Below are 144,179 nucleotides of genomic sequence, written 5' to 3' on the forward strand. Positions count from 1 at the left end.
AGATGATGGTTGCATCACATTCAGTCAGGCGCAGGATCAGTTCTCCCTTTGGTACGGATCACCATCCTCTGCCTCTCTCTGTTGACAGGCCAACCAGCCACTCTCTTGATCTGGAAAGTACAGGAAATCCTTCAGAAAACTCTAAACCTGGCAATTCAACACATACTATTTACCTTTGATTCATTGATTACAGTGGGTCAGTAAAATATGTTCACATTAACAACAGAAGGTGGCTATTAAGGTGTATTTCCATGGTGGGTAATGTGTTACTAATTAAAACCCTTCAGCTGGAGTGGTTAACACAGCCACCATTGATTATAACAAGTTCTACTTAAACAGACACATTTTTGTCTTTACACTTGTTTGTAATTCCTACTCAAGCAGTAGTCTGGGGAAGTGGGGGGAAAAAGTATGTATGTGGGGGTCAGCCTCACACACATCTCCCTCCACTTACAGGTTTCCCCAGCCCCCCACCCCAGTTACAGGCACCTCGTAGCCCCTCTGAGCTCCCCAGTGTCTTCCCAGACCATGCAAAGGAGCAGAGGAGACCATGTGCTTCTAAGTGAAAACAAGCAAATATTAAAAAAAGAGCAATAAATTGTCAAAGCATTGGAAAAGGATAAAAAGTATCTTTCTTTAAAAAAAAAAAAAATACAAAAATAATTAGGGAATTATAGGTGACTCAGCCCAACTCTAGTTCTTGGAAAAATGCTGAAAATATTAGTAAAGCATCTAGAAAATAACGAGATGATAAACAGCAAGAAAAAAAAAGATGACAAAATGAAAGTAGTTTTGTCAGAAATAAACCACATCAGATCAACCTAATCCCCTCCAACAGCAGAGTAACAAGCCTTGTCATTAGGAAACAGTAAAGTACAGCTTAGCCAAGCAATAGCTAGGTTATACTTAGGTTTAGTAAGGCATTATTGTCTTACATAACATATTCTTATATAAGGTACAGGAATATGCACTACAAAATTGGTGCAAGACTGGAAAAGATTTTCAAATACTTTAGTGATCTGGCATTAAGGAGACACTGGGCTTTCCTGAGGCTGTGCTCTGAAGGGCATGTCAATATTTTGGTTATCACTGGTATAGAGACACCAGGTGTGACAGGAGGGGGAGGCAGAGTGCAGCCCAGGGGCTGCAGGATGCAGCAGCTGGATACAGGAACAGTTTTGCCTCTGGAGAAATGTTAACATTAAATCAATGTCAGCTCAGCAGGACTCCAGCAGTTCCATCTGTGGTCAAAAAGCCCAGGACAGCCACCTTCATCCTGACATTTCCTAACTGCAGGAGTTTCCAGCTAATGCGTCCCACCAAGGCACCTGACGTATGACAGCCCATGCAGGAGTTCCGGATCCTATCACCTGCAGTACCCGTACTACCTGTTTATGATGTGTCTAAGTACATGATCATCACTACAGATGATGGATAGAATAAAAATGTATTTGTATATATATATATATATAAAGATTCCGTGGGAAGAGAAGGCAATGCAAGTGCTGGAGCAGTCAGCCTAACACTCAGGTGGTGGTAGACTTACGGGGTTGAAAATCAGGCTAAAGAATCAGCTAGTTTTTTGTCTGTTGGGTATTTCTGTAAAAGGCCAGTCTACAACTTCCTAGTCATTTCAGAGAGATCTAAAGGCACCTTGGCAGAGATGATGTGCTTTTTAAGGAGGGATTTGAAAGAAGAAAGTGTTTCCACAGGGCACATGCAGAAGTTGGCACCCCCCTGGGCAGTTTGCAGGGTTTAAATCTCTTATGGATCATCTGTCTCACATGGCAAGAGGTGTGCAGACATTTTAAACCTGCAGAAACCTAGGGCGTTTCTCTGCTGAAAGAAGCAAATGTTCTCAAAATAAAGATCTAATGTTGAGTATGTTCAGACCACATAATTTTAGAGCATAGAAGCAACAAGTTCACTGATTCTTCCTCTTCCCAATAGTTCTCCAGAGAGAACAATTGCAAACAGGCACAGAGAGGTATGAAATTTGCCCAGATAAAAGCCAGAAAGTTGTTGACATTTGTTCACAGATCCACTCACATATATTGTTTATTCATGGCACAAGAAAGCAGAACATAAGTCTACTGAGATAATAAAAAAATGTACAAAACAAATTAGCATGCATTTGAACATTTTCCAGACTATGTTCTTCTGTACCAAAGTATTTTGTCAATAATCAGAGACAGCTCTCCCCACTGTAACTGCACGAGTTCATCTTTGGAGATGCTTTCTCTTGTCCTGAGGCTAGACAGCGAAGAATCAGACCTGTTGAGACACTCACAGTCATACTTCTTGCATCTCTACAGAAGCAAATGTAGTTAAATCTCAATTGCTTAAATGCCTCACTAAGGACACATCTGAAAAATTACCATCTTAATAGAGATATGTCAAGGAAAATGACAATATCAAGTGTTTCTCTGGCAGCAACTTCTACTTTTGAAATAGCCCAGTCAGATTTGCCTGTTCCAAGTTTCACCATTTTCCTTCTCCCCTCCACAAAGGCTTTTAAAAAGAACGTCATTTGCAGGTCTTAATTACAGGCAGATCTAGAGAAATCAAAGCAGCTACATGGATCGCTATCAACATCACGAGTGCTGGAAACTTTCAAAGTCGCAAGGAGAAAAGTGCAGTCCTTTGCTGCAAGCCTGTGCCCCGTGGCATCCTGGAGCGGTGCGCGGTGCCTGCGACGGCTGTGCGGTGCCAGCGGCACGGCAGATGGGCCACCAGATTTGTTTGTTCCCGTGTGTGTATTGTGTGCTGTGCTCTGGCAGAGCCCGTGTCTGAGCAGCCAGGAGGAAGGCTGTCTTTTCACCTTGTGCTGTCCCTGCAGGGGCATGCCAGAGGACAAGGGAGATGACACCTTCCTAGGGGACTGAGTGTTCCAGGGAAAAGCCACTGGAGTCATGTGGTCAGAAGCAGGGGGAGGTTCCTCTGCACAGTGAGGTGCAAACCTGCAGTGTGACTGGAGACAGTGTCTCCTGCAAGCACAGTTTCACAATCATTTTTATGAGAAAATTAGAACAATTTAGGTTGGAAGGCACCTCTGGAGGTCATCCAATCCCATCACCTGCTCACAGCAGCACCAAACTGGACTTTAGCTCAGGCTGCCCAGGGCTGTGTCCAGCCAGGTTTTTGATGCTTCCAAGGACGGCAATTTCACAGCCTTACACAGTGACCTGCCCTTGTGTTTCACCTCCCTGTGAACATTCTTTATACCTCATTTGCATTTACCTTGTTGCAGCTTGTGTCACCTCCCTTGCACATCACCACGGTGCACCTTGGGCTCCATTTTCTCTCTAATGTAGCCCATTACATAGGGGAGGACAGCAGGTGTAGCCTACCCCATCACCTTCTCTTCTCCGGGCTGAACAAGCCCAGGTCTCTCAGCCGCTCTCCCCACTTGTCCTGGGCTCCAGCCCCCTGACCATCCCAGAGAGATGGCAGGAATGCAGGAAGATGCGACACCTCCAGCAGTGGCATCCTGCACTTTGGTCAGGTTGAAGCAACTGTGAAAACACAGCCTGAGAAGATGACAAAGCAGCCTCAAAGCCACATTTCAGAAGTGATAGAAAGTAAGAGTCTTCTTGAGACACAGAGGGTCTCATTGCAGAAGGAAAAGAAAGAAAGCTGGAGTGAAAGCCACTGCAGTGCCTATGGGGACAGTGCTACATCTGCAGTCCCTTAGCGGGCCTGGAATTAATATCTGAGAAAGACACTCTTCCTTGGAGTAAGCCCGGACCTACTGTGTGGGACTGGCAGGGGGCAAGACCAGTGTACAACATGAAATCAAGGAAGAAGCAACTTAAAGGTGAAGATCTGCTGTACATCCACTTGGAAGAACTGGAGCAGACACTTGGCAGAGCTGTACCTGATCTGTATTGGCGCTGTGGGTAGCTTGTTCCAGCAGGTCACTGCTGATCTGTTTGTGTAACCATGAGTGCATTTTCCCTTGAGACACAGTGGGAAACAGAGCCCCACAAATTAAACACAGCCTGGCAGCAGAGAGAAAGATACAGCCTTCACCAGCTCCATGCTGACATTTAATCTCAGCGGCATGGTAGAAAGGACTCATGTGCTCTCTGTAGTCCAGAGGGCACCATCAGAACAACAACAACCCGTCGTGTTTTAAAATGTTTTTCAGGGTAATTAGTTAAATATTTTAAAAAGATGAAAGTGTTTCTCTGCCAGAGAACACAGTATACAGTTCTTCTAATTTAAATAATTAATTCTTTTTGGACTATAGCCAGCCTGTTTCCAAGGGAATTCATGCTGGATGACTTTTGTTAATGTTGCCAATTTACTGAAAATGAAATAGTATTATTAAGATCTTGTAATAATCATAATAATTTAAAAACCCCCAAAGCAAATTTGAGTTCAAAGTAATAAGACACCTAATGTTCCAGACCAAGAGGAGCAAATGGGAGGATTCCTAACAGCATTGTTGTTAACAAGCTGTCTTTCAAAATATCAGAAGTGCCTACATAAGCCTGCTGCCTGCAAGCTAATATGCAACATATTCTGCTATCAAATATTGAAAGAGTCTCTGCAAATTTCAGGATAATTTACATGTTTGGATGAAATATTTGTATTTATGAGGGGAAAAGAAATGGGTATCACATTGCATATGGTATTGGAGATTGATATGGATTAGATTTTATTTCATTCATTGTTCCTCTTGCACTCCTATAGAGACATCAGCAGGAAAAGAGCACTTTCAATTACAAGACTGAACTGCTTTTAAACAAAGCCATGTTAAGTCAATTGTTTTGTTTTATTTTTCTTCACTTTTCTCAGTAACTTTACTCATAGGTGCACCTTTTTTTTCTTTAATCGTGTTCTGGTTTGTCTCTTGGTGCACATGTTACCCATCTTTCTGCACAAGTTCTAGGTAAGGCTCTGTGACTTCAGAGGCTGTTTTCATTTGTTACATTGAGGAGAAACAGGCTGCACGTGCCCAGCTCCTGTTTTACCAGCTGGTAAACAATTTGAACACGTGTTCTAGCAGCCTGGATCAAAACACACTGAACTGCTCTACTTACCTTTGTGTCGGTGAAAGGCACCCACAGAGGAGAAAGAGAGAAGTCAGGAAATAAAGGATTTGCAGCAGGTCTGACAGCCCTGTGTACGTTCAAACCTTCATGCTGCACCTACTGGTAATTTCGCACGCCCAAGGATACATGCTGGAAAACAGGGGAAAATAAATGCTTCCATTTGCTCCTAAACCATGAGGAACGTCCCAGAGGAAAAACCCACCAAAATAGCTATCCTGTAATTTTAAAGCTTTTCTTTCTAAAATATTCTTCCCTTAAAGTAAACTGCAAGTCATTTTCACTACAAGGGAGACATTTTAGTGCTTGAGGGTGTCCAAAGAAGAGCAACGAATCTGGTAAAGTGTCTGGAGCACAAGTCTTATAAGAGTGTCTGAGGGAACTGAGTTTTTTTTAGTCTGGAGAAAAGGAGATTCAGGGGAGACATGATTGCTGTCTACAACTACCTGAAAGAAGGCTGTAGCATGGAGGGCATCAGTCACTTTTCCCATGTCACAAGCAATAGGACAAGAGCAAACGGCCCCAAGTTGCACCAGGGGAGGTTTAAATTGGTTATTAAGAAAAAACTTCTCCACAGAAAGGGCTGTCAGGCATTGGAACAGGCTGCCTGGGGAAGTGGTTGAGTCACCCTCCCTGGAGGTAGTTAATAGATGTGTAGATATGGCACTTAGGGACATGGTTTAGAGGCAGACTTGTCAGTGTTAGGCATATGGTTGGACTCAATGATCTCAAAGGTCTTCTCCAATCTAAATGATACTATGATTCTGTGAAGTATAGCACCTTTTCTTCTGCAATCCCCTGCCTCCCAAGGGAATGCTCTTACTGGATGGAAGGTGTTCATCTGGGCACTGACCTGAGAGCTTTTTCCAGTCCTTCAGCTATATTCACTGGCACAGCCTGTGGTTGCCCCTCCACAGGTGCTGCAGGATTAGAGCCTCCTGCATGGGTTTTGCCTTTAAGAGAAGATCATATAAAACACAAGTGGCCCCACCACATGGGTCCACTTCTGTGTGAAAGCATGCTCTGGTGTACCAGCCTGACACTTCCCTGCCTTCATTTGGCAGTGCCTGCACCTTGTGCCAGCCCCCATTCCAAGAACACAAGGCAACAGTTTGTCTTTCAGTCCGTTGCTGGATGACCCGGTGACACCAATCCAGCTGGGGTGTGCTGGGTACTGTGGGTTCTTGAGTGCCCACCTCTGCCATCATGTCAACCTAGCCACTCTAAAGATCAGTACTACTGCTTCAATTTTAAGTTTACTAGTGATGTTCCCAGAAATTGGCCCTTATTAATGGCAATGTAGATAATTAAGAAATAGTGGATCATTAAAAAATATGCCAAATAAAAGCCATTAAAAGTCAGGTGTGGAAGCGGCAAATGCTAAGATGAGATCTGGCTGCAACATGCATCCAGCTCTCTTTTCCTTAGGCTCTTATCAAGTATTATAAATCTGTTTAATTTTACTCATTTCAGTACTTCTACTCTATGAATTCATGCAGTTTACAGAAGTTAATGATGCATATGAAGTATTTGTTGAATTCCCAGCAGGAGGATCTACAGAAATGCAAGAGGACTCTTAGAACTGTTGCAAGCAATGGCAGGGTTCTGCCATGCATATACAGCAAAAATCAGGTGCCTCCCCAAAAAAATTGTCTTAACTGTTTACTCTGTACCATTCCTAAAGTAATAACACTTGTCTGCCCTGGTTAATGTTTTCTAGCAGACGCTTTGCTTTCATAATGCTATTTAACAGTATAAATAAGAGGGGGAGCTGCAGGGTAGTCCTAGTGAAGACAGCAGGATCTTTGGAAGCTGCTGTAAGTAGTGATTTTTTGTTGCTTATAAAGACTTCAAAAATCTATCCTCTTGTTGCATGCAATTGATTTTAAGTCTTTCCTAGGGTTGTATCTCATATTGAAATCTGTCTTAGCAATTGTTCCAGTGATAAAGAGGCTTTTACTGGGTCAGCTGAATATAAAGAACATAGGCATAACAATTTAGGCATGGACTTGCCTGCATGTTATCAGGTGGCTGACAGGAGGAGTAAGACTCTAAAAGCCAAGTAGGGTGTCTGGTTGGTGGTCTCTGGAGGCAGCAAATCCCAAGTGGGTTTTTTCCCAGGTGTTCCTCCTACTACAGGAAATAGACTCTGCTCTATTAAAAGCCTGGTGATGGATGCTTAGAGCTTCATTTTAATGCACTGGTGATTCTTTTCAAGTAATTCTGCTGATTTTTATATTCAAGGTCCACAAGAAATACCTTTGCTTAGGGAATAGGCTGTCTAAGGTCTGCTTCCCTTTTACATGAGACATCTTACTATTGCTGTAATTATCAGATTACAGAATCGTTGAGAAGAAAGGAGAGCTCAGGGCAGTTAAGATCACAGTGACACCAACATGTTCATGGAGCCAGAGACTGAGCAGTGGTCAGGTACACAGTGGAAAGTAGGAACAGGGAACTTGGTCTGATCTGTTCTTGGCACTACTGCTGCTTTGCAGAGAGAAGAAAATCTCCTCTGTCCTGGTGGAGTTCCCTAATCACTGCACTGGTTCTTTTTCACCTTCTTTTTTATCCTCTGGCCTCAGTGGTGCTCAGTGTGTGGCCTCAGTGTGTGCAGTAACTCAGGTTCCACAGCAAATACTGATGGTGATCTGGTAGAAGAGTGAGAGCTCATGTTCACCTGTTTCCAGGTAGAAAAGGAGGCCTAGAAGTGGGTGATGCCACTCTTGGAGGGTGCACTCCCTGCCTGAGCTCTCCAGTGCTAAGCCGTTTCATGGAAGATAAGATGGCCCTGGGAACAGCTCTGTGAACAATCACATATATTGGCTTCTGTGTTTAGTCTGCAAAAGGTATTATTTTTAGTGAAATACAGTGGTTGTATTCTCTGCAGAATCTAATGCCCATGGCTTGTGGTTGCAATCTTCTCAGGAGCCTCAGGCATAGAGACATCAAAACTGTAAATCATAAGAGAAGTAAATGTCTATCTGATCAGTCAGGAAAAGCCCCTGAGCATGTGCAGGCACATACAATGAAGTACACGGAGAGCTTTCAGGCCAGCCAGGAAAGCACATGTGAGTGCTCCTCTGAGTAGGTGGTCCAGGACACTAGGATTCTGAGGTTGTTTTCTCACACACAGATGTGATTAGACAAGTCTTTCTTCCATTGTTTTCTTGTGTGCTTGGGTGATTTTTTTTATGTGGCCCTGAGTAGCTGAAATCAGTTCAGCAGGCACCAGTGATGGTAGTGAAGCCATGTCTTGATGCACCTGGTGCCTGCATAGTGCAGCTTTTAGGAAACAGATTTCTCAGATTTCCTCATTTAGAAACAATCAGGAGGGAAGCAGCACCATCTGGTGAGCAAACAGCTTTTCTATCTCATGCCTGCATATGCTTTTGATCACTGCAGATTTTCATGTTGTCTAAAATGAAGCTATTGGTGAGACTCCTTATGGGAGTAGCATGGGATGAATATTAATCTCCTGGACTATTACATGGGACTCTAAAGGCAGAATATTGTCTTTAGAATTGTCTGTCCAAATCACAGAGATAAAAATCAGCCCTAAAGTGGACAAATTAGATATGTCCACAAAGAAGCAAGCTCTGGCAGTGAGAAAACTTAGTCCAGTTTACCTCCAGATATTCTGGTGGAATTATTCTAAGATAACTTCAGCTAATCCCAGTTTTCTCCATTTCTTTCTAGGATATACTACCCAAAATAAGTACTGCCATTCTCGGTTGCATGGTAGGGAAGAATGTGTGATTGGGAAGAGGTAATATATTCAAGAAATGTTATCACCAAATCTATTACAAATAAATTGCTTAAAGGAACACTGTCCTCCAGGTGTTGGCATGCTCTTGTGCCGTGGTCTGGTTGGATTGAAAGCTCTTAATGGAAGCAATCTTTTATTGAATATCTTAAATATATTATCACTGTGTAACATAGCCAAAGAGAAGAAAAGAGGCAGAAAGGTAAATGGGTTTCCTTCCAGGCTGTTCAACAAGTCAATGTAGATTTGGAATTAAAACTGAAGAGCTTTTTACTTCTACTTCATGTTTATGGACAAACTGTTTTTATTATTATATGAGTCAAGGTCTTAAGACAGAAAACTTCCTGCAAGATTAGTTCCATCAAATAGCAGGGCTAATTCCCTAAGAACTTTTTAGCACAGGTTCTCAGCTCTTTGCTTTTTAATAAATTGTTAGCAAGTATTCTTGGTAGAAAAATCCCTCAGTCATTTAGATTATATGAGAATCTGCATCTTCTGCTGCATACTGAAAGGGTGTCTGTTGTCAGTTTATTACTGACCGATCACTTGCTAACCTAGAAGCCATAATAATATCAAATAGAATAGTAAATATGAAATAAGAAAGTAAGAATTACCATATTTTAAAGGCTTACAGAATGCAGATTCTATCATAAAAGTATCTTTCAATTTCAGAGATAGGGCCTGATAGAGTAGGCTTCTTTTATCTTCAAGATTTAAACAGCAAAAGAGACCTCTACAAACTGCAGCTTCTGAGTCTTCTATAATCTTATGATTTTTAAAATCAACCATTATCAAGATTTTTGTGAGGGCTGACTCATGAGTCTTGGCTGTTTGTGATTGGCCAGTACTGAGTAACAGATGGATGATTCATGTGCAGATTGTACTTAATTATCTGTGAATTCAGAGCTGTAATAAAATGAAATTAATTCCATGAAAGTACATAAATTAAACACAAAATGCGAACATGTCATAACTACATAGAGCAAAACTTTAGAAAACTGTAACCAATATTTTACAGAACCCTTACAGCAAAACCATGCTATGTCCATTAGCTGTAATTTTGAGGCCAGGTCAGTTAAATTCCATGTCTACTTTGCATTCCAAATATGTAGAAATTGGCAGTTCAATGTGTATATAGAAAAGTCCATCTATCTGCTGTGTTTTGTAATAAATATTACATGTGATAAGATAGGGAACAGGTGGTAACTTATGTTTAAAATGAAATGTTTCATTCCTTGATATTCATGTTATTCTTAATAAATTATGACTGCAGCTGAGTAAACAGTTCACAGTTAATAATTTATCCAGAGGCAGCTTCTGAGTCGGCCTGCTGGATATGTGGAAATAGATCAGGCTTAGCTGTGGTGCTTTTCTTTAGGAGCTGATTTCTTTTCAAAGTCTGACTAATACATTGGCTCACTGATAGCTGGTTTTAAATATTCAGAATGGGAGCTCTCATGTTGAGTTACAAGCAGCCAGATATATGGAGAAGTATCATTTCAATGTCAAAATCAGAGGAGGAGGCCAAACTGTAATTCAGAACTACTGTGCACAGTAATTGAAAATGTAGTTACCAAGAACCCTTATGGTTCTTCCATTTGTCAATAACACAGTAGGTGCTATTGCAAACAGTCCTGCTTTTTAGAAATACTTACATGAAACACATAAATGTTCGAATATTTCATTATAGTTCAAAAATGTTTCGTCATTCCTATGCAGGTCTAGCTGTAACTGGGTATTCAACTACTAATACAAATTGCTCCCTTTGATGTTATGGAGAAAGCAGGACCATGAGCATAGCACTCTCTGACGACAGTCTCTCAAGTTGAATCATGTCGGTACAGAAAGGTGCAATTGGTTTAATATGCTTTCCCTTGCACAAGTTTTAGCAAACCTAGCTCATTATCTCCACAAATCCTTTGCAACTCTTTTATTGTTTCTTTGCCCTAGATTTCTCCTCAGAAATGCAGCGCACTGAGACATTCACATCCACATTTCCAAAGTCCCTTTGTAAGAGCTTACACAGTGCAGAGTGTCAGCTCTGCAAAGGAATGTAGATACCACAGCCAAGTGTAACAGTTTAAGATAAATGTGTTGCCCTTTGACCAGTCCAGCATCTGATAAAAATAAGGCCTTGTTTTTTGTTAAAGACATTGACCTCTGCTGTGCTGAAAATAAACTTACCCCAATGGTTTGGTTTGTCTATTAAGAGGCAATACATTACTTCACATTCTTATTTAAAGTGTTACATCATTTTTATTCAGAAAGAAAGAGCATCTCTTCCTTAGAGACAGTTTGCTACTTTCAATTTGCTACTGAAAAACAACCACTACCATTTTTCCCCTCCTGCAGTTGGGTACCTTATCAATCTGATTAAAAGTTTATTTAAAGATCTCTTTTATGCCTGTTTGCTCAAATTCTATTTGTTGGTAGCAACTGATTGCTGCCCCCATACATGAATTTTCTCTGTCTTCCTTTACTCACAAAACATGCAGATTTCTGTGATGTACTTTCAAGGAATTCCTAGACCATTATTGTCAAAAGCAGAGTCATATTGCAACCCTCCAGTGATCAGCCATGGTGTGTTTTCCAACAGGCTATGCTCCCCGTTCTCTAGCCTGCTGAAGGTGTTGTGCTTTCAGCTAATACATGCTGAGTTTTGCCTTTAGAGGTATTCTGGGTGAGAATGGCAGAATGAGTTCGCAGAGACTTGCCAGGAGGCCTGGGAAAATTTTTCAAAAAAAATCTGTCAAGAGCTGGAGAATATGGAAACTGAGCAAAAAAGAAAGTCATAAGATTCCTTATTCAGTGGGAATGACTTTCTACTTAATCAATTTACTTACCTTAGTAATAGTTTCTCCTTTTTCTCCGTAGGATTTTAATGCAAGAAGATGAAGACTACTTTCTACATAAGTTTGCTACTGGCCGGGCTTCAAGCTCTTGCCCATGGCCAGCTCCCACCCAACCACCGCAATGGACATGATTCAAATGAACATAAACACCACATGCATCACAGAGGTGAAGCGGATGCTTGCCTCAAACTAGTACCAAACAATGCTGACTTTGCATTTCAATTTTTTAAAGAGGTTACACTGGAGGCACCTAATAAGAACATTTTCTTCTCTCCTGTAAGCATCTCCACTGCATTTGCAATGCTGGCCCTAGGGGCTAGATCAACCACTCAGACTCAGATCTTGGAAGGACTCACCTTCAACCTTACAGACATTCAGGAGAAAGAGATACATGAAGGCTTTCACAACCTTATTCACATGCTGAGCCATCCTGAGAACGGGGTCCATCTCAACATGGGGAATGCCATCTTTCTAAAAGAGAAGCTGAAACCTCTACAAAAGTTTGTAGATGATGCCAAAGCTCTGTATCAGCTGGAGGCTTTTACCACAGACTTCAACAATCCCAGGGAGGCTGAGAAGCAGATCAATGATTATATAGAGAGGAAAACACATGGGAAAATTACTAATTTGGTCAAGGACCTTGATCCACAGGCTGTAATGCTTCTGGCTAGCTTTGTTTTCTTTAAAGGTAAGTCCTCCAGGATTCCCAGTCAGTATTCCTTCTTATCAACTGATCTAATGTCAGCTACCTCATTTGGAAATTGCACTGGGGGAAATTTCAAATGTTCTTTGTTGGACCAGAAGAACCCCTAATAGCATATTGGAGGTGGTGGGGATGTAGCAGGACCCTGCTCGGCACAGGGAGGCCACACAGGCTTGGTTCTCTCTGTGGCAGCCTGGGGAGCTCTGCTCCAAGCTGCAGCCTCCCATGCAGCCTCAGCTTACTTTCGTAGGTTTAGCCGTAACTCCGATTGCCCCACGTTCTTCTAATTTTCAGTGAAGGTGCTGAGACACATGCATGACCTAATCCTTTTCATGCAGGGGTGTCACACTCATTTTCACCAGGGGCCACATCAGCCTCATGGTTGCCTTCAAAGGGCCAAATGTAATTTTAGGACTGTATAAATGTAGCTACTCCTACATTTATACAGTCCTAAAATAACACATGTTTTAATGGCTCTCTTTAAAGGTATGCATGATTAAATGGCCTAATTTACTACATAGTCTTTTTTTTTTTTAACTATCAGAGTCCTTTATGTATACACACTAACGTATTTATATATGGAAGAAGCTAGTAATGAACAAGACAGGATGTTTTAAGGAGCAAAGTGGAAGCACAGTGTATTTCTGGTGTGGGTTAGATGTGCTCTTAAGCCTGACACAACAGAACTCAGATATGAGATCCTACATTAATTTTATCTACAAATTGAGGCTTATGATTAAAGTAAATAGAAATGAAACACATACAGTATATGAGTACATAGATGATGCCAAGTAAGCCCTTAAATAACAACTTACAGAAAGGCCACTTAGATCACCTAAACAGAAAATTAATGGTAGGAACAAAGAAAATGCCTAATTAATTCATTGGCATCTGAAAAATAAAGTTAAATTGAAATCTAGTTCACTCTTTTGGCCAGGTAAAAGATTCTTGCCTTGCTGTGATACACATTTTAGGATGTTATGTTTGAAATTTTTGAATTTAACAAATGGAGGAATAGATGAATGTTATTATTGTTTATATAAAGTTCAATTTATGATCAGATGGGACACGGAATACTCAGATGCATTCTCATTCTCTGTATCAGGCAACTGGGAACAACCTTTTGAACCAGAGCACACTGAAGTAAGGGAGTTCTTTGTGGATGCTGAAACTACTGTGAAAGTCCCTATGATGTACCAGACGGGCAGATTTGACTTCTATTTTGATGAGGAGCTGTCATGCACGGTGGTACGGCTTCATTATAATGGGAGTGCTACTGCATTTCTGGTTCTGCCAGCAAAAGGAAAAATGAAGCACTTAGAGCAAACTCTGGTTAAGGAAACCATCCAGGAGTGGTCAGACCGTCTTTTCCAAAGGTAATCTTCTGACAGTCAGCTGCAGTGACACCTAGATTTATAGTCTTTTTTTCATTTTTTGGAATGCAAACACTATGAACTTGATGATTCTGGGAACCAAGTAGGTTATTTTTGGCTTGTGTGCCCTAGCTGTAAAAACCTTGCAGCTGGTTGGTATTTAACTATTTTCTTGTTGATGCCTGAGTGACTTGCCTCTCCCCCCAGCAGAGTGGAGGCCATCCTGATGGGTTCCCAGAAGTCCCAAATAGCAAACCTAGATTGGCATTTCTAAAACAGTCCATTAACTGAGTGGGAAGGTGGCAATTATAAGGCAAATCTCCTATACTGAGTTTTCAGCTAATGTGTTTTACCTCTCATATGTCATTAACACACTATGACTCAGACAAGTCTAAACCTTAAATAAACCATAACTTAAACAGTTTGTAGTAATGCATACATACGTAATATGTCCTACACAAATATCTTCCTTGCAAGAACCATCACAGCACACAGTGGTTGTTAGAACAGGCTAGTGATTAATTGTGGGTGTCCTGATTTCCTGGCATTTTGTTTTTGAAACTATAAAAAACTAATGAGGTTCTGTTAGCTCCTACCATTGACACTAACATCAGCTAACGCGTTTTACAACCTTGTTTGTCTAAGAGGGAAGAGATCTTAGCATTAGCAGATGAGTAATATCAAGTTAATATGTGCCTAATTTGCCAAGCTCTGCCCTGATTCACAACTAATAAGTCCATGCAGTTCACACCCATGATTCTTGGTGCATCATTATAGAAATGCCAGCACACTCAATAAAAACGTAATGGGTAGCAAATTGGATAGGAGATAATTATGTGATACCTCAAATATGAAAAAATAAAAATGTATAATTCTCAGCTGCAAAATCAGGAAAATCCTTATCTAAATGAATTCTTTTTGCAAGTTCCTTCAAGATGAGCATAGGAATAAGTGCTTCATGGGAGAGGCTGTGAGAACCAAATGGCAACTTCAGTTCTACTATTATGTTGATGCCTGTGCTAATATACTTGTTCCCATCATCTTTTAACACACTGGGCAGTATCACATAAAGGTACCAGCAGTGGGGTTTGGATCCTGTCCATTTTGCTGTTTAACTGAAGCTATCTCTTGCTGACATAGCAAAAGACTTGAGCTACCTAAAGGGTAATCACTGCAGTGGGTGACTCGGAGGCTCCAAGGATCCCTAGACAGTGCATGAAGATAAATCCAGTAGAACTCGTAGTAAGCAGGAGCTGACCACAAAGGCAAACTCAATCATGAGCAGCCCATGGGAGGAAGAAAATTAGAGGACACGGTGTCCGAAGGTGCAGGCAGCCAGGCACAGACCTTCCCTGGAGCCATGCCAAATGCCACAGCTATGCGAAGAACACTCTTTTGCTTTGAAATGCTGGGGTTTGCCACAGTTCTCCCCTAGCAGACTCTGTCTGTGCCCCACTTCAGGTCTCTACCTTCTTGAGGGACATGGACTGTCACCTCCGCACTTCATCTTCTCTGGCCGTAAAGAGGGGCTCTCATTACTGTCCTCTTTTGTGGATTGCTCTCAGGTTTGCTGAAGCAAAACGCCAGCTAGATATTTCCATTATTTTATTATTATTATGAATTATAGTGCCTGTATCACTATCTATGATTCTATGATTCTGTGATCACCATGAGAAGCTCCAGGAATTGTTTTAGTGCTTTTTGTACAGTCAGGGCTGGTCCAGCTCCCTGGGGTTTGACAGTCACGAGAAGTACATGGCTTTCTCACCATTATTCATCTTGGTGACAGATCTTTCTCAGCATCTTCTGTGTTTTTCTTCTACCTAACAGCCTGATGAGCCTCTACTTCCCCAAATTTTCTATTTCTGGGAGCTATGAAATAACAAATACCCTTAGGAAGATGGGAATTGTGGATGTGTTCACTGACCAGGCAGATCTCTCAGGTATCACCGGTGCCCCGGAGCTGAAGGTTTCTAAAGTAAGTCTGTGGCTGTCAGCCTTTTCCCTTCTTTCAAGAACATGCACAAAAACCACTCTGTGGTAGCACCCTGAAACACCAGCTAAGTACAGCTCTCAGCTTCCTACTTTGCCTGTACCTGGGCTCACCCGGGCCTCAGCCTGTGAGCTTACAAGAGATCAGACTAGTTTGCTGCACATCTGTTTTTTTGGAGACTGTATTGGCCAAGATCTCTTGGGGGGTATCTGGAACATGAGAGGAACATCAACCCCTAGCTCCTCAAAGGGAGCTGCTAATGGTCCTGAGCACACCACAGCCTGTTTCAGGGGTGCAGACAAGCCTCCATCCCTCATCCAGTCTTCAGGATAAAGGAAAACTAGTCTGGGACTTTTTTTTTTCTTTTTTTAGGAGATTTCTGTGGCTCTGTCCAGGTCCTCATTTAAAGCAGCCATGATTACAACACAGCTCACATCTCTGCTGCCATACTCACTTCTCAGCAAGAAGATCCTCCAAAGCAAGGCTGCTTTAAAAGGGATCTGACTAATCTCTCAGGTGGCTATTGTCTGCCCATAATGACTGTCTGTTTGTTTTTTTTTTTTCCTAGGTTGTTCATAAGGCTGCTCTGGATGTTGACGAGACAGGTACTGAGGCAGCAGCAGCAACTGCTGCTGAAATAGTGACAATGTCTCTTCCTCCCACCATTGAATTCAACCGTCCCTTCCTCATGCTGATTTTTGACAGAGATACAAACAGTACACTCTTCATAGGAAAAATAGTTAACCCAGCAGTTACTAGCTGAAGTGACATGAATTCTGCTTGCTGTTAATGATTAAAGAAGATGCAAAAATGCATGACATGATTCATTTCCATTTGTACCAGCTTAGTATATGGTTCCTTTTTAGCAAGAGTTTTCATTCTATGCTATTATAAAATATTGGTATTGACCATGACACTTGTATAAGAGGAAGCAAGAAAAATGTTTGAAATTCAGCTAGCAAAGAATGCCTTTTTTACTTGACTGAAAGACCTAAGATTTGCCAGCATTCAGAGAGAGACATTTGTATTACAATGGAAGACTCTGGCTTAATAGGTGGTTGTCAGCCAGAATAGCAGATAAAATTATTAACAACACCCTTGAAAACAAAGCAGAAGTTGTTATAATTTACCATAAGTAAGTAAACAAGAGATAGGAAGAGTTGGATCAACAAAGCAGGGTCAGAGGAGACTGAAGCTTCTAATGGAGACCGTACTGGCAATGTGAAAAGCTGTCTTCAAGAGAGAAAGAAATCTCCTTTCTCCACCAGAAACCTTATATCATTTTTAACATTAATCTAGCAACAAATCTTCCTGAATTTCTTGCAGTTCAAAACAGAGCAGGAAGAGCAAATCTGTTCTTGCACCTGAACACTTTGAACAACATATTGCCAATACAACAGACTTAGCCCATGCAAGTAGCTGACTCCTCACACATGTATCCGTTGGTGGTCAGAACGAGCATGTAGATGGATGGACAAGTGAGGTATTTGGATGGCAACTACATATTCATACTGTCAGCCTAGATTTGTGGAAAATGTACATTGAGGGTCTAGAAAATTGTAGATATTTCAAGTGCTGTCCTTTTACAACTGACAAAGTAGATACACCCAATAAACATATTGCCCGACTCAGGTGTGGCAGGCCTGGTGGCAGGGTGGTGGCAGGCACCCAGGTAGGACATAGGACAGTTTGAGGGCTAGCTGGTAACTGATTTCAACAGACCTGCCTTGGCAACATGTACCAGAAAGAGCACAGTTGCCCCATTCTTCCCTACAGTTGTGTATTTTGGAAGGAGTCGAAATGGTGTCATGGCATCAGGAATCACACTGGGAGTAGTCAAATGGCTTGGGAAGCTAACACAGCCTCAGCAAGGTCTTGTGTGCCCTCTGTGAAATTAAAAGCAGTGTGTGATTTTATCTGCCTGGTGCAAAGCACTGTCTCCCCTTTCACAGTCAAAAGAGAAACCCTCTTTCTGCTCCGTGTTCCTAGTAAAAAGCCCCTGTTAACTCTCGTACATGGTGTTTGACAGTGTTTTTTGACTAAATAGATGCAGTTTCTGTGTAGACAAGTGTATTAAAAAACAAACAAGAACCGATGGCAGGACTCCCAGTGAACAAGATGCATGTGCACTACATCATCTTCCTGGCTCCTTCCTGCACTCAGCTCCATCTGTTTGGGTGGTTTCATGGCTTGACATCCACACAGTGTTAATTCATAAGGCACCCTCTCTAACTGTACAAGTTTCTTGTCTTCCTGAAATATGAATGCATGGTGCAGCATCGATAAGGTCAGTCTTAGCCATCATCACTCCTGCTGCTAAAGAGCAGGCATTCTGCAAAGCCACAGTAAAACCTGTAGGAATGAGAGAGCTCAAAGAGGCGAGCTATGTATTGAATTCTCTAGAATTACACCAATTTACACCAGTTGAAAAACTGACATAATTGATTTTATTGGAGTGATCCTTAGTTTAGATCAAGAAATGTGGAAGAAACAGAGGTCCCAGATGCAGTTACCTGTAGCAGCTGAAAGAGTAAATATTGTTCACTCCCTTTAAAACCACTTTGGAGTGAATGGAGACATATACATAGAAATACAGCATAGCAGAAGGAAGGCTATCCCCATGTGGTTCTGGGAGAGATCTGAAGATCGGGAAGATCCCTCACATCAGCTTTTGCAGGCTGTTAGTCCACAGTTTGGGAAGGACATGCTTTCCTACCCTCAGTACCTGGCTGCTCTCACAGACACATGCCCCCTTCAGAAGCAGGGTGTGGGAATTCTGTTCTCCTCCCATATTCCAGGAAAATAAGCCCATGGGGCCATAGGACGGAGGTGCAGGAGCAAATGTGCTGCCACACAGGACTGACACTCTGCAGCTTGTGTTTTCTCTCTCGCTGCCTCTCCTATATGGTGTCTCTGTGTTTGTAAAACATGCTGGGGAGGTTGTAGGGCCAGCAGGCGAGGTGGCACCACAGGTAAACCAGCCATGGGGAAACAGAGCAGTGGCAACGCGAAGTGTCTGCCATTCCCACAGGGGATTTCCTGACAATGCCAAGATAGGTATTCAGGAGCTCTCTGCCAGACTTGCTTCATCAGGCAGTAGCTCCTGGCATATTGACATCATGCTGTGATTTTCCACTGCAGAATTTGCCACAGACAGTGTTGAAGAAGAGGCAGGCACCACACTTAGCACAAAAGAGCAGCAGACAGCTTGCTCCCTGCCTACATCCACGCTGCGCTGCGCCGTTCATTATGTGGCCCATTCTCATCTCTCCCCCTCATCCACCGAGTCCTACTCTCCAAATCCCGCTCTCGTCGCCACGAGCAACACCAAACAGATTTTCCGTATTACACTCACTCTTCGCGTTTCCTCTCCACACCAGATCTTTTTCACAACCTCCCACTCTCCCTCTTGCAGACTAACATTTTATCCTTCCCACCCACCGGTGCCATTTGTTCGTGCGGGAGGTGGACGCTGCTGGCTCAGCTGTAGCTCCTGCTCTACCAGCAGGTCCTGCTCTCCTCCTTCCCAAGAAATGGAGGGTGGGAGGCAACAGGGTTCAGACCAGCTTGAAGGCAGTCATGGCAGAGAGGGAAAGGCTGGGTAGAAAGGCAAGGCTTCAGATCACTGGGCTATTCCTACTCACTGAGATGGTCAGTGTGTGAGTAGAAACGAGCCAGAGGCACATCACAGGAGCAATTAACAACAAGGTTTGGTAGCTGTTGAAACAGCTGACACAACTAATGGGCATGGGGATGGGACTCACAGCTGCTCTTGTGGTGCTCCCAGGTTTGGGTGACCTGGTTGTCCCCTGGCCAGGTGGACAGCCCCATATCATTAACTGCACCAGGGTCATGCCATGGGTTAAAGCCTGACAGCCTCCAAGTACCACATCCTGCAGCAGCCTCTCTGGTTCACGTACCATTTCTGGAAGGAGGTTTTGGGATATGTTTTTCTCTTTTCTCACCATCATCCGAAGCTACACCTGAGGGAAAGGAACCAAAACTCTCCTCACTTCACATCCCATACCCTTCAGCCTCCCTACAAAGAGGAGTCAGGGGAGAAACTCTCCATTTACACTTCAGACAGGTGTAATCTGATAGCTCTTGTTCAGCATGAAAAGAGACATGGGTCAGCATAACCTTTAGCCTTGCAAATACAGCAGTGTTGTTGCTACCTGCTTTGTGTAAAACTAACAGCACGGGCCTCAGATCTCCACACGTGTCAGAATTTGCTTGGACTTGTCCTGGCCTGCCTGAGGTTTTGTTTCAGCTTCTTTTTTTATAACAGTAATTATCCAGCAATCAGGTGCTATTACCTAATTTGTTTAAATTTTTTCCTTAGCTTTATATGATTGTATGGTATAACGTTTACATATTGTTACATATATAGATATCTCTGTACCTAGGAGATATCAAGAGCAAGTAGTTATTCTGCATAGAGTGGAGTGTCTATGGCCCTAGAACAAAAAAATAAAGGAATACAGGCATGGCAGATGATAGCAGGGGACTTGGGAGTACAGGTACAGAATGATTCTTGAGGCCTCAGGGCTATAAATCTCTTGCCAGGGCTCAGTTACAGGTCATTAAAGGGTCGCAGCCTTGGGAGATGGGTAAAACCAGTTTGGGGGATAACTAGGAGAACAGAGATTGAGTATCCAGTGTATGTAAACACTGCACAGGTAGTAAACACAGGCGTAATGCGGAGCTGTGAACCAAAGAAGGAAGAACAAGGGTTAGAGCACGTAAGCATTGTATAAAAATGACCCCAAGCAGACCCCAGAGTAGAGAGGTAGCACCCACCACCCTCATACTCCTCCTGGTGAGGATGCAGGATGCAGCTGCCCTGACGTCCCCTTAATGCTGAAGCCATAGACCTGAGGAACCAGTGGGGCAGAGAAAGGGTGAGCATAACAGCAGAGAATGGGGAAGGTACTAAAAAGTTTCTGTGTATTAATTTTAATTGTACATAATCTGAACTGTTAGGATTGTAAACAGACTAATAAGTATTGGGTAAGACTGTTAAGATTTTAAATATACTACTGGTAAATTCTCATCTTTGCATACAAGGCATTTTTTTTTCATCATAACAGGATTTCAAATGTAAGAAATTGATGGGAGTTCAACCCACCTACTCTATTACTTGGATGCAAAAAAAATTAGTAATGTCAGCGGGTCCCCTGCACACCTGGGTAGAGCTAAAGGACAGAACAACCCTGTTGCTTTCTTGCTTCCTACCTGCGGTATAAAATACCCCATACAGTACAAGGAAATTTGTTAAAGGAGTGGATCTGTTAAAGGCAGTGCAACAAGCATCAGTAAGACTCCTTTTTCTTTGGCTCCTTATCTTATCTGATACACTTTGTTACTCAGTTACCAGATATTTAGCAACTTGACCAAAAGCAATATTTTTTTTTTCCCTGGATAGCCATAAAAAATAAAATTTCATCATTATTTATTTTGTCTTATCTTCAGTAACTGAGCCAGTCAGCTACAGATCAGTTAAAGACATCAGCCTGCCTATAAGCACTGACATGGAACAGCAGCTCACCAAGAAGAGAGGAAATCACAGCTAAAACAGTAGGTTGCTTTCTTCACAGATGCATGGAAAAACTATTTAAAAACAAATCTTCCCAACTGTAAGTGAGTGCAGATGTCCTTCTGTGACTGTTACACAGAAGTTGCTATGGCAAAACCCGTGTGTGCTTATTCACGTGTCAAAATCACCATGTTCAGAGAACCCAGCTGCTAGCCAGACCTGATGCTGATACGAACAGTCTCATTGCTACTGGGTCACTGATGACAGCCAGCATTTTTAAGGACAGCTTGTTGCAGGCCAGGGATGAATGTGGTTGTACAGGTTATTGGTTGGACAAGACCAGTGTGAGAATCTGATTGTGTTTGTGATCGCTCTTTAGGAAATCTGAAGATATTAACTTGAGGTACTTGTGTTAGAGCTTGGTCTAGTTCTACACATTATTTTACATTGGTGAATTTGATGTGAGTTTTTACGCAGAGAATCTATTTGCCTGCTAAATTAAGCAGCTGAGAGATTATCAGACTACCTAGTGTGTTGAAATAGCTGGCTTTAAAACAAGGGAGATATAACTGTTTAACTAATGTAACATGTTTGGTCACAGGTAAAAGTCTAGCATGACTTAATATTTGTATAACATATAAAACTTTAACAAAAGCTGTAGCAATATATACTAGAGGGATTTATTTTTCATATGTTCTCAAAATATATCCTGAGTTTCTCGTGCAGTAGTGGGGAAAAAATATACTTCTGGAGTGGCTTTGCAGTGGAAATGAGCTCAGACTGTCATGCCAGGCAGCGAGGGTGTAGATGACCCATTAGCCCACCGGCATTTGCCAGGGAAGCTGGGCTGATTCAAGTGACTCAGTGTCTTCCCAAACTGCCAGACATTGTACGTATTTTTCTTCATGAAGCTGACTTCCTCTGGTCACAGAAGAAAAATTTTATAATGATTTCAGATTTTAGTGAAATACAAATGTAAGTTTCATGAACCAAAGGGTGTGTTTAATCTGGTGGCTGCAGAGAAGCTCATCCTCCCTGGTTAGCACAAGAGGTTATCTCGATCTGCTTCTGCCCACTGCCACCAGGATTGGTGGTGCTGGGGCTGAGCCTGGCTACATGCAAGGCTGCTTGGGTTGAGAAACCAGGGGTATCCCTACAGTGAGGGCTGAGGACAAACAGGAGCTTGGGTGGAAGGAGGAATGGGGTTGTGGCTCCCAGCCTCACTGCCAAGCAGAGAGACACTGGCCACAATGCAAAAGCCCCAGTGTCTGCTGACTGTCAGCTCTGCAGCCCCTGCCCACGCTATCCATGTTGTCCATGAAGCTGGAAGTCTGGAGTATAAGCATGTTTGTTGCCAGATTCAGAGGCATGATCTCTCCTGCAGAAGAAACACCAACTTCCAAATGTCCCCTTTAACCTGGTAACAGCAAACCCCACATTTTTAGGATATGACAAATGGGATCACCATATTATTGCAGAATCGAAAACAGACACTCAAGGCAGCCATCACCACATCTTGTTTCAACTTAGTTCTCCCTACCGTGTATTTCATAGTGTAACCAATGCAAGTTGCGTTACCAACACAGGGCATATCTCAACAGCTCATTAAAGTGCTTCAGGAAGAGGTGAGTCCCTCATTCCCTGTAGATGGCAAAGTGACTAAGACTGTACAACAAGGTAGCACAAAATCCAGACATTTTTGAGATTACTTGGAGACTGAAATGACAGCACTTTATAACAGAGGTTTCTCCCTAGCTTAAATCCATTACTGATGGCATTACAGAAGGAATGGTGTGGTTTAGGATTCTGCTCCCTCCTGCCTGCTCCTCTCCATGGCTGAGCAGTGCTGGTGCTGCTGGACATGCCAGCAGTGCCTTGCTGGGTGGACTGACCTCCACCAAGGCATGTTTTCTTCTCAGCTTCCTTCCCCACATCTGCTCTCAGGTGACTGATTTGCAACCATTCCTGAGCAAACCCTGGGTAACATGCAAAGCTATGTTCAGTGTCATTGTATTTCTTTCCCACAGATGCATTCACACACAAACATGCATGTGTAGGCACACACATTCTCATCTTTATTTTATGTTTGTGGTCACAAAAGTATCAACCATTGTTATTATAACTAAACCAAATGACTATATGAGATTGTAGCTCAGGTACTCTCGATGAGCTGCAGAGATTCTGTGAGAAAATGCTTTGCTAGCTTGTATCTTTGTTTTCCAGTCTTTCAGGGTAAATTTAAGATAACCCTCATGTTTACTTTGCAGCAAGCATGCTGACTTTGCATACTTCTCCCACCCCCATATCCTATTGCTTGATTTTAAACTAGGAGATCAAACTCTGGGCAAAGACTCCATTGTACAGCTTATTTTTCTTTTCAGCAGAACTGAGAAAGAGAAGTATTTAGATTTCATGAGTGCTTAGGGCCAAATTTCCAGGCTGGCTTCAACTTTTGCTTTCACAGCCTCATCTATTTAAGCTTGTTTGCTTGCAGTACTATGCTGCAGACTGGCCTCAGCCTCTGCATCAATCACATCTACTTGAACCAGATATGCTGTTACTGACAAAGACCGCAGCATGTGCATAATTAATTACTAAGCTGGTTCTTGCTTGAGCAAGGACAGTTAAACCCATAGCTTGCTCATTGAAGTAATACAGTTATGTCATTATACAACTGCTTCATACAGAGACTGTTTATGCCACTTTTTCTGAGCAGCACAAGCTGTATAATTGCTCCTACAGGGAGTCTCTCACTGGCTCATCTGTCAGTGAGAATTGTAAACCCATCACACCATGGCAGGTCTGGGCACACCCAGGTTAAGAGCTGATCTCTAAGTCAGGTAAGTCACACAGACCAGCAAGATAGTAGATCAGCTCCTGTGATGCTGGCTGGTAGTGGAAGCTGTGAGTTTTGCAAGGCTTCACATGTTGAATTTTCATGAAAAAGGCAGAAACAGTTGCATTGATTTCCAAAAATGATATTTGACCTGTAATCCACCTTCACATTAACATTGTATGTGCTCAAGAAGAAGGTTCTGCTATGATCTAAAGGACTAATTTAAAGCAAATAGTTCTAGGGTCAAAATTTTCTGTACAGAAACTTCTGTTCTAGCATAAGAAATTATTTTTTATTTGACGCCTGGCAAAGAGTTTAAGCTCAACCAAGAAGTCACACTTACACTGCAATGAAAGTCCTCACAAGACATCCATCTTCTGTAGCCCATCATGTTACACATTACCTGGGAAGAACAATTTAATCTGGTATGCAATAGCAGGAGTCTGAACATCTGAGCACATCATCACATATGGTCCGTGTTACTCATGTAGAAGTCTAAGAAGGAGTTGAAACCTGACCTCTGGAGCATGTTAGAAGCAAAGACATTTTCTTACACAGTCCAACCTGTATGGAGTACAGATAAGGTGGATTGTCAACCTACCTAAAGTATTACAGTAGGTCCAATGACTATATTCTTACTATAGAAAGGGACTGCAGAAGATCTTTGTGTCCAAGCTTAGATCTCCCAATGCATATAATGCATGTGATGTGCCTAAGCTACAACTATGGTCCAGCTGAAGACAGGAGTTTTGGTGTCAAGTTTATGAACCATGATGATGAAGACTAGAGTCTGTTCTCAAGCACTCTCTTGATACAGAGTACTGGATTTCATGTGATTATTACACTGATGTTCACAAGAGCACTTCTTTTCCTATTGGTCAGAGGGAGTAAAGTCTTGTTAAATATAGCCACTTGCTCAATAAAATGCAGTTGAAATATTATATTCACCCTACGTTTGTCTTCTACTAAATAGAAATATTGGCTAACAGAAGTCTGACCACAGGACTGGCTGTCCTTTAGAAGGACGATGATTGGAACTTGAAGACAGCACGGCTCAGTGAAGAAGAATGGGTGGTGATCTGTAATTTAAACCTCCTGTCAATGCAAATGCTTCCATGCCAAAAAGAAAAATGAATACCCCCATCAAACGCAAATTATATGATGCAGAAATTTCACATTCATTCTATAATCAGCTGCTGCCCAAGGTTACTATCATTTAGTATGGAATGACTTCAGTGGGATCCAAAAATTGTTTCATTATACAGGGAGAAAAATAGGTGTTTTCAATCAAAAATGGCTAAGAAGGAACAACTGAAGATGTTAGATGAGGCCTTCTGGGAGACATCTTGGATATGTTCAATGACTTACTCTGATCCAGCCACAGCCCCAGGAAGTGTCGGAAGTAAGACTGCTCCCATGCTGGAGACACCACTCACTTTAAAGGAATATATAATACAGCGTCTTATGGGCTTTTAAATGCTTCAGTTTGGCACAAAATCCTTTCCTTTCCAAGAAAAGGCATATAGAAAAGTGCTGATATTGTGCTTATGGCTGTAGCACAGAAAAGCAAGACTAACCTGTAGCTGAATCTTCAGAGAGGCCCTGATCACGAAGGTGCTTTAAGCTGGCTAATGGTCCACATCCTCTGAAAACACAACTTTCTACTGCAAGTGAGTCAGCACCCAAAGAGACTGCATTCCAAGTGTCAACCATGTGGCAAAATCCTGTCACTAACCAAGGAATAGATCTTGGATGTTCAATTACACTTCACGGACCAATTAAATCTTGGGCCAGGTTTCAAGTGTCCCGAGGACAGTTGCTATTTCTGAGCTCTGTTCAGTAAAGTCTCAGCCTCCTGCTACCTTCACTGTCTTCCTTTTCTCCTCCACTCCTTCCATCTGTCCTATCACCCCCTAGGTGTGGATACTTACATAAAAACTGCTCAGCATAAGCAGATCTCACTACTCTTTGTTATCCGTCAAGTGAACGTTAAGGTTGCACCTACCTCCAACAAACTGATGGACTTAATTTACCAGCATAAAATTAAATACCCAAAAGTAAACCCATGCACAATATTTTTGTGTATATAAACAGTTACCTGACCTGCAAAATCAGTGAAACCTGGCTTCCGTCACTGCTCTGGTGTGGATTCTCTGATGTCTAACAAAGACAAGCTCATCAGCTTCTCCCATATTGCAGGATGTAAAAGTGTCTCTGTCCTAGATCAGGTCATTTAATTTCATGAAATTCATATTAATTTGGTGTGTTTCAGATCTTTATTATTTTGTCAGATTAGGTGCAAAAAAAAAAAAAAAGATAATACCTTCAAAATATATAAAATGGAATGGAGAGAAGGCAAGAGAGAGAGAATGAGACGGAGAAAGTGTAACCTGAATTTCTTTAAAACAAAACAAGCTAAAAATTCATGGAGACACAGTTGCAAATTTGGGTGGCACTTTAGCCAGAAAATAGCAGGAACTGGCAAATGCAACCAAGTGCTGTAGTGCTCCAAAGAATCCTCTCAAAATAACTGTAAGCTTTTCACTTAGTTCCCATCAAGAGTGAGAAAGATTCATGCCATTTGCTCCATTTCCCAAATAATTATTCTAATATAAATGTTATTCTCACTAGCAATGTATTTGCACCCTTAAAAAGTTCCATTTTAAAGATGAGTAAGGTTGCTAAGTGACATTAGCATTTAAATCAAGGAAATGAATAATTAACACCTCACATCTGGCACTGCCCACATATTAAATGCAATAGTCTTACGAAATATAAAGAAAACCATCTTTCAGTCCCCACACAGCTCATAGACAGGAGTTGTTGTCCATTTAACTATTTCACTGTCTAATTACTTTTCCTTATAGGAAGGAAACAATGGAAATATTCGTTACAAATTTTCAACTGATAGTGAGTTTTTAGTATAATATGTCTGTTTCTTGAAAATTGATGTTATATATGTGATCAAGTGATAGACACCAAATATCCAGTGTCTCTGGCTTTACATTTGAAAATGATCATTATGGTTGCCTCTTGTATTTAACAGCATGTAATTTATTGTCATTTTAACTCAAGCTCACAAGAGTTATGCTGTTGCCACATGAGAGCTTCATATGGTGTTTGACGAAAATGTTCATGTCTTCTTAGAAATCTGCCCTTGCTTCTCCACTTTAGTTTTATTGTTTTCAGATAAACTCAGATATTACCTTTAAGAATCTCAAGAAGAGACTGATCCCAAGACCAGCATGCAGAACTTAATAGAAGCACACAGATACTGACTTGTCCCATTGAAGACCAGGTAGAATAATGTGCTGAAGTAGTTTAAACAAAGACACCAAGTCCTGTACGAAAACCAACCACTGCTTAAATACTTTTGGAAAGAACAGCCAGGTAGATACATAATTTCTCCAGGAAGAAAAGTTGCTTTTGAATATCCACCACATGCAGCCTACAGGAAGCCCACATTCAAGCCATAAGAACTAGTACAAGACCTGTATGGAATCATAGAACCATTTCAGATGGAAGAGATCCTCAGGATCATCAAGTCCAATCATAACCTATCCTAATTCTAGCACTAAACCATGTCCCTAAGAACGTCATCTAAACACCTTTTAAACATCTCCAGGGATGATGACTCCACCAGTTTCCTGGGCAGCCTGTTCTGATGCCTGACAACCCTTTCCATGAAGAGTTTTTTTCCTAAGATCCAATCTAAACCTCCCCTGGTTCAACTTGACGCCATTTCCTCTTGTCCTATCACTTGCTGCTTGGGAGAAGAGACCAACACCCTCCATGCTACAACCTCCTTTCAGGTAGTTGTAGGCAGTGATAAGGTCTGCCATCAGCCTCCTTTTCTCCAGGATAAACAGCCCCAGTTCCCTCAACTGCTTCTCGTAAGACTTGTGCTCCAGGCCCCTCACCAGTTTCATTGCCTCCTCTGCACTCTCTCTAGTACTCCATGTTTAAAAGGAAACAAACAAACAAAACCCACAATGCAGAGCTCTTTGCCAGCCACTCTGGGCAATGTGCCTAACACTAGCTCACATTCATTTGGTACTCAGTAAACCTCAGCACATTCCATAAGTGCAGGTGAGCATCTTCTGCTTTTCTTTTACAGAGGCCAAAGTGCAGAGGTTTCTTCATTACATCAAGTACTTGCTTCAGGCCAGACAGTCAAAGAGTGCAGGTCACAGGAACTCAACTTGATGAGTACAGCTGTAGGGAGATGCATGCGCGGTGCATGTAAACGTGGAATTTGGATATGGAGTAGTAGGAAAATACATCACATTCTAAGTTCAGGTGATCAGAAGCCATTGATGTCATTACTTCCTGGCACTTGGAAGGTGCAATACTATTTTTTCCCCTTAGACATTCTAATCTCTTAGATGCTTTATAATTCCTGCCTTTAAAGTTGACTCTTTCAGGAACTTGCATTCACATCTTCTGGAGAAACTTTGAGATGCCCTCCCAGGAGAACAGAAATATCTTCCAGTGCTGGTTATGTTTGTGTCTCCTGCCTGCTTAAGTGCTGTCTTGATACAAACTTAGTAAGGCACAGAGGAGGGCAGCTGTCCAAACAGCGAAATTATCCTTCTTCCTCTCAGAGGACTAAAGGTTCTGATGACACCTGCTGGCTCCATGGGGACCAGGCAGCCCCCACTGCAGCTCTTGGCTTCTTGTATGTAAAATCACAGACTAGATACATTATCGAGTATGAAAATGTTCCTTTGCTATGAGTCAGAGCATCATAGGAAACAAGGCTAGGAGTGACTTTAAAAGATGCTTTACTCCATCCCCCCGGAATAAAGCAGGGTTAACACTACTCCCATCATACCTGATGGATGATGGTTTTACCTGTTAGTGAAAACTGATAGTATTTCTCTGGACACACTACTACAGTGTTCCATCATTTTTGCATTCCCTGTAAAAGCTTCCACAGTTAGAAAGATATCCTATTAAGAGATAGTTATAATTTTATTTGTGTGTTCAAGGACAATTAGAAAGCACTTGACTGTGAAGTTGAAAATATCAAGGAGATACTTCAGCCCTATGTTATGAAATACTACAGCTTTACTGCTTGTCCATCTGGTACAGTAACACACTCATCCCACCCCAGGAGAGATGCAGGAATACATCCCTTTCAAAGATGCGTCCACTACAGGAATGCTCCCATATGAACAATTAATGGGCCTCGATCTCTATGAAAAGGCTCAGGCTTATACACAGTGTAGGTGTGGAGCCATCAGGGTGTTTGCATCCAGCTGATTTCAATTATAATGTGCGCTCTTTGAGTGGGAGAAGCAGCAGCCACCTTGATGAATCATCTTGTTGACAAACTAGGTATGTTCAAGAGACTGTATAAAGAGCTGTTTTATAACTGTTAGTTTATGTGTTATGAGTAATTTCACAGTGAGACTTCAGAAGAAATACAGATCCTTGAAAGTCATCTCTGTGTATCATCTCCTCAACTACTGGTACACTGCTATTTTCTTTAAGAAATGTGGAAAAGGTTAAATCAGATTCAGCCCAAATATTTTCCTAAATTAACACCTTTTACCCTAATTCTTCTCATCAAACTCCAGCCTGGACAATATTTCTGACTGATTTTGATTAGCTCCATCAAGACTGGGATAAATATCCTGCATCTACTCTTGAGAAACTAAATAGGTAGCCACTAGCTGAGGACAGAAATTCACAGGGCCTAAAGTGAAATGTGTCTGTTTGGTTACTACCTTGTTTGAATATGGCAAGAAACTCAGTTCCAAAAAATCTCTTACTAGGATCCTGGTACAGATGTATTTAATTAAACCACCAGTTAGCTGGTGTCTTGGTACTTCAGCCATGCCCATCATATCTCACAGCCCACTTTGAAGCTCAGCTGTGGTCGAATTATGACATTGCTAAAATGGGACATGGCAGGTGAAATAGAGACATTACCTAAACAAGGACTATTGCTGTACCAAGGAGCTTGTCACTGGAACAAACTGTAGCTAGCACAGGGAAACCAAGCCCAAAACAAACAAATATTAAAACAAAATCCAAATATTACTAACAAATATTAAGATGACCAGTTGCTCCACGGTTGCTGAAGGTTTCCTAAACCAGGTTGGGGAGAGTAAGAAAGAGGAAAAGCAGCCACTGAAGCAGAGGTGTTGCCAGTCCCACAAGAACGGCAAAAGGATGAAAGGGATCTGTAACAGAAATTGTCTGAATATCTGGAACAAGTGGCTGCGCTGCCTCTGCAGTATCTACCTGCAGGTACCCAGGAGTCACAGGGTTTTTGACAGACAGATTGGTGAGAACATGGACTACATGATCACTGCCAAATTTTGCAGAGTTGCAAATGCATACAAAAAAAACATGTCTATTAGAGAACAGACAGTCTCTAGCTCAACTGCTGACATGTCAGTTGCCTCTTGCCCAGACTTAGCACTCTGCTGGCACAGGCTCCCAGCAGAGATGCAACTGGGCAGCAATACACATGTATCAGTCTTGCTTGTTCTGGTCTCAGGGGTGGTTTTGCCTTAAACTGCAGAAAAGTGCAACTTTGCCAGTGCGACACATCAGCAATCCTCTACCCCTAAATCACTCTGAATAGGTACAGTTTGGCAGAGTGTTATCCATATGCTGTGTGGTGTTTTACTGCTCAGAAAGCTCTGTTGAATCCAAGGGGTGACTGACAGTATAAATAGTAGCTAGTAGGAGGAATACGTTACTCGCAATAGTGTGTGGATAGTCTCAGCAAGGTGTTACCCCTCATGAAAAACTAGCAAGGGCTTCATGAGTAACTAGAGAGGAAGACAATTCCCTCAGATGTCTGTACACAGCCAATGCATCTCATAGCAGCCTCCTTTTTCTTACAGTTAAAATAAGATTGATACGGGTTTTGTGTTCCAGAAAATAATTAACTGAGAGATTCAAAGATTTTAAGACTTCTTCAAACCATTCTTTCACTACCATCTATAAATAATACTTCAGCTTTTGTATATTAAACAACAATATTGTTGCATCTTAGCTCAGGCAGGGCTTTCAGTGATGAACAAGTGTGTCAGGGTTGTGGTGCAAGGGCTACGAAGAGGCTTAGTTGCTCTTATTGTTGCTAATAACAACGTCCAAGGAAACTTCCTGGGATTGAGTGTCCTCACTGCCCCCCGTCTGTGAGTGACTGTATCTTCTGGATATATCCTTGAGCAAGAGTTTCTGTTTGTGCATGAGCATGTGCCCACCTTGGACCATCATTCTTGTGCGCTGTTGTGTAGTAACAATATCCCTGACTGGTACTTCGAACCTACAGTTTGTTAAATGTTGTCAGAGTGTTGATTGATTTTGGATTACCCAGTTGCTCATTGGGTTCTGCCATGTGATTTCAGTTTCAGTTGCAAATTAGAGTTGGTTTAAGCTTATCATTTCCTTGAAGCAGTTTTGGGCTGCCTTGGTGACACTGCAACACTGCATGACCCATCTGTTGATCTTCTTAAGAGCATAAAATCCACAAGTTGCCCCCAGTAATATGTCCTTGCAACATAAATACAAACCTGGTCAGGGGGCTACGTTCAGGTCTTAAGCACTTCTTAATCAAATCTTTCACTTTGTAAGCAAACACTGTTGTCACTTACAGAAGTAATACTCATCAGCAATAAGGCACTTTTACATTAAGTCCTTTATTTGCCCAAATCCTTTATTTGTTTTCTAAAATGTCACCCTTTTCTCTGACAATGTTTCCACTTAGACTGCATATAATAATTTTTTTTTCAGTTCAGTTGAAAAGTAGAGGCTAGTCCCCTTATCTCAAGTATGAAGGCCAAATTCTTTTTCTTTTACAATCCAAATCAGAATGGAATGTTCTGTTTCATTTGGGAATATTTTTAAAAGTAATTTAAGAGTATGAGTGGAATATAGGGAGTTCCATGTTTATATTTTATTTGGAATTAGGCCGGTGATCAAAATAGTGAAGAGTTTAGATCATGCCCACACTACAGAAGTCGCTGAGTAAACTATCTGTCTTAAAGAATGTGCCTTGTCCAAATAATAGTGTTCAAGGCCCAAAACAAGCTGTCAAATCTGTCCAAGCAAAAACAATTGAAAATTCAAAAAGTTTATTCTTACTTCCCATAGCTCTGTACAACTTCTGCAGGAATATCAGCTACCCCCATTTTGTCTTTTATAAGAGAAACAACACTCAGTGCTTATCAATCAGTTAATTCTGGCCTGTTGGTATGTTACTCAATAGACGGTAAGCCCTTGGAACAGGGAATGAAGTCCTGGTCTCTCCTCTGAAAGGAATGGCCAAATTGCAAGGCGAGAGAGATGACAACACCCCTACAAATGCTCTGTACCTGCTCCCTCCCTCCCTTTTCTTTCCCCCCTTTGGTGAACAGTGACCTACTGTTTTACAAACGGGGTATTTTAAGCAGGATCGGATCCTGCTTCCACCACTGAGCAGCTCAGAGCCTGCCTGTGAAATAATTCTCATGGGTGACTGGATGTGCAGGGCCAAATCCTGCCAGGGTGCTGCAGGGCTAGAGGCAAAGAGTTCACTGCTCTCCTGTTTCTCATGAAAGATATAATGTATTTACTGGAATATAAACCTACCTCATTATGCCATTTATGGGAAACACAATACTTGGTGTTTATAAAGCAGTTAATTTATAACAGACAAAACCAGATTATCACTCTTTGGAAGAGCAAATATTTGTTGAAAACCTTCTATATGGGACAGACATCTTCCTCTGGTTTTTAAACCTAGTTGATTGAGAAAAGTAACAGAGGAGCTACCTAATAGGTAAGGCAAGATTTATATGAAGCATTTAGATGTAAAGTGAAGGATTATTATATTTTTATATATATAATTATATATATTTATCGCTCTTCTCTAAATATGATGTTTTAAATGGCTCTAAGTCTTAATTACCATTCTAATGTACTTGATTTTCCTCTTGCTCTAATACCTTCAGAAGAAAAATGTATTTGAGCAAGAGACTTCCTTCTTTTATATCTGAGACTACTAGAAACAAGTATTTCTTAAAATGGAAAAAGTGTTAACTTTGCTGTACCAATTATATGCTAATTAATGAACTGTCTAATCTATGCATAAAGCGGGTTTTCTAAAATTAGCAATAAGCTTCCCTGAGGTCTAAAAATGCAAGCCTATAATGTCCAAAATATTACTTTATTTTTTCCAGAACTGTCTTTCCCAGTCCTAGAGAACATGCTTCATTTCTGTTATGAAAGGCGCACAACAAAGGTGCTGTAATGCGAACTTGAAATTGCTGCAATCTCAAATTTGCAGTGAATGCTTCGTGCAGTTGTGAGGTTCTTACTCCGTGATGTTCCTAACACCCAAATCAGTAGCACTTGTGTATGCCCAAGGATGCAGGACTCTTTTCTTGAGTGTTGAATGGTCTGGGATGTGCCTGTAAACAAGGGCTTCTGCCTTTGCCCCGTCCTTTCAGTCTGAGGCCCATTTGTGATGGGAAGGTAGAGCCCTCAGGAAGGCAGCTCACCACTTTCCTCATTCAGTCCCTTCCCATGTCCCAGTGGGGCTCTGGTGGCCCTCCTGAGCCAAGTACTGTCCCACACCTCTCAGAGAGAGAAGTAACAGTGACATCTGCCCAACTGGACTGTCAGAGGTTGCACAGGAGTTGCACTGTCCCCAGAAAAGTCAGGGAAGAGCTGGTTCTCTGCAATGCCTAGTGAGCAGTGGGGCCTGATGCTGTTTTAGAGGGACCACTGGTGTTGCAGAAAACCCTTTCTCTGAGACTGAATACAACCAAAAGCAGAATTTTCCAATCCCTGGCGCTATGCTAGAGCTGACTCTGCAGTGTCCTAAGATGTCTCTTTGAAGTAGGGACAACTCCCAGGAGAAAGCACTTCCTTTGCTGACAGGGCAGGCACAGCACTGTAGCAGGAACAGCTCCTCAGTGTCCATGTCACTTCCCACAGAAGTGGGACACTACATAAGGAGCAGAAATGCCCTGCAGTAACTGTCACAGCTCTTAACAGCACTGCTTGCAGTCCGTCAGAAGTCGCTTGCACCATCTGGCCAGCAAGACAGCAGCTGCAGTCAGGTCATCCCCTTCCCTATTCCAGTCCTGCAGAAACCAGACACTGGGAATCTCATTGAAAATAAAGCAAGAGTTAATGGGAATGAAAAATAGAAAAAAAAAATTTCACAGTCACAGTACATTGCACATTTTATTCTCTTCCCTGGCTGCCACGCACTCAAGAGGAGGCACAGCATTCAGGGACTTTGCTGCCTCCCGATTCAGTCATTACAGCCCATCTGTGTTGCACAAAGTACAGAACGTGACCTATTATCTCAAAAGAAAATAGCACACCACCTGACTGCCAAAAGCACCCTGTGACTTGGCATCCAAATGTCTCAGTACTCACATCAACATACCTTTTCAGGACTAACTCCCACAGCCTGAATCAGGCAACAGTGAAATTCAGCTGAACTCTGAATAAATGGCAATCAAATAAAAGCAGCTTCCCATATGCCAAATCACAAATTATACAACCACCATAATTTACTGTTACAGATCCTTAACTGAAAAGGAGTAGTTAATAGTTGCCATGTGTTTTCTAGATTGCTGAATCACTTACTACTTTAATGATAGGGCATCTAATCCATCTTTTCATCTCATTCATCCATTTGCAAGCCACTGCTATAGAAATTAATTCTGTGCAGGTTTGCTGGTCTTGAACATCCTGTTTAATTTACAACGGGAAAACACATCTCCAAAGATTATGGCCATTCAAGATTTTTCCATAAAACGCAATTCAACAGGGGACAGAAATTCATATATTGCTTTGATAGGAAGATGGATGATAAGGACACTTGCATTTTATGCTTTAAAAGTACATTTGGATGTGCAAATTTACACAAGAAATGTCTGATCTTAAAGTTTGCTGGAGGCCTTCTGTAGAATGTGAGTAGTTCTCTCCAAACATTTTGTTTTACAGTTGAGACCCTGTATTAACTTTGGTCAGAAATCACAAATTGTGCAAAATACTGTATTTTTAAGCACAGAACAACTGTTTCATCCTTGTGCTGACATTGAAACATGGTGTTTTCAGTAAAGAGACAGAACTAACAAACCTACTTCAGGATTTGCTGGGCAGTGCAGTATAAAAGAACAGTGAAACCTATTGTATGGGATCAGGAGAATGAGATGAATGGTGTAATAAACAACCTATAGCAGAAGGATGAACAGTGAAATGAAATTATGATCAGCAGGCATTCCTCACATAGTCTTTTCAGGGCTTGGTAAGTCTGGGCAGTAACACAGAAAATGCACATGGACCTGCTAGAAGCAGCAGTACAGAGTAGGCTCTTGGCAGAAGTACACTGGCAGCTGCAACACCTCACTCTGTGCAGATACTGAGGTTAGAACTTCAGCCTTGTTCTCTTGCTGAGCAAGAGGTCGGCCCTCTGGATGCAGCCATGTACTAGGGTGTTATCCCCAGGGATGCAAACACAGTGGCCATAATGTCTCCTTGACCACTGCTGTGTATACTGCATACAAACCCAGTATATCTTAACAGTATTCATCTAGGTTTTCACAGAACTTAGACTTTCTTTCTGAGGTTGCTCTTGGCAGTGGAGTGCCGATCGGGTTCACTGGCAATAATTGCCTATGTCTAAATCATTACTGATGCTCTAGGGTCACATCAGTATGTTCCTTCACATTTGTAGAACTGCTTCACCTACTGCTTCTATCCTAAGCTCCAGCTGTTTTATGGATACTAAAAATGAACTAGATAGAAAGTTTCCTATACCTGTGACAGGAGCATCTGACGCCTGGCTCTCCAATAATCCACAAACACATTGTACCACAGGAAGAGTTGACCGGGCAAGAGGTATGGTTACAGATACCATTAAAATCTGCGCTGTCTCATTTTTTTTTCCCAAATGTACTTTTCTATAAGTGAACCAAAGAGCAAGATACGGTATAAAAGCACTTAACTGTGGGTGTCTTTGAGCACAACAACCCTGAAAGAATATATGCTTGACAAAGAGCTATTGGTGGCATATTAATATTAGGATCTTTGTTTTCCTTCACCTATGTGAAAATAGCTCACCTTGACTAGGTGTCATTATTTCTTAGTTCCCTCCTATGCTATGGCTACCTATTTCAAGACTGTTTCTTCACTTGTTTAGAGGAATAAATGGGTAAAAGTCCCATAGGCACAGATTCTGCCTTGTCTTAGACCAGTTTTGTGCAATCTATGTGTCAGTGGAGTTAATCCTGATTTGTTCTGATGAGTTTGGCTTAAGACAGTTTCTTAAAGACAGACTGGTTTTGTCTGCTTTTGATTTTCTAAGTAACCAGATAAATATATCCTTCAAAAAATCACCTGGGAAAACAAGGCATAATCAGACAGTACAATTTCCTTATTCAAAGCTTGTAAAAGTAATTTGCAGTGTAGAACTCCGGCATTCTCTGAGTTACATCTGAAATATTTCAAAAATATTAATACAAATAAATAGTTTTCTGCATTGTTCTTGGAAGTTACCATTTCTAGAACAAAACCTAGTGGCTGCAGTTTGATTTTTCTGTAAAGCATATGGGTACTTAAGTGGCTGTTTTAAAAAGATAATTTTTGATATAATGTTCTCTAACTCTCAAAACCAGACTGCTTTCTGGGTTAGTATTTATGTACTAGAAAATCAGACACTTTTTGTGCTTCTTAAGTTTTGTGAGTTGTTTGTTTGTTTGTTTTTTCTGTAGGGAGGTTAATGTTGTTGATACAACATGCCACTAATATAAAACATGTAAGGTAACAAACATTAAGGGTCAACATTGCTACAAGAGAGATGGCAACCAGTAGGCCACTACCTTTATCCAGGAAAAGATGGATCCAATAGGAACAGGAACCATGATTAAGACATATACCATGGAGAACAAAATCCACCTGCCAGTGCCAATGATGTGCAGAAAGGGAGTTACAGGTCTCAGCTTTCCAAATTTTCTAGGATTAGTCTGTGTCAGAGGTCTCCATGGAAAATGCCATTTCCATCACATGCTGCCTAGAATTCTTGTGCTTATAGACAACACCAGTTTCACAGGAGTGAAAGCTGTGACACTGGTCCAAACAAGCCAGTTTTTCATCTTTGAGCTGCATATTGTACTGAAAATGTGGGTTTGATTTTGTAACAAGTTAGCAAGGGAAAAATTAGTGAAATACTTCTGGCATGAACCACCAATACCAGAAGATCATGATATTTCTTCTGGATTCACTTAATGATGTTGGAAACTTCTCTCTTTCACTGATCTAAGTTTTAGTTTTACTTTTAAAATAGGAACCAGATCTTAGGTTTAGAGTATTATACTGAAGCTGCAGAAAGACTACCTTGCTACACTTATGACCTTTTGCATTATGAACAGAAGAACAAACTAAAAAGTAACTGTTGCTTTTTTTTTTTTTTTTTCCTCCCTTTACTAGAAACAAAAGAACTCCTTACTGGATGTCAACATGAAAACAGGAATTTACCTACTTGTCTTAAGTGAAATATGTGTTGAAATCAGCAAAGCCAGCATCAAACTTAAAACTCCACAGAAGGAAAAAGAGAATAAGTTTTGGGAAATAAATAATAATGTTAATATTGCCGAAGACTGGCATAATCATAAAAATATGTCCAAACCTTTTGAAAAGCAAGGTCTTGAAGATTTCACTCTTTACAATTTCACTGAAAAGACTGCAAATTTTGGATTTAACCTCTACAGAAAAATTGCAATGACACATGATAACAATGTCATAATTTCTCCCCTTTCCGTATCAACTCTCATGACTGCATATATGCTGGCAGCCAAAGGGGAAACACACAGACAAATAGCAAAAGGTCTAAACCTCCATGCTTTGAAGGACACAGTGGATCGCCATCATTTACCAGCTTTGTTTAAACAACTGAAAGATAACATCACAATGAATGATGAACTTCTCGTGCAAGGTACTCTTTCTTTCATCCAAAAAGACTTTAGACTCAAGGAGTCTTTTCTCAACTTATCTAAGCAGTATTTTGATATGGAATTCCTGAGAGTTGACTTTCAAAACTTTACACAGGCAAAACTTGTCATAAATCAAAATATTAAAAAAAGGACAAAAGGAAAAATCCCAGAGCTTTTTGAAGAGCTTGACCGTCATACTAAGCTGCTTCTTGTGGACTACATTGTCTTTAAAGGTAACTGTTGTTATTATTTTGCAAAATGATTATTTATTAGAAGAATCAGGACTGTAACTTCAGCTACATCAAGGGAAGTTTAAATAAATTCAGATATCCTGTTTTCTCTGCATGTCAATCTAGATTTACTTGCTTTTATTAGGCTTATTAAATAGGAAATTATTTTTCATCATAGGGAACCACAACTCTTCTATGCTTTCTTCCATACAAGAGTCTCAAAGAGAACAAAAAGACTTGCATCAAACTATCTCAATCCGCACAATCCCTCTTTGGGACTAAAAAAGATGTTTATTTTCACTCACCAATTAAAATGAAAAAAACCTTAATCATAACAGGTTTTTGAATGCTGCACATAAAATCATTGTATTACTTCACATAGTACACAAAATCATGAAAACAAATAATTTTCCATTTCAATCAATAATCTTTTTGCCCAGAGGAACCAACGTGACAAAGTATTCCACTATATTACCTTACAGAGTGAGCTAAAGAAATAGCTGTGATGGGCAGAGACTTCGGTGAAGAGGTCCTGTGCTGCCAGATATCTTATGCTCTTTTTCCTGCTTTTGGGGTCTTTCTGACTGGTGAATGAGAAGATAGATAAGGGACTCTAAAAGGAGGTCCTGGCAAAGGCAGGGAACCGTAGCCTGCTACAACCTCCTTTCAGGTAGTTGTAGACAGCAATAAGGTCTCCCCTCAGCCTCCTGTTCTCCAGGCTAAACATAAATACCTGTGGCTATGTTTAAAGCAATGGTAGAGATCAGAATCATTACTATAGAAGAGGTTGTATTCCATTGCACCTTACAAGTAAGTGCACTGCTGAATCCCCATCCAAATGATTTTATAATTAATTTTAAAACAGGATGTTGAACAGCTGCTAGAGAATTCCAGAAAATGTGACGTGTTAATAAAAGATAGATGCTCATATAACACTCAATAAACAAAAAGTATCAGTTGTGTACTTGACTGGCAACTAACTAACCTCAGAAAATTATTTCCCTTCTTTCCCTGCAAATGAAGGAGTTATTTTGTGGATTATTTCCTTTTCCTGCTATAAACCATTTAAAGCACCTGCACTAAAGATACTGCAACTGTCATCCACTGATCCCAGACACAACTGACATCCAGTTCAATTAGATGCGAAAGATACGCTATATTTTTGGTTTTTAAGGGTTTCTGAACAAGTCTGAATCCACATAATTATTTAACTTTTCTGTCCCCAGGGAAGTGGGTCTATCCATTTAATTCCAAATTCACAGAAATGGAGACTTTCCACATAAACAAATACCGAAGCGTACAGGTACCCATGATGTTCAAGTCAGACAAAGTTAATTCAACTTTTGATGAGAATTTAAGATGCACTGTGATAAAGCTTCCCTACAAAGGGAAAGCCCACATGCTGATTGTCATCCCAGAAAAGGAGGGAGATTACATTTCACTTGAAGACCATTTGACTACAGAGGTTGTGGAATTCTGGCTTGGAAACATGAAAACCAGGTATCGCTTTGACACCCGTTGGCCTTAATGTCTTTTATGTCTATTGCAGCAAAGCAAGTAAACACAACAAAGACTAGCTGGTCTTCCTAAGCCTTTTCAGATGTTGGTGTCTCTGTGGCATTTGGTATCTACAGAGTAGAGGTCCTTTAAAAGCCAACCCACAGCCCAAGTGCCATGTGAAGGTTTCTACTCTGAGGTGACAAGTCTGTGGTTCATGTCATTAGAAATGTCTGTCTCTCTGAGGGCAGAGTCAATCAAGTCTTTCCAAGTTCTTCCTTTGGCCTTCCCTTTTCTTTCCTTAAATTTAGCACTGCCAGGCAAAGTGCACAATAAATCTAGACATGCAGTATATTTATGAAACCCTTGCTACCAGTGGAAACCCAAAATAATGGATAAATTAGAATATAAAAATGTAAACCCAAATAATTCCTGTGAAATGTGATTCCTGAAGTGACGAGTCTTTTCACTGGTCAATAGTGTGTCACCCTGGTACTAGAGCACTCTTAAGTGCTGATGGAAATATTTTATACAGAGAAGGAAATTATTTCTAACATCTTTGGCAGTCAACAGACCAGAGATTATATTCAGTTTTTGTGCCTTCTTCTTTGTGTAAAGCTTAACTCCCAAATAGTGTGCATTTCAGCAGTCAAGTGATCTACTATGTAATCCAAGTTTGTTTTTTTTTTTCCCCAAACAGAAAAGTGGATATTTCATTTCCAAAGTTCAAACTAGAGCAAAAATACAAACTGAAGAAATTGCTTCATGCTCTTGGAATTAAAAATCTCTTTACACGTATGGCAGACCTTGGTCATCTCACAGATCAAGGATATGTAGCCGTTTCACAGGTAAGCCTTCTAAAATTATTTGCTATTTGGATCATAATAGTATATAAACAGCTCAGCCAAGAGACTGTATCATAAACACTGATAAGGATGCTAGTAGGAAAGGACCTCATCTGCCAAGCATATGCAATCTGCACACCTTAATCAGTATTGATCCCTCTTCAAGTATGAGGTGTGTAGCAGTAAGGGGTGGTGACATTTCACATATATTCAACACCTTCCAAAGGCAACCCATCACAGGAGGAAAGCTCTGCCTCAAGAAGAATACAGTTAGCAGGGGAGGAGTACAATTCAAGAAAAACTGTGAACAAGAAAGACATTGCAAATAACAGTCAAATGGCAAAAGCCAGAGCAAGGAAGGAAATCCAAAGAAGAAATCCCTCAGACATGGTCCAGGAACAGGTATTCTTCTCAATAAACAGAGAACTTTAGAAAGTTCAAATAATAAAATCTCAGAAAGGTAACAGTGAGAAAGAGAAGTCAAAGCAGTCCTGGCTTTCCTTCTGCATACCTTGGCAGAGAAAAAACAGTATCTCACAGCAAAGCATTGGCAAAACACAGTTGTATTCCAGCCCATTCCAATGTTGCATTACATACACCTAATCTTGTAAAGACCAACACTTAAACAGGCAAAGGCAAGGGTGTTGAATGGCCAAGAAGAGCGGAACACAGCCACACTGAAAAAGAGAAGATAACTTAGTACCATTATTTAAGGGAGAGCAAAGATGAATTGCAGAAGACTGATAGAAAACAGAGGTAGAATGAGAAGCAGAAACAAATGGAAGAGAAGGGACCTGACGATCACACCAATATCAAGAAGGAACAGGTCTGTGTGACCAGAGATGTCCCATTAAGAAGAAACAGCTAGTCTACACAAAAGAGAATTTGTGATGATAGAAAATTTAGAGACGTGGTCAAAGAAATAAGATAAAAGAGATACCACACAGAGAAACTGGTGGCCTCAAGAACTGGAGTGTCCAAAACACAATGAAATAAAATTAATCTTAAGTTCAACTTCATATATTAAAGTAACAAAACTTCTGCAACAAGCTGGATTTATAAACAGTTGAGAAAAACAAGACTCAAATGAGATCAGTTTGACAGAGGATTTAAAACATAGCTTAATAAACCTGTCAGGAGTTCATGTAATGCAACTGCTTGTGGTTATATAGGGTTGTATAGTGTTGATAACCCAGGACCATAACTCTGGGAGAGAATTCACTGACTCACAGAATGGCTGAGGTTTGAAGGGGACCTCTTGAGGTCAACTGGTCCAACTGTCCTGATCAAGCAGGACCACCTAGAGCCAGTTGCTGGGGACCATTTCCAGAAGGCTTTTGAATATCTCCAAGGATGGAGATTCCACCATCTCTCTGGACAACCCATACCAGTGTTCTGTCACCCAGACGTTGAAAAAGTGATTCCTGATGTTCAGAGGGAACCTCCTGTGTTTCAGTTTGTACCCACTGGGCACCACTGAAAAGAACCCAGCTCCATCTCATATTCACCTTCCTCCAAGTACTTGCACCCTATCAGAAAGAATCCCTCTCAACTACGGGTGCTGCTGTTACAAGTCTCCCTACACCAGCTCCTTCCAGAAGCCTTTGTGATTTGCCAAAACTGTTAATAGGTGATATGATAAACACTTCTATCCAAGCTTCAAAAACTCTAGGCCCTGAACCACATATAAAATTATGCTGACTTAACAAAATAACTTTTCTGTGAAAATGTAACATCCTAAGAAAAAACTTAAAAGACAAAATCACATCGATTTTCAGATTGGTATAAACTATTACAATTTTGGGAAACACAACGGCAATCTGCAGCACTTTTCTCCCTTCCTCTTACTGACATAACCATTCCATGCTGATTCTCAGGAGTTAATTCTTGTGTTATGAAAAAAAGTCACACTTGCACAGGAGCTGCTAACCGATACTAGAAGCGATATGTGTATCAGCCACAAAGTGCCAGAGGAGCATCCTGTCCCTGTGAATCGTGACAGCCAGCTTCACTATTTAATAATGTTTAGCAGAGAGCTCAACACTGGTGAAGTCCTTCAACTGTCTTCACATAAGTAATTCCTAGAATCAGGAATCTGGGAGATGGGAATATCCTGCCTGACTAGGCAGTTCACCAATACAGACCCAAATACAGGGGAAGTACTCAGGGGTATGTGCAGGTTGAAAGAACAAAAAGCAAAAAGAATCAGACCCTGTCAGGCTGCGATTTCAGTGGGAAGAGAAGGTCCTCAGACCAATCCTGGATTGCAACTCATTGCTGTACATATTTACTTTGCTATCAAAAGTACAGATTAGAAACAGAAGAAAAAAAAAAAAAAAAAAAAAAAGATTGATGTGTTTGGCTAAACTCGCACAAAATAAGCTGTGAATGACATATCCAGCCACTCAGTGTTTGAGAGTGAGAAAAACACAGCTCTCACTTTTGAGAAACTCTCCCTTGCACAGTTAGGTGTCAAAGAGGACCACTAGACAAATGCAGTTGTTGCTTCATGCTAGCAGCTGCAAGAACAGAATCTCCAAGTGAGACCCACTCTCAGAGACATGGAAAAGCACGACACCTGCAGCAGGATCCACCCTGTAATGGTGTGGTCACAGCAGCTGTACCCGCTCCTCTGGTGCTCGACACCATATGGGTCTACCAGTCCACCAGACAGAGCTAGATGGCATAGACTGATTCCTTTTAATCCTTAACAGAAGCCTGCTTCAACTAGATTTCTTGCACTTCGCAAAACATTCTTCATGTTAATATTTTATCTGTCACATATTTTATTGCCACATTGCATTTCAGGTTGTCCAAAAGGCAGTAATTGAAGTGGATGAAGAAGGAACTGAGGCCACAGCAGCTAGTGGGTCAGAAATCACTGCATTCACAGTGCCTCCTGTCATCAAGGTGGACCGACCATTCCTTTTTATGATTTTTGAAGAAACTTTTAAAACATTACTGTTCATTGGCAGGGTGGTAGATCCAACAGAAATGTGAATAAAGGTAACACTTTCTATTGTGGGCTACGTAAGAGGCTTTATTTCTATTTTATTAATTTACATTAAAATAAAAAGATGGTGAAGTATGAAAATGTGAAAACCTGTTTTGTCTCTCCAAATAGCAGCAGGTCATCCTATTAATGTTTTATTAATGCTCAAGTGACAAGCTAAATTTACTAAGGCACAAGATGACAAAAATATGTTTTGAAACCTACTATGGAAATTTTAAAAATCCCCACAGAACTGAACTTTCAAAATTCCACATTTAAGTGAAAAGTTTGAATGAAAACCAAACATTCATATGCCAAAATATTCAGGAAACTCATTCGCAAACACTGGAGCTTGATATTCCTCAATGTTATCTGGAGTTGCAATGAGACTTAAGAGCCTACTGACCTCAATGTTAGCAGAATTTTGCCAAAATGTTTCAGAAAAACATTTCCACACTCTAAATACATTCACCCTAATTCAGGTAGTGCAGTTATTTCAACCAAACAGCAAAATCTTGAACATTTAGTAAATTTTAATTGGTGGCAGAGCCCAAATACGAAGTTTGAAACAACACAAAAAGCTACTTTTAGCTACATAGAACATATCTAGCCAGATCTAGTTTCTTATGCAGCCTTCACAAAATAGCTGCCCAAAAGCAGGCAGAAGAATTTTCAAATTATTTGGCAAAGAAACTTCAAAGGTGTCTATCAGTAAATGCACACAGACAGGTGAATCCACGAGAGAACATACAACAAATGCATTAGAGGGTAAAGCTGGTAAACATCCCTAAAAATCACCTCACCATTAGATGTCTACCCATGGCAACCCAGATACTGGGTAAACCTCTCTCAAAATGGGTTAGCAGGCAGACTGTGGTATCTAACTACAAAGGTGCATCTAACCCACCTCCACGTATGCATGTACCCAGAAAGAAAGGGAATTGCTCCTTCCTGCCTCAAAGTAATTAACAGGAAGAATGTTGCTATAGAGAACCACCCAATTACTGCTGTACAGTTGAGAGCTCCAGCTGTTATTCTGAGTTGCAAGTAAAAACAATGCCATGAAGGGTTCAGCAGCGTCACTGCTGTCCAAGAGGAGTAACCCCTGAAGTAAGCAGCCCCAAAAGAGATTGCTGGGATGGACGTCTGTGGTGTGAGGATACCTGTAGTGAGAGGATACATGAGACTGCAGAAGTATTGTACAAGGAAGATATGCAGACCAAAAAATGTCTAAATAGTGCATTTAAAGATTACAGAGCATGAGTTTAATAAATTGTAGGGTTATTGAGTGAAGCACGTGTTACCAGCGTTAAATAAGTTAATCAGCTAAAAATGCCAGACAAATGACAGCCAATAGGAAACAAATTACAGACTGTATACAGACCTCATTACATGCCTATTAAAAGGAGAAATAGCTTGGATTCAAGTTTCTGAACTTAGGGGCTGCTCTTTAGTGCTCTAGTAAAGGTATGTGAGGGTCAAACACAGTGTCGTGTCCTGTCCTGCAGCTGGGTACTGCTGATCTGAGTGTGGTCCCTGGCACAGTCAGACTGAGAACAGACTGAGCAGCTCCTGTGGCCATAGGTGAGCAGCTGCAGGTGACAAGTTGTTAGTTTTCCCTGGGGACCCAGGGCTGTCTGCTTTCATTAATGAGATAAAAGCGGAACCTGGGAGGAGCCAGCTTTGGCCATGTGCATATCTGCATCAATACTGCATGTTAAACATCATAATACTTGAAGAAGCTTTTAAAGAAACCTGTGATTTACAAGATCCTGCACCAGTTTGCAGAACAAACTGAAAACTGGAATGTTTCCATGGAATCCAAACAATGTCTGTGACTGATGATGTGGAATACACCTAAATCAAGCTGCAGTGTAAGAAGCTTAAGAATTCAGAGAGTGAAACATTTCTAAATCAAAAACCACAATTTGTACTTCACACAAGACAGCATACATCCAGCATTATTACTATTTAAAATAAATACCTTCTATAGGTAAGTGCTTTTATTCATTTTAATTATAAAAGATGCCCTGAGAATTTTTTTTTCAAGAACATGCATGTACAGCATTGTCCTGGGTTTTATTTTGAATAAATCATCATTCATATTTTTACATTATAAAAAGTAACCACGCACGCATATGCATTCACAGATCAGATCATCTTTATCATACACCAATAAATTTTAAAAACCACATATTTCTGATATCAATGTATTTATGCTGCTTTCATTTTGAAGCAGAGAAGCTGACAATAGCTTCATAGGCTCTCTCTCAAGTATTGGCATAAATAGAACTTTTTAAAATAGAATTGCATGTTTTCTCACAGACAAATTTTGATAGAAACATTAACATTAATACAAACAAATGCAGATGACATCACTGAAGCATGATAGCTTGCTATAACAGCTGATTAAAAACTAGATTCATCATTATAAATTATTCAAGTGAAAATACAATCTGAAATACCAAAAATTAAAACAAGTATTTATACAACAAAACTTATGAAATAAAACATTTTTTTTATATTATTTGGAGACGTCTGCTTTTAGATTGCTTTGTAGCTTACAGAGGATTTTTATGAACTTTACTTAGTACTTGTAAAAACATGACCTCCAAATTCACAGCACAATGCTACTGAAGTTTGTATCTTTTATAGACTGATGAGTGGTTCTGGACTTTGGTCTTAAATTAGGTTTGAAGTTTCTTTAAAATGTGGGATTACTTTTTCATATTGATAAAAATTCCCTCTTTCTTGCATAACACATGGGTGCTAAGAATTGCTAAAATTGTGAAGAAGCCAATTAAGTAATGAATACGTGCATTCTAAATCCAAGAATTTGAACTACAAAGGCATAATTGAAGAAAACAAAATCCTCTCTTTAGCTGCAGCAGTTAAGAGCACATAGTTATATTTCATAACATTTCACTACAATGTTAGAATTCTGCAACCGTTACATTACTTATTGGAACGTATTTTACAACGTGGGATTTTATTTAAAATAGAAAAAGTTTTAACACTGCAAGATGCATTTTACTCATTCCAGTCATTAGAGAGTCCCATCTGCTCCTCCCATCTCATCGCACCAGAACGTTGCTTCCTCCACTTTCTGGTTCACTTCTTTTTCTGTGAGAACATCTAAGAGTTTGATTTTCTGTTTTTTCTTCATACAAAAGAAGAAACACATATAATATTGTTGTTGCTATATTATTAAATAACATAACATAATAAACTGCTACTGCATGCAACATTTTAATATAACTCTTAGCTGCTGTACTTTAAAAATGACTAGCTGCTCTACTGAACCCACTGAAAAAAATGAATGAACACATTCTGAGGGCCATCTTCACAAAAAGGGTGTCTTCATTAAGTTTTCTACAGAAGGTCTTGTTGAGATTCCTCTAAGTGAGATGGTTAGGGCAGTGCAAGCAGTCTGCTCATGCCTCTAAATAAAACCAGAGGTCTCCAGCTTGACCCATGATAAAATCTGGGGAAAGTGGAGATGGGCAAGAGAGAGAAGCTTAGAGTTCTTGACAATGTTATCTCTACATCTTCTGTTGATCATGTCACTTGGGCAATTTTTGCACTTTTCATAGCCTTAATTTTTTTAATCTTTAAATATACTGTTCATCAGCTTTGCAGAGCTGCAGTTATGTCAACTAACAACTGTTTGTAATGATGTTTGAAAGAACAGGCCTTAACTTTTGGAACTCTGGAAATATATGCATCAATATTTTACACTATAATTTACAAACAAAACAAAATATGGTTCTTGTCTACCTTTTCAAAACTGCTGATGGAACATTTCATGATAATACACCAGTGTTAGGATATCTACTAGCTTCATCTTAGAAATGGTACCTAAACCACATGCCAGTCCCACCGGAATTTTTACGAGCTTAAATGGCAGAAGGAAAACTTGATGAGAAGCCATAAGTAACCAACTCAAAGTGTAGTAGATCAGTGACAGAACTACTTCATTTTGTGCTCAACTTCCTAAGCAATTATACAACTGGATGAAAGACCCTGCTCTAAGATACTTATGCATATAATTGTTACAACATGGATGTCTTAAAGGTGAGTTGTGGACACTTTAGAAAATAATGATATCAATTTATTATTAAGAAGTTTATTTCTATGCAATAATAAAGCTACTCCCAAATCTTACAGGATGGAAAGACTGTGCCCCTCATTCTTGAAATAGGTTCTAATTGAAAGTGAAATAAAATCAGGCAAACTGCTCTGTATCGTCAAAAGGGAATATTTGCCAATATTCAGTAGAGCCGTTTTATGGAAGAGGTTACGCCTAAGCTATTAAATAATATTTTGTCCAAACATACATCACTTTGAACTAAGAATCATTAATTATATCTGTTGATATTTTAATTGTTAAACAACATATTACTGCCCATCCTTCCATTCACCACAAACACAAATAATTGCTTAGAAAAAAACATATTAGAAATTACTGTACTCATGTTACAGAGTCAATAAACTAGAAGCTAGGACTTGCGAGAATTAAGCTGGTCAGTGCAATGTTTAACCAGAACATATATAAATTTGCATGATGATATAGTCTAAAAATATACTCAATTATTATTTTCTCACAACTTTCCTGCCTTAGTGAGTCCACAGATAGTGACACTCATTCATGAGCATCTATTCAATTGCAACTTATTGTATAATTTTCAAATTCCTCTCTGAGTAAGTGCCGTTTCTGTTAACTGCTTATATATTTGGATATTAAATTTTTCCATCATTCAAGTCAGAAGATAATGTTTCCTTGAAACTTACTGTTTGTATTTTACTACATGTATATTTAGCACCAGGACTGACTTTCTGAGTAGAAGAAAGATAAAAGAGGTACACCTAAATACATCTGTGGTAAACAAGGTTATGCAGATGAATGCATTTACCATCAACCATTCCATTACCTGTATCTCTTAACATCTTCTTATAGAGCTGCTCCATTTATTATTTTTTTTAATAAAACCATTACTGGGCCAGATTACAATACAGAAATTGAATCTACAGTGCAGCAGAAATTATACCAACTTGAGAGCTGTGTTTTCCCATAAGAAAGAGAACACTAAAACTCTTACTCAGAGCTAAATGTAGGTCATCCTAAGCCCGCTCTTCTTTCTCCAAAACATTTTTCTTCCCCTAGTATATCCTCTCGGCTTCTGACACTACACAGTTTAGGGACTTTCTGAACCAGAGAGAGCATCCAGATCATTGCGCTTGATCAGATACCTTATTTCAAGCAGTCTGCTGTTAAGGTATACATTTGGGAATGGAACCTTGAGACTTGAAGCTGAGTCTCTTGAATTTCACTTTCCTGCCTGAAGACAAAGGTACAAACTGCTATGTGGGTCTTTTTCTGTCCCTTTGTATTCAAACAAAAAATATTTTGAGTGACAGACAGAAAAACCTTTGAAATTTGGAAAAGTTTCATGTGATGTAAAAAATATGTCTAACTAACCTTTGCATCTAACTGCTTTGTGAAAATTAATCCATTTATTTTCTCCAAATCTTTGAGATGGATGAGTAATTGGAACTTCTACAATGGTTGCTAAAAAAATTACAACATTTGAACTAATTTTCTGGTTTTAAAGAGAGGGAACAGAGATTTACAGTGATTAGGGTAAAAACACATGGGTTTTTGAGCACACCTGATTTTTGAAAGTATTTAGCACTGTATGTCATTTTATGTAGTCAAGCTACATGTCCCATTTACTTTACAGAGAGCTGAAAATGTCAGCATGTCTATTAATCTAACTGCTGGGTTTGAAATCATGCACTTTGAAGTAAGTGACCACCTAATGATGACTTATAAAAAGTCTGAAGTAAGTACAGTAGGTAATATTTGAGAGAAGGCATTAGACTCTGGCAAAGACACAGAGTGCAATTTGACTTGGCACCTAAGGTGCTTCTGCTGTGAAACTACTGACTCAACATGAACTGTCCACCATCATTCACTACTTATCTTCCAACCTTTTCTAGAAAGAAAATGAAGTTTTAAAAACAATAAGTCAATATGCAAGCTAGATTTCATTCCATTAAAAAACTATCTTGTACAGTGAAAGTGGTAAAATTCCAGTAGAAAAAAAAAAAACAACTATGTGATCTCTCAGCAAGAGACTGTAATATAATATAATGTATACAAGTAGCTGAATGCAAGGTGCTCAGAGAAGTTAAACTTTTCAGTGTTTTATTTTGCAATTTAGGAATTTTATTAACTTTTACCTCTGAGTAAAGTTGAGGGGGGTGGTTTTAGTTTGTTTTTTAAAGGAACCTGAAAATACTGAAGTGGAAAAATATGAGTTCATACAGATACTTAAGTCACCAGAAATGACCACTCAAAAGGCATCACTATCATTATTGTTTCCTCTGTATACCTGGTGTTTCACCTTTCCTATCTGGTGCAGGCTCCGTATCTCAGCTCCATTATCTCTGACCAGTAAGTCACAGCCTCACATTCCAACTCTTCTTTCATTCTTGGTCCTTCATACCTATCCAGGTTCCCAAGGCCCAGCTTGCATTTCCCCATACTTTCTTTCATATTTCTATTGCACTTAAGTCTATTTTCCCAAACAATCTTATTTTCGTGCCATAGCTGGCTCCTTTCCTTTCTCCATTCTGCCTTGGCTATGAAAACAAATCTCTGATATCAAAGAAAAATCTCAGTTTGAGCATCCAAAATTAGAACTACAAGTTATAGCATAAAAGGAATCTGCAAGGAATTAGCAGTTAGAGTCTAGAGATTTGACTAAGCACACTTCACAGTGATTTTTTAAGACTGTTATACTTTTATCATAGGAGCAAACAAATTAATCTTTGATTTTGTTCTTACAAAACACTGAACAGTTTAGGATGATGATTAAAGGAAATCAGCCTGAAGGAAATGCGTAGCATTGAAATTTTATAATCTAAATGGTTACAATAAGAAAAAGAAGGCAGTCTTAATAACAAGTGGCAGTACCAGTTCAACTTAGCTCTCAAAATTCATCATGAAATTGTTACATAATAATACATAAACATACATAAGCACATAAAAGAAAGCAAAGGAAAAATTAAATCATCTAACAATACATGCATTCTATTTCTCCAGCTACAGGCAGCTAAATCACTGTGATTGTTGTTATTATACATCAAATGCTCTAACCTTTACTTTGTTCCATTCCACCCTCCCCATAATGCACTAGTTGAATACAAACATGTGCAGGAGAAAAAATGTGAAAGACTAATTAAAAGGGCATGCAGTCTTTAAAACACTTGTAATTATACACATCACATTTCTACCCTGCTATTTTAGTATTTCAAAATTTGGGTGCAGAGATATCATAAATACAGGCTTAATTTTACACACCTCTTTTGAGTTCCCTTAGAAAATGTTACCCAGAAGCTTGATTTAACCTCTTGTCAACCACTTACATGCTCATCTTTCGGGACTGACTCTCCTTATTTCCATTGCTCTTTTGGTCAGTTGAGTTAAATAAGTTGCGAGAAGAAGAACTGGAAGGGAAGGCAGTATTCCCACTATTACCAGCAGAATGACTCCGGAATGAATCATCTGAAATAAAGAGCTGCAACTTAGAGAAAGGATTTTGCCTGAAAAAATACACAAACAATGAACAGAATGAGCTGTTTTTCCTGTGGCAATAGTGGCATATCTCCTATAGCAATAATCCAAAAGTTTTACTTTTTTGTAAGAGAATGGTTTCAACTTAAAATTTATTCAAGTATTTTTATGAAAAATTATAAATAAAAATAATTAGAAGACACATTTTGAAAGAGAAGATGAATAAATTTAATATATGAAAATAGTGAGATGTAATTGACCAATCTTTCTTCTTAAAATTTAGCTATTTCACCTAAGCTAATTGTCTAGTGTCTGTTCGTACTGAATAGAAAAAGACTGGTTCCTCTAGGAAGCAGATCATCTCATTCTAATCTCTAATCACCCAAATTCTTCAACAGCAAATGGAGCGGGGGTCATTGCCCAATAGCAGTTTCTCTCTCCTAATTCAGGAGAAGTTATACAAAATATCTTTTTCCTCATGTAAAATGGGTGAAGCGATATTGAAAACAAAACCAAACCAAACCCCACAAACACTCCCCCCAACTACAAAATACAAAAAAAAACCCTGAAGAACCTGAAAAATAGACTAACTAGACTAGCACTTAAAATAATAGATGTTTGAACACTTGAGTTCTTTATGAGTATAATATCTTACAGTATGCCTGTTTAGTGGGGCCCACAGATTCAGCACCCACATAAAAAACTAATGTAAAATACAATATAATGACCTACTTACCACTAAAGGACAACATACAACTCTTTCCCATCCCTGATACTGAAGATGTATATCCTGTAGCAGAGCTTTTACTTAAAAAACAAAACAAAATTGCTTATTACAGAAGAGAGTTATTCTCAATTGTATCATCATGCTGTTTAATAATATTTGAGGTCATTTCTGAGTTTATATGAAAAAAAAAAGAGAAAATTATGCTGAAATTTCTTTAAGAAATGTGCAAATTTACATTTAGCAGTTCTTATTGAAAAATATTTTTAATATATGATAAAAGATGACACACGTTAACTTAAAAGGAATTAATAAGAATCTATAGGCCTTAGCCTGCATTAAAATGGTATTTCTTCCCTCAGTTCAAAACTGCAAACCTTGATCAATTAAACAGAAAGCTAAAAATTTAGGTCACAATTCAGTGCACACATCTCTACTTTCGTAGATTCACGTGCATATAATTTCATAACAGCTGTCTATTGGGTAAACAGTTGCCTATGAGGTAAACAATGAAGATAATAAAGATACTTAGGACACTTGTCTATGTTGCTGTATTTTGGATGTAGTGCTTGAGTATTGAAAGACTGGCTTCGAACCAACTTGGATTTCTTGTCTTCTTTGCCTAAAATTAGAAGTAGCAGAAAACTTTAACATGGACATCCTTGCATTTCCTCAGTAATTCAGAACACATAGTTTTCTGTTAGCCTATGCCAGCTGAAGGAATTTACTTAAATACTTCAATAAGAATAAACAAACAAACCTTATGTCACTTATTTATATGCTAAAAACTGAAATAAAACTAAAAACCATAGAAAATGCATGCAGTTCTAGGAGTGAAACCTTTTCCCGTGTGCAGCAGGTGAAACTTTGGCCCATAAATGCCAACAGCAGCTTTGCTGAGTTTTAACCTGATGCTGTGAGATCAAAACATTCTAGAAGAGTTTTTAAAGAATTCCTACCTGCTGATGGACCAGAAGAGCTTCCAGGAACAGACAGTGTGATACTTTTTGTCAACACTGATGATGTTTTACTGTCTCTACCTAAAGAAACCAAACAAACAAAAAATCAAAAGCCTGGTATAAATATATAAATACTTCTTTCTTAAATCTTAACTTTAAATACAGAAAGAGGACATACCACGGTTCTGGAGTAAACATTAATAATATCTAATCCAGTGCTACTAACACTTCAGAAGTACCACAGACAAGTATTTACATTACATCCCAAAATGAAAAATACCAGAAAACTAAAATGGTTATGTATTTTATTAATAAAGCCAAAAGTCTTCCTCCTAATAAAATGAGGCCAGTTTTCATACACATCTTTGGTAATATTAAAATAAATATTGCCACTTTATATAGCAAATAGCAGAGTTTTAGAAAATGTCTCTTTTCTGCTCCCTACTCTTCTGCCTTTGTAGAAAAGTAATGCATGCATGAACAATATGTCCACAAATAAACAAACTTACGCTTCTTTTCAAACATTTTATCATTAATATTTGTAGATCTTCCTTCATTTTGCTGCTTCTCTTTTTCCAATTGTTCCTAAAAGAATGAATAATTTTCTTAGGTATTACTCAAAAAAAATAGGAAAAAAAAAAAAACAAATACGTGTTTTAGTTAGGGATTGCTTTCAAATCACCAAAATAACATTTAATTTCTACTCTCATCTGCTATTAGTATGAACCTTAATGAATATCCAGACAACCAATTTAATAGTACAAAATAAAATCAGGATACATATCCTATAGAAGAATCACATCAGAAAATGTTTTATCATGGAGAAAACTTAGAGTTTAAGTTCACAGTTATAATTTATTAAAATTATGTCTGGCCTTTTATTGTTTTAGTTAAAATAATGCAGAAATTGGCAGTTGACAATGTGAAACTTTTGTATGACACAGATACTCTGATAACAGAACTGGCAGTTTTTTAAATTCAAACACACAATTCAATGAAAATATTTTTCTCAAATGGTGTCACATATGCTCAAACTTCTTAAAGGTCTAAAATTACCATCTACAGTTGATAAGCCTTTATGCAAAACAAAAGTAAGTATTACAATTCTTCAAGTTTAAGGAATTTACTTGCCTTTCAGTAATATTAGCTAGCTTTAGAATGCCTTTTGGGAGCACACACACACACAGACGACAGTGTTAATACAGTTATATCAGTAATTTCAAAAGCCAATACTTGCTTCAGAAAGCTATTTAATAATAGCTTTTTTTCTCTACTACATGCATAATAAAAAGTGCCAAGTGAAGCATAATTGTTCTACCTTCATTTCACTCTAATTACTATGCAAGCTAATAATAATAATAATAAAAAAGGGCATTAATTCAGGTCAAGGTTGCTGGAATATAGTTTCTACCAAGTCCGTTACTAAAATCAAAGAAACTTATTAACATATTCAGTATTGAAATCTGTAGCAGTCAGACACATTTAACTGGATTCAATGGCTCCTCATCTACTTGGGACTGAAACATGTCACCATTTACTTTGTACATCTCCAGTTCCTCAAAAGCCTCTCACAGACAATACTTGATGAGACCTTTGTAACACCAAAGGTATGCCCATATCAATGGGATATGTCATAAAAATACAGGTGCTCCTGTAAAGTCTAGCTGTAGAAACCGGGTAAAAATTAATTTTATCGTACAAGACACGATAACACAAGGCACACTGGAGGCTATTTCATGACAGCCTCAATTATTTTCACTATAAAACCATTAACTGTACCTACTTAAAAACTACTGAAGTTAAGTTCAAATCTTTGAATATGTGTACGCAGGTCCTGAGAACAAAGCTTGAACCTTTGGCTTGAGCTAATGGGAGGTGGCAGGAAATACGAGACAGGTATCCTGATTGAGGAAACCAACGGCCCAAGAGAAGACCAGCAGTACCTACTGACACCAAACCGGGCCACAAACACAGGCTCTGTCACAATCCCAAAGGCAAAAAACTGATGTTCTGGACAATCTTGAACCTGTTCTGGTTCTCTACAGGTGAGTTCAAATCCTAAATGTTCCAAATGCTGAAAGACTCTCAGCTTTTTTGCTCTCTACAACCTGTGCTATGACCCGCTCCTGCCAGGCTGCAGAAGTTAATGGCCTTTCTGTCTGTCTGTTTGACAGGAAACCTTGTAACACACAGAGCCTCCTTTGGCTTCCTTGGGACAAAAGAAGTTATGACATTAATTTCTTTGCCTATGGAAGCCCTATGTGAACTCTGAGGTGTTTTATTATTCAATTTATTATGTTATACGTGCCTGACAAATTGATAAGCTCCCTCAAAAAAATTCATGAAGGTCTACTGAAGGAATTTTAGAACTATAGAGGCATCAAGCATGAGTGTTTTTCAAGAAATTCCATTTTACCTTTCTAATTGAAACAGCAAAATTGAGGTAGTACAGAAAAGGAATTTATATGTTACTTTGAAGAACTTAACTTTGTACAAGTGCAAAATTAAACCACACACAGATTACAAACCTACCAGGACTCTCCATAATATACATTTCCCCTACCTTAAAATCATTGCCTCATTAATATTAACCACAAACTATTGAAACAGGACAGATTGTACTGATAGATTATACCATTTCCAAAAGGAGATGTTCTTGTCTCTCTTTTTCTTGATCCAATAAATCATTTTCGTAAAATCTTTTCTGAAACTTCAAAATAAAATCAATAAAAATAAAAAATCACTACATGAAAATGGGAATTAAAAGTACTTGGTAAGTATTGAAGTTGGCAAGTACTTACAGCATCTACAGAGATCTCCATTCTGTCCAATTCTAACACTGTCTACAGAGAAAATTAAGACATTATTTATCCTTACTCAATAGCATGCCACACTTTTAACTAAAAAACTGTCCAGATGCAAAGCTTAGAATAGTGGTATATTCAAAATTAACATGCCTTTTCTCCCTAAACATCTGAAGCCTATACTTGTAATTTTGTGCTACAAAGGCAGTTAAAAACTGTCACAGAGTATTCTCAGAACCCTGCTGAGATTCATAACAAAGCACTACCAGCCTGTCTGTATCAAACTCCAAGTACACTCAAGAAAAGCACAGAAGCACAAACAGCTGGACCATGGACCTGAGAACCAAGACTGAAGAAACAACTCAGGAACCTGTGAATGAGCCAGGAGGCTCCAGGTGGGTGTTAATCCAATCGTTCCTGCAGACCAGCTCTGTAAGGAAGCCACCCACTTTAGCTACCTCACTTCATGGCTTCTTTGAGACCAAGCACAGGCACTTCTTAAAGATGTATTTTTTTCATGAATATTCACATTACAAGGGTATTTGTAACATTTCAAAATCCTGCAAATCCTTCATCTGTATATTGTAAAACAGATTAACAAGATATCTCTACCTCAAAGACTTGGTAATTTTTATTAGGGTCAACTTTTAATCCTCTCTCTAGTCATCTGCTATTTTTTCACAAATGGTCACCGAGCCAAAATCCTGAATCCAAATCACTAAAAAAAAAAAATAACTTCAACATAAGTAACTAAGGAAACACTAACACTCTTAAATTTGACAGAATGCACTATACTACATCTTATCTTAATTGTTAAAAATTACATAACAGACAACGGAATTCTTTAGTTTCCTGTTCTTACATTAAGAGAATTAACAGAAAGCATAACCTTGATCATCTTAACTTTTAATGATAACCCCAAGACAAAACGCTGCTGGAAAAGAAAAACGCTTACTCTTTTTACAATAGTTAGGACATCTTTATCTTTCTCTTGACACAAAAGTTTTCTTATACATAATTCCAACTGCTGAAGTAAATGTTTATCAGTTGGAATCTTCAGAGTAGATTTAACTTTTGGCAACAAATAGCATAGCTTCATTCTACAAAAAAAAAAAAAAAAAGTAAACATTCACCTTTTGATGCAAATGTTGAATAAACATTTTTTATTTTTGTATTGCATACTGGTATTTGACATTAAATAATTTCTAGTAGGTCTCATTTTGGGGGAATGATTGTTGATTATACATTGTTTCCAGACATTCTGTAACATTTTCAAAAACTTCTCTACGGATTGGGACAGCAGTCCTGTATCTGAAAGTCCATAAAGATTTCTTTGGTTTGGTTGGTTGGTTGGTGGTGGTGGCCTTTGTTTTGTTTTGTGTGGGTTGTTCGTTTTCTTAACCTAGAAAGCAGACATCCTGATTATCAAAACGATCTACACACCTCACTCTAATAGGTTAATAGATACCTAAATACCCCGGTCCATCAGTACAAAGGAGCCTGAGTCTCACCAAAAAATGTGTGAACACAGTTCTAGGGACCTGCAAGGATAAAGATGTATCAGATAGAGTAAAAGGACTTCACTATTTTCTGACTCCCAAAAGAAGAAAACCCTTCTCCCCCTGCCCTTTCTCCCTGCTTCTGTCTGGAGGTTCACCACTTTCTTTGAGAAGGGGAGGGCAGAAGAAAGTGGACAGTTTTCTGATGGCTTCGTGAGTATAATCAGCCCAGCCAACGGTCCAATAAGTGCTCCTCAAGGCAACAGAAGGGGTGGAAAGTGTGGTTAGAAATCAGTAACACTCCATGATGCTTTCAGAAGATGTGAGCTGCTGTATTGACTGAGAATGCAATTTTAAATGCAGTAAATTAAGAGAGAAAAATTATTCATATAAGATAACCAAGAACAGACACTTCTAAGTTAATAGCTTTCTGCTCTGACACTGTGTGGAAATATTTTAGTTACTAGAGTGTTCAGGTGTAAATCTCTATGCATCATTAGTATTAGACGTTCAGACATGTTGATGGCAACATGAATTACACACATCAGAAATAAGATTAAAGGGTAAAAATCACACAAATTACCTGACCAAAAAAAAGGAACTATTTTCTCACTGGTAATAACTGCCTGGTCCCTATCTGTTTAATGAATAAAATAATTGGCTACAAAAATAACAGAAAAAACACTGTATAAAAATGAAAAACATAGCAAATTCTCTTATATTTTTCTATTTTTTTTAAGTTTACTTTAACAATGAAGTATAAAACTTTTACATAAGGTAAAACCTATGCTAACTTGTTAAGCTCTGATCACTGAAAGAATTACTTGTGCATTTTACGTTACATATCATGATGTTGAAAGGGATAGAAATTAACGGAGACTGAAGTTACGTTTCTCTCTCTCTGCAACCACAAACCAGTATATTACTTTCCTCTCATCTACTGGCTCCACTGCCTCAGTGTTCCTTTCTCACTCCCAAAATCTGACACTTCCAGCCAGTCCCCCGAACAGTCAGACTGACCTGCTTCTGTGGTTTTCTGACATTCTCATAGCCCACTCCACCTTTAATGTTGGTCACTCTGAACGCTCTGTACCTTTTTACTCAAGTCCCGTTATTTAAACAAGACATAAAACCTTTACCAATATTCCTTAATATATTATTTAAAGCTTTTTCCTGTACACTGCTACAGTACAGTACAGTACCTCACATTTGCCACGGGATCGTGTGTAAGTTCAAGCACAGGTAGAAAGAAGTATTTACAGAAGAATGATTTTGAAAACAGTTCCATAATGAATTCACAAGTATCTAAAAACCGAAGTCTGTTCCAATAACTTTTTCCTTGGCCCAGTTCTGAAAAATAACAGTCCACAGATGTTACCTGTTAAGTTCTCCATTTCAGCTAGAAAATATTTCAAAGATTAAGCTTTAACTCAAAGATGACCATCACACTCATCACAAGGCAGACCTTTTCAGTCTATCTCAATTCTTTCTTGCAGTGAAAGCCTAACCTTCTGAATTCAACAATTTCTGTCAGTGAGCATTTTTTTCAGAAATTCAACCTATCCCTTTAACCATTTGAAAAAGCAAAAATAGTAAGGAAGTAGTTACTGTGCTGAACAAAGCCCTGTATGTCATTCAAACCATGGCACAAGTGAAGCAAAATTACTGTGTAAACATCAAGGATTACTAATGGGAACTATTCAACCTTGTAACACAGAGTATAGACTAGAAAGTCAACTAAGGTGACTAATTAATTCATAAATTAATTTCTGAAAAGATTCATTCACAACTTTTCATGCTGAAGTCCCTAGAGAATTTTACTTCTATAGAGGAATTCTGCTTTGTATATTGCAGCACCTACAGTGAGGCAGTTTTAGATTCAAGAAGTAGGGTTGGAACAGTCTTGGCATATTATCAATTTCTCATATTGCAATTTTCTCAATTCCTTTGCATAAGTTTCAGATACATTCCTTGCATATGCACAATATGTTTTGCCTAGCGATAATGTGAGCAACTGAATGTCTTCTAAGTGTAATCCCAACAATTAAGCAGGAAGTTACACTGAATAAATATGACTATAAATAGATCTTCAGTCAAAACTAACTTGCATCTCTAAGTAATGAAGGAAAAATTATCTTACGTTCAATCAACTTCTGAATAACCTCATGTCTCTGTTCTTGCTTGCGATTATAACGTAAATAAACACAGAGAGTTCGAGCAGCTGCTTTTTGGACTGGCAGGACATTCTTGAAGGAAATAAAGGAAACACAATTAAACATACCTGAAGGAATATGACTAAAATGTATAAAATTATAGAAGTAGAAAAACAACTAAAAATTAGCCTAATTTTAAAAATTCTGGAATGAATAGAATTAAGCTTTGGGGAACTTCAGATTGGACATCAGGAAAAAGTTTTCCACTGAAAGGGTGGTCACAACACCAAACCTGTCACAGTTCGAGAAGCATCTGGGCAATGGTCTTTGCTGATATGGTTTAGTGTCAGGTAGTTCTGTGAGGAGTAGGGAGTTGGGCTCGATGATCTTTATGGGTTCCTTCCAACTTGAGATATTCCATGATTCTATGGTTCTGTGCAATTTTGAAATACTTGGCATAATGTAAGGGAGAACAATGAAGCCAGGCCAATTCGTGAGACACCTACTCCCTTATCCCATCTGCCTAGGTTGTTTATCCAACTATTTTATGAATGCCTAAAAGTATCTCATGTTTGGGAGGCACCTTCTATATTGTGGGTGTTAGGAAGAAAAACATACAAGATCTTCTATTACAACAGACAGTTTGAATGAATTCAATAACATTTCAGACCAGCAACTTTATATGATCATTCATTTTCAGAATTAAGTGTTCTTTCATAAAGAATGGAACACAATGCAATGTAAGGTATGCAACTAGGAAAATGAAGGCATATCTCAGAGGAAAAAGTTTTGATTTTTCTAGAAACGAACTGATAATTAGCACAGGGAGAGGAAAGAAATCTTGAGTGTGAGCAAAAACATCCCAATCTGACAAGCAAATTTAACTCGTCAAACTGGGGGGTAGTTCTTAGCAATTTCTCAGTCTTATATAAAAAAAACACAGCTTGATACACAATTCAATGAAAAATAGTACATTAAGATTTATATAAAAGTGCTACACACAGCAAATATCTAGTGCTAATTTTCTAAATACAGTAAACAACTGCAAAACAATAGGAAAGAGACAGACAGGCTCACATTTGTCAAAATGATTGTCAACATTCTGTGAAGAAAACGGTAATAAATCTGATCACTTGATATGATATGAGGGAGACATGCATATTTTTGTAGTAACTTCTCATGAGTTCTCCACTTTAAAGAAGTTGCTGCTCTCTGTTCTGCTGTTGTTAATGCAGGAATCAAGTCAGGAATAGACAATAACTAGAAATAAAAATATAAACATAAAAGTAATTTTAGATCTTCTAGCTATATTCCATATTACTATGATTAAAAAGTATATAATAACAATGTAAGAAGGGAAGCGATATCAAGGGGACAATTAATTTTTCATCAGACAGGATCAACTATACCATGACCATTTCAAATAGATATTAGCCTAACTTGTTCTTAAAAAAAATAATAATGATCAGGGTTAAACAATCTCCACTAAGCAGTAAATTCCACTTAATTAGTCAAAAAGCTGCTCCAGTACCTAAATACACTGTGACTTCCAACTTGTCCTCCTGATAAACTCATTACCGTTCTCATTTTAACACCCTTTTTACAGATATGAAGACAATTACGACAATCCTCACCAGTTTTTATCAAAACAAATAAATTTTTCTCCTAGCCTCTTAAACTTTGCAGTTATTATTCTCAGCTCTCTAATTAATTTTAGTAGGAATTATACACATTTATAGTAGCCAAGCTAACTTCTCTTTAGCACTAAGCAAAATCACAAGAGACTTGACATGGCCCTAGTTATGTGTTACAGCTGTAAAAATCTGACAAAATCACATTTTCAAGTATACTCTCAACTTTTGTCTATACAAGGAAACAAATTTATTCAATTCTTCTATTGTTGGAATATTTCAGTTTCTCGGTACATTTAGGAAGTATGCTCAAAACAACATCTTGAAACACAAGATGATCTTTCATGTTCCATTTTGGAGGTAAGGAGTCACTGAATAAACCATCATCCAGAGCTACATACAATTAAATTAGTAAAATTGGAAGCTGAAGACATGTCTCATAAATCTTAATTCTGTGCCTTTACCTCAGGAAAAAGCAAACCTAGCAGAAACTGTGTCTGCAAATGGCAACCATGGGCAAATTAGGTGTTTACTATCATTCCTTTAGCATGAAACCAAGTTTGTTTTTACTTAATGACTGTACTTCAAAACTTGATCTATTTCAGCAAATTAGAAAAAGAGCATGGATAAATTGATTATTTTTATATTAAGTCTAATATTGCATTTTTTTTATTTTGAAGTTTATAAAGCCAACAATCAATCGAAAAACCACAGAAACTTTATATCTCTCCAAATGAGAAACTAAACATGAAAGCCTTTGCTCACAATTTGTGTCTCAACAACTTTGTTACTACCTCCATTTAGAAAGCAACTTTAAAAAAAAAAACACCACACGCAAACAAAAACCAAAAAACCACAAACACACATGAGAACACCCACCTTGCTTTCTGATCCACTGTTTTCTCCTCCGTTAGCCATTAGCTCAAGGATTTCAGGAAGGTGACCTACCAGAGCATCTAACACCTATTTACAGAAAGGCTGCATGAATGAGGTCTGTTAATTTAATTTGACTCAAGTTTTCTCTCTCGCCAACATACCACTGCTGACATCTCTTACGTCATTGTATTCTCAGATTCATCTTTAAAAAAAATTATAAAGGAGAGGAAAAAGAGGTGCAATGTATTTGCATTGACGATGACTGGGATTTAACATTTATGTTTTAATATAGTAAGTAAGTATTATAGCTTTCAGATTAGGAAAACAAACTATAGCTTTGATTTATGTGAATATCACAGCCAATGCTTTCTAAACTATTCACATCATACAATATTTAAAAGTGAACATTCATTCTTAAGAAAGATCTGTATTTCATAGAGAGTTAAGAGTCTCAGCAAACACAAAGAAACATTTTTCTTTGTATGTGTCAGCTAGATCCTAAAATTTTTTTTTCCTGCTTTGGGGTAAAATGCAGTTGATACATTAAAATAAAATATATAGCCTATATTAACAGAATAACCTTACTTTTGAATGGTTGAATACTTGAAACTAGACTAGAAAAGTACATAATTAAATATTTTTTGCACCAATTCTGACTAAGGTGATATACAAAATAAAGGAACAAATATTATTTCTTATTTAGACAACGGTATAGGGATCAAACCAAGGAATTTTTCAAAATGACCAGCTGCTTCTGAGTCTCAACATTCAGGTATTCAACTTGAGAAGTCTTTTAAGATGGGTCAAAATTTCATAAACAATAAGTAGATATTCTATGAACAGTTTTAATTTCCTTAAAAATGTCTATCAAAGGGTATCAAAACAAAAAGGAACATTTGAAAGCAAAACTCCTTTTTCCATTCCATATCCAAGGATGCTACACAGGGAAAAGATCCAGTATTGGAGTAACTAGTATCAGAGGAAATGGTGATTTTGTCTCAAACAAATAATTTCAAATCATGTCATTCTCAATACAAAAAAGTCTCACGTAGGCTGAAACCAAGGCACATTAAACTAAACTGTCTCATAAACACAGATTTTTGTAGCAGATCTTGGACTGAAACTCTTTCTAGAAGTCCTGGTCTTTGAACCATACACAACTTCTTCATCTCTTGTTCATTAAGAGAAGTGAAAATAAAACAAAGCAAAACCCTTGTCTGCTATCAATTATTATTTTAATATAGTATTAAAAGCAAACCTTTCCAAAGCATTTGTAAGGTAATAAAAAATATAGCAATTAAAACAATTTAGAATTAATATTTTTAAAAGCTAATACATTCAGTATGGGTTTACTAAATTCAAACACCTCCTATTTTCATCCTTTTTATTCACAGACGGCTGGCATCTTAATGAAGCGTCTGAGAAACAGAAGTAAAAGCTCTTGATAGTTTCAAACTGTTACTGCACTTGTCTTATTTCAGTTATTAAACATCAAGATTATCTGCCTCTATGTAACAAGCAAAAGAAAGTTCCAATAAAAGTATATTACCTCCAGTGACTCATCCTGTAATAGTGTAACCAGTTCTTTATGTATTGTATACACACCAGAATTTAAAAGCTTAGCAACCTAAAAAAGGACAATAAGACAGTGAGGTGAAACATTCTTTAGTTCCACTGCACTACAGCAACTATTCTACATGTGCTTACTTTACAGCAAGCTTGAAAAAGGGAGACAGAACAATTGCTTAATATCAGCCTTCTAAAGTTGTGTACTTTACCATTGATCACATTGCAAATACACTTATATAAAGAATATGAGTCAAGAAACAGGCCTATTACTCAACCATGAAACATGTTGTTAGAATGAACTCTCTTTCACATTTACCAAACATTTTTAAGACTGCACTGCAAGGCTAGAAAAATTCCTTCTGGAATATTCAAATATACTTCATACTCCTTAGGAGAGACAACAGTCACCTATATAATTTTCCACAGATAAAATATAAAAATGTGCTTAGGCTGTTATGGATTTAAAGTTTCCCCAACTTTCCATCCAAAGTTTTCACTCCTTACTTCTTTGGATGTTTTGTTGTTGTTGGGTTTTTTTGTTTATTTTTGGCTTTGTTTTTTTGTTTGTGTTGTTTTTTGGGGGGAGGTGGGGCACGGGAGTGCGGGTGGTTTGGTTGGTTGTTTCGGTGGTTTGTTTGGGGCTTTTTTTTTTACTGTGATTCATAAGTCGCATACAAATTTATAAAAACCACCACAAGTTCATCTCCACGCTGTTAAAAAGGTTTTATAGCAAATATAAGAAAAAAAAATAGGAATGGGGTTTTTCCCATTTGGAATATCTAGATGATGCTTTTTAACAGTTTTCTTTGTGTACATAAGCCAAGAGAAAATAAGACCTTACTTCCAATCAAAATGAAGCTTTAGAGAAATGGCTACAGAAAGTTTATTTAAAAAAAAAAAAAAATCCACCTAGCAGTGAATGCCATAAATTACTCATTTCTGGCTGTCACGTGGTTGCAAATTATGCTGTTAAAAATAAATCAACCAGCACTAAATGTATATTCAGACCATGGCATAACTTTGCAAGTTTTTTTTAATGAGATAGAATACTTCTCTTATATTCAGGCAGTACCTTAAAAGTGTTAAACATCTGACATTAAACATTATGTAGAATTATATGCTAATTTTATTCTTTCAACAATTACTTTGCATTATCATTCACTAAGACAAGGCATCAACAGGTGAAGGGAACTAGAAATCCACCAATCTTCCTTAAGATGGGGGAAATAAAGCCATCTTGGCTTCATTATGCCTCTACTAGTTATTTAAATACTTTCAGCAAGCTGCTTAACTTACCAATTTCTACGGCAACAAAATGGGATAAAAAGCTAGCTTGAGGACTGAAACACAAGGATTCTCAGTAAAACACTATCAAACCTTGAAGATCTCTCTACATGGGTTACAACCATCAGGACAGAGAGTACTTTCATCTCTGGAATGTACTTCATATAGTTAATATTATCTATGCAGCTGTGTGTTTTTGAACTTCCATGAACATAATACAGTGGAACTTACGTACACTGAATGAAATATTAAGAATACATATATTTTTACATCTGCATAAATTTCCAAGCAGTTTCATAATAAACTTGAGTATTTAACTTAGATGTGATACATACAAATATTCTCCACGCCAGCAGAGCAGCAAACTGTACAGTTCTAAAGAGGGTTTTCAGGATCAGAAATGGCAAGGTCCTTTTTCCTGTTTGTCTTGTTATTTTCTAATAGCATTCAAAACCTTAAAATATTCTTATTAGTACAACTGCTTATATTTATTGTATTAGACTATTTTAAGTTTCTTCCAGCTTTTGCTCCTTAAGACACAGCAGTAGGTTCTGTAGTCAAATATCACATAACTTCAATACCAATGTGTGTATATGGGCTGTATTTACATATTAGAAGGGACTGAACACTTTTGCAAACTACATTTCAACTGGTTTTCTCAAGCCCTTTAGTTCTGGTTGAACAGTCACAAAAGTAAGCTTAAAGAATAAAGCAACATAAACCAAAAACATGTTAAGTACTAACAAAGTACCTTTGTAGACTTACTTCATAGAAGCTTATGGCCATGGTATATCTGACGGGAACTTCAGGGTCATGACAAAGGCAGAAAAATATAGAATATAGTTCTAAATGGAAGTTCTTTGGATCCACAAAAACAATCATGGCCTGTGGAAAGATAAAGTCTTTTATTAACTGTCCAACTAAAGGACCACACTACCAGAGATTTTCAGATGAAAACACTGAGTTACAACCAGCAAGACACTTGTGAGATAGCAGGTTGTGATTCTAAATAAGAAGTGTGGCGTTTTTGATGGTCTTGTCAAAATACAAGCACCAGACAAGTTCTAGAGTTGACAACTAAACTGAATTTACATATCTTCCAGACATGCTGAAGGCTTTTTTTTTTAAGATATAGATTAAAACCACAAGATATAAAACCTTAGTTTTACAAATATCGTTAATGTTTCTGTACACTAGTGGAAGCTGAAACTAGAGATTCCAAAAACAAAGCAAGCATCTAAATTTCAGCGTAAGTCTGTGTACATACCTTTTTTATTTTTTCTCAAATAAACCAACAGATGACTACCTATATACACGGTGCTTGTCCCTAAATGGCAGAATAAAAATAACTGTGCACTGGCTTTTGATAAAAACATATTTTCTTTAAATATAAATGCAGATTGTCAAAATACAAAGTAGATTTACAGAAACAGAGTGGTAAAATTTGAACACTTCACATAAACAGATTCAATCTTTAACTCCCTGTAATGCCACAACACAGCAAATGTGAAAAATAGGCTTTGAGGGATTTGAAACTGAGGACTCTGTTTCACAGCCATTTTCTCAGTGCCTTTGTGCTAAGGGTTTGGAGAAAACCTGTAGGAAAGGATGAGATTAGTGACGTTTCAGAGCAGCACTCTTTCAACCAAAGCCTGGTAACAATTATCTGAGGCTCTGCAAAAAGGAATCTTTCCCAGTAACTCTTTTGGATAACCTCTACTTTAAGCCAGTAACTTGAACTTTATAGGGGAGAGCTAGAATCTAACTACCTATGTGTAATATGGCAATAACTTCTCTATCATTCATGCAGTTTAGTGAACTATATGCATGACATGAAATACTTAACCTTAAATTAAAGTTACTTACTGGGAAATTGTAAGCACAGTTCTTCCTCACTGAAATATACTTCTTTTCCTGTTCTAGAGTTTGAAGTTGTAGTTGATTATCGTTGTGTCCATTTTCCTGCTGCAAACCCAGTGTGGAAAGCTTCTTGTAAAATTCCAAAAACCGTAAGTGCTGTTCAGGAGTAAAAATGCCTGGGGAGGGGAGAAAAAGCTTCATTTTATCTTTATAAACAGAATTTAAAAAGTCAAAAACCCAAATCTCTTTCACAAATCTATCAAATACACCAATTTTTGTTCTACCTCCTCTCCCATATAGTAAGTCTAGTGGAGTATCATCAGTATATTTTATACAGAAATGGTGATTACAGGAAAATGATAGGTAACTATAATAGCATTTACATAATTCTTGAACTATTCAGGATTTTATCTGCAGGATTGTGAATATACTTGTTTGATACACATCTGCAACAAGTTGAAAAAAATAGGCTATGTTGCTACATATAATAAAAATGTGTAAGAACAAAATTAGAAAACAAACTGGAAGGCAACTAGCAAGATGACTTCAGAAATTACAAGTCATTTTGGAAGTACATCAGTAATATAAAAACAATCAAGGAAAGACTAGGTTTTTTTACTGAAGAGAGAGAGAAGCTATCAGTGATTGGTATCAAGAAGGCTGAAATGCTTGGTGCTTTTATTTTCTTTCTCAAACTCTACTAGTATCATCAGGATCAGCAGAATTAATAACAGCGACAAGGATTGAAGCTTTAAGTAGAGAAGGAACAGGTCAGTGAATACTTAAACATGAAAAGTTTTCGAAATGTGCAGGGTCAGATGACCTTCATTCCAATATTCAAAAGTATTTAAAGTACCAGCTGCTGAAAGCTGAAATAAGGAAGATACTGGAATGGAAAAGGGCTGATGTGGTACAGATATTTAGTAGCTGGAGAGGGGATGGACAAGCCATATAATTACCCGACAGTCAGATTACTTTCAAGTTGGTTTGTTGTTGTTGTTGTTGTTTTTTATTCTTTAATTGGAACAAAAATAAAAAAATCTATTTGTAAATACCAAAAAGGAAACAAGAAAACAAGTAGCAGCCAACATGGCAAAAGAAAAACTTGTCAAAGTGATTCCACTTCCTTCTAATACTGGATAACAGAACCTGTCAGATATCCCAACTGAATACAGAAAGAGGCAGTGAAGGCCATGTCTTTCATAAGCAAAATAAAGGATCAGGAAAGAGATTTAAAACTATAAAGTTGCTGCAAAACTGCCTGGAAAAGCAGTTTAGAGAAAGTTACCCATGGTTCACTGACAAGACATGAAATGTATAAAACAAGGTCTGTCCTAGTTCTGGTACTATTCAGTATTTTAATTGGTTTTTTCGATGTTTGATTAGAGAATACACTTATTGAATAATTTGATAACATCAGCCTAGGAGGGAGACTTAGTTCTTCAGAAGACAGAGTTTAAAATTATTTCCAGAAACTGAACATATGGGTCCTAAAACTTTTAGAGTATTATTCCACTAAGACAGAGGTAAGGTACCACGCTTAGCCAAATTTGCATGGCCTACATAAGGCCAGGAAAGAGAAAGACTAACTAGGTGGCAGTTTTATCAAAATAAAAACAAATAAAAATAAAAAAAAACATAGACCTTTGAGCTACTTCTGTTTATAGGTTGCACTTGAACAAATAATGTCAACCTGTTGTAAACTGCTGCAAATAAAAAGACAATTTTTCATACTGAAAAATGTAAACAGCAATATAGCTTACAAGACACATGAAGTAATCCCTTCACTTTATTCAGCTCTCCTAAGGCATAGTAACACTTCCAGAAAAATGTGAACTTGTCAAACAGGGTTCAGAGGTGAAGAGAGATCAGCAATTAAAGTCATTCAACCAAGAGACAAGACTGGGAAGACATGACAAAACCACAACTGACTGTCCCAGCTTATGTTTCTGTAATGAACAGTTTGACACTGGAGCAGCCCATTTGAGTTATTTGTAGTGAAGTAACAGTGACTTTAATAGTCTCTAACATAATCATTAAGGATCATTTTAAAGACCTGTAAGAAAGATCAGAGGGTTTAAGAGTCTAGGGGGGGAAGTCTCTGTAAAATAAGACCATGATTTCATGTGGCCACTTCCCAGGTGAGCTCTGTGTAGAGGGTATATTGCGGGTAGAATGATCAAGGAAATATCTGTTGTGCTCAAGTGCTAATGTACAGAAAATCACAAAAATTATGAGCACAGACTTGGCCTGAGCTGCAGCTGAGAATTCACAGGCTATTAGGTCTCCTTTTTCCCCTGAAGTTCCTTACGGGCCACACTCTGTACTGTGCCTCAAAACAGATGCCAAGCGCAGAAGTGAACGTTCACTGTTAACATGAGACTGTGTTTTCAAAGACTTTCAGTTTCAAAAATTCAGTCATCCAACTCACAAGCTCCAGAATATCCAAGAAGCAATCAAAACAAATCAGTCAAAACAATAAACACAAACCACACGTTTCCATCTCTGCCCCCGTCTAAACATGGAAGAAAAAAAAAAAAAAAAAAAGGCAGAAATTCACAAAATCCAATATTCATGCGTTGGTGATTTCAGACTTTTGCTTCCATATTTCCTTTCCTATAATTTTATTTGATACATTCAAATATGGGTATTTTAAAGGGCTTCAAATTCTCCGATCTTCCCTCACTTCTAAGTTTTTTTTTAAGGAACATTAAATCATACCATATAATCCGTTACATAGTTTCCCTAAATGGAAAGATAAAGAAATTAGGATAGATTCATCTGATTTGAAGGATTTTTCACAGAATGACTTCACTAAGGGGAGCACAGTTTGACTCCTGTCATCTGAAAAACAAAAGAAATGTTTAAAGTTAGCCATTTGTCAATATCTGAGAAAAGAGAACAGGGAGTGGACTTCAATAATAAGTTACGAAAAATATAATTTAACATGCTCAGGAGTATTTTTAGTAGGCCCTCACTGGAGGTAGGAAACAAGACGCGTAGAGAAAGACAAACATACTACCATAATACAGGTCCTAAATGATTGTACCTTACGTGTTTTATTTGCTCGGGTTTTTTGTTCATTTGTTCTTAGGGAAAAGGCACCCGCCAGTAAAGGATGAGACAGAGCATAAATGAACAGTCACTAACTTTTCCATTCACCAAGAATACAGGAAGGAAAAGAATACTGCAGTACTCCTACAATAAGATTTGCTACAATGGTAGGAATACGGGGAGATCAAGAATGAACATGACCATGACAGTGAAAAGAAAAATCTGGATATGCTGGAAGTCAATTTTTTCAACCTACTGAGAAGAAGAGGTTGAAAGTCTTTTGGTAAACAATTAATTCACAGAGAAACAAAATAATTACAGTAAGATAAAGAAATTAAATAATTTAGAAATTAATGTCAAATCCAAGCACTGTGCCTCATTATAAAATAAAGGAGTAAATGTTCAAAGAAATGTGTGTTTTGACTTGTTCTGAATAAACCATTGTATTTTAAAATGTTCGAGTTTTAAAGGGATTAGGATTTTTTAATAGTAGATCAACACCAAAATTCAGCAAGTAATTACAGCTGGACAAAATATTTAGGTTGACCTGAAGAGATATTTTGATACGGTGAGAAAGAAACTGTAGGATATAGTTTTGGGTCATCTACCTTCAAAATGTTCAATTTCTAGTTCAGTCAGGAAACCAAAAACTACACAAACCAAATTCCTAGAAACACATTCCTTACAAAGCTGTAAACAGTCCCTGATTGCTTTCTTTGAGCTTTTTTTCAATAGCTAAAAGCAGTAGTTACAGCAATTGGCGGGGAGGGGAGGAAGGTGCAAAGAGAAGCACAAACTTGATAGCATCACTGCAAAGGCTCAATAATTTGAAAATTAACCTGCTATCAAACTTACTGATAGAAGCACTAACTGCTAAAAAAATCTGTTTATAGTTTTCTACCCAAAACTACCTTATTTCTTTATGTACTCCTCCATATGGCTTATATGCAATCACGTCTTTTAGTAGTTCAACACCAACTTGTACAATAAATATTTGCTCCTCACTCACATATCAGGAAGGAGTAGTAGAGTCAGTAAGATGCGAGTGGGAGTGGAAAATGCAATGCAAAATATAGTTGTTAATGAAGATAAAGAACTGAAGATTTTGGAAAAAGACAGTATAAAGAGCAAAGTGGCAAATAATGAGCAGTGATCAACAATATTTTGCATACACACTACAGCAATGATCTACCATGTACGTTGCTGCTTTGTACACTTCCAGTCACAAGAAACAGCAGACAGCACAACTGATACGGAGCCAGAAAAGGTGGCTGTTGTTGTCTTCTACACTGCCCTGAAAAACTCAAGGCAGAGCAGCTGACTGGAGGCTACGGCACAGCAGTTACCCAGAACATTCCCCTGCACTGGAGCTGTCACTGTAACTCTCCCTAAACTTTGGCCCAATCTGTGCTGAACTGAATTTGTGCTGAGAACCCAAGAGCCATGTGTGTAGGAAAACCCACCACACCAAGCCAAAAGAAATGATACAACAGAGAATTTCTCCATCACATGAAGACACAGATACTCACCCCTAAGCCCAGAAAAGCATGAAATATGCTTGTAGATCAGAGGAAAGATACAGACCACTGAGAAAACACGAGCATTCACACCTTCTGTGTTAAATACTGAAAAGCTTTATAAAATACACACACTTTCTCATTGCAAAGAAGCTTTCAGTACCATATAGCTACAAGTTTAAAGAGACTTAAATAGTAATCGCTGATGCTTAGTACCTCTAAAACTGATCAGTTGTGCACACTGCAGTTTACGGGACATGAAGAAATATTTTCCGTTCCAAAATTTACAACTGTATTTGACATTTAACGCTGGATGTTAAAACCTGCAAGGTTTACTAATACCCACACAAATATATCATATCATTGCCCCAGCCTGGTTCTTCAGGCGGGCTGCAGCCTGTAGCTAGCATCAGATTTACTTCAATTAAGTGGTAAAAACTAGGTAACAGCAAATAAAAAGCACAAGAAATGGCATCTGTTGAGCAAACTTTTTGTATTCTGTGTTTTGGAAGCATTAAGTAAATACTAACAACCTAATATTCCTATCGTTTATACAGTAATTTTACTCATTCCATTTAGCCACATTACATTAGAAACTTGGAATAAGATAACTGATTTTGTGGACAACTGGTTCAGCTTCCTTAAAACTTACTATGTATGGAGTACTACAAGACATGAAATACATAATAGACAAAACAATAAACAAAATGAAGTCAGAAATATCTGAAGAATGTAGACAGAACAAAAAACATTTAAATAAATTTGTAAGATGCATTAAAGCATTAAGAACTGGGCTAGTAAGCCTGAATTAAATTCTTACCTGCATCAAACATCTCAAGCAGATTCACTAACGTCTCAAAAGCTGCAAGGCGCACACTGCTGCTCTCGTCTCTTGCCAGTTCTACTAACTCAGGAAGCACCACAGTTTTTGTTAGTTCTGTCCTGCAAAGTGAAGCAAACAGTCAAGAGAAAACATGTAATGAAACAATATTGCCATAGCAAAACAGAATTCTTCCTTGAAATACTAATTTAGATATTTTTTGGGTAATCCAGAAGGAAAAACTGCCAAAGTTGTAAGGAAATTAAAATTAAATAAAAACCTCCAGTCAATCTCAGGACTTCTTTCTTTGTCAGTCATAGAAACATGCATATTTAAAATGTGAACCTTCATCCCTAAAAAAGCATTCAAATTAGGTCAAAACAAATTGGAGAAAATGCAGTCTGAAAAATCTCAAAGCAGTCCAGCTACTTCACTGTGTCACTTCTGAAGAAATACACATAAATTGCTCAATGCAATGGTCCAAAGCCAAAAATCATTAAAGATGTTGGATTGAAGTGGTCTGTGAATCTTACGCCTCAAAGATGAGCCTTCTTTACAGAGGGTAAGTAACTACTACTCAGAGAAAACACAGTTTCCCAACTAGTCCAAACACTAGCTTTTAGGCTTGTTTTAAAGTAGTAAAGAAAGGGTTCTGCTTGTCCTTTTTTGCCTTGGTAATTACCAGCATTTTCTGTGTGTGCGATGGAGCAGAAGTATAACTTCTGTAGAAGCTGCCACCCAGCATAACTGCCCCTGTCCCAGTATACAATTGATTCTTGATTGCCTTAAGATATTAGAAAGATCTTCCTGCAGTCCTGCTACTAGCAAGAAGACATACCCCGTACTTCCCCTTATTTTTTCTGTCATGCTCATTTTTTTTTAATTTGTATTGGTCAAGATTTGTAGTGTTTGAACTTGTCTGCATTTAAGAAGCCCATTTAGTCCTGTTCTCATGTACAAGCTCTTGGTCTGCTCACCAAATAATGCAAGTTGTTGTAAGCACCACATTTCAAGAGCGGGACCGCAGCAATTTATAACAGCCAGGGATCTGGCTCTCAATGTTTATGCTGCCCAAAGCATAACACTGCAGGGAAACTCTGATAAAATTACATTAACCAAGATGACAAAATCAGAACTACGTTTGACACTCTGAGCAACTGTGTATGAAGAATTTAGACTGTCATTTCAATCAGTTTATAATACAGAACCAATCACAACCTCCAGGATGATAGATTTTTACTGAAATAAAAGTGCCTGAAAATATCCCTTCTAATCAGACTAAATAAGTAACAGATTTCCCTATTGTAAATCAATATTAACAATAATACTTTCAAATGTTTATAATCAAAGTTATTTGCACCTTACAGAGTTTATTATTGTTACCTGCGAATCAAGATATAGCTTAACAGTATTCTTCCAAACAGATGATTAATTATTCAGATAAAATTATGAGAAAATTACATTTTATCATTTCAATGGTAACATCACTAAATTTCTGATTAAAAGTAATTCCAAAAATAAAATTTAAAAGAGCAAAAATTGTCCTCTTGAGCCAGTGGAACAACGTATTTACTGAAACAGTGTTAAAATAAAGATGCTGTTCACACAGATCTTGCTCTCAAATAAGACCTGGGCCAGTAAGAGAGAATCCAAGCCTGGGAAGGCTCAAAGTCTTTGGGGTTTAACTTGCTCTATAGTACTGTGCTCCCACAGCTAAGAAAGGATGGGAATGCATGTACGATAGGAAAAATCTGTGATATTATTTCCCCAAAACTGCAGTATTACATAGATAATAGAGGATTTGCTTAGTACAAAGGACACACTAATCTCAGTTTTATAGCTCCTGTGCTTACCTTGGGGTTCTGACTTGCAGTCAGCGTTTTTAGCTAAGTAACACTTTGGAGAGGAAAAAAATACAACAAAACCAAAAAAAGCCACCAACCAAACCAAACCAAACAAACAAAAGCAAAGAAGCATCAGCAAGTAAAATCAGGGAAATATCACAGATGAAAGGAACAGCTACACTTCAAGCTCTTTAAACATCCAGAATTCTCAGAAAGGTTAGAGTTGAACAGCATATATTTCAAATAACCTAACCACTGCGACTGTTATCACATTATGCCGTTAATCTAAAAATGTACTTATTCCCATTTATTTAATTTCCTTTATTTTCCTACTACTTGTTGATCCTCAACATGAAACACTATAATGGCTTACATACCAAAAATACCAACAGTTCATCATTTTTTTATGAGATTAAAGATTACGGCATCAAACTCATTGGCAAGGTACTAGGTGAAAATATCACAAACAGTGTATATGGACACACTAATATTAAAAATAAAAGAATTAAAAGAATTAAAGAAAAATATACAGAATGAACCACTAATTAATAATTATGTATTTAGCCCTATTAAATCACTAGTTTAAGGCTGGGTAAACTGCCAGTAACACTGTCAGTGGCCACTGCATAACACGTATATCATTTTAAGACTTTCAGCTCCCAGGTATAATAAATGTGGTTTAGTTAAAGACAGTAAACAGAATGAAGGAAATTTTATTTCCTTTCAAAATGGTCACTTCTTAGTATAAGATATAGCCATCTTGTTACAAATTAAAACAACTTTGTTTCTTCTTTCATACTGTTTAGTGTACGTTGAACTTAAAAAGCATTCAGAGGAGTGAGGAAAACACCACAAATGCATGCATTTTGTTCTTAACTCCTGGGTGTACATATGCATATCTTTAATGTAAAAAACCAGAATGCTGAACGCAAATTCATACAGATTCACACAAACTGTGAGTGCTCCCTAAAGTCTGCCACCAAAACCATTTTCTGCATCTCAACAGACTGAGCCACAAGGCAATCTGTGCAGCTGTACATTTTTAAAACATAAGAAACGTTTCAGTAATATCTGAAAGAAATATTCTTTAGCTATATGCATATCCTAGATGAGAGTTATTTTACTCAGAATAACATACTTACATTATTTTTTAAATTATTTTGCTGTATTATGTGTCACAAATCATTTTCAAAGGCAAATTCATGTGATTACTTCTCAGCTCTTGACTATAAGAGATGTTAACTGAGAAGGTTAGAAGAATCCATAGAAATGCAGACGGCATCTCAAATAAGACACCAAAAAAAAATCTCATGTGACTGAGCAATAACAAGAAATAAGGAACGAAGGTGACTGAGACAGACAAAAACACACGACATAGGAAGGGTCAGGGGAGAGAAGGGTAGGACCACATCCTAAATCAAGACCCAGAAATCAGAAGAAAAAAACCTGATTTGCAAATATCTTTCTCTGGATGTTTCTCTGGATCTCCATTTTGGTGGCATAAAACAAACAAACAAATAAACTTCAAAATAATATGACAATTAGAGCCATTCCTCTCTTCAAAACTAGGTAGTCGTGGAAAAAAACCCCACACCTGGTCACTCTCTGAAGATACACGGAACTCTCTCTTTTACTCATCTTTGATCTCCCATTAAACAGACTTCAATTTGGGGATACACAAAGATACATGAGATACATGCATACAGTAAAAATAAATGCAAACTCAAATTATTCAGTAATTCAGATTAGTAGAATGCATGTTAAATTTTCAGTTTTACAATAAAAACTATCAATAAATTCTACCTTTCTTTTCTGTAATTGCAAATTCTTTTATAGTCAAAGCCATTCAATATGGGAAATGTTAAAAATATGTACCTTGCTAAACTACATTTTGTTATAAAAGAAAATAAGTACAAAACCAAATTATTAACTTAAGTGAGATGAGTAATATTGTGTTTTCACATTATTCACATCCTCTGAATTTTGCAGAACATGGACCCTGCAGAAGAGGTGCCTAAAGCACACACATCAAATTATTTTTTTTTGCAATAAATATAAGTTAATCTAGGAATCTAGACATTACTGTCCTTCATGACCTTACTAAAACAAAGTTAAACTAAGTACATGACAATAACGCTTAGCTCTTGCTGTGAATATCCATCCCTTTTATCTGAATAAGCTAGAACACTGCCTGAACACACACTTTTTCAGTGTTCCATGGCTGAGAGGCAAATTACATTGCTCCAGGAATTTGTTTTAGTTTATTTTAAACTCAGAATCTAAGCTACAAAATAATTCTCCATTAAAAACAAAACAAACAAAAAACAACAACAAGAGAAAACCCACAGGCAGAGAAAGGCACCTTTCTCCAAACACCGGTACTAACAAACTGAAGTGCATACTTACCATATCTTTCAAATTACATTTCAGTTTCAGCCTCATGCTTGAATTTGCTCATAAACTCACAATTTTAAGAGCCAGAGGGACTCTAAATCTGATCCATCCCCACTGTATAACACAGGGCAGGGAATCTTACTTGATAATTTCTTAAAGTCTGTAAGAGAAGTTTCTGCTTTTCTTTCTTCAAAACACAATAACATGTGGGCAGGCCTGGAACTCTAAAATATTTGTTCACTCAAAGATCAATCCTGTGTGGGTAGTTAACAGGTTCTTTTGATTAAAATAAAAGTTCCAGACTTCTTCTGTTCCTGTACTTTTAAGATTGAAGGTCTTCAGGCTTAGAGTAAAAGTTGATACTGAAATGAAATTTGCTTACAAAACACATTTCACTTTTTCCAAAACGCTGCACAGCAATTATTAGAAACTGCTAATACTTGTCATAATCTTCTTTCATTTGTAAATAAGCCCTGTGACATCAATGGATGATTGAGATGACTGCAAGAAGCTGTAGATGAACTCACTATTTACAAAAAACTGTTCTCTGTACAGTTCAACAATTTTACTATCAGGGAGAAACAAAAATCTGAAAATGGAAAAGAGCCAACTGCCAACAGCCAGTTCCTAAGAACACATCTGTAGGCTCCAAATTAATTATTGAGCAAACCTTAATTATTGAGAAACCTTAAAAGGAATTTTTAGGTTACCATCATCAAATATTTTAGAGAAAGATTTTGCATTTAGAAGCAGTTATGCAAATTGTACTCACCCTATTCCTTGAGCTATATGTTCCAGTTGCCGACACATGCAAGTTCTAACTTCATATTCCACATCCTGGCACAGTGACTTTACCAGTGGAAGAATCTCTCTTTTCATACTGAAAACATGAACATTTTGTATTAATATACAAACAAGAATATATAAAAGCCACTCTGTAGTACTCAAATTTTACCCATATGTTACTTCTAATGGCAATTTTTTAAACTAATTTATCACATATGGTAAGTTATTTTTTGCAGTTATAGAACAATACTATATATCAGACACAAATATGTGCTATAAAGAAACAGAAAAATGATCATTTACAGCCATTATAATTTACTCATAATTCATGGGGGTTTTTTGTTTGTTTTTTAACTACAAAAATAGTAAGTAGGCTTAGAGATGCTGTCCTCATTTAATAACTTCAGGACAATTTTTGAAAAGCCACTGCAAGAATACAAGGAATTATATAAATGGAAGTGCAATTCCCAATTAATTGCCTCTGATACCTTATCTTTGGTATGCATGTCTCAGCAAAGAGATATTTGGGAAGAAAGTAGAAAATTATTTTCAGATTAAAAGCTTCAGTACTGCAATGTCTTTATGCAAGTAGAGCCAAGTTTTCATGTTAAATCAATGGCAGATACAAAACACTATTTTGAATTCCGTTTAAATAAAAACACATACTACAACTTGGCAGAATCAGCCATTGTGTTGCCTGTCACTGCCCAAGATGCTATCATGAGGATTCATAAAATATCTCTGTCCAAATCCTTATGCTGTTGCAAAACTCAGGAGAAATAATATGAAGCCACAGAGAAGCAAATTTTCAAGGCAGCTTGCACAGCCTCCAGTCATCTCAGTGAAAATTAATTTATTTCTTAGAGAAAAATTTGGCCTGAAGTTTCAAAAATTGTACAAAGTCTTGGGAGTTTGGAATTTTAGAATACCTTGAAGTAGGGACTAGTTAAAAAAAATACTTGGTTTTAAATAGCTGTTGGAATAAAAGGTAGAAAAACTGATTCTATTCCAAGGTCAAGAGTTTTTCAACACTCTATATAATGAGTCATATGAAATACAAAATAAAGGGTTTTAATTATAGTACAAATTTTGTGAGGAAGAATGGTGCCATTCTGAAGAAGAACTTGAAGATACACTTATATATTGCCTGTTCCTGAGGCCAGACATGTCTCCTGAGCCTATACCAAGACACTTCCTGCCAGGGGAATGAGAGTGTGCCATGAATCTTAGTCTGCCATGTTCTCAATCTGTGGTTCCAGGTCTCTTTTCAGCCCTCTGAACTGCACTCAGAGGCCTCTGCCAGAGGATCAGTATGTCCCCAAAAATTCTCAGTGATCTTGTTAACATGTAGCTTCCGTACAGAAATGGTGCGACTATCTGTTCACTGAAATGAGGGGTTTCCTATTTTTGAAGAGCAAGGAATTATCTTAAAGAAACCAACAAGAGAAGGTACAAATATTTGAATTTATAGTGGATAACACTATTATAATTTCTCATAAGGTTCCAAACAATCTGGAAATTCACTTAATTTTCATGAGAATTTAACACTAAATAAATAAAAGCAATTGCGATTCTGTCAGAATTCTACAAATTTTGAAGATAAAGATTTGAAGGCTTTAGTAACATTCTCAAAAAATACTATACCACTCATGTACAACAAGTGTAGTCTACATCAGACATGAGAGCATAGCTAGCTTACTTTTGTTTGCTTCTAGTTCTTTTTTATTGAAGAAAAAAATTACAATTTAAAGACATTTATTCCTAAATGTCTTGTCATGTCGTCTGTTGTTCACCTTTTCTGTTATGCTGAATTCTTGCATTTCAGGGCAGATAAAAATCACTACTAGAGCAGACTTCCTCAGTTAGGCATGGTTTCTGCGCATTTACTAGCCCTCAGCAGATTTCTTTTGTGATGCAAAATCACATGTGGTCAATTGCCTGGATAGGAAACAGTTTGGTGAAATGGTCCTACTATCGTAAGACTGGAAAAACCGTGCAAAGAATGTACCACAACAACTGCTTTGGGTAGATAAGCTAATCAGATTTACTTTCATCACCGGTTCCCTCTTCTGCACCATTGCCCAAACTCACAGATACTGAATCTAAGAGCTGGATAATATCAGGCAACAAAAGTGGCTCCTGATACATCTCCATATAATTAGGGATAGTAAAAAAAATATATATCTATGTGTTAAATTTGGTTAGACAAACAAAAAGTTAGGAACAGGATTCTTCTCTTTATGACAAGAAACTAAGGTGATGAAGTTGTGTTTTGTCTCTGTAAACTGCAGAGAAATCGAGTGCTTGGCTTACTTCCTGGTAATTAAAACAATACAGAAGAACAGAATGAAAATGGAACCCATTCAAGCCTGTAGAAGAACATGCAAATAGAAATTATAAACTGATGAACATCAGCAAGTCTGAATATGCCAGTTACATAATGAACTTTTTAATGTTAAGTAATATCCAGATAAAGGGATCTGTAAAAAGAAAGCATTTAATTTTTTGCAATAAAGTCTACTTTTCTCATAGTAATTTTTGCCCACTAAGAGAGAAATACTGATATATACTGTGGAATTAAAATATATGTACAGTTTACTTACATATGGGCTTCAAATTTGTTAGCTAATTTTCCCATGATTTTACAACTAACTAAGCGTGACTGAAGTGATTGAGAAAGCTGTGCTTTGGAAACAAGTGGATTCAGGATCTATATGAAAGAAAAAAGAAGAAATGCAAAGAAAATAAATGTGAGCAGTAAATATTTTATTCCTCTTCTTATAAAAAACATCTAGGAAAACACATCCCAAATGTCATCTGCCTCTTTCATGGAATTAATCAGTACTAACAAAAATAATACCTATGTACACTAAAAGTCTATTGGAAACTTATATTTAATATTCAGCACTAATTATAGCATGTTAAACCCACATCTTGGCCCAGAGAGCAGTTTATGATTCAAATCACAGCCACAGTTTTACATCTGTCTACTTGTGTCTTTATTTTGAGACTAAGTCGTATATGAACATTTATAGCAATTAGCTGGTAATTTTCACAAAAGTTGTTAAAAAAAAAAAAAAGCAGAGAAAGACTCTCTGAGGTTATTTCTTATAAGTTTTTCCAGGAAATACCACTTGTGATGTAAAGTTTTGAGGCAATGATCCCTCTTGTTTATGCATATTTCAGGGATCTGTAGGGAAGAGGTTTCATTTCCTTATAAATGCAGAAAACCTGCATCTTTATTGGAGCTCTGCTGTCATTTGTTGCATTACCTCTGTGGTGCCATAAACAAAGAAAGGCCTGCAGAACACTGTATTTAGATATATTCTTTTTTGCCCAGAAACAATCACAGAAAACCAGGTGTCAGCCCAAGAGGAAAATCACAGAGAGGTATTTTCTGGAATCTGCCACAGTTCCTCACTCAGTCTCTTTTGCAGCGCTCCACAAAAGGATAATATACATGGCAGGAAATTAAAAAAAAAAAAAAAAAATCTGGAATAATTTTTCTCCTTCTCTTACCAGCTGCAAGGACAAAGAGATCACCCAGAAAGGAATTGGTACTTAAGTTATGCTTCCAACTATAACACTGCATAAAAACCCATGTCATTAACCTACAAAGCTGTCTATCATTTATTTGGTCTTTGAACTATGACAGCAAACACACTGTGTCCAGTAACACTAACTCCAATCACTGACCTAGACACAGCCATGACACTGGGTTGGGCTGACCTTTGGTCTGACACACACACCTTTCCTTATGTCCTTGAAGTCTGTGATTGTTTCATGATTTTTTTACTTACAAAAAAGTTTAATAACTAGAATACTCCAAGTTTTCTGATACAAAGATCCTTCAAGTAACAAGAAAGCCCTCTTTTCAGACTAATGTTTCTGCTGAATTAGCCCTGCTTTATCAGTTGTGATCGTCCCAAAGCAAATTTTTGTGGAAACTTTTAAGTATGTTCCCAGAGACAAATCAGGGGAAAAACTCCATCTTCTTTAAATGGCGTATTTAAAATTAAATTATATTACAACTAGTTTTTGGAGGTTACTAGAATAATTATTCTTTTTTTTCCAACCCAACTTTTCCACCCTTCAGAAGATTATTTTTTATACAGTGCTGGACTTCAATTACCCATTATTTTTAAAGTGTTTTTTTATACTATACAAACAATAATATATGTAAATCTCCGTAATGTTTTATATCAAAAATACAGTAAATATGCCTCTTGCAAGTTTTTAAACTTGACAATGAAATATGAATACTCAAAACGAAACTGATAAATTAGCTGAGTAAAAGGGAGTGACATGATGACTTAGTGACAGAATGAAATTGACCTCCTGCATTAAGTCCCATTTAGCAGAAATCAGAATTTTAGTCTAGTAGCAAACAAAATTTAGTTCTTTCATGAAGACAGAATGAGATAGTATCCTGTAACCCAAAACAGTACACATGAAAATACATGACTAAGTGCACTGGAAATGTTGCAGTAAAAAGTCTCTATTTGCTAAAGAACACAAGTTTTTAAAGGCGACCTTTCTCTCTCGACTTGTAGCACATTCCTCTCTTACAGTATGTGCCACAAGTATTACTGTTTTCACAGACACAGAACTGCCACAAATCTGAAAAGAGAATGAGACTTGCAGGGCACTATAATCTTACAAAATATTACTAATTTGTTGTTGTTAGCATCGGTGGGGGACTTATTACCTCATGCCTCACAGTTTCTTTTGGTAAAGCTTCTATTACAGCAAGAAGAGTTTCTAGCCATGCATTGCTGACTCCTATCAGAAAGAAAAGGGTTATATGTTATGTTGTTCATATAACGAGTATAACAAAACACACGTCAGTTTTACAAAATTAGTTCTCATTTTTTAATTGCATCTCTTCAAGGAGTTATATATCTAAAAGTCACTAAGTTAACATTCAAGACTTCAAACACTCATTAAGTAGTAGAATAGGCCAGAAGCAAATTCTTCCCCCATTTCTTTTACCCTTTGAATTCTGGTAGAGGAAAATAATTATCCTGTTCGTTTTAAAAAGACAATTTCCATCATTTAGATGCATATTCTTTTCTTATGCCCACTAAAACTTTGTAGTTTTACAACAGGTCCGTTTTTCTTTATATCTTGAAAATAGTGTCAAAGAAGTTAAGAAAAAATAATCATTACAGAAGAAACATCAACCATTCTTGCTCTGTTTTCTCAGCCACCAAACTCTGGTACTTCAGTAGAAGCTGGACTCAATAACAACTTTGGCATTTAGTCCTTCAGACAAAATATTTTTGTTTGCTTCAATCAGAATTATGTTTAAATATCAGTATGGAAGTGGTCAGCATGCAAAAATATTGTAATTCATGCAAGGCTAGATATCAAGTACCAGTAACTGCACTCACTGTTTTACACAATATTGCACAGTCACTAAGGAAACAACACGTATAGAAGTAACCAGTCACCAGCACAGCTGCACAGCCCTGACCTGCATCTCTGTGTTCCAGGTGCTGGAGAATGATGTGTAGGAAGGAGTGGGAGTACGTATGGATGGACACCGACTCCTCTTGCAGAACCGTCAAAAACGAAACAGCAGCTGTTAACTGCATTTCCACTCCTGCAACATGTAGCACCTCCTGTATAATTACAAATTATATCAATTTAGAGCATGAGGTAATAATGTACCGAAAGAATATTCAAATTTTTACATTCACTTTTAAGAGTGAATATGTAACAACCTGGGTAAACTACAATATCAGCTGTAAAAATATTTTCTCTTAACAGCAATTACTCAGAGATATTCAAATCTCTTCTACCATGGCATTAACTTTTTAAGGAAAATATAGTTAATTGTAACATTTTTGGTGACTTCCAGCTTCATTAATACATATGCGTGGATTTTTCTGATTTATAAAATGAGATGTAAAAACAGACAAGCCAAAAACTGTACTTCTGCTGTTTATGCACATGAATTAAAAATAAATATTTCATTCATCCAGTGAATGATACAAAAGTAGCAGAAGGCAATTTAGATTTCATCCCTTGCCAACTGACATGCAGCACAGATAAAAATGTATATGTGTATATATATATATATATACAGTTGTAGTCTTAAAAATAAAGCAAGATGTACTAGAATATTTATCCAGGTAACTCAGCATTTATTAGTACTTAGCTTTAATATTTAAGAATATAAGAATTAGGCTGTCTTTAAAAACATCAGATCAAAAGTTAAACAAAGGTAATACAGGAATGAATTATTACTAGATTTTTTGAATGAAACAAACAAACAAAAAAAATCAGATTTATATACATACCAAAGAGATTGCAGGATGCAATCTATGATATAGTATTCCTTGTAAATATGTACATACCAGCTAGGTGAAAATACCACTTGTTTACTTCTCTAAATGTATCTCATGACAAAATAAGGTGCACTATTCTACCACTAAAGCACTACACTCCGTGGTTCAAAACTCAGTGAAAGTTTAAAGCCCATACTTTCTATTCAATATTTCATATATTCATTTCTTTTTTTTTTCATTTATTTTTTTGAAGTGCATCAAATAAACAATGTTTTCTCAGATTACATTAAAAAAGAAGCTGATCTTTTAATTTTTTTTAAATCAACCTAGACCAGACTAATAAAATATCCACTATGCACATAAGTATTATGTAGAATAGGAATTATGCAGAGAAAATGCAGTTTGCAGAGAACATCTGAGAAATTTAGTAGATCAAGCTTACTTCAAAGTAAAACACCATGAAGTTTTCAATACACAAATGTGAACCAGTTCATGTGTGCAAATGTGTAATTTTTAGTTTATGTGATTTCAAAGAGAATCATGAATTATCTCTAACGAGCTGTCTTAATTTACAGCTGTGTATATTTGTAACAGCATTCTCTGTGCCCTGACATCCCCAAATGAAAAAAGGAACAAGGTTCAGATGTAATAAAATATTTTCATCCAATAGCCATGGAAACCATCCTCTTGTTATTTCCACAGCCTGTCTCTGGCCTTGTGCCTCCATTGCTATTACAACAGCCACAGCTAAGAATAAGGACACCCACCAGTTTTGTAACTGGAATGTTTCTGGGATCAGAATACCTGTGCATACTGTTCTGGGATTTTGGCCTACATTTGTTCAAAAATACATCCCCAAAATAATCAAAAGAACTATCTATGCACTGAAGATGCTAAGACACCACTGCGGATCAGAACATAATGCAGCTGAATTCAATTTTATGTACATATTCGCTCTGTATGCAATGCAAACAGGGTTACTTACCATCAAATAAAGTTTCCAAATAGTCTCCTCCACAGATCCACACAACTCTGCATAATCATGTGTGTGAACACATTCTCTGGATGTGCCTCCTCATGGACCTCGGGAGACATTGAAATGTGAATTTCTAGATTGCTCACACACCTGCCTGCATTGATGTTTGCACTCAGAACCGTACAGTTCCACACAGGAAAGCATACGGGTCTCCCCTTCTCATTCCAATTTCACTGAAGTCGAGTGACTTAAATGTACTTAATAGAAATATATTTATTTTCCTGTCTATCTTACTCAGACAAGCATTTTAATGGAATTTAAGGACACTGACATCTTCTAAAACTATCCTAATGTCTACGACTTACACTCAGGCACCAAAGCTGGCAAAATTTAGAAAGACTGGCTTATTCCATGAATTGGAAAACAGAAAATTCACCTCTACTTTAATGGACTTATGTCCTGCAGCAACAGATGTCTCTTGAAAGAATGCTGCAAGCAGAGACACAGTCAATTGTTTTAGTAACTGATGGCATGCCAGAAATCTTTATTTAGGAATAGAAAGACACAGAAATAATGGAGATTACAGAAGCTCTAAGATACAATGAGGATAGACCTTAAAAATCAATGTGAGGTGTAAGAAGGTGAAAATCAGTCCACCTCTTCTTAAACTATAAAATCAACTGTGGGTAAAAAAAAGAAAAGCTTTCAAGAGGAGACTAATATATTAGGGAAAAAAAAGTAACTGTGATGAGTTTGGAACTAATCAGACAGAACCAAAGAAGGCTTGATGTTTATGCTTCACAAGAGTAGCCATAGTTTTCTACAATCACAGCATTTGGAAAAATCTCTTTTTAGTCAACGAGACTGACACCTGCAATCTCCGTCCACTGCTGCCGGTGGCAGTGCCCAAGGATGGACAACAGGGAAAATACAGCCAACATCATTTGTGAGAAGCCATTTGGTGCACAACCAGAAATGCTGAGAAGAATGTCTAAGCCTTCCCTAAACCTGCATTCCAATGACTTCCAAGGTTCATGAGGAGGTGCATGCAGAAATCCAGAGAGCGGGGATCTCTATGCAAAAGAACGCATACAAGGATGTCACTTCTTTTTAACTGTACAATTTTAAAAAATATTTCACAATCTCATTCCTAAATTACCATCTAAATTACATAAAACTTATATGTTTTTTTAGTGTAACCAAAATACTGACACTTAATTTAATAATTAGTTAGATCTGACATGTTTATTGGTGTATTGTGTGTTTTATTTTGCCCATCTCAGACCTGAAACACTTATGTCAAACATATACAGGGTCTTTGATATAATTTTTATTTAATTAGGTTTTAAGGTCTGATAAGGAATTTGCATATACCCAGCTCTGATAAAAACAGTATTTATTTTTGCTTTTGGGTTTCTTCAAGTATGCTAAATAAGTACACTGTTTTCTGTTCCCAGTTATATGGTAACAATACTTTCAGATAAATAGCACCCTGAAACTACTGTACAGTTCATTTTTCATGTGCAAATTTGATTTCAAAATGATTTTTCCTAACCTACAGAAGTGAAACCAAGTGCAGTAATTTAAGTCAGCTTATTTCTATGCAATACCAGAATACATTTGCAAGACTTTAACCGCAGTTGAGTTTGATTATGCCTTTATATATAACAGTTTCCATTAGAGGACTATTCCTCCATAAATAAAAGGATAAGAAAAAAGAAATAGGCCAAATACTGTTAAAAGTGCAGTGAACCTGGGTACAAAAGAACTGTTCTTCTATTAGAGATTGGATAAATATTAGATAACGGACCACCACTGAAGAACCTGCTTCGTAAGAGTATATCCACAGAAAGAAATTTAGCTTACATACATTCCAGAAAGTTTTAATTGATAAAGCTTAAACCTTAAAGGAACACTTAAATTTAGACTGACCTAATTATATTTCGCTCTTTTTTCCCCTGCCCTAAGCACATTAAGTTTCATTTAATTTATCATCTAGGAAAGTATTCGATTTGGATTTAAATGACACTGAAAGACGAAAAACATGCTACTTTTCTCAGTTGCTCAAAGATTGATTAGATTTATTATTAAAATTGTCTGCTTCATTTCTAATTTTGTCTTCAATTCCTAATTCTTCTTTCTTCATATACTGTTTTCAGTGGAATGTCCATTATTATTATGCAGGAAGACACTTTATAAAAAGTAATTAAGTACCGCCTGATCTACACACACAGAGCTCCAACTCCCAACTCCAGCTCCAAATCTCACTGTATTTTCCAGGCCCTAGGCTCTGATCATCCTTTTAATTCTTTTCTCCATCCCTATACAAAAAACCTAAGACTAGAATAAAAAATTGTATTCCCATATTAACTTTTTATTAAAGACGGAGAGGCAAAGACTACCACTTCTATACCCCCTCGCAAATAAGTGTAAAAACGAAAGAAAAACCAAAACCAAGCAACCAAACAAACAAACAGACAGTGTTTCTTATTACTCCTTCATTTCAGGAAGAACTTTCCTCTCAAAGCAGAAAGACCAGAGACCCAAATGGATTCCGTATGCTAAACAGAAAATTAAAAATAAACCCTTTTCTTGAAGCCAGTAGGTTGGTTTAAGAAATAAGGCATTATGAAGGTCAGAATAACCCATGGTAGTAACTGTAGAAACTTGGTGTAAGTTAAAGGGTTTGCGATTACTTTGTAACTTCAAGTCATTCTTTTTCTCAAAGATTCTTTTTTACGCACATATATATTTAAACAAAATGCCTCTTGACCTGCATCTTTTAACACAGAACACGACAACTAGAAGTACTTTAAAGTCTATACTAGCCCTCAGTTCTGAGGACAGCTATTTCTTAGCCATTTGCTGAATTAAAATAATTAGATAAAAGTTGGAACAGCTCCTCTTAAGAAACAGGAGCCTCCTGGGATCACAGAAGTTTCAGGAGATAATATGAAATTGAAAGGTGATGCCTGTTATTCACAGAATCACAGAATGGCTGAGGTTCAAATGGTCCTCTGGAGGTAATTTTGTCCAATCCTCCTCCTCAAGCATGGTGACCTAGAGCCAGAACATGTCCAGACAGCTTTTGAATACCTCCAAGGAAAGAGACCACTACCTCTGTGGGCCATCTGTGCCAGTCCTCGGTCACCTTCACAGAGAAAAAGTGTTTCCTGATATTCAGAAGAAACCGCCAGTGTTTCAGTTTGTACCCACTGCCTCTTGCCCTGTCACCTGGGCACCACTGAAAAGAACCTGGCTCCATCCTCTTTACATCCTCCCTTCGGGTATTTCAGAGAATCACAGAATGGTTTGGGTTGGAAGGGCCCTTAAAAATCATCTAGTTCCAACCCCCTGCCTTCCACTAAACCAGGTTGCTCAAAGCCCCAAGCAGCCTGGCCCTGAGTACTTTCAGGGATGGGGCCTGTTCCAGTGCCTCATCACCCTCATGGTGAAGAATTTATTCCTTATATCTAACCTAAATCTAAACTCTTTAAGTTTAAAGCCATTACCCCTTGTCCTATCACTACATGTCCTTGTAAAAAGTCCCTCTACAGCTTTCTTGTAGGCCCTTTTTAAGTACTGAAAGGCTGCTAGAAGGTCTTCTCAGAGGCTTCTCCAGGTTAAACAAACCCAGCTATCCTTTATACAAACACATCTGTATGGAAAACAAGTGTATAACGTTACATGACCAGCATGCATCTACCACAGCTAGCAGTGACTTAATAAAACTCTGGAGGGCAGCATGTGAAACTTCAGCCAGCTAAAAATATACTTTTCTGGAGAGCAGCATGAAAATCTTAACATTTGGACGGGAGGTGACTAAGAACATAAAAATGAACCATTGTGATCAGCTGGTCCTCAAAATAGTTCTCAAACAGCTGTCAGAACACTGGTAAATCTTTAGAATATGTAAATACTATTAGTTCTGCTTTCTTTTCCTGTTGTAACATTTAAAAAAAAAAAAATAATACCTGCAATACTTCATAAATTCAGTGAATTAATGTGGAAGATCTGCTGGACATACATCTCACAGGGAGCACCTTCATAATAGAAGTGGTATTTTTTTTTTTTACTTTTGCTAAAATACTTTTACTGGCAGGAAAAGATGCATTCAGACCTCATCACGTTTGACTTACTCTGATTTTTGGTAAAACTCGACGAAGTGTTTCTGCAGGATTCTGTCGCATCAGGACTGGAAGATTTGCCACCACACTTGTTCCTTGGATATCCTGGCCAGAACTTACAAATATATATATACATACAATATATTACTCTCTAGGATGGTTATAAGCTCACAGTTTTCATTTAAAAAACAAACAAAACACAAACTACCTAGGTTATTCATATAATAAGTCAAGAGAGGCATTACTTTTTTATATAATATGTAGTAGAAAACAACGTTAAAACAATATCAACCATAAAAGCCTTTATGTATCATTTCTAATATAGAATGTTCTAATTTTTAGTGTAGTTTTGGAAAAAAACATAAAATGTTTGAAAGATCTTTTCGTACAGGATGATCAAGGCAGTGTTTTCATGGAAGCTTTTATATTATAACAATACAAGTAAAAAGTACATTTGTACACCATTTTAACAGAAATCTACAATTTTTTCCCCTTTTTGTAAGGAAAACAGTCAGATGTATACTCAGATGTATATTGACAAACATGACTAAAGAAGGATGCAAAAAATTGGTTAGACTACAGATCTTGTACATTTCTCCTCATCCCATCTCTTTCAATGGTATCCCACAACTGAAAAAGATAAAAACAGCAGGATGGGAGGGAAACGGTAAGCAGCAATGAAGAAAAGGCATAAGATGAAAACAAAAGCTACCCAAGTGGATAACCTTCTAGAACGGAATCAGAAAGAGTCTGGTTGCCAAAATAAAAAATAAAACTAAACATTACCATATTCTTTTTTCCTGTTTAAGTGCATAAAATCCATTTTGCTAAGCAAATTCAGATTTGTTCCAACAGCTAAGCAGCTTTTTTTTAAATAAGCACACAAAGCTCAACTGTACACATGCAAGCACTTCTGTTAGCGTGGCATTGCAATTAAATGTACAATATCATTATACCTATCATTTTAAGAGAAAATTATAGTAAAACTACTTTTAAATACTTCCCTATACCACTCCCCATCCCCTCATCGCTCCAAGTTTTCTTAGTGAAACATATGAGCTCAAGAAGAGGACTAGGTACATAAATTGGTCACAGGACAGTAGATTTGCACAACCACCTTTCATTTTTGTTCTGTCTCTGAAATATATTTAAGGAATTCACAGTTAAGACACAAAGCCTTCCTGAAGCATTCAGAGCTGAAAAGATCTTTACTCATTTCATTAATGCTCTACACCATCATCAGCATTAACATCTTTCAGAAGACCAAATGAAATTATACGTACATTCAAGCAGGCCAATTCAGATCCATTTTGTTAAATGCATACAAATGTGCTTTTAAAAAAGAGGATATGTTTGTATAATAAGCAAGAGGCAAAAGTAAAAGCTTTGGTTAAAATCAACAGCAACCACAATACCTCAACAGAAACATTGTAATATTCTACTATAAAGATATTTTTCTTTGCACTCTATAATTTCCCAGTGAAAATATTCAAACAATTATGTATCACCATTAACCTATTCATGTTTAGCAAACTGCAATTTTAGTGTATTTTTGAAAGAAAGTATTCTTCACTATCGTCACAAAGATAATTTTTTGTGTTAGAAGGCAGTAAATTCTGGAAGATTAAGTACACGCTGGAAGGCAGGAATTCAAATTCTGTTTGCAAGGTGGAGAGTTACACACATCTCAGTTCACTTCTGTGTAAGGTTTCCATTCAGCAGATAGGTGCAATTATCTAACTCACCAACCACAAGTTAGCCCTCTGTATAAGGGTCTTCACATTGGAAAACCTCTGCCAGAAAAAAACTTCCCCTTCCAGAAGTGTAAATCTTGCTATGGCAGATATGTCTCATTTTTTGTACAGAATAACAGAAAGTGCTTCTAATTTGAAAGCATGTGTCTAAAGCATATATGCTAGAAGTAACCTAATCTTAGATTGCGTGTATCTGCCTCTAAGATAACTTTCCTTCAAAATCAATGAAAAGAAACAGGACTCAATAAAGAGCAATTTATCTCAGTCTAAAAAGATGAGATGGAGAGTGTCCCAAAGTGCCTGTTTCCCTCTACCACCTGTAAAGGTGGACACAAAGACTGGCCCTCCTGCATGCACCTGCAGGGGTAAGGAAATGATGGATCCTGCCCACAGAAACAACTTCAAGCTTTAGTCCTACAGGCATTCATATTGATGAATGCAAATAGTCCCATTTGTTTCTCATCTAGTAATATATTAGGATCATTGAATATTTCAAATTGGAAGGGGCCCATAAAGACCATCGAGTCCAACTCCCTGCTCCATACAGGACTACATAACACTAAACCGTGTCACTAAGAGCATCCTTATCCAGAGGCTCCTTGAACAGTGACAGGCTTGGTGCTGTGACTCTGCAGAGCCTGTTCCAGGGACCAACCACCCTCTCAGTGAAAATCTTTTCCTACTGTCCAATCTGAACTTGAATTAACATCTTTAGAAACGCTTGAGTTATAATAACACATAAATAATATAACTAACTTGGGACAAAATTAAACATTCCTACTTCCTGGAGTTACACAGTAATCAAGAACGATCCATCACAAACTTAGTCATGGCAACAACTGTTTTACATGGGTGCTACACACCACTAATGCCAGATATTTTTGCCTAGTTTTTTTTGTGTTTTTTTAATGGACTATATACACTTTAATATTACAAATATAAGAACCCAAACAGAAAAGTTATCACAAGTTCTAAAATGAGTAACAAGTGAACAGAAAGCTGCGAACACTGCATTGAGGTTATCACACATGGCTGCCATTAGGACTGCAACATTCTGACTCACTGAGCACAATCTGGGAATCATTCCCAGAGCAGAGACTTCACCTTTATTGTGCTACACATTTACAACAATAAAAAGTGAACAAAAACTACAGCTGAGGGAGGAGCTCGCCACAGATGTAAAACAAATACACTGAAATTCACAATATCACAGTATAATAGCAAACACTTCAGAAAACAACAACAAAAACTCAACAGGCTGAAAAAAAATTAAGATACATAATTTCAAGGTCAAGAGCAAAAGGCTTGGCAGAGCATAAAATTAATCACTTTTTCTTGTATTTTTTGAATATGGGTTGTATTTTTCTCTTCGTATATACCTTACTTTAGGAATATGGAAAATTACTAATCCAATACTGCATGTTTTTTAAATACAGCATGTATACTAACTGAGAAAATGTATCAGTATTTTTGTAGTTTTTAAATCCTCTGTTAAGACTGCTACTGATGTAAAATTAAAGTGATGTGATTTTCACAAAAAGTATTAGGAACCAATTTTCTGGCTAGTTACCATAGACACCCCTCTATAATTTTTAAAGTGTTGTCTGTAAACACAAGAATGATGACAAGTTTTGACAGGGCAAAGCTACACCAAAGCCCTTTTTAGTGCCATTCAAAACCAGCAAGAATGAATGAGAATACAGAATTTAGCACAATTTTAATATCATCATCCCTTCAATCTTATTTGGTGTACATATATGTGCACGGTCAATAAAACACGTCTCCTGATAACGTATAAACTCAGTAAAAGGACAGTATTCTGTTAATTACTGAAAACTGACTTAAATTAATGATTAATAACTGATCTATTTACAGCATGCAATATTTTTGCATAATTCAAAACCATGTTGTTATCTAATTTAAAGCCATGAATACTGAAGCCTTTCATGTTTATGGAAGATTTCTCTGATTGTCGCATACTAATTCCAACAAAGCTTTAAAGCAGAACTGAGGAATCTAGAGCTCCCAGAGTGGAAAGGGTCACCAGGTGGATGAGGCCCAAAACTTCTTATGATATGACTTGCAAGGAAAAGATATGCACCTTTGTATTGTCCAGCAATAATACAAAATGTCAAGGTAACTTGGGGAAGCTATTTAAATGAAAACTTCAGTCACTTCGTATCAAGATGGAAGCAATCCTAACTGGTAAAAAATGCAATCAAAATGCAATGTTTTTCCATCAGAAATGTAAAGAAAATGGGAGCATTTCTCTTTAAACAAGAAACGCTCAGTATCTGGCTTGCTGCCAATTAAGAATGTGAAGCAGGAGGCATTTCAACACCTACACAGCCTGTAATTTTCCAACTGTGGAAGATTTTTCTTATGTTTCTACCAAAGAAGCTGCACCATAGATTTTCTTTAAATATTACAGACTTCAGGATTATAGTGAATTACTGTTAAATGCTCAGATTTATACATTTTTGTACTAATAAATATATTAGAACAAATGCTAAGTCTTTTCTTCATAGTCACAGTAAGCTTAATGTAAGCAAAGTGCTATTCCTTTATTAACAGTGCTAACTATAGAAGAATTCAACAGAACCCTATACTTAGAGGCAATTTAGCTCAACCTCTTTTGTGCCAGCAAAATCCATATAGATAATATAATTTAAATATAAAACTTCAGGATTCATCTTGTGGGTTCATCCTACAGGAGATCCCAGTGACTTTACAAAGCTGGGAATCCTCAGCTCTCATGCCTGAACACTCCTGTCCCAACACTTGCTGGCTTTGCAAGCCCAGCTGTGGTACCAACGCTGTTCTGGCTACACAGTGCATTGAAGAACTGGTACTCGTGAAGCGTAAGCGCAGCACTAAGCCTCTCCCTCTAGCCCCTGCATTTGGATTTACTTGTTTTTTCTACCCTTAAAAAATGAAGTCTACAACACATTTGACTGCCTTGAAACTAGAGTAAACCCTCCTAAAACCATTCACAAACATATGAAGGGCAAAAAAGTGACTGGGAGTAGTCAGCCTGGATTTGCAGTCATGCCTGACCAACCAACCTGCCAGCTTTCTATGATGAGATAACTGTGTTGGACAGCAGAAGTTGTTTAACTTATTTTAGCAAGGCTTTTGACGTCTTCTGCCATAATATCCTCATAAATAAATTGATGAAGTACAAGCCAGATAAATGGAAAGTGATGTGGACTGAAAACTGGCTGAACTACTGAGCTGAAATGGTTGCGATCAATGGCCAGGCCACTAGTGCTTCACCTCAAGGGTCTACGCAGCAGGGCAATACTGTTTAACGTTTTCATTAATGACCTGGACGATGGGACAGAGTGCACCCTCAGCTACTGTGAAGGTGACATAAAACCAGGAGGATGGGTTGACAGACCAGAAGGTTGTGCTGCCTCAACAAGCTGGAGAAACAAACCAACGGCGATCTTTGAAATGCAAGTCCTGCAGCTGTGGAAGAATAAGCCCATGTACAGAACAGGCTGGAGCAAGCCAACTGGAAAGCAGCTCAGTAGGAAAGGACCTGGAGGTTCCAGTGGACACCAAGCTGACCAGGAGCCAGCAATGTGTCCTTGTGGCAAAGGCAGCTGACAGCATCCTGGACTGCACCAGGAAGAACGTCCCCAGCAGCAACAGGAATGAGATTATTCTTCTCTATTCAGCGGAAGAAACTTAGGCAAGAGTGAGTAACTTGAAGGACCACTGAAATTACTATGGGATTACAGCATCTAATATTTGAGCTGAAGTTTAGACAACAGGCATGTTTGTCTCAAGAAGATAAGGTTGGGAGACTTGTTTAATATGTATAAAATCTGATCTGAGGAAGCAAAGAAGATGCAGGTTGATTCTTTCCAGTGGTGCCCAGTGACAGGACAAGAGGCAATGGACACAGAAAATTCCTTCTAAACCTTAAAAAAAAAAAAAAAAAGTTTTTCAAAGTCCGAGTACTCAAATATTGGAATTAATTGCACAGGCAGGTGGTGCAGTCTCCATCCTTAGGATTCAAAATCCCAAGTTTGGGACAAGACCCTGAATATACTGTTCTAACTGACACTGCTTTGAGCAGGGAGGTGGACGAGATGATCTCCAGAGGTCCCTTCCCACCACAACTATTCTATGCTTCTCATACTCAGGATAGGTATTTCCAGGTTTGCGAACTTTCAACAAGCTCAGGGCAAATAAACAGATTTCTTATATTTAAAAAAACTAACTACTTAAATTAGATGCTTAAAAATCCAATTTGAGTTTCATTTTAAAAGTATTTTTAAAAACAGATTCTGCAAAATAAGAACCAAAAATGCTTCAAGAGTCCCTGAATACTCAATTAGGAAAACCTGTATCTGGAAAGGGAATGAATGACTACAGTTCCTTCTATAGCATGAAGGAAGAAGATTAGTCACTGAATGTTCCCCAAGAGAATATTACCACAGAGGAGTTTGAAAAGGAGAAGATAGATTTACATCTCTCTCTTTCATTTGCACTAGCCTGCAAAACATGATGACAGGAGCAGAGTAGAGCATTGTAAAGGCAGCTGAGGTACAGTGTTTACCCAAACTCTAACTAAAGCACTGTGTTTATAAACTGTATTTTCATTAGCAGTGTGGCTAACTGTATCAGTTCAGCAAAAATTATTTGCTAAATAGTGATTGTTGAATCAAACACTGAAGTCTGTGCTTTGTGTAACTTAGTTTTACAAAGCCAGAAGTTCTGATGGGTGGCTGCAGGGGATTACAGTGTTAACTCAACACCCCCCATAAGTGACATTATTTTCAGTGCAAGACCCCAAAATGCTTTGTGTTGGTCTAAATCTGCACTTCTTGAAAAGAGAAAAAATTACCAGTTTCACTGAAGGAGGGATTAGAATAACATGACAAAAAAAAAGGAATAAAGTATTCAATAACTAATTACGTATTAGGAAAAATAAATTCACCAAGAACATTGTCAAACACTGAAAAAGGGTGCCCAGTGGTTTGGGGATCCTTGGAGATGTTCAAAACTCATCTGGACAATGTCTCGAGCAATCTGATCTAACACCAAATTACATTAGACTTGGCAGCTGGCCCCTCTTTGAGCAGGGCATTGGTCCTAATGACCTCCAGAGGTCCCCAAACATCTAAACTATTCAGTCACTGTGATTCATAAATCCTAAACTTAATTTCCTATTTATATAAAAGTTCAGTGTCTGACAGGACTTAGCCTATTCGGAATGATTCAATATTAATTCTCCTTCCAGGATTTCTGTTCTCCCGTACAATATACTGGTTGCCAAGGCAAATAAAAATCCAGATAAATATTTCAGTCAATAAAATAAAAGCGCTTGGCCCATAAGCCTTCCTTAGAGAATCTTCTGTACTTTTATTGTAAAGACTTTTACATAGCGATCTTTACTATACAGACAGGGAGACACACTTAACAATTATTAAACTCTTTCTATGTCCTTGCTAAGTAAAAACTAACACTTTACAAGTTTGTTGGTGGTTTGTTTTTTTTTTTGTCATTGTATAATTTCAGGCTTTTGGTAACAAAAAGGTTAAAAAAAATCTAGAAAGTCAAATGTCTTGAAATCAAAAATATTGCTGTGATTTTAAGACTAAACTTCATTTCACTTCAAGGTGAATACTCCTTTGATAAAATATAATCTGGTGTTTTCTGTAAAAGTACAATCCTTTCTTAATACCAGTGTAAAGCAGTGACTTTGCTTTTATTTCATTTTATGTATGCTTACATTTCAAGTATACTTCTGTAAACATAAATTACGTAACAGGAACATCTGAACATCTATTTGACATGTATTGTAATAGGTATATTATAAGCAGACCCAGTTCCATGGAAAGATCTGTCATTTCATCAGAATTACTTCCTTTAAGAGCCTCAGTTGAACAAAGAATGAGAAGCACAAGCTGTACAAATACTACCAGAGTCCTGAAACCAGGGAGATTTCATAGACTATAAGTGCTGTACAAAATCATTTGTACGTTATACTCTACCATGTTGCAAATGACAAATAAAAGGATGTGGAATCAAAATGATGTTTTATCTGATAATTTGCCCTAGGATTCAAAACTGCAAAGATGTCCAAGATGTTTGGGATGTGTTTCTAAAATCAGATACACGCTTATATTTCTGGCATTGTACCATAACTGCTAAAAAAAGAGGCTTCCTTCTCAAAAAAGGCCAGTACAAGAATTTAGAAAATGTTACTCTTTTAGACACACACCATCATATTAATGATCTTATTTATTATAGACCCATCTTACATATTAAAATACAATACTGGGGCTCCTAAGCTATATGCTTCACTTTCTTCACTGTCAGAACTGTAACAACCTCAAAATTAGTTTAAATTGTCCTTGGAGCCAATGGCCTTTTTCTGCATGTAGTCATACACTATAACATTTCTGTATGTAAGCCTTCATATATATGAAAATCATGATAATTTGAAAGATTCTAGAATAGAGATATAAACCAGACTGGAAGTCCAAGACTCTGATGGGGCCAATAAGAATTAAGCAGCTCTGTCCTTTAACACTTCCCTCCCATTGTTACCTGTCCAGCCAGAGCAAATGAAGAGAAGAAACTTTATTTTCAAGCTTCTATAATTTTGCTGAAAGTAAGAAAGAATAAAACTAAGCTGAAAATGTAACACCTGATCAAGAAGCCAGAAGTCCTGACAATATCACAGTATGAACCTCTCCTTGCAAATTGACATTGGTAACTGTTTTCTATTAAAATCTCATTTTCAAAACCACTTTCTCATTCTGATCATTTTCTTCAGTTATTTGCGCCTATAGTCATTTTACAGCACATCTGAATAAAATCTACATGATCTATATATTAAAAAAGTAGAAATTAATCTGATTGTAGTACATATCTGAACATGCACCACTACACATGAAAATCCTAATGCAATTAAAGTAAGAACGGAAACCCCAGATTTAGCTACACAGTAGTTCTGTATACATAGTAACCTTGTTTACCAGGATCAGCTTGGTCAACTCAAGTTTCTTATTTCTGTTTGCCTGCTGAACAACTGTCAAAGAGAGAAAGGATTTCTAATTCTTACATATACACCTTTTTGTTCCAGAGCCAAAATAAATGTACTATAATGACACAATAATGACACAATCACTTCATTCTTCCTAATATCATCAGTTTCTGTGCATTTAGACACTAATTACTATGAGGAAACATTAAGTTTTTCTCCCTTTAATTTTAAGAAAAGTTTCAAGAATATGAGAAGTGCCTCAAAGGAACACGTTTTTCCTCTCAAATATTACTCTAGTATCAACGTTACTATCTCCTGGAAGATAAGTGTTTCCTCTTCCTTACATGACTTATAACACACACTGCATTTTGTATGGTCTCTGGGTAGAATTCTTGGTTGTTTTTATTTGGAGTTTAAATTTTTAAAATTAAATCCGGTCTTTTCACTTCAAGATCACAATAATGCAATTTCCAGTTCCTAGATAATATAACAAAAATGAGCTAGTAGCTGATGTTATTTTTCCCTCTGCTCAGTCCTCATTCACTGACTCAGAATTTATAATTTTCATTTTCAGCAAGATTTGTCATTTCACAGCATGCATTATATGAAATCAGAAGTCTTCTGGAAAAGTACAAGGCCTGTAATTTTTCCACACAGAAAGTGAGAAGAAAAAAAATTCACAGATGCTAACCAAATTCTAGAAGGGTAAATTACTTCTGCTGACCTAAATTTATCTTATAGTCTAATTTAGACATAGGATCCCTTTTCATTCTCCAGTCATGTTTTTGTATCAGTAGTCTCATCCACTGAATTAGCTATTTGCAGCATGAAAGAAATAAATCCTTCAAATGACCTAACAAGCACTAAAATCTACTTAGAGACTTCTTCAATTTGTGGGTCTTATAAGTGTGAGGTATTTGTGGGGGACTACAGTGGGTCCTTGGATCCCTGATGGAGGGCATGGGAACAGAAATTAGCCTTGAAGATATTAAGGCCTACCCATGGGAAAAATGGGAGTAAAGGAGTATCCAGAGATGTTAAGCATGTACCCGTGAGAGAGAAGGGAGTAGAAGAGTAACATTGATGATAGCAAAAATAGCCAATGAGATGTTACTGCTGTAACTTGTAACCAGTAGTGAAGAGACACATGAATTGGTAACACTGTATAAAAATGCACTTGTGGCAATAAATGGCATCTACTACTTTCATCCTGGAAGAACTTGGTCTATGTCATTTGTCCGTCTCAACCACAACAGGTATTATACACAATAGGTCCGATAGCTCCCACTTATTACTTAACTGTGTGTCTTTCTATCATGCATTCTCATTCTTGCCGACTATAACATATTCTATCTTTTATCAATTCCATATTTTTTTCATAGCAACTATAATCTAATAGTTGCTGAAGTCAATGAGTATCCTCTCAGAAACATTTAAAGGTTCTTGATCCAAAAAGCAGTGTTTGTACTTTTCAACTTCTCCTTTAGAAAATGGACTTGCAGGTCTAAAAACATTTTCTATTTTTTCAATACTTATTGACTACTCTAACAGGAGATAGCACTTCACCTCAACCTTTGCTATGAGCATCTTCAACCAGCTAGAACCAAATTATGCTATGCTAATTCCATTAGGAATTCCTCTGCATACCATTAGGAAAAGCGTATTAAAAGTTAGGAAAGCAACTGTTACTGGTCTATTTATCTACAGCTGCATTGTTTCATAGAAAAAAAAAAAAATAGCCCCCAAAAAAACAAAAAACACACACCATACAGTTTTTCTTATTTTGAAGAACAGAGTAAAAGCCTGAAATAGCCATAACCTTATAAGACATAAAGTACAAGTAGGACTTTTGAGTCATCTTCCAAAAAATTCAAACTTTTTAGAAGAGGTTTATAAGATCCAGAACAACAAAATCTAAGTTGCTGCATCAATCACTGTATCACAGACAAATGGTACATAAAACATTATTTGCACATGAGTTGACCAACCATTTCCAAAATCACACAGAAAATGCAAATGTAGAGACTAGTAGAGACATTGTAAAGAATGCTGAGTACAGAATAAATTAAAGTACAGTACATAAGTACAGTGAATGAATGAAAAGCCACAAGAAAAAAACAAAAAGGGAAAGAAAAAGATAAAGAGACCGAACCCAGGGGTTGGAAACTATTGCTCACAGCATTTTCCACCATACGGAAGAAAAGTTTATCTATAGAAATATAGTGAGTAGCTATGTATCATATATAATAAGCTGAACTTGATTTAAGTTTGAAAAATATGAGGGCAAAATTGTGAGCACTGAAAAATATATCTGAAATTTTAGAAACTCTTGGAAGCTTTAGCTGTAGAAGCAGTTCTTTCTTCCTGAGCAAGGAAATCTGACTGTGACCTCAGAATGACTTCAAACAGCTAGCCCTAAATTTCTACCAAATTATTGCTGTCATCCTCAAAAGACCCGGTGACTCAAAAGAGAAAAATAATTAGAAAACGAACACAAAACTATGAACTTACTCCTCACTGAAGCGAGCTTTTAGACAGCTCAAAAGTGGAAAGCCTTGCTTGTTTGCCCTCTGTTCATTATTCAAATATTTTCAAGTAGTTTTGGACATCTGCTTCAGACTGATGCAGTTAGATGCATCAGCGATACATTGTCAAAGAGCTGACTCTAGTGCTGTTTTCTCATCCATCAGTAGCAAACATACATCAAAGGCAGCTTTCTGAGGTAAACAAGCAAATAACTATAAATTACTTCAATTCCAAGCTGTTGCTGATTCATGTTCTGTCAAACAAAAGAGTGCTTTACTTGATTCATGTTCACTTTGGAAAGTAAGATGGAATTTAGCTACTTAATTGAAATTAAGGAAGAGTCACAGTTATGTCTCTCAAAATTATGAGATTTTCTCCATTGGTGGCATTCAACTTGGAGTGGACAGATAATCAAACCAGATAACACAATTAACATAATAAACACACTGAAGTGATGACACAATCTTGCAAATTTCCAGCTCTCTGGCAGAATAATTCAAACAGTAGATAAAAAAATAGCAGATAATTCATCTGTATTTACGTTCCTATTAAAATCATTATGAGCACACCATCAGAATCCTCCTGCCTACCCAACTAGGTTTAGGTAATTATAATCCATCCAATGTTCCCTACCTTTAAAATCACTACAATAAGCTTAAATAGCCTTTTGTTAGACTATTTTTTCCTCACATGCTCATATTTTAACTTATTTCTAATGGTACAATTATCCCAAAAAGAGTTTGACATTCTGCAATGGAAAGAATAAATAAAGCATTTACCAGTAATTCCACCCACATTTACTAAAATTACTTCAGAATCATCTCTGGAAGAAAAGAATATCCCTTTCCTTTGAATGCATGTCAGATATGCTCAACTGCATAGATCCTTCACAGCATACCAATGTTAACCAACAGAATACCTGGCTTATCTGTTTACTATGTTAGTATCAATATTCTTCTATGGAAACAAAAGTAACATGGAATAAGAAAAATTACAATAAAAGGCAACCACTAATACCATTTGCATACCATTTCCTCTCCTTGTCCCTGCCTTCACTTGGTTTGTTACTGAAAATGAACAGAATTAACCGATCACTAAAAGGTGTGGGACAGTAAATCTTCAGTCTAAACTCTCTGTGGAATATAAACAATGTATTATTTTCATAAATAATACTCTTACTAGGCATCTGATATGGCATCTATGCAAATGAGTATCTACAGGTAGAATTTACCTTAAAAACAGCACACAGTGCTTCGAATATCAATGTTACTTCAGTGCACACAGAACTCCAAAGTTCTGTATGATTATCACAGGACTAACGGTCTTTACAGGTGTTACACAAACCATCTCAAATGGTATTCAGTGTGTAGCCTCCTGAAGATAAGGCAGTCATGATGGCAAAGAAAATGAAAATAAGATGCATGCACTTGCAAGGGCAGGAATATCATTTAGGGAAAAATAAAATCAGTCTTCTGTATGTTGGACTCAAAAAGGGGGAGCAACAGAAGTAAAGAAAACACCTTGTACTTGCATCCTTCATCAAAAAGCAAATAGAGTCATGAGTACCTGGAATGACCTAACACATACTAAATTCTACTTAGAGTCTTCATCAGTTCATGGGTCTTATAGGTCTGAGGCATAAACACAATAGATCTTAAAGCTGCTGCTTTCCAACTGTTTATTTTTTTTAAAAATCATCCTCTCCATTTAATCAGGAAGCAAGATGCGGCACTGGACAAGTTCTCAAAGCCTTCAGAATTGGTAATAACTAAGATACAAAAATCTGGATATTAATTTTATTGATATAGCTACTCTCTAACACATTGCTTTCAAATAGGTGGGGCCATTTAACTGGTCAAAACACAAGAGTATTTTTCTGCCCTTATGAGTTGATTTTTCCATACCAGTATGTACCTAACAGTTTATTACAAGCACATGGTGCAAGTATTTTCTTCATGTGTAATGGAACAGGCATTTAAGATTCAAAAGAACTTACAAGTAACCCTTAAAATGCACTTACAGTTGGCGCCACATGGTGATAAGAACAAGAGGAAATAGACATAGTCTTGGATTAAAATCTGTACTAAAGAAGCAGGTTAACTTTAAGTAGTCATCATTCTCTTCTCTACTGAATTAGTGGTTAGCGCTTGATGCAGTTGTGAAAAGCTAAAATGAAAATACATCTTGCCCTGAAAACTATAACCCAAATAACTTCTAGCTCCCAAAATGGCAGAAAAAATAAATATCCTATTCTTGAGCTTTTAAATGAAATTACGTAAAGGAGATTAACTGAAGAATTAAGAGAAGAATTTTGGTGCAAGCAGCAATGAAGCTGTGACTCATGTTTTGCTATTTAATATGGACGTAAATCCTCCTCCTCAAAAAGCTCAGTTACAATTTCAGCAGTGAAAATGGCATCTTTTCTGTTTCTTCCTTTAAAGCCAGCATTTTTATCTGTAGGCCTGCACAAAAAAGTAAGTAATACTACCATGTAAATATGTACATTAAAGCGATGCCCTTCACATTTCTCCTTTAGATACATTTATTCTGTCAGAGATAGTAAATCCAATTCATATTCAGAACAAAAACATAGCATTTTTAAAGCATTTCTTTACTGTCCCTAGTCTAGTCTTCTCAATATACTCTTGGTAACAGAAGTTAACAGGCAATTTCACTAAGGGGAAAAAAAATAATAATAATTTTTAAAAATAGAAAAGAGAGTATATGCTGCTTTGGAAAGTCATATCACAAGCTGGTCAGCTGCACTTCTAATGCAGCACAGGCAAACAGTAAATCAGCCTGTTTTGCAGACATAACCCCTTACAAGCAAAATGTATTTATTGGTATTGCTGACTGAAACAGCATTTCTCCTGCTGTGCAGCTCTGTTTGTCCTATTGATGTCGAGTTATCAATGCTTTGACTCAGCTTGAATCCAACTTTCTTGCTCTTCTCCAACTGGTAAAGAGAAATGTGTTGGAGGTAGCTTTGAACAACTACAATTTAATGTTAGCATAAACTGATGGCTTCCGTGCTTAATGCTGTTCTCTGTTGTTCAACAATAGTCATCAGAGGGAAAGCGAATTGATACATACCCAAATTAATTCAGTTTTTACTTCAAGAGATGCGGACTCAAAGCTTTTTACCTGGGGCATAACTGACAATTTGTACACAAAGTTATTCTCATAAACAAAAAAAAAAAAAAGGAGGGACAAAATTGACAGTTCATACACAAACCTATTATCATAAGCAAAGAATCAGGGGCCTCAAGACTTTCTGCTTATACTCTTCCCCATGCTCCTGGACTTCACAGAGAGAGGGGAGCAACTTCAAGAACTGCAGTGAATGTGATAGCCTTGTAAAACTAGTTTTAACAGATTGAGGCATGGGAGTTAAAGAGCCCTTGTTTTCAAAGCCTGCAAATGATACTGTTATAGTCCATATAGGAAAGACCCATATACACAGAAAACCCTGCAGCAACTTTTGCAATTTTATCCAAAGTAACAGGGCATTGTCATTTTAAAAAAACTAACAACAAATTAAATCATTCAAACTTAAGGTACACTGGGGAAAGGAAAAAAAAAATATAATCTATGTTTATTTTCCAAAATCAAGTGCAATATTTAACTTTAAAAGCCTTTGAGAAAAATGCCTTAGGAAAAAAAAAAAAAAAGTCTGTGTTGATCTCTTCACAAAACCAGAAGAATTCTCTCAAAACCGGATGATTACTGAAAAATGGATAAGGACAAGAAGAATGGATAAATTATTTCCCCCACACACACACCCCATCAGAAAGAACCACCGAATAGTTTGGGTTGGAAGGGACCTTCTAAGTTCATCTAGTCCAACCCCTGGCGATGAGCAGGAACATCTTCAAACAGACCAGGTTGCTCAGAGCCCTGTCCAGCCTGACCTTGGATGTTTCCAGGGATGGGGCATCTACCACCTCTCTGGGCAACCTGTTCCAGTATTTTACCACCTTCATTGTAAAAAACTTCTTCCTCATGTCTAGCCTGAATCTCCCCTCTTTTAGTGTAAAACCATTACCTCTTGTCCTGTCACAAAATGCCCTTTTAAAAAGTCTGTTCCCAGAATGTAAGACTATGTATGTTCTTTGAAGGTTCGGTCTTACTTCATCCTTGTACATTATTTAGTGATGCTAACCACCCTTATTTATATAATCTTACCGAAAATGTGAGTTAAAAAAAAAAAAAGGTCTGAAGACCTACAAATACATTCCTGGCTTACTCTAAGTACATGAAGTCAATAAAACAAGACCCCTAGTTACTATGTTCAGCTTCGGTTCATACACACTTACAATTATGCAATTCCATTCATATCCATTATCTGTCCCTGCTCACACACAGCCTCAATCTGAATTTCTTGTGCTATAGTAAATTTAAGAACAGTGGAAGAACAGGAAAGTAGGAATTACAGAGAAACACTGGGACTAAAATCACACTGTAGTACGCTTCTATAAACAAAGAGTGCATAATTTTGGAATTATACAATGACAAAGAAGTATTGTTTATTCATACAGTCTGTTAGGAAAGGGGTAGGTACCTAAAATCCACTAGTATGTAAAGGGCAGATGGGCAAGATGTTTCCAGCAACAGTTAACAAGTTCAGTAAAGCAGAGAAATTCCCCTCGCTCCTGCTGTGAACTGATACACTGACAAGGAATGACTCAGCTTGTCTGCACATGAGAGTTGTACACATACTCAGAACCCGCAGCCACGCAACAACATGGAATAAAGAAAACTGCTCCTGAAATAACTGCTACCAAGATACAGGGGAATATATCCAGAGCCTGATATTTTTATTCCTTAACATTAACCCCTCATAGGGCAATGTTTTGCAAAGTGAAACATGTAGAAGCATTTATTTGAATACAACAGAAGCTAAAAGGTAGAATTAAAATAAGAATACCTGTATCATCAAGAGTCCAATCAAATAACCACATGGATATGAAATATCTGTTACATTTTCTGGCTTATATAGAAGTATCAGTCAGAGGCAACAAAGCGTGCCTCACACAGATGTATTTAAGAGATCTAGCAGAAGTTTCCAAGTGGTTCTTTGTTTCTTTTCTCGTTCTGTTTTATTATGACTCACAAAGCAGAAAGACATTTTTCTTCTATAGGCAGGGGTGTTCATCTGATAGGCTATAGGGAATGAACATTCAATGAGAAAGACTCTACCTTGTCAAAAAGTGTCTCCGTGAGACCAGCAAGGTTTTTCACAGAGAGAGGGGAGCAACTTCAAGAACTGCAGTGAATGTGATAGCCTTGTAAAACTAGTTTTAACAGATTAAGCATGGGAGTTAAAGAGCCCTTGTTTTCAAAGCCTGCAAATGATACTGTTACAGTCCATATAGGAAAGACCCATATACAACCTGATCTAGGAGGGTAATTATGCATTGGGTGTGTTGGGGAGAGGTGGGAAGGATGCGGGAATCAAGATGTAAAAATGACAGTGACATGTTAATTCTCAAAGTGCAACTTTCAAGAACTCAGTTACGTAGCATTCCCATCACTATCATGTTAAAATGAAAAGATTCTTGCTACTTTTCCTTCACTTTCCCTGAGGGCATAAATCTGTCTTTGGCTATAGATGTCACTTGTGGTATCAGTTTTGAAATCTGAAGCGATCTTCATTTTCAGGCATAGAGTCCTAAGTGAGTGTAATTTAAACAGTTGTTTCGTTAGCTGTAACATGGGTTTTGCCAGATCATATCAATAGAAATCTAGAGGTCACTTCCAGTTTCCTCTTCAGTTTGTCTTCAAGACCTAAAAAGAACTTTTCTTATAGAAAAAGCTGCCTCCGAAAGATTAAATAAGATGTCCCTGCCAAAGAGAACCAATCAATGAATAATGGAGACCTCCTCAAATTTCTTAGTCTCGAGAACTATCTACATTCCCATTCTGTTTTCCCAGTATAAAAATTTCTGTTTAAGTGATGAAATAATTCTGGTTTGTTTCCTGTGACATAAAGCTTTGGGCTCTGAGGCTTGAAAAAGAGCCAGTGTAACTTTACCACAGTGTTGGCATTTAGACTACCAGCTGGTGGAACAAAGACAAAAGCATTAATATCACTAAAGTTAACTCTAAAAATAGCTAAATAAAACCATTCTACAAGTATACCACAAAGAGCAGGATTAAAATTAAATCTCTATGAAGCTATTTATTGTCTCATTCGAAATTATTCCTGTCATAGCATATCAGCTGAGGCATAGACACAGGCCCAAGCCTTCAGCCCTAGTTCCTGAAGTCCTTAAATTACAACCAGAGTTTCACCTCAGTAAAACAACTTCCCCTCAAACAAAGTTTACAAACTGCAGCAATGTGAACCAATACATAACAGAGTGTTATCTGCCTCACTTTGTGCAGATTCAGAGGCATATCTGAAAGAAATCTGGATGCAAAAATGTGGTATAACCGCACTAAGAATCATGATACTGAAGAGTCTCAGAGTACTCAGATTTTTGGGACAGGTAACAGCGAATGCAACTATCCTGATACTCACAAAACTGATATGTCTGCTACTGCCTTTAGGGGATGAGTAGGTGGACCAGTACTAAGAGCTGTTGCTTCTCTCCGTCAGCAACAAATGGAGTCAGAGAGCAGGGTCATGGAAGCACCACACCACGACATGTGCAGGGCTTCCTATGCCTACAACAAAGCAGTTCTCAAAACACCAGGAGTTTTGAAGAAAACCTGCTAGTTTCAGTCACTAGCATATGACAGTCATATTACAGGGCACCATTGTGTGAAAATGTTCTCAGGCTTGCCATAAATGGAGAGCTTGACCTACTATTTGAGGATTTTGTATCTTTGACATATTCTAACACAAAACATTACATTTTCCCATATACATCCTCAAGCAGTTTCCACTGGATGCATCTCCAGGTCCTGACATAAACTAGTGCAATACTATTACCTCTTGCCAAATCAGGCAAATGATACAAACATAATTAGGAATTTTGAGCAAGTATGAGGATAAAAGCTCCTTACAAGTACAAAGTGTTGCTTTAAACACTTGGAGCTTTTTAAGGATGGTCATATAAAGGAGAATGATTATACTTACACTTAATTATGTGCCATCTCAAAATAAATTGTGCAGCTGTTAAAGTTATTTATTAAATGCCAGTGATCATTTAAACAAAAACAAAACAAAACAAACTCTGTCTCCTGCTGGGCAACATGCTATTCCTGTATGGGATTTGTCATGTAGAAAGAAAGAAACATTGTAGATATTTAGCTGGATATTCCTACCTAGATCTTTTCTAGGAGAGCATGACAAGATTTTCCCAGGGTAACAGAACAACTTTTAGAAGTTAAGAAAATCCACAGTTATTTCAGCCGTGTTTACTATTAAAAAAAGGCATTCACACATCTACCTAGTCTCTCCTTACTATGTCATGCAGAAAGATGCTCTGAAACTATATAATTGACATCTCCAGAGGAGAATTTGACAATACATAAGGAAGAGCAACCACTTATCTCACTCATCGCAGCTCTCATGTAGACTTCCAGAAGTCCATTTAATGTCAAAGGGCTCATTAAATACACTACAGCTGATACTTCATAGTCCCTCACCGTTTCAACCAGTACTTGACTTCACAGATTCAAAGCATAGACTCAACATCAGTGTAACATGAACTAAATCTATTCTGTTGTTGATAGGAGAGTGATCTCCCAGCTGTGACATCCTCTCTGCTCATGGTCCCGCTTAAGGAGCACAAGTGGGCATGCAGTTGCACACTTTGTTGGAAGCAAGTACCTCAGAAATTTGTTAGAATTAGTATCAGTTCCCTAATCTGACTGAGACCGCACATCTTCTACAGCATTACTGCTGGTGCACAAAACATATCAGAAACATCCAGTCACATAAGGAAAGGAGAGAAGAGACACTGTTTCTGGTACAGGAAGAGCTTCATTCAGCTTAATGTGACTGTAAAACTACATACCAGCAAAGCGTAGCTTCAGGAATACCATAAACCAGCCAAACGTAGTGCTACATCTCAGAGCCATTTGACCCGCCCCCAAACCCTGCTCCCGTGCTGCTGCACGCTTCTGTGCTGGCACAGGCATTGTTCCGGGTGCACAAAGTCCGGGATCATACAGTGGATCTGGTTTAAAACTAACTGTTACATTCACGGTTTGCCTCTGACAAACTCCCCAATGTGCTGTGCAGGCACAAGGGCAACCAGGGAGAGGACTGGCAGTGCCACCTTCCTGCACTGGCTGGGGCCTGGGGGAGAAAACTGAAATGAAGATTTTTCTCCTTTTTTCTTGTTGATGTTTCTCAGAGCACTATATTAACTCTGCTCTATATATTTAAAGCAGGTTTCTCAGTTGTACTTTCAACTCAGCAAATACGATCTACAGAAGTATTTATACAAATCTAAATTTTAATAAAAGTATGTGACTTAGCATCATTTCGGAAGATTACAGATACACCTGTCACTTCAAGATGAAAGCATCAATTTCGTATACATTAATTTGCATAACAGAGTCAAGGTCAAGGAACTAATTTATCCATCCAACTAAGTGAATCAGGAACTAAACTTTTATAAAATTTAAGTTGCGATTTTAAAAATAAAAGACACTATTAAATTGTACCAAGGAAAAAAAGACCAAAGAAATACTTTAAATGTTAGTATTTACAGCTTGCCAGTATAGTTGGAAGAATTCTTTTCCAACGTGCTTAGCATGACAGCTGGACCTTTCAGTATTGTATGTGCACATCAGGATCATAAATTCAGCAGCTGCATAATCTGAATAGATTAGCTAGTTCTCACAATAGAAAATCAGCTCATAAAGTTACATTCAAATGAAAGCTTTCATTTAAATTTAAAGGTGAGTTGACCGCACCTACAGAGAAGCGAATATCTCAAAAGTAATAAGATGAAGACTAAAAACTAGAAGGAAAACAAAAAAAATCTTTAAAATAGTGGTTTTGACACTCACAATTAACAACATATAGTGTATAAAAAGATTTTTAGAATTTGAGAATACTCTTGCTGATCAAGGATGGCTACAATAAAGTACAACCTTCTTTTTTTAAAAAAAAAAAAAAAACAACATGCTAAGTTTACAGGCCTTGAATTCTCTCCAATCTAGATAAAGTATCTATTGTGTCTTCAAAAATCTAGATAAAGTATCTATTGTGTCTTCCAAAACTGTGCTAAATGCTTTGGAGGGGTGTTGTGTAGTTTGCTGAACTGATAGATAGGATCACTTCAAAACCAAAGTACAGTATGTTCCCAAAAGGGTGAATAACTCAGCCTTCCACCTTGATAACTCATTACTACTCTTATTTTGAGTAAGACAAAAATGTCAAGGCCTGTAAGCTTTAACACTAAATAGGCACAATAACAAAAAAAAGAAAAGGTAGCTGAATAGAAAATACAGTACACATAACACTGAAAAACCCCTAGGAAAATCTATCAGAAAAGGTCTCAGAAAACAAACCACGCTACAACATGCATGCCAGTAAGCATCCCTGTATCCAAACCAAATTCACATCAGGTAATGATTATGTATTTCCTATTGACTGTATGCCATAAAGGAGTGAACTACAGTAAGACAAATAAAAATAAGTAATAACATCAAACATCAGCAAACATGGAAACTAAGACTACAGGCAAAAGTTCATAGCAGGAATAAAAATTGCTGTCCCTGAGCTGCTTATTGCCACTGTCATGTGGAGTTCAGGATGCCCTGAAGTGGAATGCAAACTATTCAGTCACTTTGGTACAAAGTCTGGCAGCTTGTCTTAATCTGCTGACCTCTTTAAAATAAACCTTCAGTCTCGACACAGACATAGTTGAGATGCACAGAGCTGATTTGGCCTCCTTGTTCCTCTTTGGGCCAGCAACATACCAAACACGGTCAGAATACAACTCTTCAGTGATTCCAGTTAGACCCTCCAGTAATTCCCGTGCACTAAGGTTGAAGCTCTAAAACACAGATCCTAGACACTCAGATACCTCTCCCTCCTCAGGTACCTGAATCCATTTGATTTCCATGACAAGTTCATGAACATCCCTGACAACCTGGCCTAATGAAACCCAGTTCCTCAACCAGAATCAAGGTTAATTGAGATTACAAAAAATGACAACCCAATTTGCTACAGCATTTTTATTAAATTAGAACTTGCTCAGTCTAATTGCAGAAAGTTACCTAATTAAAACTCAGTACTCTGGGAAACAATGATCTAAAGCTGAAGTTCACCTGTGCCTCTGTCACATTAAAGTGACTCTGGCCACCAGGAGGGCTACTGAGTCCCTGCCTTTTGTTTGCGTAACTGTTTCCATACCCACATGATGAACCAAATCAAGGAGCTGATTTAGTTGAAAAACTAATCTGACTAAAACTGATCAGCTTTAGCTAGAACATCTTGTCCATCTACCTCATTACATAGTTACCTGAATAATACTACTAGCAGAAAAGGGTAGACTGAAACCAAAGTAACCCCTTAAAAATAATAGTTGTGTATATATATAGATATAAACTTATATAAAAATTGCAATTAGCAGTTTAAAATGTAAAACCAAACTATGATAGGTAACAACAGAAAACTAACTGAAGACACTCCTGTGAAAGTGAGGTTTCAAATAGGATTAATATGTCAACGTACTCTGCATGTACTAAGAACATTTGCAGACATATATTTATGTCATACTTAGGGCAATGAACAGAAATTTACAAGATATCTGGCCTGATATAGACAAACAAGTCATTGCAGAAATACTAAATAATTATTAGATTGGACAAATAAATACTAGATGAGGAAAACAACTTCACAATATCAAGAAGTAAAGGAGCATGCCAGAAATTCCATAGTATTATTAGCAAATGAAAAGTCATAAAAGAGGTGAAAAAAAAAGAATGAACCATTGAAAATGATGAGAGTTGGGGAATTAATACCTCCTCATATATACAGTACAGCAAGAATCAGTCACAGGAAAGAAAATACTAGTAAGGCACCAAAAACCTCAGATAGTAAAAGACTGTCCTATTTTCTCCAACTAGGATGTCAATGTACCTGTTTTCAGACTACAGTAGTAAAATGCTTAAGAAGAAATCTAGAAAAACAAGTATCTACTAGGCATACAGCTTCATATAAGGAGACCAGAGTATCCAAGTTCAAGGGTGGGGTGGAGAAGCTGGGGACAGGTTTTGGAGGGAAAGGATAATGCAAAAATATAAGAAAGTGGTTGATCTTTTTATTCAAAATGAAAGCCATTAAAAGGTGAGGACTCTTTCTGAACTTTCAGAGAAAGCAATTACTAAACATTACGTTTGCTGTATCATGCAAATATTCCACTCAGCTCCATTGTATTGTACAAGCAACACTACAGATAACCTCCTCAGTAAATTAAAAAATCTCCAGTTTGCAGATTAGGGTTACATAAATTGACAATACAAAAGCCAATGTGACACAACATTAAGTATTTTGATACTATTTGTAGATACTTAAGGTAAGGTATTTGCCTTATATTATTGTTCTTGCAATTTTTTTAATGTATATGGAGAGAGCATCATCCTTTCCAAATGGAGCACAACACAGACATCATTAACAATTCATTTCAATTTCACCAAAGCAATTTTTATAGTGGGATTTTCAGAAAAGGCAGTGTCTTGTTGGAAAACATCAAGGAGAGCCCCACATAAGGAACAACCTGAAGGAGAGCAAATAATCCATGTGAGAAAATGAGGCATGAAAAGACCAGACTGACATTGTCAAAAAGGAACAGGCAGGATTTTTGTATTATAATAGATTAAAAACCACCAGACAAGCCCAAAATACATTCCTTTGTACATTACATAAAGGATACAACCTGTGTTACAGGCAGGTTTTCAAGTCTGCTTATATTACACTCAGTACAGGGAAGGCAATATACTATTGAACAGCAAAAGCTTCCGCTGGATTATTGTATTAACATACCTGGACAATCACAGCAAGTGATTGCCTTGCACAAAGCTTATCAAGCAGAGACGAAGCTACCTTTCAGCAATAGGGACAATGCAGAGGCAAACATGAAAAGTTCATTACAAGGAAAAGAATATTGTGTCTCCAGAACAGCTGCTCAAGTAGACAGAAAGCAGATGAAGATGTCAGGAGAAGTTCAAGGCCAGGTTGCAAAGCAATTAGTAAAATGAAAGATACAAAGTGGAACCTTTTACCCTTTAACAAGGCAATGATCCAGGAAAGACATATTGCTGAAAACATGGCATTTAATTGGGAAAAGAGCAAAGAAATTTGCTGCCACATAGGGAAAGGAGAAGAAAAAAAAAAAAAAGTCAACTGTGCTGATCACTATGAGGTAAAAACCAAAACTGATCTGCATTCTTTGCAGTGATATGCACCACAGGCAAACCGTGTCCTCCGAATTTCCCTAGAGTCAACAGAGTTCTTTGATTCCAGGAACTATTAGCAAAGCGAGTTTAAAGTCACTAGTTAAGTTCAGCATTAAAAAAACATGAACAAAATTCAGTATAAAAAGTAATAGCAGTGGACAAAAATGCTTATCTAAAAATAATGCCACGCACCCCAAAAAGATAAAATTAAGGGACTGAGAATATGTGCTCTAAACATTGAAGACAGCCGTAGACTGGAAAAGCACTTAAAATAGCAGAATAAGCAAACTGAGAGGGAGCTGCAGCTGGTTCTTCAATTACTAGGTATTGTTTAAAAGTGCATATTCAAATCAAAATTTCTCAGAACATTTGTACTCTCGAAGATGACTTATACAGTAGTTGCAAGATCTGTGTTTTAAACTATAGAAATTTAACTTATTCAAGTACTTCAAATACTTTAAAGAACAAGAAGAAGGAGGTAAAAAAATAAAATAAAATAAAATAAAAAAACAGAATGCAGTGAACTATTAATATAGTATCTTCTATAGTATTTCTTAAGGGCTATAAAACTAATCTCTGAAGTTTTCTCTTCTGAATGCCCAGACATATACAGTATGCTCAAACAGCTCTGTTATCAGTCTGTGGTAACTGCTCATATGCCTTAGAGTGAATATGAAGTCACTGAATGATTGGTGTTATTAATGTTAACACTCAGGGAATCTTGCAAAATTAGCTGCAGGGGAAAAGATGAAGTACAACTCCGTGTTGTTGAAGGCCATATTAGAAACTCAGAAAATAAATATTTATACATGTACACAGGCATTCTATTATATGCATTTAAAAAAAACCATCTGCAATACCTATTTTTATCTTGTCTATGCATTTAACATAGAATAAAGTAAAAAACTACGACTGAAAGACAGAAAATAAAAGGAGTGAAAGGTAAAGCACTAAAAAAAAGCTGTATGTAAGCACAATAGTCAGTAACGTTCCACAGTACTATTTTAGGAAATACCTGAGTAGATAAACAGCCCTTTCAATATCACCGAGTTCTTCATCAACTGTCAATCTTTCTATTTCTTCTGGTGTCTGTCAAGCATGAAATAGACATTATGAGTTTACAATGCCTTACTATTTCCTCAGTTTATTATTCTTAAAACAACCCCATCCTCCTCACATCCAGAGATAATTCCATGAGTTATTTGAATTTAATCCTTGAAAACTCAAGCCAACATTTCAAATTAAATCAAATAAATCTTTCACCAGGAAAAGATGGAATGTAATAGAAGTACAGTTCCATGTAAGACACTATCAGTATTAACTATTTATATATACACAAGTCACATACAAATTAATCAAAAGACCTAAGTCTGACATATATATAGAGAGAATAGAGATATATAGAATTCGATTGTCTATTCCAAAATGAATGAAAACAATTTTTAGTATCCTGGTACTGTGAGAAATACACTAACTGCCTATTCAGTTAGTTGTGCATAAATAAAACAGACACAATCGCAAACGGACTTTAAAGCACGGTTCTGTTTCCAAGTATATACCTTCAGGCTCCTGCGTACTGGCCTCTCTATAATAGTTAGTTCCTGCAGGTCTTCTATGTATCCAAATAAATTGCTCTGACTAAAATCCATTTTGGAGAAGAAGATTATTGGGTGCATGTAACTGCTAAAGCCTTTGGCAACCGATGCTCTCCGCGAGCCTCACATCGCACGGAAGACGGCAGGAGGCTCGGCGGAGCTCCCCCTCCGGGCGCGCCAGCCGCCGGGAGCCGCCGCCAGCGGCCTCGCCTCGGTGCACACACTGCGGCAGCGGCCGCCGCCGCTCGCCCCCGCCGAGCCTCCTGCCGGGAAACTTTCTCCGCTTGGCCCGGGCGGGCAGGGAGCGGGGCCGGCGCCTGCAGACCCCGGTACAGCCGCGGGTACTTCGGCGGGGGGAGTTTCGAGCCGAGTTTCCCCTCTCCGCGGGCCGCCTCTGTCCGCAGGGCTGGGGGCGAGGGGGGCAGGCTGCCGCCGGGCGCGGGCGGGGAACGGCGGAGCCTCTCTCCGCGCAGTGCCCGGACTGCGGGGCTGGCTCCCCACCGACGGGGCAGGACGCAGAGCGAACCAGCCCCCGCCGCCGTGCCCGGTGCCGCCTCTGCCCCCGCACCCCGGGAGGAGGGACGGCCGCTGCGGTGCAGTGACGCTCCCCGCCCCCGTCCCGCTCCCGCGGTGCAGCCCCCCGGCAGCGCGGGGGGCGGGGGCGAGCTCCACGGCACCTGGGCCCGGCGGGAACGGCCCCACGGCCCGCACGGCGCCAGCCCCCGCGCCGGGTCCGCGCCGGCACCGCCGAGCCGGTAGCCGGGGCAACGCGGCGCTACAGCGGCCTCCGCGGGGCAGAACAGCGCCCGAGCCCGGCCATGCCCGAACGCGCGGGGGGCGCCATCACCCCCTCAAAGGCGGTTACCCGCGCGGCTTCGCGCCCCTCGGGGAGCTGCCGGCCGCCCCACGCAGCCCAGCCTGCCCCGTCGGCCTCCCCCCGGCCTGCGGTGACAGCCCGCGGGGCTCCTCTTCCACAGCTGTGGCCTCCACGGGCTTTCCCTCCCGCAGCTCCAGCCTCCCCAGGGCGGCTCTTAGCCGGGGGCAGCTCGGACCGTGTCCCTTCCCAGCTGTCCTGTGGCGCATCACCAGCGTCCTGCCCCGCCGTCACAACTATTTCATAGCAAAATTACACAGGAGAAACCTATAAACGCGCTGATTTTAATGAAAATTCCAAAGCAGGTTCCTCCCTCCAATGAATGCTCTTATATTAACCTAAAAAAAAAAAAAAAAAAAAAAAAAAAAAAAAAAAAAAATCCAAAGAAAAACCTTCCACGTCCTTGGCAGTGAAATGCAAAGCTACACCAAAGGCATCACTTCCACTCCTCATAACTTCTTATTCTTCATCTTTTCCTGCCCCATTCTGTAACTCAGGTTACACGCCGCTCATACAACAGGGCAGACTTCAACATGGACATTCTTCTGATATGCCTTGGATGCTGCAGGATTTCTCATTCTAGCTGACATACAGACTACATTGAGGGTACAAGGGAGAGTATTTATTTCAAAATAAAGGTATGCCATTTCTACCCTTGACTGATGCACAAATATATGTCCTCTTTTTTTAAAAAAAGTCATAAGACAGCTTCTTTTGGAGTGGGTTAGTGATGCAAAACACATGCAGGACAAGCATCGCCACACAAACAGTTCCACTTAGCATTTACTGAGCCGAGTAATTCTCCAGGCCTCAGGGCAGGAGCCTTTGCAATGATTATATTGAACACAACTCAACAACCAAGCTCACACCATGAGTTAAAAATCCTTGTAAATATTGCACAAGGGCTTATCTGAGTGGTTGCAATGTTTTTGCTATTACTGTGAAGTGCTCGCATGACCCAGTAAGTTTTGTTGATAAAGTATAAAGATATAACCAGAAATTGTAAGGATTAGATAATACTATGTAGTATATTGCCCAGAGGTTGATTGACTTCTGTTTTATGATTGGTAAGTACCTCAGCTTTTATTTAGCAAAAAATAACCATGGTGCTTTGTGTGTTACTCTCTGTGTCCTAGTTAGGCCAAATCCTATGCTCCATTAAACCAGTAAAATGGTAAAAAAAGAAAGCATCTCCATTAATTTCAAATGTACAACACAATTACTAGGAGAAAAATCTAATCCAAAATACATATAAATAATTAAACTTATGTAACAAAAAAAAAAAAAACAACCCACAACGGAGTTTGCAAGGCATGATGAATGAAAATGAGAAACACTATTTTGAACATCTCCTTTGCATTATCGTTTTAAGCAGGGAACACCATCAGACAGCAAATATAATAGTTATAACTGAACATAAGCCCCCTCAGAGTAGTTCACAAACTAGCGCCGCAAGGCAAAAGAAAAAAAAAAGAGTTCTATAATATGTTCTCAAATTCAGAATCCTGAGCTGCAGGCTTTTGCCAATAAGTATGAGGAAAACATACTGAAATCCCAATCTCAATTAGTTAGGAAAACCCTTCTGCAAGTTCGTTCACAGCCAATTTGTGGTTATTTCACCTTGCAAACAGTTCTCCTGAATCTTAAAGATCTTATGAGACCAAAGATATTTTCTTTTGTGTGCCTCGAATTAGAAACAGATTGCAGTTTTCTAATCAGGTATTTCATTACTCAGTTTTAAAGACTGAGAAATGTGGAGTTTAGATATATAATTAGGCTGATTTAGTATGATTTATAATATTATATTACATACATTACATACATATCATATTACATACATTTTGTAAGCCACTAAAGAAGAGAGGTTTTTATAAACATGTAAACAGCTCCCTTAATGCCTTTAAAAAACTGTCCTTATAAGTCAGTCCAGGAAACACTGTGCAGGAATGACTCCCATGAATTCTGCAATCAGTTGACATGCCAAAGAAATCTACAAAAATCCTGGAAATGTGAAAAGCAGAATAAAAGTAAGGTTGGGGGTTTTTTTCTCTAAATTGGATACTGGACCAGAATAAAGATCACAGAAGGGATTAACTTGCCCAGATTCAATATAAACATACCTCTTTATGACCCACACATTTTCCAGATAGAAAAAAAAAAAAGCAGCTTTGATATTTTGTTCCAAAACCACATATATAAAAATTAATCCCCTCTGACAGTAATTCTGCAGGCATATTTTCCCCAAGTGGTCTGTCATTCTCATCTGTGATGAAAGTCATGCCTGACTTCCCTTCCACTGTTGCTGCTTTAACCCTCTCTTTTTCTACTACTCTCCCAAATACAGCTCTACTTTCAGCTTCATTCTAACCTTGTCAGAGCTATTGTAATGGAATGAAGAGCTATTTCATCCTGCTTTTGTGAAATCCAGACTGAATTGGAACCTCCATTTTCACACAGGAGCTTTGTAAGCTGGTGAAGCCAAAACAGGGCTGATTTTAAATAATCCTTCACTAATGGAGACAACTACAGAGCACCTGGGAAAGCGTCACTCATACCTAGTGGAAGAAAAGAAATAGTGTTATTCATGCCCTCTAAAGCAATAAACTCTAAATGCAATAGAGACCAAGATCAAAAAAGACAAATCGATGGGAGGGCTTTGTACCTGAGGGATTCTTCAGGTACACCAACTCGTCCTCAGGAGCCTGGGGTGATGGGGTTTGTCACGTTGCTCAGATGCAGGGTTTTTCTTTGCTGTTCAGTGTTTGCCCTCTGGAAATTCCTCTGAAAATGTTGCAATTCTTACTTTACCTGTTGCATGCTCCCAAAGAATCAACCTGTAAATCAAATTATTCACAGAGAAGTTGAAAATTTAGGAAGTCTCAGCATGTATTGCAATGCCTGAATCAGATGAAATATGAAGTAACTGGTTTGGAGGATAAAGATGGGCACGCAAAGAAATGCCTTCAGGCAAAATGTGTGCACTCTACATTAAAAGCCAGAATTTCTTATGCAATGGCCAAATCAAAAAAGGAGGAAAAATTCAGCACTATATTTTTGGGTTTGGGAGGTGGAGGGAGCCACACAATAAGGCAATACACTTTGGGTCAACATGAAACTAATGCCTTTTTTTTTTTACTACTGAAGAGTTTACATAAAGGTCAGACTTAAATGTTTCATTCTTCTTCTCCTTTTTCCCCTGTTAATTTAATATTCCACAAAAAATAAATACACTTTCATAATGTACGCTATGTAGATTATGCACTGTGTAATCACAGTTCTGCTCAGGACTCAGCACCTAAACTGTGCCGAAGTTCAGTTCAGTCTGTTCAAAACCACTGAGGCAGCCAGAGCTGGATCAACCGTCCCTCACCACTTCCAAATGAGCAACCTCTGTCTGGAATGGCTTGCCTTTTTTTTTTCTTACAGTTCACCAAACCCTTAAAAATGCAGCTTTAATAGTCCACCTAATGCATTAGCCTTATGAAAGATTTATTATTTTAATCATACTCCAAGTAAGAATGTCTCCACAGTGATTCTTCCAAAAAGCTTCATGTCAAGGCAAACCTGTAAGAACATTAATCTAAAAGGACCACGGACAAACATCTGGGTCTACTTCAGAACAATTATTGCAATGTAGCATACACAAACCTCAGCAGAAAAAAAAATATATATTTAGCATATTTTCCAGTTTGTTGCTAAGAAACCATTGCTTCATTTTACTATTGTCATTTGCAGACAATTTCTGATTGCTCTTTTGCCACTTTGGTCATCTTGTTGTAACAGCTATAAAATTAAAAGGGGTATAAAGGAAAAAACACTGGAATGTACTCACCGTGCTTTCATCATCTGTAAACTGGTCTCCCATATTCTCTCCTGTGACTTAGTACCCTCCAATAAGATCTAAACAAAACATTACAAGAAAACACAAAAGACCCTTAAATTTGTTTTTGTTTTTATGTAACATACAAAATTTATAAGATTGCAATCACTGCATTCTTCGTGTCTTTCTATAAGAGCTAGCGATGTTCTCCTCCTACAGTGTCTAATCCACTATCCTCTGTCCAAAAGTTAATAGCACATACATAAAGACAGAAAAACAACAGAGCAAATAGAAACTGCCATTTTTCCTCTCATCTTCCACCTATTTGTAGGACTTTTGACCTAAGCGTAGGATCTAACAGCCGATTACTTTATTAAGTGAATTATTTTCTATTGTACAAAAAGAACACCTTTTTTTGTTGTTTTCCCCAGGTTTACTATTTGTTTCGAATGTCTGCATAAAGTAGAATTTATTTACATTTTAGAAACAGAAACAATAATGGCAAAAATGTCAGTGCCATCAGTATTTTGTGGGGAAGGTCTATACCATATTCTACCGGGAATTTTCTCAACCCTTTACAGTGAGCAGGGAAGGGAAAACATCTCTGGAACCAATAACAGATTAAACAATACTGGGCCTGGTACAGGCACTGGAGCTTAATCTTTCACACGGTGACATTGCCAGCACGGTTCCCAGAGCCAGCCTGCACGCTCCCACCTGGTTCCCTGGGTCAGCGCCAGCCCAGACACTTCCCATCAGCAGGAAGGGTGCAAGTGCCCTAATTCAGGAGGTTCAGAGGGTTTACCAGTTCAGAGATGGTCACGTCACACCAGTCTGCCCAGAGCCAAAGACTGTCACTGCTGTTTTCATAACACAGAGGTAGCCGATGCGTCCAGTTCCTTGCTAAGACAACCATGAACACTATCTGTCATACGCATGTCAAACTTTGTATGAAAACTATCAACTTTTTGCCTTCAAGTATTCTTTACTCATTGGTTGCCATAGAAACTTCAGATTTCCTACCTAAAATTACTGTTGGCCAGTTTACAGTTTCTTCTTGTGCCAGTGTTGTCCTTTGCTTTAAATTATTCTTCCTTTTCTGATATTTAAAGACTGCAATCATATCTGTTATAGTCCTAGGTTAAACAAGCTAAGCTCAGCATTTAGTCTTCACTCCTGAAACAGGCTCTTCATTCCTCTGACCACCCTAGCAGTCCCCTTGGCATTTGCTGCAGTTCAGCTTTACCTCTCTGGAACTGAGGTGATCAGAACACAGTATTGCAAATAAGCATTTCAGAGAAGTAATGCCTCCCATAAAGAATGGATATCTATACAGGAATTAATTTACCCAATATACATTGGCAGCTCACAGTTATCTTAGGATTGATTAATACATGAGGTCATTCTCATCCACAGTGATCTAAAACTAATTAACCCCCTTCTTAATCGTATACATTCTTATAATTAGCCTTAGCTGAATGGTGCTGGCCTTTGTATGAGTAAATTCATCCAATTGCTCTGGTCCTTGAGGTCCTTTTAATCTTCTTGATATTGTAATTCCCCTCTGTATTAATAACTGTGTCATCAGTAAATTTAATATTGTATCACAGTTATTAATGAAATAAGATTAGTCCACAAGGTTTTAAGAAACTCCTTGAGTAAACTCTATATACCTGATAGGTTAATCTATTGATACACACACCAATGTGCTCCCCCAAATGAAACACGCCTTTCCCTTCCTCTGTAGCCAATTCCTTTCACCTCAAAGTTCCATCCTATTCCTTATTTTTAATTATTTTTCATATAAAAATATTTTTAGGATATCCATATAGAATAGATTAACTCTGTTTTTCTGCCCAGAAAACCAGTTACCCTGTCAAGTGACATGACTCAATCTCCCTTTTCCCCTTTGTTAACCAATAAAGCCCTTTATTTCCCATTATTTTCATAACTTCTTTTCTTGTTCTTCCCTTCAAAATACATTCTGAAGTATCTATTGCATGTCATTGCACTCACAATCATTGCAAATGTTTCCCTTGCTGTTCTTCAATTACACAGAAAAATCTTCACCTTGATATATCTTTACCGAAGAATTTGAGAATAATCAGGCTCCTTCTGCAAATTTTATTTTATTGTATATTAGGAAAAGCAAAAGAGATAAGTGGAAAAATGGCAAACTGGCAAAATTTTCACTTAAAAATTTAAATCTACACAACCTGGAATGAGAGATACTTAATGAAGGAATTCATAAAGACTGCTGAGACTTCCTCAATAAACTTGACCCTGAAGATACAGTCACGGCTCCTATCAGCACACTAACACTGCTGGTCATCGCTGTCTCTGGTTCAGTACAACATAAATAAGGTTTTCTTGTTGAAGTGTTAAAGCTACTGTTATCAAATCCTACTCCCTGAGCTCAGTTCGGGACTCTTACCAATTTCAACTCATTTCTTACAGAACACAAGGACAAAGCACCAAATACTTTTATGAGAATATGAATTGGAAGCAAGTCCTCTTGCTGTGCATTGACAGATCATTAAAAAAAACCTCAAAAAACAACAAAACCAACAAAAACAAAACCAACAACAACAAAAACCCACAAACAAACCAAAGCCCAAACCAAACAAAAAAACCCCAAAAAACCACACAAACCACAACGACCCTCCATTTTCCCCATCTTCTCACAGAAACAAGAAGCACCTGCAGATACCACAGAGAAGGAATAATTGTAATTGCTGCTATAATTGCACCTTAATCTAATGCCCTGGTCTCTATCTCCTAGAAACCTCCTGTGTTTTCGTCTCTTCGCCATGTCTCATAGCAAAACCAGCTGTTTGGAGCATCTGCCAGTCTTTTAGAAGAAATAAAAATCTTCCATTATAATAGTATATAATTTATTACATCCTCTTCCTACACCAAGATCAAGCTGCAAAGAACACTTGATCACAGAAGAGAAAAAGTCATGCTGTGACCGCCGTAGTATGATTGCTTCTATAGCTATTTGCAACTTCTCTCCATTACTTTACCCACAATACTCTTGTAAATGGGGAATAATAAAGAACACATTAACACATAAGGAAGCATGAATAACAAGTTTTTTATTGAATGAGCAATGCTGATGACATTCAACCTTAGCTGCTAATTTTAGAGTTGAAATTTAAGAGGCCCTTTATGCATTCTTCCTTGAATGAGATGTATTATGCACACAATAATGCACAAATGATCTATAGGGATATTGACTATATTTTAAAAGAAAATTTTCAGTTGCAGGAAGGTAAACAAACTTTCCTATTCCTTCTTGTCACAGCTGCAGCAGCATGTCTAATCCACACTCTAGTATGCAAACAGCACCATAGCTACTAATGTACTTGTGAAACATAAATGCAATGCCTGATTAGAAAAAAGGTATGTCCTTTTCTATGCTGGTGAAGTAGCTGTCACGATCTCCATTGTCAGTCCAAGGGGCCAGCAAGCCACAGCCTGCCGTTGGCATTGCCGTTGGCAACCTGTCTTTTAAACCAAAGACAGGTTACAGTAACAAGTCAATAGTAACACTAGCAAGCAGATGCTACTCTCCAGTAATCCAAAAACTGGAAAGAAGAGGGAGTACCCTCATTCCTTCATGTTAGCTGCTTATATATTACAAAGCTTGCATCCCTAAGCTCATTATGGCCTCAAGTTGCACCAGTGAAGGTTTAGATTGGATATTAGGAAACATTTCTTCATAGATGGTGAAGGATGCAAGCAGGCTGCCCAGGGAAGTGGTTGAGTCACCATCCCTGGAGCTGTTTAAAAGGCGCATAAACGAGGCTCTTAGGGACATGGTTTTATGCTAGAGTTAGGTTCTGTTTGGACTCGATGATCTTAAGGGTCTCTTCCAACCGAAATGATTCTATGATCAGAGCCAAACACAGGAATCCAGAGCACTGTTAGGGCGCTGTCAGAACCCCTGCGTTCAGACCTTGCCGAGCAACAGCCCGCACGGTCCGTTACCTCGGGGAGCACCCGCAGACACCGCCGGCTGCACAGCGCCTCAGCACGGCCCGGCCAGCACCGCCGCCCCGGCCCGCCGGCTCGGGGAGGGACCAGCCGAGACAGCGGCTGCCCAGAGCCACCCCCGTCACGGGCGGCGCGGAAACACGGCCGCTACCGCGGGGGCTCGCCCTCGAGCCCTTCGCTCCGCAGGGCCGGCAGCCCGCCCCACCGGGCCCGCCCCCAGGGCCGGTCACCCGGAGGGGCAGCCTGAGAGACAAGGACCGAGACACCCGCCCCGCGCAGGGCTGCCAGCGCCCTCGGGAGGGCAGTGCTCCACCCGTTATGCGCATGCGCGCGACCCCTCCGCCCGCATACGCGGCGCTCGCGGGCGCCGCGCAGTGACGTCACGCAGTAATGGCGGCGCCCGCGAGCGCACGAGGCGGCTGTCGGTAACGGCTGTCGGGGTCGGTTGGTTGTTCGCTGCCTCGATTGTCCGTCTGTCCCTCGCTGTTCTGGGGCCGCAGAGCGCGGTAAGCGCCAAAGGGGTGCGGGGAGCCTCCCGAGGGCCCGGGCAGGTGTCCGGAGCTGCCGCGCTGGGCCCCTGGCGGGTGGTGCTCGGGCAGGCGGGGCGGGAGCTCTTCGCGGCCTGCGGGGGTTTATTCCGGCGATTTTAGTTTTACCCCGAAGCTGTTCCAAAGGTGAGGCTGAAAACATGACCTGCTGGTCTTATATTTAAGGCTATTCATGATATTTTTCCCAGATTAAAAAAAAAAAAAAGTAAGCCTTGTATTCTTGTATGTTTGAATATCATCAATATAATCCTTATTAATTTTATCTAACGCTCTTCTTTTTTACTCCTCAGTTTCTTTTTAGGTAAAAAAATGAAGATGAAAAAAGGAAGGAGATTTAAATCTCCCTTTAAAATGAAACAAAAAGGCATTGAAGTAATAGGGAAATGGAAAACTGTGCAGATTGACCCCAATCTGTTTGCTGATGAGGAGTTTAAAGACATTGTGTGCTTGGAGGAACTCACAGAGTACAAACTAGTAAGTTCTTCCAAAGTGGGGAAAGTAAAAGATAATAAGAGAAAAGCTGAGAGTGTTTCAGAAGAACACACTGAGAAGGAGGAAGAACTTGTCATCCCTCCCAAAAAGAAAAAGAAAAACAAAGATTTGAGGAGCGAAACAGATAAAAGCAATGGTTCTAATGCAACAGAAATTGGTGTGCCAGTTGATCAAGAGGCAAAGTGTAATGAAATAATTGAAGTGGCAAATCTGGAGGACCAGGGACATGTGGCTGAGAGCACTTCAAGCACAAAAGGTGCTCCAAAGAAAAAGAAGGCAGCTAAAAATAAGGGTTCTCAGGCTGAAGAAGCTCTTCCGTCGATGACTACTTCTAAAAAAGTTAAAAACTGGACAACAGAAGTTTTATCTGCCTCAACTGATCACAAAGCTGATGTGTCTGCATGGAAAGACCTCTTTGTACCTGAGCCAGTGTTGCAGGCCTTGAGCTACCTGGGGTTTAGTGCTCCAACTCCTATTCAAGCCTTAGCCTTGCCTTCTGCCATCCGGGATAATATGGATGTTCTTGGTGCTGCAGAAACAGGTACAGATCCTTTAAACTGGTTGTATATGCTGGGAGCTTCCCATCTCCCCTCTTTAAATGCAGGTTATTGTTATGGGTTTTTATATGTAGCAGAAGCAGCATTTGTACGTAGAAGAGCTTCTATTTTCTGCATATCCAATATATTAGTAATGATTCATTGTGAAGCAGCTTACAAACACAGGACATTCCATCTATACAGTAAAGCACAGTGTGCAAAGCTTTGAAGTCTCAGTGATTTTTTATGCTTTGTTGTTTCTCAAATTGTTTCCTGTTTTGGGAACTGTAAGGTGATACACTGCAACGGGCAGAATTATTGAAACAGAGTCATGTTCCAGCAGTAAGTTCTGTGGATGTCCCTGTGCTGAGGTAAAGCCAAGAGCTAGGTTCCTCTAAACATACAGTACTAGCTTGGAGTGGTGAATAAATACTGAGCACGGTGTGAGGTGTTGTGGATGTGTCCTAGGCCTTTGTTGTAGCAAAAGAGGCCCACCTTGTGCCCTATCTCTGGGCTTGGCTTGTATGTTGTCACCAAACCTTCTCATGGCTTGTGCTTGAAGTATTACCTTGGTTCATGAACTGCAGAGGTACTGTCTCTTGTCCAGCTTGTGATCAGCTCATACCTTTGTCTTTGGGCATTGTTAGCCTTTGTGAAATTTGTTATCGCTTATTTTTTACTTAAACAACGCTGTGAAGTCACAGAGCCTTATTTTCCCTTTAACTTTTTTTGCTGCTCATATCTTTGAAGTTTTGTCTCTTCAGCGATGCAACATTTTTTTCCCTATAAAAACTAAAAGTAGGAAGCACAATTGGAAGCTGTGTTAGTTTAAAGGCTTCCTTTGCATTCTTTTCATCTGTTCCAGTTGCCTTATCTTACTGCTTGTCTTGTAAAGCCATTTACTGCTCTTGAACATGAAGCTATAGTAACTAATAAGTTATGCAGTCATTTGCATTTTTATTTTAATTAGAAGTTAGGCTGGCACTATTAGGTTTAATAAGATTAGAAAACCTCGCAGGAACTGTTTTTGAAAATGGAACTGAAAATTTAAGTAGTGTTTTTGTGCTGCAAAAAAGTGACATTTTGTCAGTGCTGGAAAACAAATCCTTCTCTAGCTGCAGAATGGAGAGCACGACTGGTAGCAGGTTGTGTTGTTGCTGTCTAATTTTGCATAACCCTGAAGTAGCAGGACTGTGTTCTGCTCTCTTATTATTTCATGAAAGAAGAGTCCAGTGGGTCATCAGTGTTCCTGTAGAAACTTGAGAGATGTGGGCGCGTGTCTGTTTGGAACAGTTGCAGCTTGGAGAGGCTGGAACTCTCCAGATCTTTTTTCTACGTCCTACAGCTTCCCTTAGCATTGGGCCTGAGGGAGGAAGGTGACAGGTGAAACAACTGTTTTTCTTCCATTTTTGGTAGCTACATAGGGGAGAATAGCAAGATTTTGATATGGCAGTAGATCCCTGTGGAGATCAGATACAGGGAACATCAAGGCTTGTTGTTTTTACAGTGGATCTAACCAGTTCTGTGCATTGCCATGTGGAAGTAATGAAGTTTTTGGTTAAGGAATCACATTTGATCTCTGTAAAATCTTACAGTATAAAACTGTTTAAAAGCACATGAAATAGCTTGAGCTATAGTGTCTGAGGGTACCTTTTCTCCAGGTTTTACAGGCCTGGTTATGGTATGTGGTCAATGTGTTGTGAAGATAACGTGCCCTGTGAGGTGATTATTTGTTTAATTTGCGGGGGAATCTAGTGCCTGCAGAATAGTCCTGATTATCACAGCTATAATCTGCCTGGGTGCAGTACTGATATTTGCACCAGCCAAATTGCAGTACATTTAATTCAAAATCAGCAGTGTTCTTCATCTTAAAAACAGAAGTTCTGGTAATACAGAATCTTATTGTATAAATGCTCTGCAAATGCAGATCATAAACTTTTTTTTGCTTCAAGTGCATAAGTCAGAAGGGACTTCCTAGACATTTGGAAAGGTGGGAAGTGGATTTGAGGAGACTGCAGCCATATTGGTCAGGATACTGGGCTTAGCTGTTTATTAACTAATATTAAGGTTCTTCGCTAAACAGGCAAAATGCTCTCTTGCTGAATTTGACAAATCATTATGGGTTTATGATAGGACAGACTGCGCTTAAGGAATTGAGATGAGATTTCCAGAGAACCGTTCCCCAGCAGTGGCCTGTTACAAGAGTGGTGTGATAGTGTCTTGTGTTCTGGATGCTGCTTTTGTGATTGATGAACTGATATTCATGAGAACCTTAACTGGGGTGGATGTGCTACCAGGCTTCTCCTAACGTCTTTATTAGCATCAGGTAGTTCAGAAAGGAATATGTGGCAGGGATGTGACTTGCAGTTTGGCACAGTGAACCCGTGAAATTAAAGTTGGAGAGTAGTTGTGTATTTGGCAGTGCCTCTCCAAAGTGGTTTATTTGTTTTAAATCACATTTGTGTGTTTTGATTCTAAAAATGTGAGCTGGTAATAGATCAGAAAATTAGTGGAATATTTCAAAATACAGTTTATTTGAAAGTTCTAAACACAGTACTGTAAATTGTAGATGGAAACAAATCCTTGAAGTACATTCCAGTTTGCCCTTGGCCTCATTTGCTATTCCTTTATTTTGAGAACATTGATCAGAACTGTCAATTAGGGCATGGTATTCTCCTTACGGGCATACAGTTCTTTAAAAATATCTTGGCTGAAACTGCAGCTTTTAAAAACCATTTTCAGAACAAATGAATCTGCCTGACCTGCTAGAGATTGGAAAAATACCTGTTCCTCAGGAAGTGTGCTATTGGTGACCTCAAGGCAATGTATAAAGGGAACAGGAGAGAAGATGGTATTGCTGCAACTTTCTGGTCTTCTAAAGATCAAGAGTTTGCATCTGTTACAACTGCATGTTTTAAGAACGGTGTGTGATTCGCTGTTACTTTTGTCATATTTTCAGTATGGTCCGTTTTTTTTTGTGGGTTTTTTTTTTTTTTTAGGAAGCGGCAAAACACTTGCATTTGCAATTCCGATGATTCACTCTGTGCTGCAGTGGCAAAAATCAAATAGCTCAACAACAAGAAATCACAGCGTTCCTAAAGAGTCCTATCAGCATCAGGATGAAACAAGATGGGAAAATGAGGATGAAGCAGAAAAACTAATCCATCAGCAGGTTGAATACAGTGGGGATGAAGATGATACATCTTTCACAACAGGCTGTGTGAAGGTGCTCGAAAATATTGAATTTGATTCTGGTGATGAGACACACACTGTTGGCTCCCATAAAAAGAGACCTCTTTTAGGACTGGTCCTTACCCCCACAAGAGAATTAGCTGTACAAGTAAAACACCACATTGATGCAGTTGCAAAATTCACAGGTATGTAGACCCCACGGGCCATGTCCCAGATTATGCTGGGTTTGGATCTTGGCATCAGTGCTGAGCCAGAATGTGTGCCATGGTTTCTTCTTCATAAAACTGGGGCGGCTTTTGAAGAGTTAAGGTTTGCAGTCATTAGTATTTGAGAAATGCATTAAGATTCTTCAGTGAGATGCATATGGAAGTGAACAGTTAATGTGAGATATTTTGGTTTTAAATATTTCTGCCTTGAAATAGCTATTGACTTGTGCTTCAGCAACACAGAGTCAGTACTAGATACTCCACCACAGCTTTGTCCTGGTTTTGAATGATGTAAGATATGTATAGAAAATGATCTTATTATTTATATATGTATATTTTTTTCATAATTTCCTTTTTTTTGATAGATGTTTTGATCTATATAGATAATACATATAGAAATAATTTTGCTTTATCAAAAAAAGAAAATGTGCCCATATATTTTAAGGGTAGAAGGCATTTCTGGATTGTCTGATTAACCTCCTACAGCAGTCAGGACACTGCACATTGCTGGGTAACGTGTCTGATGAAAGCAATTCCATTCTGTTCCTTTCTCTTCCAAACCAGAGGTCAGCACATCTGTTAAGTGAGTGAGTGAGGGTGTGAAACAGTTCAAGAGGGGGAGAACAGGGAAGCAACTCCTCACTTCTCCAACAGTAGTAATTGTTTATTGAAGAGGATATGTAGTGCAGTGTAGTGCTTTTAAGCATGTCTTCCTTTGGTGTCTATATATCCTGCTGTGCTCATCAGTCTACAGCTGATTACACGGCTAATTTTAACTCCTAGCCTGAAATAATCAATTTATGTCAGCACAGTCTTGATACGAGCAGTGCTATTTGTATGTAAAAATCTGCTGCACAAGTGATGTATAGTTGCTGTGGCAGGAGAGAAAATGTGTTTTGATATGGGCTTGCTTTGTTGTCTCAAATTCACTTTGAAACAAATCCCCTCCTGGAAGCAGGGGGTTCAACAAGTTGTAGGGAAGAGGGATCTGTGGTAGCTTGGATACTGGAGGAATCTTGCACAGTAGCATTGAGTTTGTCATGGGCCATTGGGTTCTTTGAAGAAGTAGGGTAAAATAAGCCACGTGTTGATTCTGTGCTTACAAAACTAAACTTTTAGTACCTAAGCAAATTGGTTAAAGCTGACTCAGGGTCTCTGTGCTGCTGTGCAGTCCAGAGAATCATTAATTGGGAGGGAGCATTCTTGTTAGGATTATTTTGTAGCAAGTGAGCCATTATTAGCAAGACAAGCATTTCTCAGTCCTATTCTTGGAGGGGCCTGCTGATTATTCGTAACAGGAACTTGCTTGTTCACACAAATTTAATTGACAAAACACGAGATTCTGAAGTACGGGTAAACAAAGCTAACAGCTATGGAGGACATAAGTGATTCTTCCTGCTATTGCAAGACAGATGTACTAAATGAAAGACTACTTTATTTTTGGTGTCTAATGAGGATTTCTCTTTAAAATCGAGGGCATTGCTGCATGATCAGTGTTATGTAAAACCCCATAAGTTTCCTGGACAAAATGCTTGCTGAAAATTGTGGTATAGACTTTTAAAAATACTTCTCTGAGTGGAGGTATGTAAAGACATTCACTGATAAACTAGTGAGATTAAAAACTATTATTTTTCTGTTCTAGGCATTAAGACTGCAATTCTAGTTGGAGGCATGGCTGCACAGAAGCAAGAACGTGTACTGAATCGAAAGCCAGAAATTGTAATTGCAACACCAGGCCGTCTGTGGGAGTTAGTTAAAGAGAGACACCCACATCTTTCAAATCTTCGGCAGCTCAGGTAAACGTGCCTTTTAGGTTGACTACTGGATACTGAACTGGGTGTCACTGCATGCTGATTACGTTTACTAACTGATTAAATAATTTAAACTATGTAAGGTCACTTATTTTTTTGTTAGTGTGTTTTATTGAAATGCACAGTGGTTATATTGATGGAGGGGACTGTCAAGTAAAGCCAGTCGCAAAAAAACACATTTTTTCATTAGAGACCTGTTTTTTCAAAAAACCGTGGAAGGCTGCTGTAGCTACCCCAGCACACCTGGTGTTCCTTTGGGCTTTACATGCAGAACTCTCCTTAAGTGTTTAGCAGGAAAAATTATTTTGAAGTCTATCACATTTGTATTATCAGCACAAGTGGATTTTTACTGTGTGTTTTCTGTTTGACAGGTGCCTTGTGATTGATGAAGCAGACCGAATGGTTGAGAAAGGTCACTTCGCAGAGCTGTCTCAGTTGCTGGAAATCTTAAATGATTCACAGTATAACCCTCGACGACAGACTTTTGTTTTTTCTGCCACTTTGACTTTAGTCCATCAGACTCCCACAAGAGTTTTACAGAAGAAGAATGCTAAAAAGATGGACAAGAAGACCAAACTAGAATTGCTAATGGAAAAAGTAGGAATAAAGGGCAAACCCAAAGTGATAGACTTAACAAGGAAAGAGGCTACTGTCGAGACTCTGACAGAAACCAGAATTCACTGTAATACAGATGAGAAGGACTATTATCTCTATTACTTTCTTCTTCAGTATCCAGGAAGAACCATGGTCTTTGCAAACAGCATAGACTGTGTAAAACGCCTCAGTTCTCTCCTCACAATCTTAAATTGCGATCCTCTTCCTTTGCATGCCAACATGCACCAAAAGCAAAGGCTGAAAAACCTGGAAAGGTTTGCTGAGCGAGACAAGTGAGTTGATTTTCTAATTCCTAGTAGAGAAAAAAAGAAATAATGTAAAATGTAGTGGGGAAAGGAAACAGCTCTGTTAGAGTAGGAGCAGGTTGGGGGAGTTAGCTGGGGATGTGAGTTCCCCATTCATGAGCCCAGGTTATTAATGAGTACGGATGAGTTTTCATGGGGTGGTTGAGGTGATGAACTGGAGCAAGTTCAGTGGAAGGGCACCAAGATGGCCAAGAAGCACTTTCTTTGGAATGGGAGGGTCTGAGGGCACTGAGTTTGTGACAGCTGTGAAAAAGATTTTTGTGGGGACCTTGTGTCAGCCCTCTGATATCTTAGAAGGTTATCAAGAAGACGGAGTCAGGCTCTTCACAGTGGTGCATGGTAGGAGAGTGCGGAGTAATAGGTGCAAATTGAAACAAAGGGTTCAGGCTGGATATGAAACGGTTTTTGTTTATGAGGACCATCAGGCACTGGAACAGGCTGCTTGTTCTTGGATGTTTTCAAGGCTCAATTGAATAAAGCCCTGAGCAACCTGGTCCAACCTTATAGCTCATCCTGTTTTGAGGAGGAGATTGGACTAGAGACATCCTGAGGTCCCTTGGAACCTGAATTATCCTGTGGTCTGGTAGCTCATTGCTGCTGAAGAAGCTGTCACTTGCCCTGTTTTCAGCTGTATGCTTTTATAACTGCCCTACACACCTCTCTGCCCCTGTGCCTCCACACTGCAGCTCATTTGATCCTTCTGTAAGTTCTTTCATCTCACTAAGGCATCGGAAAACTAACCACTTTTTGATGGGTTAGGGTTTTCAGGTGTAGTTAGGTGAAGTAGCTTCCTGAGGGTCAAGGTATCCTAAAGCAATGCAAGAGAAGGGCTGGCTGTGCCTTTCAGCAGCAGTGGACAGTCAGGTTTGCCTGGGCAGGCCTGTCCTGCCATTTGAAGAATTATTGTTTCCTGCTGGCTTTGGGATGAGGTCGGTGTTCTCAGTACTTCTGTAATCCAGAAGCCCCACAGTTCAGTCGTGCGGTGAAGTGCTTCTATGCTGTCTGACTGTGTGGGAATTTGTACCTTGGTACTGGACTCAGGCATGGAGAAGAGGCTGAATTGCCGTGATGTATCCACAGTATTGCTTGGCAAAATGTGCTACTGGTAGCACTGACATAGGCCAGACGGGGCCTTCTCCGACTGCAGATTTCCAAGGCAAGAAGAAATCTATAAGACCATCTATCACAGCCTCCTGCAGATTGCAAACAAAAGAATTTTCTCTATTTATGTCTGCTTTGAACCTTGTAGCAATAGGGTATGCAGTCAGATGTCATAAAATCTGAACGCATTCCTGTTACCTACAAGTAACTCAGTCGCAGGGAGATTTTTTTAAAACAAATTGTTTCATATGCTAGGCAGACTTTCTCTGTTTATATAAAAGAATGACTTTTTTGAGTAGTTCTTCATTTCCAGGAGTAAGCAGAAATACTAATTGTCAGAACAGAATACCCCCCTTATATTTCTAGCTTTTAATTTACTGAGAAAATTTATTTGAAGGCCACTTGGTAGAATATATTTCAGCCTCAAATGCTGCTAATTAAATCTATAATGTTAATAATGCAATTTTTCTCAACTGGAGAAACTTGTAATAACCCATCTGCCCTGCCAAAAGATCGACTGTGGTTTTAATGGTATGATCATATAAAGCTAAAGGTAATTTTAAAGCCAACCTGGGCAGAGCACTGAAAAATGTAATGAAGGGGAGCATACCCCCCTGCCAAGTGGTTGAATTAGGTCATTGAACAGTGATTTGCATTAGCGTTCCTGTGAATTGGGAGAGAATATAAGCTTAGGAAAACAGGATCCAGCAAGGTAGTGAACTTCTTTATTGGAAGCAAAACAGACCTGTCAAAGGTAATATTTGCGTTTTTTACTTTAAGAATTGCTGTTTCAAGGCTGCCTCTGCTGTAATATTGGGTATCGTTTTCTGTAAGGGAAAACAAATAGCATATTTCCAGCAGATGATGTAGTACAAATCTGTTCTTTAAATAGCTGTGGTAGAATTCCAGGTCGCTGTATGTTGTGTTTCTTGGCAAATGGTTTACTCTTCAATTTTATGTTATCGCTTTCTCAGCTGTGTCCTCCTGACAACAGATGTTGCAGCTCGTGGTCTTGATATTCCCAACGTGCAGCATGTCATCCACTACCAGGTTAAATATTTTTAATGTTTTTATCTTTACTGTATTGGTTTTGAAATAAGCTTTTGCTGATCCAAATCCTGAACGCTATAAAACTTTGATTCTTGGTCCTGTATGTAGTATAGTCCCGAGTACAGAGATTTAATCATTATTAATTTAGCTCTCCTTAGTGCTCAATACTTAAGGATATCATTGCTGCAGTGGCTGACTCTGGTAGGTAGCACTTCATGAAAGTGTGATTACATATGAGAAAGGACATAATAGCTATGATTCTCCTTGCTTTTTGCTTAACTTTGATATCCAAGGGTGTCAATTGACTCTGCCCTATAACTCTTCTCTGAGGACACATAGAATTTTTTCATACTTTGCAAATGAAATGGCAGAGGGTCAGAAGTTAGGAGAGACTCACAGAAGGTTATGCAAGGAACAGTACTGGCCCACAGAAGAAAAAGTGTCTCCAGACATTATCTTTTACTTTACTTTCAGCTGTGTTACATGCAGTGTACCATGTGTATTTAAAACCTAATATTCTCTGGCAACCTCTTGGCCAAAGTATGACAGGCTGCTGCTAGCTTTCCATGGCCAGCTTCATGTTTTTTCCGAATATTTGCAGGTCCCTCGTACTTCTGAGTTGTATGTACACAGAAGCGGCAGAACAGCCCGGGCTGCCAATGAAGGCCTTAGCCTATTGCTGATTGGCCCTGATGACTTGATCAATTTTAGGAAAATTTATAAAACATTGGAGAAGAGCGAAGAGCTGCCGTTTTTCCCAATTGATACCAAGTGCATGACTTCTATCAAGGTAAAGAAACAACAATCTCTTTACAACCTGAATAGTTGCTTGCTTACTTATGTTACTGCCTTGTCCAGTACATTCTTTCTAGGTTTCGGATGAAATTTACTCTTCAGGACCTGGGTTTAAAAATTAAGTTAATCACACTTTATCTTTTTTTTAGAAATATTTGTGTTTTCTCCTCAATAACTAGCCCGAAAAAGGTGTTCAAACATAAATGTCACTTACATTTTTCTTACATGTTGTTATGTAAAGCTTCTCCTGACTAGATTCCAAAAACCAGTACAGAGAAGTTGGCTGGGGAGCTGGGGTGGCTCTGTTAGGTAAAATGAGTTGCTTAAAGCCTCTTGTGTTAGGAACAGACTAGAGCTAGAGAACAGTAGCAGGTCCAGGGATGTTCAGTGGTCTTCATCTGCCTCTTTTCAGCTGAAGTAGTGAGTTATCTGCTTTCCTAAAAGTTCTTATACTGCGAGGCCACAGCTGCCACTGAACTCTGCGAAACCAGGTATGTTTCCTTTTTTTAAGTTATTGCCCGTTTTAAGGAGAATTCAGTCATTCAGTAACTCACAAATAAACAACGGTTGGAATTTACAAAACAATATATTTTAGAAAGCTTCTAGTCACCGCAGATTTTCTGCTTCTCAAATAAGAGGCTGTTTCATGTCTCAGCGTTTTCCTGGCAGTTTGGGTGACATCTGCCTTGTACAAATGGGGCATATTTAAATATTGCATTTGAAAGGAATCCAGCTGGGATTGGAGTGTCTGAATATTGCACAGTCATTGAGGACAGGAGAAAAATGCAAGTAGTCAGATAATGCAACAGGTACCTTCCATGTCGTATTCTGGTTCATACTCATCCAGTTCACTTGGACTGAGCCCAGGGTCCACCCCAGTGGCAAAAGGGGTATTCTCACCTTGCAAATAACATCAGCACGTTTCAAAGCCCAGGCTTACTGCAAATGGACTATTTAGCATGATTTTTTTTCGGGAGGTGAAGCTTTCTGAAAGAGGAAGAAAATCAAGGAAATGCTTCCACAGACTCATTTTTCTTCTCTTGGTAGTAACACAGAGAATTTGCTTAATTTTTTTTTTCATCTCCCCCCACCCCCCTTCCACCTGCCAAATGTTTCTGGTTACTGAAAGAAATCTGTTGTTTTTAGAGTGTTTCTTCAGAGGTCCCTTCTGTGTTTCTTGATGAGTAGTTCTTGGCTCTTATCATGCTCTGTCAATTAATGGGCAAATGAATATTGTTTCCACACTTAAATTTTCCTGCCACCATCTCATGATCTTCTCTCCTATACATAATAGTGCTCCTCTCCCCAGAACAAGATGTCTTTGTAATTGTAATTAAAGGACTCCAGCCTCCTAGGCCCTTCACATGGTCAGGTCTCTTTTGTACTTTGCCCTGGGCTTAATCACAAAGCCACTGTCACTGGGACTAATATTGCTGCTGGTTCTTTATGTCTATCCCTTTGGCACATTCCTTCACTGGTTCTGCATGCCTTCTTCCAGTTCAGGAAAGGTCTAGAAGGATTTCGCAGTGGAGAAGAATAGAATTGGTGAACCAGAGTAGAGACCAAGAGGACTCAAGTTTTACAAAGATGGAAAAACTTTAAAATTTCTTGTAATGATCTAAAAAGTGACTGACTTGTTTTATTAGTCAACTGCATGTTTAATTTCCTCTCTGTCTGCGTGTTAATTATCCTGGCAGTTCTGGCTGGTGCTCTTACTGTGTAGCAGCAGACTGCTCCCTTGGGGTGGTCTGGGCATCCTGTACAAGGTTTGTTTTGTGCAACCACAGGAACATTCCGAACAGCAGAACTTACTGCTGGGTTGATTACTATTTGCTGTCAGTGCAGGTTTCCTTTCCGTAATGAATTAGTTATTTAAGACAGCTTGGCCCAGCTGGAAGGCCGCAGGTCATATTAGGTTTGCTGGACTTCTTTCTTCCACCTCTGTGCAGCTGGGAAGAAGGGCAGGACATTTTGTCCTGTGCCTAGACAAGATCCAGGTGTGTTTCTGAAAACATGAGTCGCTCCTTCCATATGGCCTTGCAGGAGCTGAGTTCTTCAGAGTTGGGTGAAGCCAATGCTGCCCCTTATTGCTGAGACCAGTAACTTTAAGATCAGCTGTACTGTGTAAATATGTAAATTAAGAATGATTGGTATCTGAATCATTATTTGTCCTTGACTTTTTTGAAGTGTTTGCAATGGTGCATTTAAAGAATAAGGAGTTAACATTCAGGCATATTTAATAGTTGACATGATTTAGAAGTCAGATTCTATCACAGATCTGAAGAAGGAAAACACTTTAGCAAATGATGAGATTTGTTTATTAAGTGAGGCATCTGCCGAGACACCAGGAGGGAACCTCAGTTGCATTGTTATGCATGCTCTCAAACACTGATTCTCCTAAAGTGTCCCATGTTTAAACCTGATCATCATGTCTGAAATGTGCTTTTGTTGCAGGAACGGATGAATTTGGCACGGCAGATTGAGAAGGCAGAATTTTTCAACAGTCGGGCAAAGCAACACGACTCCTGGCTCCAGCAAGCTGCAGAGGCTCTTGAGGTTGATCTTGATGATGACATGTTTATGGGCAAGTAGAAATGCTTGTTTATGGATATACTTAGTTGGTCCCATAGCACTGGTGTCCAGAAGTGGCTTCTTCACCGTGGCAGAGAAATTCTTAAAACCTGCAGGGCAGAAGGGGAAGGAAAGTAATGTCAGTACTTAGTACATGGTACTGCTTGTGTTTTTGGGATGATTGCACAGTAGATAGTGCTGGACCTGAGGGAATGAGGTGTGACAATTCTAGCAAGTCACAGACAAGTCCACGTGTTGTAGAACAAAAACTGTTTAGTTTCTGGGAAACATTTTAGGGTGATCTGACAGCCCAGTATGTCCTGCTTCAGCCTTGTCCCCTCTGTGTCAAAGAAAAAGCTGTTTCTCCACTTCTGCTTATCTCTCCCACTGCCCTGTAGTCAGGCAGCAGGACAGGAGCCTGACAGCTCTGTGTGGGAACACCAGGAAGCGCCAGCAAACACCAAAAATTATGTGAGCCTTATGTAGGTTGAGTTGTGTGGGCTAAACAGCCAATGTTATATTCAAGTTGCTGAGGTTTTTGTTGGTGTGTTAGAAGTAAGTAATTTCTTTTATTTTTAAAATTGAACGTTCAGCAGGCTGTGCCTGAGAGAATGTGTAGGGCTGTGCAACTACAGGTGCCTATTAGTTCAAGGCAGTGAAGTTTTGCACTGCTTAGATGTGCTATAAAATGCCACATTATGTTCAAATTTTAGGACGTATGATTTCCTTCCAGTTCTTTGAAGGCATGCTGAGTACGGGTGCTGCCTGGATCACTTCAGCTTAAGCTGTCTGTAGCCTGTTAGCTGCTAAATATGAAGATACCTTGATTTTGAAGCATGTTCAGATTTTTTTTTTTCTTTATTCATGGCTGGACTAGTTTGTTCACAGCCACTTTGCAAGCAAACACTAATCGTCTCTGTCCAAACTGTTCAGGAGTGCTCTCAGATAATTAGCACTCTGCCATTTTGTTTTGACATAATCTGAGTATGCTGTGCTTTGAAATGACTTTCAAAACAGCACATCCAGTCCAAGTAAGCTGTAGCTCTCAAGTGAAGCACTTTGTAATTGCCAGCCAGAATCTTGCCAGATTCATGCTTTAAAATGTATTTGGTCTCTGATTCTTCCATAGCTTATTGTAGACCAATTAAAATCTCAGCAATTTCTCCCATAAATGCCTCTTACACATTACGAAGGATTTAGTAATGTCCTTTCAATTTACCTTACAGCAGCCTTGACTTATTCCTCCAGTTCAGGCCTTTGACCATATTAACTATCTCCAGTGTTTTCTATGCCCTTCTTTCTTCTATGTTATTAAATCTGAGCAACTCATGGGGTTTTTTTATGTGTAAGGAAGAAAGGGTTTCCTGTTTTACAGGTGCTGAAATGAGGCATGCAGAAAGTAACAAAATAGAAGAAGCTTTTGCCTGAGCTAGAAGTCCTGGATTAACCCCTTATCTTCTGGACCCCTTTTCCTTTTGTTCCCAAGTCTGTTCTGGGTTGAGAGCTATCTGAATGATTTAGCAGAATGATACCTGGGGTATAGTTACTCAGTAGTTAGGATTCTTCTTGATCTTGTTATCTCGTGGACAGCATAGGTGACCTGAAAGTGTCACAGATGACTGGAAGACTTTATGGAAGTTCAGTGACCTTGTTAGAGAGAGAAAGATGAGATGAACATCTGCCCCTAGCACTGTAGAAGCCTGGTGAAAGAGGCCAATGCAAGTTCTTTTCTTGTAACATTCTATATCTTTGATTTCTGCCCCAAGGAAGAAAAGCTAGTGAGCAAGAAGAAAGTCAGAAGCAAAAGATGCTGAAGGGGATGAAAAAACAACTAAAACATATGTTGTCCCAGCCACTGTTTAAAGTCCTTATGAAAACCAAGTACCCAACACAGTCTGGAAAACTACTGCTGCCTCAGACGTCAGTGAGCATTTCAGAATCTGCTCTGGGTACCGTGTCCAAACAACAAGCCAAGAAGAAGAAATCAATAAAACTAAATTAGATAACTGAGCAAGATCACTCAGTGCGACGGAAGCAAAGACAATCCTTATCCAGGCTGTCGGTGCTTATGGAGGAACTCAGCTAGAAGACACGTAGCATCAGAGGATGTTGCCTGTGTCTTGGTTGTACAGGCACAAAGCAAAATGTTGATTTAAAGGGCTCTATTATCATGTGGTTCGTTATTGTTGAATCTTGTCTTCGATCTTGTTTTCTTACATTCTTACTTATTTGTTCTAATTCTCTACATTGATAGAAGTTAATTTTGAAATAGTTCTGTTTATTTTTCCTTTTTGCGAGAAGGGTTAAAGATACAGAGTAAAATTCACCATGGGCATACTCTAATGAAAAAACTTGATTTGAATTTTAATGTCCTTAAAGGACGGGGAAGGTAGGCCGTGTACAGTCTGAGTACAATCTGAGCAGGCTGTAATGGGAAGTTTGACTTTTACTGCAGCCAGTTCAGTGAGAAGGGCAGCAAACATAGGCAGTGTTACCAGCAAGTCTCCAATTCCAGTTATGAAAATCTCTCCCAATTTTCTTTCTACTCTGATAATATTTCTCTGTTCTGTTCTCTACTGGGTCTTAATTCCCTAAGTTCTCTGCTAATATGTTTTAGAATGTGCAAAAAAAGTCAAGGTGGCAATGGGCCTGGATGGACCTTGGGAGATGTGTAGATTTTTGAGAAGTAAGTGTTGCTACTTAATGTTTTATTAATTGATATTTGGAGTTAAGTCTGTATTTGGAAACATGTTAGAACCATGATGTTTGCTTTAATACAAAGATGATTGTATTGTGGAACGCTACTTTGAAGAATGCTACCTGATAATTATGCTTTTAAATAAGTTTAACCTGACCTGTGAAAATAGTTTTTAAAGCTATTTTTAAAAATAAGATATCAGAAAAATGTATTTTGAATTTTTGTTGAATTACATCTGTTATAAACCTCAAGGCCCATGTCTGTTTTCTATCATGTGGGTTTCTGAATTGCTCATTGCTGATGCCCTTTGCACATAGCAGGCAGGGAAAGAGGAAAAGCGTCCAAAAGGTAAGACATAGCAGTGGGATCTGTGTTGGTGAGAGCACAGGGAACCTTCATCTGCCAGCTCTACATCAGGCTGAGTTTCTGTGTCTCATACAGTATAGAACCAGAGTCATTGCCCTGACAGGAGGCATCGATTTACTCAGCTAGTCAAAAATAAATTTGTCTATGGAGTTGAGTGCTGCCTCCAACCACTTGCCAGTTATATGAGAAGCTCTTTCATCTATGTGAATAATCGAAGTCTCCCCAACCTCTGGAGGGCTTTTCTCTTCCTTCCATTACTGAAGAAGAGCTGTGACAATATAATCATAAGCATTCAGAGCTTAGCAATTATGTATGAAGCTTACCTTGCAACACTATTTGTCTCATGCTCTTTTGAGTAGATGGGGGGAAAGTTTTGAGAGAGGAGAGATGGTAAGGTTCTGCTGCCTCCCCCATGTGAGAAGACAAAACATCTTTGGAGTTAATGTGACATCTGAAAAATAAAAACAAGAATTTAAAGAAAGTTCCCTGTAAAGAAAACTGAAAAAAAAAAAAAACTGAGCAAAGGCAAGCATGCCCTTGGTCCTTTTCTGTGCCATTTTAATCATATTCTTACACTGTGGAAAGGAAATTTGCATGGGCTTTGCATCCCTGAAGGGACTGAAGAACGGGTGGTGATTTTCTGCATTTTGTGATGTATTTCTCCTTACAATTCATCAGCAAAATCAAGGCTGGATCCTGACACAAGAGCTTTACATCTCCTCCCTTATCTGAAAATCTGCATGAGGTAGGACAGTTTTGGTAATTTCTAATTCCACATGATCATGAGGAGAACTGGACTGGGGGGACAGTATTTTTGTTTCCTCTTCAGCACTACTGTGGAGATTTTCAGCTGCTTCTGTTTCTCTCAGTTCAACAATGTAGTTCTCACACTCCCACCCCTCTGTCTGGCCCTCAGCTTGCTGCCTGGCTAAGTCTTTCCAGGATGGAGCACGACACTTCTGCCCTCACCTTCTTCATGCTCTCCTGTGGTGTGCTGTGCTGCTGGTTTTCTCCTGCAGCCTCTGATGTGCTCAGCATGAGCTCTCAATACTTAATCTGCTGATGTTGCACCCCCACAGGAGCTCAAGTGGAGCTTGGACCCTAAAAATATCTTGGTGTCTTAATACGTGCCTAGTGCTCTGAAAGCTCTATTGTGGCTGCCTGCTTTGCCTTGTCCTTATCTTACCAGGATACTCCGAGTCTTCTACCTAGAGGAAAAACCTTGTACTTGCTTTAGCTAAATTAAACAAATTATTAAACAGTAACTGGAAAATATTACCACTTAGCTGCCCTCCTTCAATATGAACTAGGTTACTCAGGAAGAGAGGAAGACAAAGGAGAATGTTTTCTCCAGCTCTGGTCATTTGCATGTGTATCACTGGTGTGGATTAGACATGAAGAGTTTTACATCAAGTATGTATTGGCAATTTAATTTTAGTATGTAATGAAATATGTAGTACTGGCACAGCAGTTAGGCTATGGCCTCAAACAAGTAATCTTGTGTTTTCTGGCAGCTTCTGTCTGCTAAAATACCCATTAATTAAAGGACTAATTAAGTCTCTTTAGGCAGTCACAGCAACTTCCAAGTAGATTAATAAAAATGTGAGTTCAGCAGAGTGTTGTTAGGGGCCAAGCTGATACAGGGCAACCGGTACTATATAACAGAAAACTGAAACCCTAATAGCTTCTGAGCCTTCCTTATTTTATGAATACGTGGGGCCAGTTGACCTCATCTTTGCTGCAGAGTTCCTGGTCTGTCATATGCGTGTCAAGAAAAAGGAAGAGTCCCTGTAGTGTAAGACATCTGCTGAGGAGATAAGTTTGGACAGGATCTCACATATTGGACAGCAAAGTTTCCTGACACTACCCTAGCCTTTTCTTTCTCTCTTCCCCTGTATGTTGATGAAACAGCAAGTTAGCAGAGCAGAAACTGGAGTGCTGCCTTGCCATATGCCAGCAGCCCAGGCACATGGCTGGCCATGTGGCATGGGAGAGGTAGTTTGCACCTTGCTGAGAAGAAGCCAGGTACTGCAGGCTTACTACAGCCAGGTTGTGAATCCAACTCCCTAAGCGGGGGGGGAAAAAGATGGGAAAATGACACTTTCTGATGATTTCACCTCATACTGCCTGACTCCAGGAGGAAAATCTGGTAGGAAACACTGTGCTTTCTTGGGTGTTAGAATACCCACGGCTTTGCCCTGTCCTAGCACGGTGTGTTTAGGGTGCCAGAGTGATTCCAGATTGTTTGATAAATGGCCTGGTGAAGGAAGGAACTCAGAAGACTGTGAGTTGACTGACTAGTAATAGACTATTACTGCAAGCAGCAATGTGTAAGTAATATCCAATAGTCCTTGCAGAAAAGCAGGGTGTTGTCAGAGGTTATAGGACTGGGGAGAAGGAGGGAGGCACCAGGCAGAAGGGCTCTCTTTTAGGAAATAGTCCTTATTCTGTAACCCTCTATAGATCACTTCCACACTCCCATTCTGATACTCAGGCAGATGTGGTCTGATATTTTTCTGGCCCATGTGAGATTTCCTATTTCAGCTTCCTTTTGTGAAAGGCACTTAAGGGTTTCAGTGTTTTCTCAAGTCAATCAAAAGCTCCTCATGGGCTTCACCTCAGAGTGCATGAGAAAGAGGAAAATGATCTGTGATTCCTGAAGCAAGTTTATCAGCCTGGGGAAAGGAGTTAACAGAGCTGCTATGCTTGTTTGTCTTGGAGTTCAGCAGCTCTTGCTGTGAAGCTGGAAGAAATTGTAGCCCGTTTCCAGAGCAACCAGATTTGGATGGTACAAATTGCCAAATTTCCGTGAGGGCTGCAGTTACAGAACACAGACCCAAATCCTGGGCTGGGAAAGGAGCAAGGGCACTACAAGGTACAAATGGGCTTTGGTACCACTGAGCCAATTAGAGGTCTGGTGTTCTTTTGGTATTGATGTAATTATATCAATCTAATCAGTAGTGTGGATACTTTTATAGGAGTAGAGTTTATGTTCCTTTCCTTGTGGGAATAGCTGCACCGGTGTAAGCAATTTTTGTACTGACAGGTGTTACGGGCTTACACACGCCAGCCACCATAACAGGCCCCCATCCTAGGATCCTCTTGCTAGTTGATGTCAAGTCTGAGTGAAGGTTTCCAATCCCTCTTTTATTAGTTCTCAGGTTGTAGCTTGAGCTGGGCGCCTCCAGAGAGGGACCCCTGCCCCACATCACACCTCTCAATTCTACACACACCACCCATCATCCTTTCCCCAAGCCCAATCACTGAATCCTGGTTGCTGGTCTCTTGATATGTTACTGGTTTTCACTGTTGCTGGACTGGCCTTCTTCTGAAGTTACCTCATTCTCTTGGAATTGTTTCCTTAGTCCTTATCTTCATCATTGCACCCGCATCTGCTGCATTCAGCTAGTTCTGTGTTAGCATTAGTTTTATCAAAAACTCTACTGTTGCTCAGGTCTTGCAGCCTAAGTCTCCAGCTACTTTAGCTACTAGTGCTAAGCTGCTAATGCTGAATGAGGCTACTCAGAGAGAAGAATATAGTTAATATAGTTAATCAAATTTATTCTGTAACAGTCATCTTTTTTTTTTTTTCCAGGCATCCCTGCCCATATGTAGTTCATCTTGTATGAGGACTCTTCAATACCCTTGTATTGATTTCATAAGTATATTTTAAAAACAATTCCAAATACAAGTAAAAAAACCCAACAGGCTATAAGAAGCATAATAACCACATTTTTTAATATCCTATACCACTATTCCTAAAACCGAAGGCAATTTCAAACCTACCTGACTACGTTCGAACATTTTTATTTTTGAGAGACCTGTTCATTCTTTCCACCTGTGCTGAGGACTGCGGATGATATGGAACATGTAGTTGTTGCTGTATTCCTAAACTTCCATAGATATTGTTTAGTATTTCCTTTAAAAAAAAATGAGAACCTCTGTTGGATTGTATGGTTTCAGGTTTTTTGTATCTGGGAATTATTTCCCACAAGAGTGCTTTATCCACTCCTGCAGTATCAGCTTTCCTGGTAGGAAAATCTTCTACCCACCCTGAGGGTTGATCCATGCTCACCAGCAGGTACTTTAATCTGCTCACAGGAAGCATGTCAACATAACCAATTTGCAGTGTTTGGAATGGGAAGTATGCTCATGGTCATCCTCCAGCCTCCTCTTTGGGTTTTGCATCGGAAAACTTCAACCATATGGGACAAGAGCTCACAATCCTTTTTATGCCATCTGTATTCTGGGAGCTACCAACATTTTTTCAACCTGCTTAACAATTGCTGTCATCCCTCAGTGTTTTTTTTTCACGAAACCACCTAGACCAAGTCATTAAATATCTTCTTGTTAAAATGTGTTTTCCCCCAATAGTCCAAATTCCAGTTTAACCTTTCACAGACCTCCAGCTTTCCCATTGAGCATGTTCTTCCTGAGTAATCTCTGCATATATTTGGGCTGGATTATTGATCTCTGGCCAGTCATCAGCAGAGTTGTTATGGCAGTACACTGATGTATAGGTTGGCAAGCAGCAGCTCTAGCTGCTTTAGCTGCCAATTCTTTCTTTCTTTGCATTTTGCTGGATCCTTTGCTGTGAGCTGGACACTGTGCTATAGCAATTTCCCTTGGAAGCTTAATAGCTTCTAAGAGCATTTGGATTTCAATTCCCTTAAAAATATTCTTTCCTGACGAGGTAAGAAACTTTCATTGTTTCCATAGCATACCTATTGCATGAAACACTCCAAAAGCATATTTAAAATCAGAATAAGCCGTTACCACTGATTACATCCCCACCAGGCTCCTCTTGCTAACACAGTTAATTCAGATCCTTGAGCACATACCACGGGTTGTAGGCGTTCTGCTTCCAGTATTTCTTAAGTTTCTCACCACTGCATAGCCTGTGTGTCGTTGTCCATTCATATCGTGTGAAGATCCATCAGTGAAAATGGTTAGATCTGAGTTCTCTAGAGGCTGATCCTGCAGATCTTCCTCTGAAGCTGGAGTGAAACACTACCTTAGCACGGGCATGGTGCAGCTCACCATTGGAGGAAACAGACTGTAAAGTGGCTGGATTTAAAACATTACATCTTTTAGAAGTATTAATAATATTATCTGCATTTAAAATCATTAATTTGTAGAGATGCGCTCTTTGTGGGGACAGTGCTTGTGTAGCACGTTCCTTAAGAATCAGTTCTACTTCATGCAGGACATGCACTGTTGTCGGGTGACCCAGGGCTAATGCTGTTTTTTTCTGTGATAGTTGCTGTTGCTGCCATCGCTCTAACATGGAAATTATTCCCTGTCACTGCGGGATCCCGTTGAGTTGGGTACTAAGCCACAGGGCGGCGGTGTGGACCTGGCCTTAGAGTAAGGACTCAGCTGGCTGCTCCTTTCTTCTCATGCATTAATAGTTCAAAGGGTTTGGAGTAATCTGGCAATCCCAGTGCCAGAGCAGAAGCTAAAGCTCCTTTTTATAGCTTAGAAAGCCACCTCTCTCAGGTCCCCAATGTACAGGCTCTGCTTCCTCTGCCCTGGTAGCTTCAGTCAGTGGATTACTTAACTCCCCTAGCCA

General features: G+C 38.4%; 4 protein-coding genes and 1 long non-coding RNA gene across 20 annotated transcripts; 3 read left to right on the top strand and 2 right to left on the bottom strand.

Moving 5' to 3' along the window:
* Positions 1–6,722: 6,722 nt before the first annotated feature.
* Positions 6,723–16,559, top strand: LOC102091752 (alpha-1-antiproteinase 2). Of its 2 annotated transcripts, XM_013368234.3 has the most exons (6): positions 6,831–6,874; positions 8,757–8,826; positions 11,698–12,363; positions 13,484–13,754; positions 15,582–15,729; positions 16,313–16,559. In XM_013368234.3, exons 3-6 carry the CDS (start codon positions 11,715–11,717, stop codon positions 16,505–16,507), a joined length of 1,263 nt encoding a protein of 420 aa, XP_013223688.1. In that variant the 5' UTR covers positions 6,831–6,874; positions 8,757–8,826; positions 11,698–11,714; the 3' UTR covers positions 16,508–16,559. The 2 variants fall into 2 exon arrangements, with proteins under 2 accessions (XP_005506178.1, XP_013223688.1); XM_005506121.3 differs by lacking the exon at positions 8,757–8,826 and having other exon boundaries at positions 6,723–6,874.
* Positions 16,560–21,296: 4,737 nt separating this feature from the next.
* Positions 21,297–43,734, top strand: SERPINA10 (serpin family A member 10). Of its 3 annotated transcripts, none has more exons than XM_021292418.2 (5): positions 21,297–21,321; positions 37,566–38,301; positions 39,525–39,798; positions 40,496–40,643; positions 43,449–43,734. In XM_021292418.2, exons 2-5 carry the CDS (start codon positions 37,596–37,598, stop codon positions 43,638–43,640), a joined length of 1,320 nt encoding a protein of 439 aa, XP_021148093.1. In that variant the 5' UTR covers positions 21,297–21,321; positions 37,566–37,595; the 3' UTR covers positions 43,641–43,734. The 3 variants fall into 3 exon arrangements, with proteins under 3 accessions (XP_021148093.1, XP_005506180.1, XP_064919666.1); XM_005506123.3 differs by lacking the exon at positions 21,297–21,321 and adding an exon at positions 32,778–32,898; XM_065063594.1 differs by lacking the exon at positions 21,297–21,321 and adding an exon at positions 33,299–33,360.
* A 411-nt stretch (positions 43,735–44,145) lies between these two features.
* PPP4R4 (protein phosphatase 4 regulatory subunit 4) lies at positions 44,146–114,815 on the bottom strand. Of its 8 annotated transcripts, none has more exons than XM_065063581.1 (25): positions 113,593–114,761; positions 113,049–113,122; positions 88,394–88,496; positions 82,462–82,609; positions 81,694–81,767; positions 79,589–79,695; positions 76,972–77,079; positions 71,962–72,083; positions 69,292–69,414; positions 66,577–66,746; positions 65,476–65,595; positions 63,407–63,484; positions 61,861–61,944; positions 60,428–60,610; positions 59,338–59,443; positions 58,400–58,547; positions 56,654–56,798; positions 55,696–55,737; positions 55,530–55,604; positions 53,404–53,479; positions 52,895–52,975; positions 52,464–52,557; positions 51,948–52,018; positions 51,064–51,202; positions 44,146–46,792 (listed from the first exon to the last, which is right to left on the bottom strand). In XM_065063581.1, exons 1-25 carry the CDS (start codon positions 113,707–113,709, stop codon positions 46,768–46,770), a joined length of 2,613 nt encoding a protein of 870 aa, XP_064919653.1. In that variant the 5' UTR covers positions 113,710–114,761; the 3' UTR covers positions 44,146–46,767. The 8 variants fall into 8 exon arrangements, with proteins under 8 accessions (XP_064919653.1, XP_064919656.1, XP_064919655.1 ...); XM_065063578.1 differs by lacking the exon at positions 44,146–46,792 and adding an exon at positions 46,803–47,116 and having other exon boundaries at positions 113,593–114,768; XM_065063584.1 differs by lacking the exon at positions 55,530–55,604 and having other exon boundaries at positions 113,593–114,760.
* A 7,853-nt stretch (positions 114,816–122,668) lies between these two features.
* DDX24 (DEAD-box helicase 24) lies at positions 122,669–138,492 on the top strand. 6 transcript variants are annotated; one of them, XM_065063587.1, is made up of 9 exons: positions 122,669–122,827; positions 123,160–123,902; positions 126,897–127,274; positions 128,938–129,091; positions 129,478–129,993; positions 132,102–132,177; positions 132,779–132,967; positions 135,427–135,560; positions 137,314–138,492. In XM_065063587.1, the coding sequence occupies exons 2-9, from the start codon at positions 123,179–123,181 to the stop codon at positions 137,543–137,545; spliced, it is 2,403 nt and encodes an 800-aa protein (XP_064919659.1). In that variant the 5' UTR covers positions 122,669–122,827; positions 123,160–123,178; the 3' UTR covers positions 137,546–138,492. The 6 variants fall into 6 exon arrangements, with proteins under 6 accessions (XP_064919659.1, XP_064919661.1, XP_064919664.1 ...); XM_065063589.1 differs by having other exon boundaries at positions 135,427–135,556; positions 137,310–138,492; XM_065063591.1 differs by having other exon boundaries at positions 122,703–122,995; positions 135,427–135,556; positions 137,310–138,492.
* On the bottom strand, positions 135,519–139,589 carry LOC135579547 (uncharacterized). The gene is made up of 3 exons (XR_010472806.1): positions 138,931–139,589; positions 137,076–137,190; positions 135,519–135,653 (listed from the first exon to the last, which is right to left on the bottom strand). It is a non-coding gene; the product is annotated as an uncharacterized LOC135579547 (long non-coding RNA).
* Positions 139,590–144,179: the final 4,590 nt, after the last annotated feature.

The sequence above is a fragment of the Columba livia genome, chromosome 5 (assembly GCF_036013475.1).
Source record: "Columba livia isolate bColLiv1 breed racing homer chromosome 5, bColLiv1.pat.W.v2, whole genome shotgun sequence".
NCBI lineage: Eukaryota > Metazoa > Chordata > Aves > Columbiformes > Columbidae > Columba > Columba livia.

Coding starts and splice junctions, on each gene's coding strand:
- LOC102091752 (XM_005506121.3), top strand. CDS start 11,715: ATGAAGACTACTTTCTACATAAGTTTGCTACTGGCCGGGCTTCAAGCT. Junction 12,364..13,483: donor TAGCTTTGTTTTCTTTAAAG/GTAAGTCCTCCA, acceptor TCTCTGTATCAG/GCAACTGGGAACAACCTTTT. Junction 13,755..15,581: donor TCAGACCGTCTTTTCCAAAG/GTAATCTTCTGA, acceptor TCTACCTAACAG/CCTGATGAGCCTCTACTTCC.
- SERPINA10 (XM_065063594.1), top strand. CDS start 33,325: ATGCTTCATTTCTGTTATGAAAGGCGCACAACAAAG. Junction 38,302..39,524: donor GGACTACATTGTCTTTAAAG/GTAACTGTTGTT, acceptor TTCTGTCCCCAG/GGAAGTGGGTCTATCCATTT. Junction 39,799..40,495: donor CTTGGAAACATGAAAACCAG/GTATCGCTTTGA, acceptor TTCCCCAAACAG/AAAAGTGGATATTTCATTTC.
- PPP4R4 (XM_065063578.1), bottom strand. CDS start 113,709: ATGCACCCAATAATCTTCTTCTCCAAAATGGATTTTAGTCAGAGCAAT. Junction 69,415..71,961: donor GCTTGAGATGTTTGATGCAG/GTAAGAATTTAA, acceptor TTTGTTTTTCAG/ATGACAGGAGTCAAACTGTG. Junction 55,605..55,695: donor TGGAGATCTCTGTAGATGCT/GTAAGTACTTGC, acceptor TTTATTTTGAAG/TTTCAGAAAAGATTTTACGA.
- DDX24 (XM_065063587.1), top strand. CDS start 123,179: ATGAAGATGAAAAAAGGAAGGAGATTTAAATCTCCCTTTAAAATGAAA. Junction 129,092..129,477: donor TCAAATCTTCGGCAGCTCAG/GTAAACGTGCCT, acceptor TCTGTTTGACAG/GTGCCTTGTGATTGATGAAG. Junction 129,994..132,101: donor AGGTTTGCTGAGCGAGACAA/GTGAGTTGATTT, acceptor TCGCTTTCTCAG/CTGTGTCCTCCTGACAACAG.